Here is a 144,179-nt window from a genome sequence, read left to right as displayed (position 1 = left end):
ATAAGTACCGTTCGCTTCGATGGACAATTACCTCGACCTTTAGCACATCTACACATACCAGGATCGAAAACAAAACTAATTAATTTACACTTTTTCCCTTCGACTTCGACGACCTTAACTATCAACCATTAACCCAAATACCTAAGAACTCTTAGGTCCGCTATGACCATCCTTCGACGTTCCTTCTATCGATTAATTGTCCACTTGTATAGAAATAAAACACGCAAACGTAAAACATCTCTACAAAATTAACTTCTTAAGAAAGATTTTCTTAGATTCACATTTTTTTAATGACAATTATCAAGAAAATATTCTTTTCACAAAAAATAATTCCTGTAGAATATATCTTAATTAGTTTAAGTCAAGTTAGATGAGTTTTGGTTTGGATTAGGATTGGGAATAGGGGGGTTGTGTCCGCTATCTTCGGCCGGAATTCGAAACGGCTTTGGTCGGAGTTACACAAAAAAATGCAAATATCAAAGAACTAAGTAGGAGGAAAAAATATATTAAAATCCCATAAAATCCCCTACTAAAAATTTAAATTTCAAATGCAAAAGTCGCATCTCATATAATAGGGTGAAACTCACAACAGGTTTTTATTTAAGGCACTTTACATCAAAGTCAGTTAGTAGAAACAATCAATTTAGAATGATTGCAATATTTTTTAAGTAATATTCAGTAAATTTAATAGTAATTGAGCACAGATGATATAAGTAGTATTAAAAAGATAAAATATAATAATTATTTTGGATTTTCCCAATACTTGCATAACATAATTATGTAATAACGTTAATAAATTGTAATATTAAAGAAAAATTAAGTTAATATCCTAAAATGCAAATGGTGTAGTTGAATTTAGAATATTATTGTAGTGTTAATGAGAAACTTAAGCAAATGATGCTACTTCTAATGCAGCTACTGGTCTATATAAGATTGTAAAACAAAAATCTCGCGCAGGTCATAAAGAGTAATGTGTGTGCATTTTGTGAACCATAAACACAGTTTGTTGTTTCGAGAAATGCATCCTAATTGTTTTTTGGTTTGGAGCGTATGCAAGGTCGACAGAAGGAAATAAAATTTAAGCACCGCGAAATAAAAAAATGGAATTAGCATTTCCACCTAAGCATTGGAATAACAATAAGAGTACCAGTTAGTAGTGGCTCCTTTTTGCTTTCCCCGCCATCATGAACGTATTACAAATTTTCACGTGAATCAGGTTTACTTCTAATCCGATTACAATCCGCTCTAAAACTAAATATAGAGGTGATCTGTGATCGTCGACGACGACGCCGTCGCCGTGGAATACAAATTGTCGACGAAAGAAGGTCCTTCCATCTCTTTCATTCTCAACACATCTTCCATCTTTGTTTTAGCTCTGACCGCATCTTCTCTCCTGCTCGGCCTTTCCCGTTCGCAATTTTATTTGTATTTATATTTTTCTTTTCTGCCATTCGTTTATTTTTTCCCTTTATTGAATTCGCATGTATGTGAATGTGTCTTCAATTACCGGCCGTAAAGAATGCGATATATTCGAGGCGATAACGCGAAACTCACGCGCAATCCGAATGTGAGTCAGGCTCGTTCGAAGGATAATAGCCCGGCAGGAGAGTGTGCGAAAATGTTTATAAGAAGATAACAGGATCAAACTTGATTTTCTCCACCTCGGACGTACGTTGAGGACTGCACGAAACCGAGAATAAGCGGATAAGTGAAGCCGAAGTAAATTTTGAGTCTCGCGTAATTGTTTTCCATTTACGTGCTTAAATCATTAAAATACAACGTTATCATACTTCGACTCCATTTTACTTCTTTTTTTAACCTCAGCTGAAAGAAACGAATGCAGAAGTAATAATGCGGCAAATTTATAATTCGTGTGCAGTATTTTCCCAATTACTTCCTTGTATCACTTATGGAAACTTCAATGCTCAAACAGACAACGAACCTACAAAATTCAATAAATCAAAATTTCTTGATTTGATATTTTATATTATAATACATAATATTATATCATTTAAATATAGTAATTAACTTAACAATTTATAAATAAATATAAACATGTAATTTTAAAAATTTAGTTAGAATATATACATTTTTTTTATTAATTTACTGAATTTGTTATTTATATTAATTAATAATAATATTATTTTATGTAACAAGTATTTGTTTAAATCAACTGATAATTAAATTAAACCTATAATTGAGGAAGAAATCTTAAGCTGATATCAAATGGTTATTAAAAACATTGCGTTTAATTACGAATACATTTCTTTATTCCAAGATGTTTACTTGGATACAAGTGAGACGTAAATACCTATGATAATAAAGTAAATGTTTATAAGCGTACAGGTAAAAACAGAAATAGATTCCGTTAGTTTATGCAAAAAGCGGAGATAAGAGGATCAAGTTAATTGTCATGTTCTATTAGGAGAACAAGCGAGATTTCTAATGATGTTGGGTAAGAGAATGAGATGGAATGAGAGGAAGAGGAACAAAGATAGGATATATCTGAAACGATGATAGAGAGATGTAATAAATATGGCAATAAATGGAGACATTTCTCGTCAAAATTGCCCAACGGTGTTGAAGGAGGAGGGGAAAGAAAAAAGTCCAAGAAGCGTCGGGTCCCGATAGCTCGACTATCCATAAATTAGTTTAATGAACTTGGGAGAGTATTGATAAAACCTGCTGCGAGTTAAACCACTTTTACTAACTCTCAACTCGGAATAGTCGCATCCACTAAAGACAACGAGACCGAAATGAGGATCAAGTGCATTGTAAAATATGTAGGCACCAGTTTTATTTTAGTCTTAGTTCTTTTATTTCACTCGTATTTGCCTTCGTTTATTTCTTATTGGGAAGATTGCGCAGGTGATTGGATGTGAAAGAAAACAGTTTAAGCAGCGATTGCAATAAAACAGCCATAAAAGCCTCACTCGCTGGAAAACCATTAGAATCCCATATTCAATTTGCAATTTGATAGTGCAATAAAATAACCTCACACACGGCCACATGCACACACCATTGACACTCTTCAACATTAACGGTTACATAAGTACAATAATCGATGGGCAGTAAAGAGTATGCGGATAGAGAGAGAGTTTAAGAAGCGAAGGAGAGGAAGGACTCGGAGGATTTGATTGAAGGCGCCATAAATTTCCCCATTCCGTGCGATCGTGATTTATGGACCCTTAAAAACATCAGTTTTCCCTTATTCCTTGGCATCCACCACATCTTCCCCGTGGAGAGAAAGAGAGAGAGAGGAAAAGAGTACTTCCTCACTTCTTCGATTTTGATCGTTTAGCCGTTCCGAGTGGGTCCAATTAAAAGGCTGGAATGAAATTACTTCATAAAGGCTTCGGGGGACAGCAACGGCAGCGGCTGCGGCTGCGGCCGAGGAAGTTCTCTTGTTATTTCGCAGGAATTTAGACTACATAATTGTTCCCTCGCATCAATAACGGTTTTTCGTCTCACCGCTTAGTACATAATGCGAAAATCTAAATCATAAATTTCGTCTGCTACTCGGGGCTACGAATTATTACATTCCGATTTTATTTTTTTGCCTCCTTCAGAACCAATATCACGTGCACAACCATCAATTCGACATATAATAAGGATTCCGAAAAACGGAACGCTAAATTCTCATGCACCAACCCGAAGACGTATCATCTAATTTATTTTACAAGAATCCCAAAAAAACGTCTCTAAATACCTAAATTGTAAACAGATTTTAATTACTTTTAATCAAGTGGTAATTCATTTTTAGGACCACCTAGAGTCTCCCTAATTAACGGAATTTTATCAGAAACACGAAATCTAAAAATACTTAAATCAATGAAATAAACTACGTTTAATATAATACTCGTATTTGTATAGATACATGAGCACTAATCATAATATTACAGCAGTTTTAATGAATATCGACTGCGTAATTTGTGTTTGATTTGAAAACGTAATTGTTGTCATGGAAAACGGGTATGGATTAGTGCAACAAAGAAGAATCAGGTAGAGGAGGATGAAGAAACGCAGGAGGCATTCCGGTATGAACAAAGTTGTTCGATGTAATTGATAGGTGCTGAGGCTTTAAATTTTATTCTTATTTTTCAACTTAATAATAAATAACTTTAATTGAGTATACGCTGTACGGTGTTGTGTGTGCGTATGTATGTGTTTGTGAGCTGCAGTTAAACCGGGGCCGCGGGGGATAAATTCAGCAATCTCGACCTCAAATTGGACTAAATCGTTTTATTGTTTCATATATACACGGTGTACATAGATGGAGGTGAAAGAGTGAACGAGATGAACTGATGTTGAATGGATGGGTGCGAGGAAGAGAGAGAGAGATGTGAACGTTTGGTGCGCCATCTGCTGCTGCTGTAACCGGGGGGCGAGCGTGACCTGTGATGAAGCCGCCCCCCCGACCAACCCCTCGGGGGTGGCTGATGGAAAACCGCTTGTTTACCGAAACTGGAAGTAAGTATAAACACCACTTACCCGCACCGAAACGTACCCGACAATTGTTCAAACCACCAAAAAATACATCTTAAAATACAAAAATAAAATCGCAACAACAAAGAATTTGCACTAAAGAAAAGATACAGATACTTATCAAATATTTCCATTATTTTATTTAAATAAACCTTACAATTGTAACAATTATTGATTAAAAGATGAATCGTTTTAATTAATTTACGTCAATAACAAAAGGGATTCAAAAACTTCGAATATTTCTATAAATTTCTAAAAATTTAAAATAACTCAAATTTAAAAATCTCATATCTTGATTTGTTCAATTGTACCCAACAATTAATCGTTTTCTTTCATTTTAATTGAAAAACAAAAATTTAACATCAATCATTAAAAGGCGAACACGTGTACTTGTTTAACATTAACTATTTATGTCTGATGGTGAAACAAGAAAGTTCATCAATCAATATATGGAAGGAATGTTAACCTATCACACCTCTAATAGCAAATAAATAAACATTTTTATCTACATCAAACACAAATAAAATTACAGTTAACCAATGCCCCATATCATTTGGTCATATTTCTTCATAACTAAGTAATATTTAAATAAGTTTACATTAATTAATATTTAATTAAAATTAAGTATTACCATCTTGTTTTTCATCTTAATTCAAATGTTGAATCGAATCTAAGGAGTTTAAAGATTTCTGATTGGAAATTCTAGTACGTGGACTGTTTATGATGGTATTACGGACGGTAAATTAAACCGACAGTTGGTTATAGCACATATTGTCAAATATATGTCAAAATTGCGAGGTTAAGTCTGCCATTAATGTAATGAATCCGTGTGAAAGTTGTCTGAAAAGAATTTATGGTCGAAACGGGATATCAAACGCGTTAACTGTACATAATTTGTTTTTAGGTTTCCGGCGGTGGTTGGTAGGCAGCAGGCAGGTTTTGCATCAACATATATACATGGAGTATGTATATATGTATACACATAAGATTGATTCGCTTAAGCTAATCATAATAAAATGAGCGCCACAGATTGTTGCCGCATAGTTTATACAGTTAATAAATCATGTTGGGCGACATTCGCGCGCACAGTCTACTAGCTAGAATCGACCAGAGGCAATTGAAAATCATCTTCAACTTCTTAAACAAATATCATAACACAACAACAGTCAACTTAAGATCCTTAAAGAAATTTCAATTTACACAAGGTACATTTCTAACTAGTATAATATTAAAGTATAAAATTATAAATATAATTTAATTTTTGATTATATCTTGCAACAAAACCAAACTTTTCAAAATATAAATAATATAAAACTATTACATCTGAAACTTATATATTTTTTATTAATTTAGTATTTTTCTCAAAGTAACTTAATGTCTAATTGAGTAAACTTGGTTTTATAATTTTCATTTAATATTAATCTAATACCGGTTTTTTAAGATTACAAAACTGTTTTCGAATTGTACTATAAACCGGTTTTATTTTTAAAACCAGTTATTAAAAATCAACAGACCAGATTAGAATTGGTAAAATAATTTATAACTTAATACACAACTTTCATAAATAATCGAAACTGTGTTTGTGATTTCATGCTGAATTTAAGAATTCGTTCCCTATCCCAGTGCAAAATCATCGAATAATCATTCATAACTGTATACTGATACAAATGAGATAATTTCGTATGTGCACGATACGTAGTTGAAACCGAAAACGAGACTGCAAACCAGAAACGAAATTAAAACCAGAAACATGCAGAAACGAAATAAAAAAAGAATGAATACACACAGACAGACAAACCAACATCGGTCATTACTTATGGGACGACCTGATAATTCATATACATGCTACAGTATGCGCTCCCGGTTAATTTATTCGGGACGTGTGTCTATATTTGTACACCGATAATTGAGCTATGATTTGTGTACTTTGTTAGCGGCCTGAATTTATTAACCCGACCATCCGAAACTGAACGACAAAACAAAACGAAAACGAAACAGACCAAAATGAACGAAAAAAAAAATAAAAATAAATAACAAACGAGGAGAGTTACAAACGCCACCAATCGAAACCCACACTCGCACATACACATATATGTATATACAGAGAACCCAAAATGAAACATTTCACGGCACAAACACAGGCAAATCGATAACGAACACCCCCGACAAACCAAACAGAAAATTTATTAGCGGTTTACAATTGCCACACACCACGAGATAACCAATAGAAAGTCCAATTTCCAATCCCAAGTTCTCTCATCTCGTACCACACACTCTCCCATCGAGAGTATACCCAAATCTCCGATACAATCCTTAATGAAAACCGATTCGGAACAGAAACAATGTGAATAAAAGAAGTACATGGATTTCCTGTACCTGGTTTTCCAAGTTGTTAGATTATGCAACGAGTTAACTACGTTGTCACTTAAAGACAAATCTGGTACTGAAATCGTACATCTTTAACTTTGGGTGGTTCACTACACAAATTGTAATGTAACTAATATATTCCACTTAATGTTTGACAGCTTACTAACATTCAAATTAAATTTATACTTACAAATAAATTTACATTAAACTATTAATTTCTTAGTAATTATAGTAAAGAAGATTTTTCTTAATTGATTAAAGTTGCAAATCGTTCAATTTAATTTCAGCATTAATGAAATAATTCAAAATATAAACATATATTCCTCAGGTTACAATTTTTAGTCTATATTCCAAAACCAAATTGTTCGAAACTATATTTTCTATAAGAATTAATGTAAAAAAATATAACAGTAATTCTTGCAAAAAATTGTATATACAAATAGTAAAAATACAATAATGACAATATTAGTTATAATATCCATAAAACTATACAACATTTAACTTCACTTTATGATGTACTTAATTAAGAATAATAGTTATATTACACCGATAATATCAACCGAAATACAGCGGTTTTGTACGCAAACTGAAATTCGTTGTTTCAATTTTTGTTCGTAAAACAAATTTCCAGAGAATGAATATTACACTGTATTTCACACTTACAATTTGACAATACTTTTTATAATACTTACATAATATTCTATAAATGTAATATTGAAAACTTTTATTTCAGGAAATACCTAGTTATTACATCAATATTTTAAACTTTAAAGGTAACATATAAACAATGTTAATTTGACACAAATTTGACACCTGCATTTAGTTTAGTGTGAAAGATTTGACGGAGGCGGAAGAAGAACAGCAAAAACAACACCAAAAAAAGCAATGTTTTTACCGGAGGCAAATACGCTTATAATTGGAATGTTACAACTATGAATATCTGAATATTTTATAACAAAATTAATGCGCTTTAAATGTAAATTTAATTTACTTTAATCGATCGCAGCACACACTAAACAGTTGTTAAAACTGAGTTACTTTGACATTTAACAAAATCTTAGCGAGAGCAATACAAGAGCGAAAAGATAACACCATGAGAAAAAAAAATCGCACCAACAAATTGACTTATAAATTACCTCGCATTGAATTACAACTAGTATTAATAACACACTCAGCCTTAACTTAATGTCCTCTAACTAGCACAATTATGTTTTCCATTATATATTAAAAAAATATATATTAATACAGCTGGAAAATATGTGCATTAAGAAAACCTATACATTTTTTACATTATTATAGTATGGAGTTTGTATTAAGCAATCAAACTTATTTAATTTATGTAAGAAACAACTATTTTTTTTGCATCTGCAGAAACAAATTAGAAAGAGTGCTAGAAAACAACTAATTAATTTTTATTGCTTTATTTTGAATGGGTATTATTGTTGCACCGAATGAAACTATCTGCAATTTTTTTTTGTTTTCCTCTTGTTACTTTTATAAATGTCATCGAAATGTCAGTGCAAGATAAGTATATTTTTAATTGCTAAATTAGAATTCATGGATCAACGAAATCGTTAATGATACCGTATTGAGGTATGTTTTTTTTGTGGTAATTCCTTGGAATGAAATTAATGATTTACGTTGGCGTTTTATTGCGGTCAATTCGGTGCATTCGAATATTTCCAATTTACACAGTATCATTTCATAATGATTCGTGACATTACGAAGGCTATTCAAAAAAAAATTGAAAATAAATTTAAAAAAACATGACAATTTTATTAAAAAAAATAGTTAATAATATTTTTTCAAATGAGATAGTGGTAAAGGGCCCAACAGTATAGGTGGCTTGTAAACAGAAACAAGTTGTTTTTAATTATAGAAATTCAAAAAAAAAAATGCTTTTATTGTGGGACCCCTTTCGAGTTTGATGGGGCCCACAAATTCCAAATTACCTGGGTTCTCAAATAAAAAAATGCAATCAGAGGGCCCAATAATGTTGGTCGCTTTCCACATATTGTTACGTCATTGAATATAACCTGGTTTAAGAGAAAAAATTAGAATATTATAATAATTAATTCAATATTTTTGTAAAAACTACTTTGTTTACAAGATAGAAACACCTAAAACTGTCATATATACAATTAGTAAACATAAATGCAATGCATTTATCAACAAAGTGGGTGTCTGATAATAATAAAAAATGAAGAATGTCATAAACAAAATAGCGGTAAGCAAAGGAAATGCCATTAAGTGTAATTAAAAAGAAATCCCTTTGACATTTCAACCCGACGCAAAAATTCTGACCGCGAGTAGCAATTTGCATGAATTAATGGCAAATAAAACAAAAATAATTAACTGTGCGGCATTAATTCAAGCCGCGGTAATAACATTCCTCAATATTTCTTAAACAATTAGCGTATCTAAACTTAGAACGGGAGCTTTATTAACACTTCATCGTCGTCGTCGGTGTTCTCGTAAATTGGGATGGCACCTTTTCGACATTGAATTCTCAATCACCGTTGCCTGTTTGATAGTAAATGTCACGCGATACTAATTTAAACGTTTAAAATTTCGGAATTAAGCTATTTTTCGCATCAAATTGCACATAATTAAGTCGAATTCTTAGCATTCCTGATTCGCTCTTACTGACCGCTCGTATTTTATGATAGTCACATTTATAATTAAATTCATTAACTCCGATAATATATTAATTAAATTCAATAAAGAAATTCATACAATACTAAAAAAATGCTTAAGACTAGTTCTGAAAATTTTATTTTTATTTTTTCGTTAATTATTACTAACAATCTAACTTAACCTAACTTTATGTTTTCACACGCGCAGTTTTATTAATACTTCAAAATACAGTGGAACCTCGCATAACGAGCATTTCGCTTAACGAGCAAAATGAATTGTAAGAAAAATAACTCACTAACGAGCGACGTTTCGCATAACGAGTGACGATGAGAAGAGAAGTCCCGGATTGCGCGCCTGTTACATCATTTTTGAAACTTGTGTACACATATTACGTATATTTTCGAATATGTTTCACTATACATGTAAAAATCTGGAATTTTGGAACGGATTAAATTCGTTAAGCAAGGTTCAACAGTACTCTAAATCAGTGTTACTCAATATTTTTTTTATTGTAGTTATACTTGATCCCAATAGTTTATAAAAAAAATGCAGTTTGACACAATGTTACAGCTGTCATTTCCAGATCCATATAACGTGACCCTTAGGTTGAGGAACGCTGTAATACACCAATATATAATTTAAATAAAGCTATTAATCTAAGATTTAGCTTAAGACAAGAAGAAATGTTTTTCTAGTGGGGCCTCATTTAGATTTTATGGGGCCCTCAAATTCAAAGTTGTCAAAGTTCTTCAATTATAAAAATGAATGGAGACCATATATTCAATAAGTCATGTTTCGTCACTAAATTTTACCAAAAATGCAATTATGCAAAAATTAATTTAAGTTTTTTTTTTGTCCAACTAAATTTATCGATTTTCATCGATTCTTTGAAACTATTTACACTTATGATGTATGTATTAATATATTAAAGAAACAAATGAAAATATTTATTTTTTAGTTGATGAATCATTCGACTCACATTCATAGCGGCTTCATTTTTCAAAATGTTTTGTACTATGCGTGCTACAGGGGAGTTTTTGATTTGTTACTTTTTTTTTGGGTTCTGCAATTTTGCAGCAAAAAAATGGCATCGTGAAAAATTATATATTTAAGGTGAAGCGACACGAATGAAATAAAGAAGAATAAAAAAAATAAAATAAAAGTGTAATTATTTGGAGGCACGTTATGAGAACGGGCCCCGAAGGATGCGGCTGGAACCACGGTCAGGATCGTCCTCGTGACTGGGCGAGAGAAGGATGGAAATATTCAAGCTAAAGAGAATTCAATGCGAGAGAAAGAGAGAATATATATATATATGGAGAGACGGGGCAATCCTGTTAACGATTTCCCTACGAGCGGCTAAACTCAGATTATCATCCGATACGTATACGGGACCCTTTTCGGAAAATATTAAATTGGATTATCTCGGGGCGGTTTCGGGGCGAAAGTTTTCGCGTTTTATATGCAAATTAAATATACACGCGCGCGCGCGACTTTTGCTTTATTGAATTAAAAGGCAAACGAAGAAACTGCTGGAGAAAGAGTGAGAGGTAGAGTCTTTGGTTTGGTATTATTTCTAGGAGAAGAATTGAATGGTTATGGCTGTTCTTTTTTCGGTTATTATTTTCATTAAATGTTATTGGCTTTTGTCACAGGTGCGAATGCGGGACATTCTTGGTGAATACCGGAAGTGGCCCCAGCACAATGGCGGCTACGTGCACTTGCATTATAGCCACCCCCTCTGGAAAAAAACCGTCGCCGTGCGGACGTGCCGTTGCATATCTTACGCCCAATTATCCGCAATTCTTCTTTTACAGCATTACGGAGAATAAATCAATAAAATGTAATGTGATAATAATCACACATAACCCCACGATGAATTAGTAACCGCAATCAATTTCCTATTGCCAACACGACAAACTACAAATTTCATTTAAGCTGCGTGAACTGTTCGTGATCAAATAGCTCTTTCGAAATCTTCATAGTCCATTGTCACAGTATTGTAAGAAAACCTCCCAACAGTTAAATAACAGTATAATAGTTGAATTTTTATAAAAACAATATGGAAAGTATTTTCTCTTTATAACATTTTTGGACCAAAGAATTATAAACTAAAGTATTTCTGCTCAAGGAGTACAATATTAATTCACAATATTACGAGTACATTACAAATACAGTAAAATTGAAAGTACAGCCGATGCCGATTCACTAGAGTACTAAATTTCAAAACAAACTAAATTTTAATGAAGCTAAATTAAAATAAATTCTAAATAAGTAGTACACAATTATATTGTATACAAAAATGATTGTGAAAACCCTTTGTTTATTATAAAGGAAAAATATAATACGAGAAGTATGTAATCTAAAAAATAGTTAGAATTACCAATATTTATAAATTGTTATTTTTTCAAGAGAAAACAAAACTATAGTAGTAATAATTAGGAATATACTCAACTTATTACTTTTTATTCAAGTCAATTTAATTAATAGTTAAAATTTAAGCTCTCAAATTTTATTTTATTGTTTTTTACAAAATATCGACAATCAGAAATATTAGTTCATAATAAAAACCTTTGATTATGCACAATATATAATTAATATTGTTGTAGTGATTTAATAGAAAAATATATTTTTTTGTAAATAATTAAATATAGATGTGACGTTCAATATAACAAAACACTTAACGATCAATTATCCATTAAACATGTCCATGCAATTATATTATTTTCAAATACATTGTCAATTCAAGGTACACTTGACAATGTAATTAGAAATATAATCAGTAAAAAAAAATAAATTGACGTTTCGTTCATATAATAGCATCTATTAAATAGTATGTAGATAGTTGAAAAACATAATTAATTAAATGCAATAGCAAAAAGAAAGAATCGATTTTGTGTTTACGAATGCAATTATAACTGTATAGACGTTATAAAATGTGTAACTTACAGATTATGAAAATGAAAATGAAAAGCGCGTGGAGACAAAACCGATTAAAAATAATGTACCGTTCCGGGAATGGAATAACGACTATATTAAACGGCAATTAAAATACTTAAATATTAATATTAAACAGTAGCTCGAGCGCGTTTTCCATTTCAATGCATTATAATTTAAATGCGTTGATTATGTGTAATTTCAATTTCACGTTGCCGTAGATCAGTGATTACCTTTACGAATTCCCATTCAGTTTTTCACTCCCCTCAATCAACGTTCAACGTCATCAACGCATGTTTTTCCGACGCTTTCTTTTCTTTTTCTTTTCTTTTTCCACATTCAATGGATTTTCTTTGTTTGCGTTGGAGCGAATTAATTTATTGCATTCGGTTGTGAATTTAAATTCACTTTTCAGCTTCTGTCCGTCGTGTACATTGATAAATTGCTCGATAAGTGAACACTGTTTGCGCATCGCTTGTTTACAATTAAAGTTGATAATTTGTTATAACTTGAAATGCAAACCCGTGCCTCTTTTACTGGTGCTAAAAAAATATAAACAGACAAACAAACGAACGAACGGATGGAACCGAACGGACACGCACCATCAAACGCGTCCTTTTCCTCTGTTAATTGCTTTCATTTTCGCCGACACACGGCTTCGGCTACATTCAGTAATGCCTGTTCGGTTACCGAATTCCCTGATGAGCAAACAAATACCTACTACCTCCGCTCACGTTTCGATGGACGAACGCGTTCTGTTATTTTCAATTTGTATCCAGGATTCGACCATTCAATTTTACACACTGATTTTTCATTACAATCAAAATTTCTAATTACCTAAATAAACATAAATATGATAAAAACATAATTGCCCAAATTTCAACACTATATACATTTCCTTTATAGATTTGTATGATGTATTAAATGCAATTAAATCGATATTTTAACTAAATTGTTTAGTTTACCTCAGGTATCAATCATTTCTTATTCAATATCTAATATTATTTTTTAAAAAGCTGTATAAGTGTCTTTTATTGAGGACAACCTGCAGTTTCCAATTATAACATTTGCAATTAAATCTCATTTTCATTACGGTTAATCTATGCAAATAGTTTTTAGTAGATATAAACAACGCATTCTTATTGATTTAATTTAATTGCCTTAAATATATATAAATGCTTGTATGTTTACATTCACATAAGCAGCGTTCTTTAGTTTTTATTTCTTAAACGATTATAAATGCTTTTTTTTATTGGAAATGCTTGAAAAACCGCAAAACGCTGTTTGGATCCTGTGAGTCAGTAGTAGTGGTTTCGCTAAGTGTTTATATCGTTTCCAATACAGTGTCCAATTTGAATTGGCCATAAAAATAAAACGTTTACGCATAAGTTAGGGTCCATTAAGATGTCAGAAGTCAATGCTTTATGCCGCGAAGTAAGGACGAATCACAGCGTCTCGAAGATTGATGAAACGTTAAAATTGTTAGTACTTCTTCATTCAGAACTTTTTGTATTTATAAAATAAACTATTCTCTACTACAATTGCTTTTACTATTTTTGTTACTTTCTACTATTTCTACAACTTTCAATTATGCTTTTCCTATTTCTATTTTTTTACCTTTACAACTATAGTGGAACCTCCCCTAACGAGCTCCTAACATTACGAGCATTTCGCTTACCGAATTAATTGTAAGAAAAATGACTCGCTTAATGAGCGACGTTTCGCATAACGAGTGACGATGAGAAGAGAAGTCTCGGATTGCGTGCTTACTACATCATTCAATCCGGTAATTCTATATTATCAACTAATTCTCTTAATTTAGCTACTAATTTACTATAATATCTCATATAACATTTTTAGTACGTTTACTATTTCCAGGTTTTGTTTTTTTTGTTAATTTATACATCATTAAATTTTCGATTTTTATTGTCCATTAAATCAACACAGAAATTATACATATTTTTTTTTATTAGAAAATGTTGGATGTTCTGTGGATTTACTAGATTTTCGAATTTAATCGTGCATAAATTATATTTAAAATAAAAAACAATTTATTAAATGCGTTTATTAATATTCCGTAAACGTTTCTGCGGAGAATCGAATAAATTATCGCGTGTCGCGAGTTCTATTTTTATTGCACTGCCAAAGTCTGCCACGTCGTGGAAAGTTTCTTACACTCGTGGTAATACTTAATGGTAATCATAAATCCGAACCCAAAAATTAATCAAAAAAAAAACAAACAATTAAAATTATCAAATGTAATAATATAATAATAAGTATACATAAAAATAAGATTTATAATAATATAAAATATAATATCTAAAAGTATAAATATCTAACCTAAATCAGATTTAAGGTAATTGAACCTAACTTGACTACATATATATATACATTTGTGTAATAATCGGTTGCGATGGACACGGGCCCACTGGTCATGTGGGATATAGGATTCATAGTAGAAGTTGAAAACCAAAAGAATCAATTGTTCGATTGCCTGAGTATCTGAGTTTCATAAATTAAAAAAAGAATCTGGGGCCCGCAAATAAAATCAAATAATAGGCCATTTGATTTGTGGGTCCCAGGAAACTTTACTCGCTCCACTTCTTGTTATGCCACTGTTATGTTTGTCAATTCCCATATTTTAGCTAACTTAAATATTTTTATAATTAACTACACCAGGGGTTCCCAAACTTTTTCGGTTTTCGGCGACTTTTATATTTTCTCGGCGCCTCAAGTCAAAACTTTTTTTCAATTTTCGCGGCACAGTTTGTAAACCCCTGATCTATACAATATAAAAATAAAATATTAAGATTGTGGTATATGTACTTTGTTATGCAATTTATTTTATTTATTTGTCACAATGATGATCCTTTGTAAAGAAATATAATTGCATTCATTTTGGCGAAATAAATATAGGATAATTTTTATATGTATCAAAACTGTGATCGTTTACGCATTACATAATTTTATTTTATTTAGTATTTGCGATGGGACAACTGAATGGCTTCTCGCCGGTCCGGTGTGATTTTTCGGAGTTTCGGGGTTCTTTGTGTGCCGAAGCCAGATTACATACAATGCGTTCGGGCATACAAGCAACAAACAGAAGATGAAGAAGAAGAGGAGTGAAGAAAAAAAGAGGACGGAGAGGCATTGTGTTGGACTGCGACCCCCGTCCGAACGAAGGAGAAACACGTTTCGGTTCCATCTCTCGCACTCTGGTGTAGATTTCAATGAAACAGAACTGACACATTTCCAGCGCCGCAGAGAGTAGATAAATATAATACAGAAAGAAGAGGAAAATGTGAGAGAGATCAAGCCGCACGTGAAAGAAACGCGAGGATAAAGCATAGGTAATCGTAAAAACCAAAAGTGGAAATTAAAAATTGAACGGAACAGAGAGGACCGAAGTCCTTTAAGGAATCCGCGGGGAATTTTACCTGAGCACTCGGTTATTATTCAATTGAGTTAAATTATGCAGGCGCAGTGCAATAGCCCCCCGAAAAGGACCCAAAAAAAATACACAGGAGGAGGAAGAAAAGGACGAGCGGAAGGCACGTGCTATATAACCGCACACACATACGCTTCTCGACAGGAAGAAAGAAAAAACATAAAGAGCCGAGTAAATAAAAATACGGTGGCATAAAATTTAAATTTCAATGGGTTGGGGGCGCTCTTTACGCAACTTTAAACGCAGAAATTTGTTATTGACTGGGCCGATGAAAATGCGTAGGGGAATCCCCGAAACGACCGAATGCTGTAGAGGAGGTGAAAGAGAGAAAAAAAAAATGCGGAACGAATATAATACAACATGCATACACCAGCATTTACATATCAATTAGGCAACTTGTGTATGTGTTTTCGTATTGGAATATATTAAAATTCAATCAATCGGAACATTGGTCATAAGTCCGGGGGGGCTGCGTCCCACGACCCCCTCCGGGCCACCTGATTCATATTCAGAGAGCCGCACATAAAAATGATCTCAAATATTGGTATTTGATTTTTGCGCCCTAAACTCGATCAAATCCCATCGAAACATCCCTGTATGTGTGTGTCCTCTCCTCCAGCAATTTTATGTCCTCCAATAAAACACCAAAATAAAAACATCGTAACCTTTCCCCACTCGCAGTTCAGAAACAAATAAAATTTTAAAAATAACTATTTACAATTCAAATATAAATCCACAAAACAAACATAGTTCCCAATCAAACGTTTAACTTCAAATCAGCAAATTTTCATCATATATTACTCATAGATTCAATAATTAATTACAATTAGATAAGATCTGCGAATAAAGTTTTTATATATTTCGAAATAAATGTTGATTAATGTATCGAGTTTTTTTTCTCGCATTTTGTTTTTCTAGCTAATGCGAATCCGATTATCGCTGTTACGTAAAACATAAATAAACTCGTACAGCAATTTCTATGCCGGTGATTCATGCTGCATTTTCTTTATCCTTGATTTTTTATAAATAAATAGAATGATTCACGAAATTTCCACCTTCGATTTTCCATAAGGTCATACAGGAAAACCATTAAATTGAATTCTTATTTATCAAAAATATTTTCGTTCAAATTTAATACAAAAATTACATTCGGTTATTATTTGACAATATTTCAATTATTATATTTTCCAAAATTTTCAACAGAGGTCGCCATGCTATATTTACATCAACTATAATGTCTTATAACCTTAAGGTTTTTCGTCTACCTATACTTGATGGAAAGACCTAAGGTTAATAGTCCTTTGCGATGGTTTTATTCTTAGATGTAATTCTATGTTATTTACTATGTTCAAACAAAACATTATAAAATAATGATTAAAATTGTATTGAAATCAAGTAAAAACTGTACATTATTAGAATGTCGTAACTTATCTAACGAATGCTTTTGGACAAAATGCATTTTAAAAGATTGTCATCGTAAGAGGATTAAAAAAAACATACTGCCTTTCATTCTTCTATCTTTGCAAAATCATGAAGGTCGCACCGATTTTCCTCATGGTCGAGTCACGAAGGAAAGAACAAAAATCGATTTATCTTTCTTTAAGAAAATAAAGTTAAAACTCTAGAATCATCGTTTTTAATAATTTCATCTCGCACGGATACTTTATTTTTCAGAAAGAAATACGATTTGTCAAGTGATTGTCAGAATCTTAATTAAAAAGTAAAAGAATCCTACGAAACAAGACTATCAATAATAAATGTTGATTTTATAATTGCATTTGCATTTATTTTGTGTGTAAATCTAAAACTTGTTTAATACTACGTAACAACACTATTTGTGGTAGTTTTTTAAATGAACTAACTTGTCAATTTTATTGTATAGTAAACTCTGCAATATGACTTAAATTTATTTATTTTATCTTATAAAAAGTTTAGATTTATTAATACGATTTATATTATTTGTCTGTTAATATATTATTATGTGTGTATGTTTTGTATGTAAAGAATGAATTTTGAAGTATCCAATTTTTCAAAAATCATCTTCTGTATTTCAGGTTTCAAATTGCATCCATCAATGCTCGAAAACCAATTTTTCATCCAATATATAATATCCTATTTTTTCTGTTCACGTAATTTTTTTTTCAAAGTGTTGGTAACAGTAGAAGAGTGTTTAGTGAAGAGAGCGTGCTGTGTGTGAGCGAAGCATCTTCGCCCCGGGGGGTTTCGTCCTCTTCTTCTCTCCCCCAAATGCATTTCGCTTTTCGGTCGTTACGCAATGTACAGAACCCGAACGTATTTTTTGACCCAATAACCCATAAAAAGGATTTCAGGTATCTATCTCTCACGATATTGATGTACGTACGTACATCAGGTAAGTAAGTCACAGAGGACGAGACGATACACCAATTTCCACTTTCGTCTGTCCCATCCTTTGCTCTCCGATTTTCTTTTATAGAGTAGAGCACTCGAAAAAAGGGTTCAAATAATGGGGGATTCCAATTATCATCCATACACTTACTAAATGGAGTTTTTACAATCCTACTGATTTATTGATTCATAAAATTCATTTCAAATTATAAAAAATGAATTATTATACTTCTTTTAAAATAATCATAGTTGCTTTAAATATTATTTCCAGTCACATTTTTCTGAGATCGTTTAGTTTTGTATTAATATACAATAATGCAATCTTATTATATTCATATATAAATAGAATTCTATTTTTATTGGTTGATTAAGATATATTGATTTAGTATTTTAAAAAGTTAATTAATTTTATATAACAATTCCAGTTTATAAATCAATTTGCAGTCTTATTAGATTCATTGGATATGATGTTAAATTATATTGTAGTTATAAAATAGTCTAAAGATTTGATAAAATAAGTGTAATTTTTATATGAAATATTTGTTTCCATCTATAACTTATAAAATTAATTTATTGTGACTGATTTTTCAAATCTTAAATTGATAAGTATCTTTTTACAAATTGGAAGATTATTGTGGAATATAATTTTAAATTTCAGAAGGAATTATCGTTTGTTTGTGTTGAATGTTATTAGATCTGTAAATTCGATACGTGTAAGAGGAAATTGGTAGAACTTAGAGCGGATCGAAACGGAGAGGAAATGGATAAGAGATTTAAAACGGCAACACCTACACCTACACACAAACAGAAGAGAAAGACCGTGCAGGAAGAATAAGGTCGAGGGGGATTGATTCCTTCTCTCCTCTCGCCTCTCCGCCTTTATTCCGCATCCTCGTATCGTTCCGATCATTTAAGCTTATTACTGTCTCTCGGTTTCCCATCCACATATATCCTTTTTTTAGTGTTATTATCATTGTTGGAGACCCGAAATGAAAAGCTGTCGCATCCGTAGATTTTTATCCGCTTTTCTGTCGCGTCCTTTCTTCCTCCAACCCATATATGTTTCGAGTGTGGTGTATGAATGAACTACTTCCTGGGTGGGTTTCGTATACACAGCGATGTATATAAAAAGTAACAAAGCGGAGTACGTGCATTCCGACACAGGCTGGAGATTCAGTTTTTAAGAGATGGTGTCGTCTGATACAGAACGAGAGAAAGAGAGAACCATCCCCGACCGACCGATGGATGGATGGATGGGATGGTGGTTCTTTCGGGCCTTCTTCACATGTGTGCGTTTCCAGTCATCTCTTCTTACCTGTGCCGTGGATGTGTATTAGATGCGAGAGCCATAAGTGAGTTGCGAGGGGCCCTATATGTGTCTTTCATACGTCTGAACCCGCATTATCTGACACAATGGCTTTAACACATTTCCTTGCGTTACACTCTTAGAAAAACACATCAGACCTCTATCATCCCAAATACATATACGAACAAAACAAAAGATCGCAAAGAGGAGGAACGAAGGAAAAAAAATAACGATGAAGATAGAATAGCTAACATAACAAGCAACAGTTTTCACTTTCATAAATTCCTTCTAGAAATCTTCACAAAATAAAAATATTTTAATTATTATTATTTAGTTTTACTCAATTATTATAATTTTAAAATCTGGATTAATGTAATACTTTCTATAGTAAACTTAAAGCATAATAGGTAATAACGATGTCTTATGGACTAAGTTTGTCTGTGTTATTAAGGTTCAATCTCCAATAAAACTGTTGTTTAATTGGAGGTTTTGTGGAGAGCTTATACTTCCCAAACTAGTAGTATTAAGTAAAAGTAAATAAATTGCATTAAGCTAATAAAGAGGGAGAAGGCTAAGTTTCGGGAATTGATTAGATTATTTCGTCCGGTCAGCGAAATCAAGCAGAAGCAGGATTTACACTGAGTCAATATTGGCCACCCCCAGAACCGTCCAATAATTAGTAATGTTTGTTGTTGTATTGACATGTGCCCGTTTCCCGAAAAGAGCACAGTTGGTCTTCAATTTCGCTACCGGAAAACCCACATAATCCCGAAATCCTCATCGGTCCAGGATAATCTCGCGCCTCGCATCCACCCATATTTATTTTTTGTTGGTTCCCTCCTTTTATACCGTTCAACCATATGCCAACGAATCCCGCATTACTCATTCGATACAAATCAAGTATCAGGATAACGTCGCATTCAATTGGAAGAAACTTAACGATCTCACCGCATGAAGAGATGATGCTGCTCCTTGTATACACACAGTTTGGTCTTCAAATTACAGCTTTTTCTTTTCCCGAAGTCCATTTCGAAATTAATTTCTCTTGAAATTAGACACCGAACATACCGGATTATACGTCAATAATAATTAATCGAAACGACTCGCACGTTTATTTATATTTTTTTAATTGAAAGAATCTTTGTATATCGCATAATGGAAATAATAAAATACCACTAATTTGTACGAAATGTATTTACGTAATTGATCGCCTGTCACGTGTGAATATATAGAATTTATTAATTTGTTCCTGTACACTTTTTATTATATCGAATTTCCGTATTGGCCAATCGTTTAGCATTTAAATCGAATTTAAAGACGTATTTTCTTACTACGAAATCCCTGATTGATTTCTAGTCAATAGTAGTAATAATATTTACGCTATTCTTTCTATCAATGAAACCCATCGGCATTAACACGAGCCGGAAGCACTTTGACTGGATTCTTCGATAATTATCGCCCCAAACCAAAAAAACCCTTTAAAAACTCATTCATAAATTAGCTTAGAAAAGAAATTATACTCTTGACTTTTTTCTTCTTCTAATCTCTCTCGTCCACCACCAATTACTACCTATTCATTCATTCTACACCTCTCTCCTCCAAGAGCTACGCATAAATTTTTCGAACCCTATTTTTTTTCAGTGAACAATTTTGTGAAGCTGGTTGATAAAATCATGAATTTCAATGAAGATGAACACTGTCTGAATACATCATTGGCCACTTTTTTTCTATATATATAAAGCGTACAGTTTTACAGGTGTAGACACAAAATTAATTCGGCGAAACCGCTTTTGATGAATTTTCAATTGCAGCCGCACAATCTGGGTTAGATTTTAGTAAAACAAGAAAGTTTCAGCTATAAAGTTTCAGCTAAATAAAAACTTGTTGTAAAATCCAAATGTTTATCTGCACTAACTACGTGTTATTTGCTATGTAATTTGTCAAATTGTTGTAAAATTATTTAACAGTTTATTTTGTTATAATGTAGTTAAATGTTAAGGGAATCAGGTTGTTGCGTGTAGGGTGGGAAAATGGAATAGAAATGTAAATAAAAGGTGATAAATTTAATTTGAAAAGAAGCCATCCGTTCACGTCTGAGATTTCCTTACGTTGTTCTACGTCCGTTGCATAGCTCAGGATCCGGCGGATTTCAATTCTGTATAGTTTTATAAGTGAGATCAAGTTTTTCTTGAATAAATTGCACCCCTTTCGGCCGTTTGAATGCGGAGCCGAGGAGATGAGAACGCATCTATCTTCGATCTTGTGTTTGTGTAGTGGACCACACGGCTATTGTGCCCCTTCGACCCCGCCGTATACCCCCTTCATACAAGCAGCATCTCTTTACTGGTGGAAACTCGTAATACGAGAAAGTCATGAGAATTACTCCCCGTGCGATCGAGAAACCGAAAAAATGTTTTTCATCATTGCACCTCGGATCCCAAATAATCCAAGAAGACGAATCTCTGAGATTTGTTTGCGTTTGGGTCGACGACCCGATGACCCAAATTGAAGACCCTTCGCCGGTCCGAGAATGCTGTAATATGCGTATACGAAAAAAAAATTATATAAATAAGCAAGGAGCGAAATGTAATACCTTCAACGAATTTCGATACCGGTAGATTGTGTTTACTTACAACTTTGGTAATATCGAATACCAAATTTGATTCGTTCTTAGGTAATAGGGTTTATACAGAAACCGACTTTTACAAAACATGTTTTCGAATTCAAATATTTAAAAAAAACGATTTTCGAATTAAAACAATAATAATAAAAAAAATATAACATTGATACTTCTTTTTTTGTTCATAATTTGGAAGTGAAAATTTAAGTAAATATATTCCGTACAAATCTAATTAAAACAAAAATACAATTTACATATTTTTAATTAATTTATTATTTTTCTTTTGATAATATGATATCAAAACAACAGAAAATCCATAGTAACCATTTTTTTTTATTTCTTAATCTTGGAATTGATATTATTTCAAGTTAAAATGATTTTGACTTGATTATAAAAAGTTTTTTTAAAATTTGAAAACCGATTATTTTACAAAAAGTGGTTTATATAAAGAGATTTTTGTTTTCTTTTTGTTGTCAAATTATGATTCGTAGCATCTGATGTTTACTGAGATTTGATCAATGGTCATTAAATTAGATTTATGCTGGTGTTACTATTGTGCGGTTTTTCCTTGCATTGTGTGCATGGAAACCTGCATTGATCACTACATTTGTCAAGGATCAGAGGAGGCTGCTGCTCATTCAGTTGCAAATCGCTGAAAGGAAACCAGACGGTGGACATTTTTTTTTAAGAACACGCGTTTAATTGAAACCCGCGCGAGAGCAATGAGCGCCCCGGGTGAAAGGAGATAATCTATTGGCAGATAAATAAATAAAAGGAGAAGAGGAGACGAAGAAATAAAACGAAAATCCCTTTTGTGAAGAGGACAAATAATGTACAGAGCCGAGGACAGTCACATGCACACATACAGAGACAGACACATACACACATCCATACACACCTGCCGCTGTATCAAACGAGATCTTCTCCGACGTCGTTCATATTGTGTATATATATATATATACATACGCTTCTTCGGTGCCTTTTTTTTGTTTTCGTTGTTCTTATTCTCGTTCTTCTCCTCTTTTCTTACTTCCAACTTTTAAAACCACAAAAATATCGTACGGAGTGAAGAAACCTCAAGGCCGGGAACCGGGAACGAATCCGAAATGTCACTCACGGCGTTCGGATTAAATGCTTCCAACTCCTCTCTTCTTTGACCGCCAGCCTCTCTGCTCCTTTTCATTCCTCGATTTCAGAAAAAAAAGGAAAAAAAATCCATTTCATATGTCACCCGCCAGGAAATTTCGTAAAATTCCAAGGGAAACTTCAAACCCTTTTCATCCAAAATCAACTTGATTTCTGGTGGCAGCTCCTCCAACTCCTCCAACTTGATTACTTTCTTCTAAGATTTATAAAATGTATTATTATAACTACAAATGATTTGTAACAAAATAACTTGATTTAAAATTGAAACATAAATCTTAAAACAAATTTATTATCTTTTATAGCAACAAAAATATATAAAAACTCGCAAATTTGAAGTTTATTTTTAAAGTACTATATAATCCAATATGATCTAATAGATATTTAAAGAAGAAGTTTTGTAATATAAAGAAATGCTTCAAATGAATATGCAATTACCACTACTTTCATCCTTATGTACCTGACAAAATGTTATGCATGCAAATAAATACCTGTCGAGGACCACAATGGACCCCAACGTTTTAAATACATATAATTATCTAGAAAAAAAAACTGCATACATTTACATATCCATTAAGTGGATATTAATTTAATTTCACGTAATTAATATTGCATAATTAATTGAATGAAAAAAAGTAGTTTAAAAAAATGAAGATGTATTATGTTATAATACTTTACAATTATTCATATTTTATTTATTTCTACTTGTTTTATATTTTAATTATTTCTACTTTGTTTATATTTTAATTATAAGATTAACTGAAAAATCCGTTACTTATGTTAGAATATTGTGGGACCATTGGCTAACAGTTTCTAGAAATTGTGTCTTTAATGAGTTTGGATTGTTGAATCGGGTAAAATTGAACATTGTACTTGAAATGGTTAGATTTCGTTTTGCGGGGTTACAATTGCTGGGGTGATTGTTTGATGGATTCCGAGCGGCGTGGGAAGTGAAACTTAAAGAGCGTTTAGTTTCACGTGGGTCATGGAGTGGAATCAGGTAAGTGTATCAAAAGCGCAATAGAGAGATGATGTGTGTGTGTGCAGAAGAAAAGGGAATGCTGGATGGATGAACGAGTGGAAGGAAGGAAGGAAAACCCGTGGGGCCGGCGGCCGGTTTTGGATGTGGATGGGATGCAACGGTCGTGATATGTATGTAACAAATCGGCCCGGAGTTTTATCCTCCTCTGCTAGCGTGGACCAACGGTCATCCCGTCATTGTCCGGCGTCCCCCATTTTATTAGGCCAAGATCTAGGTGGGATTCCCGGCCGTAGGGTCAAACTAACCGATTCTCTCCAACCTCCGGACCGGAACATCTCATTCACTTAGCGTTTTTCTCTTCTCTTCTCACCGAAACTGGAAACTGTCAAAAGCGGAGGAAAACAAAAAAAACTAATATTGTACAACCGAAAGGGAAAACCCCTGATTCTCAGCTCACGGCCAGTACGAGTACAAACAATGAAGAAACTGCTTTCAAAGAGTAACAACGAGATGCTAGATCTCACCGTAGGAAGGCGGAATAACTCTAATGACTTTCATCGAATTAACACGTTAACTGTCGCACGGATGGATGATTGAGCATCTTTCGCTTCTTTTTTTTGTGTGAGGCCGCTCAATTTGTCAGGGCGGCAGTACATTTCTTTTTTGTACGGAATCTGGCTAATAGCAGGACTGCTTCATGCTTGTCAATCAAAAATTAAATGCGTTACGTTACGTGAACGAGAAGGCCCAGCTGTGGCCCGTGCCTTAATGATGCCATTTTCTCCCGAATTCTGACAGCCGATACACAACGAAAACGACCGCACCAAATCCGCTCTCTTTATTAATCCATCAATTAACATCTCACCCCGAAAATCCCACTCCTAATCACATTCGATACACATACAGAAATCAAACGCGGAAAAGAAGAAAAAACTTCCATTATACCATCAACAATACAAAATGAAATACATTGATCACATCAAATTTTCCACTAAAAACTCAAAATTGACAGCATTAATTATCTAAAGCTGTCAAATGCCTACGTTATTATTTCACAACAATATGTATGGACCTTCTCCATACAAATTATTCCATTTATTATAATTTAAATGTTTTATTCGTGCCTATAAATGTAATTGAGATTATATAATAGAAAATATAATGTAATATACTTATGTATAGTTTAATTAAATTGGTCTCAAACGTGTTAATATGAGGTAAGTACTGTAAGTGGTCAACTTAATATTAGGAATTATTCATTACATTATTCATTATATTCAACCTGAGTTGAAAGTGGCATGCGAATATATTAAATGCCTTTGAAAGTGGATTGACTTGTTATTAAGGAACCAAAATTTTCAGGTAAGTAATGCGGAGTGAGCCGTATGTAAAATACTAATAGACCTGACAAAATATTGTTGCACGCAAATTGGATACCTGCTAGGTTCACAATGGACCCTACTCTTCAATACGTATAATTATCTAGGAGAAAAATGCAAATATTTACATACAAAATAAACCACAAAAAAAACGATGCATATAATTTATATTTAATGGAAAAACGGAAGCCGAAAATAAACGACAAGAAAAATAACTATCATTTATTACATTCTTCGTATAATAATACATTTTTCACACAAGACTCATTTTTATAACAATTCAAACATTATGACTAAAGGACTATCGTCCGAGTTCTTTTTTTATAATATTTACCATCATTATAGATTAGTAGTTAGTTAATATCTGATAATTGATACACAATGTAAGAGTGATGCAATGTACTGACCACATCTGAAACCGTAGATGTAAATGTTTTTATCAAACGAAAATAAGTGAGTATTATTAATTATTTTTTTCATTTGTTTGCATATTTAATGCAGAAGATAAAATAAGTTTTTGCATCGAAAGATATATCTGTAGGCATCTTCGGTAAAGTTATGTGTATGAAATTTTGCGATGTTCGCTGCGTTCCGCGCCTCCTCGGCGTTTGTTCTTCTTGATCTGCTCGCAGCTTTTGTTTTACTTTGGGTGGTTTTGATGTTTGTAATTACGCTCGCATCTCGTGGCCGAGGCAGGAGAGAAGTAATAAGTAAAATTTGATTGGATCGCTCCGAGTAAAATTTATTTGTTTTGCGGCGAGGCATGCTGCGATCAAAATGCACGTTTCCTTGTTAGCAAATTAAGTGTAATTCATCTTTCCGAGGTGTAATCAATGAAAATTGTCGGCTATAAAATTGCGTTGCACGTATTATATACACTCTCTCTCGGTCTCCTCTTTCTCTCCTGCAGATCTCGTCTCGTGCATAGCATGAGCATGTATGTGAATATGTGCATGTGTGTTAGTGTGAGTGTGTATGCCAGAGCAGAAAATAAAGGAAAAAGAGTAAGAAAGCAGTTTTGGTTTTAAAGGCCAGAAGCTTTTCCGAAGAATATCAGCGCATTAAGGTTATTACATGGGGGATAATTATTCGAAGTAAATTATAGCCATCGATCGGCGCTCGATTCTCTCCTCTTCTCTGCTCCTTCTTCACCGGTATCTTGTCGTGTTCGTTTTACGTTTTCAAAATTTATCTCCCGATTTTTGTTGCGTTCTCTTGTGCTTTTTTTTTTCTTCCTCCGTCTTCCCCTTGGTTGCTTCGCATATGGCGGTGACCAAAAAAGGTAAACCCGATGAGCCACGGAGCAATTAGAATCTCATGTGTTGTTGCTTCTTTTTTGCCATCCTCGCCTTTATTTCGCTCTCGTCCCTCGAGGCACCAGAATTTTTCCCGTAATGTATTCCGGCACACGTCCCGATCTTTCATCGATCCCGTATTGACTGCTGCTGTTGCTGCAGCATCCAAACTCTTCGCTCCTCTCCGACAATCCAACCGAGTCCCAGCTTATAAATATCAATGGTCCGTTTTGGAGTACGGCTCTTTGTCGTGCGGTTGGTTACCTGTTTATGTAGATGTGTCCACAATGAAGAAAGAGCCAAAAATGCCTCCGAGTTGTAAAACATTTTAATATCATTAAACGCCACTTTCACTTCAAATCTGTCACTTAGCAAGGCGACGCCTGTAAATCAACCGACAAACCGTAAAATTCAAATCACTCGGCACACTCTCGGCATAATTGTCCCATTTATTTTCTTCCGTAATTATTGTCATCGGTACACATAAATCAAATTTGATCATGCCGCACGGTATAATATTACCTTTCATTTGTTCATTACGTATCAACTTCAGAAATATTCATAATTCTAACTTCAACATTAAATTTACTTCAACTAATTAAAACGCATTCAATTCTATTATATAATCGAAATATAAAATGATATGATACAACAAGTTTTATTTTTTTTTTCAAATTTGTTCATATTAATTTTTTTTTTTCAATATTCGTAAACAAAAATATTATTTTAAAAATTTTTATAGCCATAAATCTTGGATATATAAAATTAATTGGTATTAAATAATGGATACAAAAGTAATGATCGAAAAATTAGTATTATTATAATAATTAATTTGTTGTTGATGTGTAGGTACGTATGTGTTTAAGTTTCCTGGAGAGAAAAAAAGAGAATATTGATAAAAATAGCTTCGCAATTAACCAGTTAATAATAGGTTTTTTTATTCTTCAGAATAGAACTCTTATAATTACTTTAATTGCATATTGTTCTTACTTCGCCGGTTGGTTTTTGTTGTTTCTATTAACACGTTCTTTTTTTCCACCTATTCATTTCGTTTTAGGAAAACCGTTTAAACCGCAGAATTACGGGGAATCCATGGCAATTGTTGCAAATAGACGAAAATCGTTTATACATACGTATTCAAGTATAAACACGATCCGTTGCATAACAATCGATCGATCATCTTTTCCATTTTCCTTTGTTTGTTTATTTATCGGTTTGCTTGCGGTTGCGTTATTGGAAAACGAAGAAAACAGGCTTAAGTTATGTTATATGCAGGAGCAGCAGCGGGTCGGTATTTGGTGCAGACCTGAAGGAAGAAGCCCCGAACGGGACGGCGGTTCCAATAAATAACGTAATTAAGAGAGCGGCACAAAAGTGAAATTTGATTTGTCGTCCTGGGATTTAGTGGACGCCGGGTGGACACTCTATTATAATATATTTAAAAAAGGGGAATTTTAATAATTCCTCAGGTGGATGGTACCCCGCGGGGAAACGAATCGTAAGAACTTCATTTTTACTGCTGTTACAACTATAAACCGATCGAGTGTGGATATAATAACATTTCTGAAAATCCTATAAATTGTTGTTAACGCCACGAACGAGCGGACGAGAGGCACCACGAAAACAACGAAATAAATAAAGAAAAGGAGAGAGAGAGAGAAAAAAATAATGTAGCAGTAGTTATAATAATAACGATGATAATGTGGAAGGAACGAGATGTTTATGCATGTTTGTAATGTGAACGAGATGGAGCCCGAAAGTGGATTTTGAGCGTTTTTAAACATGATATTGGACTGTTTTATGGACGCAATAATAATAATGAACTTACATTTTCCGTTAATAATAAACTATACGGATTAAACGGATATATTTCAATTCTTCTTTTAGCATACAAAAAAATAAGGAAACATAATTTTACATCAACTTAATTCAATTAATTATTATTTATACATTTTGTAACACATTTCAGATTTTGTGCGTTTTAAATGTAATATTACACTTTTATGAGCGTAATAATAATAAAAAAACAATGTTTGCTTTATGAAGTGTTCTTTTTTTTATTCCATATAAATAGATAAAATAAATAGTAGATAAGTAGTAGATAGTAGTAATAGTAGAAAATTACAAATATTTCATTGGAAATATTACTTTTTTTGTTCCAAAAGAAATACCTAATGTTTACTTAACACACTTAAAATAACGATCTAAACTATTTTATAGCATTAAAAAAATAGGAATACTGAATAAAAGCTCCAATTATTGTTCTCGTTTTTTTTTTTATATATGTATGGTCCGTGAAGCGAAAGGTTTCAGGCCATAAAATTTAATTAAGAAATCCGTTTAGGTGCCCATTGTAACTGTACCCTGGCATACTATGATTCAATTAGGTGCATTGTAATGAGAGTCCAGGCGTTGGGGTACTAAATTTTAAAGAGTCCCTTCGGGCCATAAATTCATTCTGGTCTACGAACCTATGCAAGACTTAATATGATCTTCACTAACATTTTTTTTTAATTTATTGCCGTTAATTATAAATCTTAAGATTTTCGTACTTCTATGATATTTCTAATAATTTTGAAAATTCAATTACTTTATTTTTCAGACTGAATTATATTTTAATGAATGAATAAGATTTTATGAAATATTTTGTACATTAATTTTAAATACTCAAGAAATATTGATTAAAGTAAAGAATTTTTTTGTCGAAAATGCTATACAAATGAATTACAGCCTTAAAACTTTTAACACATGTCTGATACAAAAATTTACTTCGTTAAAACTAAAAAAAAAAAATGAATAACGGATGTTTTTGAAGATCGAATTGAAACTTAGAAACAAAGACAAACATAAATTATGTGTACAAAAATTAATAAACAAATTGATTGGAAACGTATGATTCATTTAAAACTGTGCACAAATACAAAAAAAACATCTTTAACCTAGATTTCTCAGCAATAAAAATGAAGCAGAAAACAAATAAACATAAACAAACGACCAAACCCGAGATGGAATGTTACGTTTAGTTTTTCTTATTTTTCGTTATGTCTTGTCGGGAGGCTTTCGAGTTCCATGTGTGATTTGGAAATGCGAAACGTTGCGACAGACTTTATAGTATTCCTCGTTTCGGGAGATCTGAGAGGGCCGACAACAAATGGCCGTTTGTCCGCGATGAAAGTTTGCCGGAATTTCTAGATATTTCTAAACAGGTACAGTTACACTGCGGCCAAGATTAAGGAGAGAAGATGAGGATACGAAAACAAAAAATATAAATAAAGCAGAAGGAAAAAAATAAACGAAATAAAGAAGACGGAGCCAAATGGCTGAAGGTGGAAGAAGAGCCGGGGTCATCGGGTGGGTCAAGATGTCGCGTTTCTTCTTTCCGACCAGTCGTTCCTAGATTGTCTGTTTCTTGCTTTTTCTTCTTCTTGTCTCATCTTAATGTCAGTTTGTGTGTTATTTTTTTTATATTATTATTTATATTTATTGCAGCGGTCGAGTGGGAATAGGAGATTGAAGAGCGAGAGAAGAAATCTAAAATCCTTCCTCCTGCATCGATTCTTGCTAACGGTCGTCCCGTCGCCTTATTGCTAATAATACATTTTATTGCCACGATTAAATCCAATCGACTAACTGCTACTATTAATTGCAAACATTGCCAGAGATGCAGCATAGAGATATAACCTCAAATTAATTGCATCCACATTAAGAAATCAACCGCGAACAATGCATGGCCTCGGTGATTTACAATGGATTTCGACTAAATATAACTCTTCAAAGCTCGGGGTTTCAGCCAAGGAAGGAAAAGCTGTGTGTGTGCGCGGCGGCGTCGTGTTTTTCCGCTCTCTGGGAACGTCGTCGAAATCAAACTCGTTCTATTAAGGACGGGCCCCGCTCGTTTAATGCTCGACAGATTAAACGATTTTAATCAGAAAATTCTCTCTCCTTCATTCCCGTTCGCTTCTCTGAATTAAATTATTTTGAAGAATTTCGATGTGCGATCGACTGAAAAAAAATAATATATATAGTGAAACCAAGATGATTTAAGCGCCACGTGTCGTAAATACTCGACTCAACTTATGTCGTTATAATTCTTGCTCCGGTTATTGGAACTCATCTCTCGAATGCTTCGCGAAAAAACTTAGTTCCTGAAAGCAAGATACTTTTCCTTTTATTTTTACAATAATCTCGGAAAATATGTCGCTATTATCCTTGTAGAATTCCAGAAAATATGTTTCATGATTCTCTTCAAAATATTTAATATATAATAAAACACATTTATTATCTTTGCGACTACTACATAATAAACAAATGATTCATAAATATCAACTGACATCTTCATATAATACTATTATTTAAAAAAAATGTAAATAATTATTGTACATAACTCCTGCATCAATTTTGTATAAAAAATATTACATTTTTATTAATAAATTCAATATCGTTTACATAAATAAACCTTCACTAACCTATTAATAAACTTATAACAAATTATTGTGAAATTCATGGAAAGTTTTTTTTTTTCATTATTTACACATGTTATTTAAAAAAACGGTTGATGTTTATTTAATTATTTTTGTACATAAAATTCCATGATGTTCGACAGTTATTTAAATGTATACTATTGGAACTCTCCGGTTAGCAGTTGTTTTTCTCAATTAATCCGAAATATGTGCTGATTGACATAAGGACCGATTTCAATATTCTGGAAATAAACTGGATCCATTAAGAGAGTTTTGTAATCAACGTGTAATTTAAGAAATAATAGTCGTCTAGGATTTTTATGGAAACGCCAAAACCAATCAATTCCGCTGATTAATCTTGGGTTATTTTTTCGTAATAGAAATTCGATACGAAATTGTATAAATTACGCATTTTTCGTTTCTAATTAAAACCGCATCGTGTATTAGCCGCTTAATTAAAGTAAGAGTCCAATATAAAACAGGCTTTTGGAGACGCGCAGCCGAGATGAAGACAGTAACTATTAATATGGCGAATCGAACATGCAGTTTTACTTTTATCAATCTTTTCATGCGTTTTACAGTTTTCATTTCTCTATTTGCGTGTGATTTCCTTTTGAACGTTCTTTTTTTGTTGCTGTTGTCCTTCTCCTCGTGTTAAGGCGTTTGTCGTCGTTTTGGTATTGGAAACGAGAGATGTGTAGATAAATGCCAAGCTATCCCCGATGACGCAACTCTTAATTTAATTGGAATCCAATTAAGTCGACGGTGGAAATTATTACGGACAGAAATGTGTCTAATGTATCAGCGTTTTATGGACCAGGCGACAAATATTTTACGTTTATATGTGGAATCTAATAAAAACGCGACTCGTTTTAATGGACTTTACGAGGCTCTTTATTTACTCTTTTTTTTCCTCTTCTTTCTTAACTTCTTCGTCTTTTCCTGCCGGTATTCCTTTCTTTCGTCGTTTCGGTGTACCTTTTCTTCTAGTTTGAATAAATTTTCGGAGCGAGACGAATGTTTGGCCCCGGTCGCACGTGCGGCGGTGCAGAATCGTTTTTGGGGTAAACGTCTTAAGACGTTCCTTCGTTCATTCCATAGGGAACAAAGATCAAGGAGCAGATGATACGTCTCGTTACTGGCCGCAAGGTCTTTGTGTCCTTCTGGAAGTTATTGCGGCTGTCGAACAAGGATCGGAGGACGCAGGATCTGCTCTAACTGGAGCAGATGCTTTCTGTGTATGCTCTAGTTTGTCACCCCATCTGGTCGCAGCGCTAAATGGGCTGATGGATGGACACTGGTCAGAGTCACCCTTCGGAATGATTTGATGTGTGTTAAGCCCGCCACGGGGGGTGACCTCAAGTGTCCAAACATTAACAACACCCACGCCGCCTTTGATAACCGCCCAATAAATGCATCTGTTGCACATGCTGTGTTCCCCATTACGCTTCGATTATTACCAACTTATATCCCTATTATCGAACGTTTAACTCCAAAGAACATCTTGAGAAACCCAAACTTCAGACTAACATCTAACATCAATCAAAACAATATAAAAACAGTTACAATTGTGACATTTTTCGTGGTTGTATAAAACGCACCCTTTATACATCTTGATTTGAGAGACATAACCAACTTTTTTAGTTTGATTTAAATAAAACTAACTTAAATAAATTAAAAAAGATATTCCTATAATTATTTATAGCATAAAAAAACACATTAATCTAAACAATATAACCTGTTAACTACCTTTTTTTCATGTATAAGATGCATTATTTTTAGATTTTTTTTTTAATTTATTTATATTTTCTTATAAATACAAAATAACTATCTCCTTGCTGATGCTTCTCTTCTACAATCCTTTTAGGCAATCCTAATGCGTAGATGGAAATTGTTACCAGAGTTTGTTCTATCACAAAACACCAAAAAAATAATTTCATGAAAACCAAACCAAAATACATTTATAATTAATTATTATAAAACAAACAATATATCTTTTATATAAATAAATACTAAATTGGACAAACAATAAATTTTCGTGGGGAATGCCGCATATATATATTTATTAAAAAATAAACTACACACTTTTCCATTCGTTTCCAAGAAACGCCAACAACAACAATTTCGATTGGCGCAGAAAAAATTTCCTTAATTACATCAATTTATTGCTTTCCGCACAGACACATACAATGTCGACTTTTCGTTTTACATTTTATTACCGATATAAATTATTCTTAATAATCACTTCTCTTTTTTTTCGTCGTTTATATAAATTACCAGAGGTTGTTTTTTTTGTACCTTTTTCATTTGTTTCACACCTTTAATTATGTATTTAGTTATTTGCAGCAATAGTAAATAACAAGTATAATTAAACAACGTCATTTACAAGTTAATGATGGTAATATTCATCACAAAACTCTAGATTTTATTTCATGCAATTATTGTATTCCAATTAAAATGTATATTTGTTTTGTAATATTTTCCTAAATCGGTTGGTTATCAAAATGTACTAAAAATATTGTTAAGTTGAATATGTATGAATTGATGCAAGTGCAATTATAATAATGCAATTATTCTGTGAAAAATATTTAGTTTTTAGCTGTCATTACTAGGCTTCATTAGATTCGAATAATTGGCAATCCGAATAGAAATATTGTAAATAGGTCGTTTGGATTCTTGTGAGCGATTCGAGCGCGCGCTCCGCCCGTTTATTATCTAACCGCTATCTCATAGATAAATCAGCCTAGGCCGCTATCACGGTTAAATCTAATTAGCGATCAATCTGGAACTACCGAGATGGCTAATTGCACGGGACGCGGACGGACTTGAGGCTGTTCTACCAATAAACTTGCATGTAGTGGACAGGATCAGGACACGGAGACTAGGACGAACGTAGTTCGCTTTTGGTCCTTGGTTAATAGTCGCTATACATGAATCCGTGCCAAGGAATCTTCTCCCGCCCGACCGACGCAGATCTCAATCGACTTCCTTGTTTATTATAAATTATGCTAATTCAGAATCAAGTCTCAATCAAGATCTAATTATGAAGAATGAACAAATTATTCAAAAGGAAAAATAAATACTACTAGAGCCTACTAATTAAATTAATTAATACATCAGCGTTTCTCAAGCAGCATGAGTATACAAAATGAGAGTAAAACAGTACAGTCAATATCACTTTTCTGTAGTTCAAAATCTTGATTTTTAATATGATTATTAATTTGTAATTGTTGTAATAAATTGTATATTATTATTATGAAATCATTCAAAATTAACGGTATTTCATGAACCCAAATACAACAAATGGATTTCAAAGAAAAAAAATAAACAAATCTTGTTTCTTGAATATAAATATAATGCACAACTTATGTAAAATATAATTAATTGTGCATATTTCCATAACATATTTTTTTCAATACCAGCAATAAATAACAAAAAAAAAACTCTAACGGTTTTAAGTGTAATGCATATAAAATCTATAATGCAATTAACATATTTTTTTAATTCAAATAAATTTAAAAAAATAAATATAATTCTTAACGGTTTCAAGGGAATTGAAATAAAATACAAAACTCTTGTATCATCAATTATAAAATTGATTTCGTTGTTTGCTAAAATCAATAATATTTAAATAATTTGCATATTCGAAAGATACTGAAATAAATCACGCTGATTTTGTTTGTTCGTTCGTTTCGTGTAAATCGAATAACATAAGTTAATTATCAATTAATCAAAGACTGTTGTAAGGAAAGATGACACGTTTAATGACGAAAATTAAGTAAATCCGAACGCGACAAAAGTCTGATGACGAAATTTCATATATTTTAATGGATTACATAAATTACGAGAAGCCAGTAAAATGTGTTTATGTGTACAAAAAAAATAAAAGATTGTAAATTAGCTTATTATGTTAAGCAGATACGTCAAACAGGAAATATATTTTTATACAATTAGTTGAATAAAAAAATAATAAGAAATTATATCCGCAAAGATGCGAACAATCGTTTAAAAAAAAATATACATACTTCGTCATCAGATTTATTACTTGTTTTTTCTCCAATTTCGTTATTTATTTCATTATTAACCTTAATTCGCATCTCCAATACTATAGATTTTTTCCAAATATGTGAGCATTAATGATATTATTATATAAAAAAATGTAATATTGAGTTTGGAACTTTCGTCATTAATCTTCTAAAACTACTTGTAGATTTTTTTTGTATCTCGTAACAGTTGAAACTAAATAATAATGTACGTTTTATTAGTAACAGCTTTTACAGCGTAGATATTTATTACTTAAGTTTAAGAAAAAAAAATCGTTAATTAATAAAATTGATTTTTTTTTGTACATACATTAGTTTCCCAATACCAGTTCTTACAAACCCAACGGGACTGATGACGGAAGCGATTAATCGCAAGTTATCTATAACGTGTAGATTATTTTAAATAATTAGCAAACATAAATAAAGTGGGACAGTAATAATGAACTATTTTGAATACCACAGAAAAAAAACTAATGAGTAATTCATATTAATATAAGTTTCGAGTATATCATTAAATTTCTTGTATTCTTATCAACTGTATTAATATGTAACGTTCACAAGGATTAAGAATTTAATTGGCTTAAAATTTGAACTTTGTAATACAGTAGAACCTCGCTTAACGAGCATAATTCGTTGCAAAATTTCCGGATTTTTACTCGTATAGTGAAATACTCCTATAGTGAAACAATTTTCCCCATTAAAACTAATGTAAATAATGCGTTCCTTGACGGAAAAAAAGTATAACTTGGACTCGCTTTTTAATGATTTTGCTTTTCAAATGTATAAAAAAAATATTGTAAAAATTGTATATAAATAAAAAAAAAATCTATGGTCATTTTTATACTATGGCTTTTTATTCGGAGACATACAAGTGTTACTAAATTTTGCACATAAAATCACAAATAACATGACCAAACACAGTTTGGAAATATGTATGATCACAAACAACACTAAGATGCAACTAAAATTACTATTAACACCAGGAACTGTTTTCCCATTCACACTCAAGAAGTGAGCTTAACTCTGATTCCATTTGTTTATATTACTTGTATTGGTGGAGATATTGATGATGTAGCAGGCGCACAATCTGGGACTTCCCTTCTCCTCGTCACTCGTTATGCAAAACATCGCTCGTTAATCGAGTCACTTTTCTTCCAATTTAGTTTGCTCGTTAAACGAAATGCTCCTTATGCTTTTATTTTGTTCTTTAGTTTTATGATTTTAAAGTAATGCTAATTTTTGTCGTATTTTCGATTATATCTTTTTGATAAATTAGAATTTCAATGATTTTTTTTTATTAAATTAAAATATTTATTACATAGTGACAAATATTTAAATTTACTTGCAATTAATTAGTCTTCATAATAAATAAGTTGAAAAAATATTATTGACAAGTTATTTTGAAATATTTACTTAATAATAGTTGTATTAAACTGCTTTACGGAAGCTAAACTAAAAAAAATCGGTAAATCAGTATCAGTATTTTTTATTCTCCGCACCTGGCGGAATTCATTCCGCATTTAATCCCCATTAAGGGTTTCTCTTATGTATTCTACTTCCATATATTTACTACCATTATTTCTCTCCTCGATATATATATACATTTTTTTTTGTTGAAAAAGAAGGAAAAAAGGAAAGATGTATCAGATTGCATGCACGCGACTGCCGACTGTTTGCGTTCACGAATTTGGACAGCCTCGTGCCTTCGACCCCCCTTATTTTTATTTCACTTCCCTCCGTTTTATTTGTCAAATAATGTACTGTATTTTACGGTTTTTCTGGAAACGACGAACAATGGCGAACAACGACGCTTCCTCCCCGCACCCGGCACCAGATTTCTAGTCGCCCTTTTTTTTTGCGCCCTCCGAAACTGTTTAAAGTTACATTTCTTTCAGCAATAATAGATAAATAAAGGAATTAGGATAATCGCAATTTGATTCTATGACGTCGCCGCCTTTTGTCCGGGAATTTTATCAAAATTACTCGAAACACCCCATTTTTTTTTGATGTTGTGCAAGGGATGATGGCTTTAAATTAAATCCGATACATCTTTATGTCTATTCACAGAGTAACTGTAATAGATAACCTACCCTAAAAGTATCAAATATTTCATGTTTTGTCTGATATTCCTATTTTTTTCTATTAAAACATAATAAATCTTATGTTGATTAATTACTTAATTGTAAAATAGACAAACTTAATATTTAATCAATAAAAATATTGGTAAATCAATTGCCAGTAAATATGTTAATGCATGAAACATATTCACAAATATTTGATATTTTCAAGGAATGTATCTAAACGTGTTTAAAATTTTTAGATAACATCTTCTTACTTTAACTTTGTATCTTCATAGATACTAAATGGGAACCAAAGTATTTCAATTCAAATTAGTATGAATAATAACTATACTCATCATATTATATTTGCGCAACCCTACACTTTTCAATTTTGGATGCTTAAAAGTAAACTTCAGAATATATTTCTGGACATTGAAGTCCTTATAAAGTTAGAATATATAACATATATGAAGCTATTGGTGTATAGTGTCAGGTAACCGGTTAATCACATAATATTTTTGCGTTCCCAACAACGTTTTGATTTCTAATTAATTCTAATATTTGACCAATATATCTGAAATTTGGATTGTGAAATAAAAAGTTTTGGAAGCGTAAAATTGAAATGAGAGGGAATCATGCGTGTAGCAAATAAAAAAAGGTACAATCATTTTTGTTCGTTGCGAATGGTTGTCAGTACTGGGGGGAGGGATGGATCAGAATTTGCAAAACATCGATTCCGTTTTCGAAACGAGCAATAAAATCGGGGAAAGCGGAAAAAGTTTTCCGTGTCGGCTTTTAAACCATCATATCACAGCTGTCACCAGGCACGAATTAACCGGAAGTGCAAATGTTCTACATTAGATTAATGAAAATTTTAATGCTTTTAAACTAACAATCGGCGGCGGCGTTTTGCAGAGCGGAAAGGGCGCAGACTGCATATTCATTTCGCGTAAAACCGCCCCCACCCATCCAGCTCTCACATTTCGGACACATTTTCACAGTTGATAACTTTATTCAAATCGCACGTCGGCCAAATAAATATTTACCATATCATTTTCGGCGTAAACACATCGTGTATAGATTTTGTATCGGTAATAAATGCATCTGCGAAGAGAGTGGGGCCGCAGCAATTCCACCAATTATAGCCTAATTCAATTTTATCATAAATTGATTAACAATCGCCCAATTCCGATGCACAAGCATCCCTAATCAATGCCAACCGATAGTCGCCATCAACGTTTACAACAATACCCATTTCCGTTCACAAGCATTCCAAAACAAGATCACGTAAGTGGTTGTTACATCAAACGACACAAAACTTAATTTATTCTTCTCACCTCACCGATACTGAAAACCAACCAAAAAATTTTCTATTACTTTACGACCATTTAATTTACGCTTTTCCTACCCATCTTCTGTTTCCTCAGGAGGGAACCTAAATGGTATTAAAGGCGATCCGATGTTTATCTTTACTACGTTGACGATATAATTTAAATCCACGAAGATTTAAGTGCCAGTGATGGGGTAATTAAATTGAAATTAAACCCGAGGAAAAGATGGAGATAAATGCGGTAATGTGATATTCCACGTTTCGAAATGAAAATTGTAACTCTAATCCCATCCCCCTTCACTTACAACACTCGCTGTTCGTATGATTTTTTTTTCTCCTCCTCTTTTATTATTCATCCTCCGCAGCAATTGTAACTCCATCTGCCCATAAATTTATAACAATGTCGTCAAATATTTAATTATTCAGTTAATCCGATCTAAGCTAAAATAAAATAAAAATGATTCCATTTGCATAATCTTAAGATCTCAACTCAACAAATTCGCATTTTATTACTTATTTCATTATCAAACACATATTTATTGCACGTTATACGAGAGACCAGTAACCCAAGTGCTTTTTTATTGTTCAATTACGCGTGTATCAATCATGTGCAACAAAAGGATAATAAAATCGACGCATAAACTTGATTATATTTAGTAGCTAAGTAAACACGATGCAACTATACGTAAAGAAGCGTGTCTTCTATATTTATAGTTTCCTAAAAACTTATTTGTTAGTTAAATTGCGTAAACCAAAAAATAAAACTAGACGGTTCCGATTTCGTGATTAGAACTCTAGTTTTTTTTTATGTCATTGTCATCTATTATGCACGAAATAGTATAAGCGACACAATAGGTTTACCTTCTTCGTCTGTATATTTCTCTCTTTCTCTCGCCTTTGTTGCTTGTAGTGTGGAAAGGAAACTGCTTTGATTCCGATCTGGCCACCGAAAATGAACAAGCACATTTTTTCCCTGTCATTTAAAGGTTATCGAGTAATCCAATCTGCCGTTTGAACTTGCATGGAGGAACTTAACAATGCACCAAACACACTCGCATGGACGGTATTTTTGCTGCTACCGTATCTCTCGTTTTCCATTGTTGCGTTCTAATTGGATTTTCAGAGATAACTAACTGTTCGGATACATATACATTTAATAGCTGTCTGGAAAAGAAAAGAAAACACACAAATGATTACCAGTTTAAGAAGTAAATATGAATTTTCAGTGGACAAAACAATTTAAGTTACTTTTGTTTTGTCTTAGCACTAGCCGGCATGAAAATAATACGAAATCATGTAGTTTTTGTATTTGTTCTTGTTCAAAATTTGGATAATGTTATTTTCTTTCCTTTTCTTTAATATATAAAAGTTAGTATAGATATAGCAATTGATTTGTTTCAAGTATTTTTAAATTTTATAGTCTGGTAAATTGTAGCTTAATTGTTGTGTTTTTTTTTGTAAAGTGTATAATAAAATATTTTGAAATATTAATATTCTATGGATGAAACTGAATTATTATTATACATTAATGTTGGGAATTTATCATTTTATTATCACACGCAATTCAGTGATTTTAAATGAAATGCAGTGGTCGGGTTTCTCCATTATAAATAATAAATTAATTGGAAAAGGTCGCTAAGGAGGTGTTCCCGCTGTTACGCATCCTCCGTATTTTCAACCGCATATCTCATCCGTTCTGATGAAGTAATTTGCAATTATTTGAACGTTCCCTGATTTGCGGCGCGAATAAATATTTGGTCCTGGTAGTCCGCAAACCCGGACTGCGCACATGGTACTTTTTTATGGGTATGTAAATTGAAACGTGCACGCTGAGAGCTTAATGAAAGAATGTTGCAACTGGTAGCGGTCATCCTCTGCCGTTCCTTTTTTATCCGACTAGTAAAGGCTGCAGCAGCAGCAGAAACTGAAGCATCCTCCGCATCCACATTTCTCCCCGTAATTTACTCATTCGCACTGGTGAAGTAATGTCTTACTCGAATTGCTCTTAAATATGTGTAATAATTTGTGTACGTAAGTGGTGGGATATCGAGATCACCGAATGGAGATAAGGTGAAGAGGAGGTCAATAAAGTCGAGGTGGAATGCAAGGCGATTAGACTCCGGGTCGTTATTGTATTTCACGCGTAAGGATCGCTCTCTGCTACTTGGTTACACGTGTGAAGAGGTGGAGGATGTAGAGGATCGAAGGGACCCCCGCAAGATAATTAGCATACGCAGACCGGAGGATAATCTAGTCGCATCAATTATCCGTCCCCGCGAACTGCGGAGGGTGTCGAGGGGAATAGGAGAGGATAGGTTAGGTTAGGTATCCTCGCGTCGAGAGTAGTCCTCTCGCTTCAGCACTCGGCACGTCTCACTTTCGCGCAATATTTCATGGTTCAGATGATCCCCGATGCTTGTAGAGAGGATTTGCACTTCATGTTCGCGAGAAATAAAATAGATTTGTCGCCACAATGAAACGAATCCTCTCCAGTTTGTAGCTCGTAAATTACGGCCACTCGCGCACCGCGCCGAACCGGCCACCATCAAATTATGATAATCGCCTATTTATTATTTTCATACACGGAACAAACCCAAAACAAACCTTGTATTATGCCAGCCAGTGCATTCTCTAATTTATGGATTGGATTAGGTTCGGATCTGATTAACTCTCACGTGGTACAAACATTGAACTTGCATGCGCCATAAACCAAAGGACACCTCGCCGTGCCTCAGAGGTAAACGAGATTTAGGCGAGAAGATACCTACAACTCTTCTTGCTCACATTTCTATTGAAAGCAATCTTAGATTTAATTTGATGTTCACTTTCGAACTTGAATCTTCAATTACCATACATACTCTAAAACAATAATTTATCCTTCTTTATTACAATTACCATAATCTCATTTCAACAAAATATGAACATTTAATTTATGTCTTAAACTATAATGATATCCATGTTAAGAATTATTTCAAATTACCGATTTCCTCAAAATATTATCAAATTTGATATTAACAGAAAATTCCTAAAATTAAATATCAATACATAAGAAGAAAAAATTCTATAAATAAATTCTAACGTAAAATAAAAAAAATATATTAATAGGCTGGCCAAAGGGCTAACGACCAAGGTCTTTCCGCCCTAAATATATAAATTTTCGAAAATCTCACGTATTCAATGTAACTACCTAATTCATGAATTCAATGAGCCGTGTATCTGATTAACTTTATTGGAGCAAATGCTGTGCACTTCGTTCGACATAAACTAAGGTGTCCCAGTGGTAAAAGTAAACGAGGTTAAGGCGAGAAGATTTTTCACTCAGATTATTACATGTAACTCATTTGTTTCTTACACTACTAACTACTATGAACTTCTTTCTATCTCTGTTGGCCTTGTATGTTCAAAGCTGGTTCATGTTTACGATCCAATTTAAGATTTAATTTATTTTTTATACGTTAACAATGACAACTATCAAATAATTCATTCAATTAGTACATTGGATCTAAGTCCATATAAATATTACTTAGGTTAGATAATTATAGTTTAAACATTTGTTTTGTAAATACTGTATAGATTAGGTAAGAATAAAAATATAAATGTATATATTGTTTGGATGTTAATCCATGCAATGAACTTGTAAGAAGTAAATATATTTTTGACAAGTGTTTTAACTGTATTGTGTAGTTGTGGAAGAACATGTCTTGAGATGTGTGTATTTTGCACCATCCTTTTGGGCGCTAAGTATTATTTATACATTGGAGATTTATTTTGTTTATAAATTATGGAACGGTGGGGCCCTCGAGTGGAGGTTACAAGTTTATTAAGGAGTAATAAATATAAGCAATAAATAAAATGTATCCCAATTCTGTTGTTGATTTACACCGTCGAGTAGGTGGGCATGCGGGTGTAAACCACGGCGTGGGCCCCGGTCCACAATTACTCACAACATTATTATTATTTTTTCATTCTTCCATTCCTCTCCGTCCTCTTCCTCGTCATTCTTTCGCGCCGGTCCTGTCCTCCTTCATTTTCAACACTTCAATATTTCAGGGTGTGACCGCTCCGGGAAGGAAGAACCAAAGAACCACAAGACGCACAATGCGCTTTTGTCAATGGGACCACAATCGTAAACCAAAAATATAATAACCACGAGGACCGAAAGAAAAAGAAAGCAACAAAAACAAACAGAAAAAAAAAATGCGAAGAGAAGAACAAACATAAAGAGCAACAGAGACGGACGGTAAACAAATGGAATACAGATTACGATCGGGCTAAGGTTATAATTATTTTATTTTCAGTATTTCTTTTCTCTCGGCCGCTTTCAATAAACAAACAATGGATCGCATTGAGCGGGGGTAGGAGGACCATTATTACCAGATCCGCCGCGACAAGGAAACGAATTCATCGTGAAAAGCCGCCAATCGCCAGACTAAACATTAACAATTGTTGTGACAATGGGACCGTTGATGGTTAATTTGTATTGTTGACGAGGTGCTGGAAGGCAAAAAGGGGTTGCGCCCCGTGTTTACAACCGAATTACGCAACCCCACGCCTGTCCGTGTTCACTGGCTATCCACCAACCCTCTATCGCTCTCACTCGCTCTCTTTCACCCTCTATCCATGTCCATCTCTCTCGCACCCGTCAACTTCAAACTGGGATTAGAAAGGGACGCCTACGTCCCCGGGACATGCATGCCTCATTACACCCACAGTTCCGTACGCAAAAAAAGCGAATCCTAAATAAAACCAACCCCTTTTCATACAACGACACCATTTTTTCGAATTGATCATTCCAACCTACCCACAAAGGCGCACAGCTGTACACGCAACGCTGTATTCAAACACTAATTATTTACAATCAAATTAAAATGACATTTCTATATGGGATTTTTTTCCAATTCGCATTTCAGCACACAATCAGTCACGCCCTGATCATATCTACCATTCAAAGAATAACAGCGAAACAAAAATATTCTACAGGCAAGTAATTTATTGTAACATTTTCAAACCTCCTATCATCCATCATAACGTAAATAATTCATTGCATTTTTTTGTAATTTGAAAATATTATTGAGAATATTACTATTGCGATACTTTCTATACAAAACGCCCGAGCTTTAAAATGATAGTTCTTTTTTATTAGAAATTTAATGATAGTAATCGGAATGCAGTTGGGTAGAACTAAGTATGATGGTATATTGTTAAATCAATAGGAAACAATGAACCAAAGTAAAGTTTCAATTAAGAAACATGCACACAGACACGCCATATGTTCCAAAAAGCAAATTATATACCTGTATAATCTCAAATAATAACACTTGAAGCTAAATATTACAGCACTTTTTGTCTTATACTTTTTTAACTGTTAAATTTTTTATCTACATTATTAGTTTATAATTTTATAATAGGTTTAAACAACAAACTTGACAAATTTCGTTTCGAAGCGACCAAAACTAGTATTAACCCCTTTTAAAAACAGGTTTTTATTTAAACCCCGAAACAAAATCTCAAATATTTTTCTGTTACATCTGCTAAAGTCAAAAATAATTATGTGTAAAATAAATTTTAAAATCTAATACAAACAAATTTTGAAACATAATATTCAAATAGATAGAGATATTAATATTGTAAATTATTTTCCTGAATTTTTCTTAGATTTAATTTAAATTCATAATGTTATTTTTGTAATGTTTGTGTGCAAAAATAATGCAATAAATTGTGTAATTTCCTTTAGAAATGAGTATGTTAGTTTGATTATTATTTCGAAGAAATATTAAGTCATAAATTTTAAGTAGATGAAATTTATACGAAACGGGTTATAATAATAATGCAATTAAGAGCAATTAATTTTTATTAATACGTCGAGTCCCAGTGTTTCCCAGCAGTAATTGCTTGTTCCGATTTGTAAATGATTTATTTAACGACACATGAATTTCACATCTCGACAGGATCTTTACGAAGACGTCAGCAGTGAAGAAGAGGACGGTTGAAAGGAACGTAAATAAATAAATAAATAAAGAGTGTTTTATTGCCGGATTTAATATTTAATGCGGCATATAAAAGCATTTAAACTTACAAAAATGTGATATTAACTGAAAAAGCGTGTATTTTTTAGGAATTTATTCGTGAAATAATAAATGGCATTTTCTGATGATTCAGGAAGTTGTAGGTTTGGGTAATTAAGAAGAATCTATAGTACGATGTTCTGATGAGATTCTCGTTTTGGAGGATGTCTCTCAGACGATGCTGATAGTGAAGAAACATCGGAGGACGAGGAAAAAGGTCAATGTGTTTCTATGAGAGAGGTGAGAAGGAGGGGATGATGAGAGAAGATGAGAGGAGGAAAAAAAAAGATTTATTGATTCTTTAAAAAGGCCATCGGAGAGGATCGCACGACACCTGCTTTGAATAAAAGTTTTTCGTGTCGCAGCGCCAATAAACTAATCCGAGCGTTTAGTAAAAGATAATTATCATATATCATGCGGAGATGTTGCGTTATCTACCGGTCTAAATGTAATAAAACAGTCGGAGGAGTCGGAATCCTTACGGACGAGACTCGAGGAGTCCGCGCCGTGGCTTTTTTGACCCGCCGTTTGACCATAAGTTCAGTGGGTCAAAGAGGCGCAGAGAGTAAATGAGGAAAGGTCAAGGCTGTTCGAACACAGCACACAGCATAAGTACACACATACATAAATACCTATGACGATGAGGGAACGCGCGTGTGTATGCGTTTCTGCCCATCAAGGTCATGGGTTTCGCGCCGCGACTCTGATTAGGAGGAGGATAATAGTACCATTTTTTTTTATATATATATATGGTCAAATTGCCGCCCATTAAGCGGTGGACAAATTGAGAATATGGGAACTCGATACCCAAGTCACGGGTGAGAGTGTTCGTAATGGAGGTGTTGGTAATTTCATTTATATAAATATGGACACCGGCCGCTAAAATTGGACTCCTTTTATCGTCTGCGAACTCCGATAAGGAATATCGAGGGTCTCCACTACCTTAATCATACTTCCATCATATTTCGCAATCACACCGCCCGAATTCTTCAACCTTCTAATAATTTTATCATTAAGCAATTATGCTTATAACCCACATCCATCTGAAACATACCTTACTATTCACAACTTGATACAATCATCATCCTATAGAAGCGAAAGAATACACAATTGTGAACATTTTTTTATACACATATAACAGCGTAAGGTAAATCAATGAACTGTTTCATAACAAATAATTTAAATAAATTATACGCTTGTTTGGAGTTACGGTACAACTCCATTAGCTTTCAAACAGCAATAATTAAAAGTCACATTTAGAATTGTATAATATAAAGAATACTTTATTTGTATATAATATATTAAACAATTTCTAATAATAACAACATTTAGCGCAAATTGCATTTTTTTTTGTATTTATTTATTTTTCAAATAAAATAGACATGAAATTTAAATAATAATTATTTGATTTTACTATGTGCGAATCTTCGAAGATTTGAATGTAACTGAGGGTATTCGTTTGAATAAAGTTGAGAAAGTGAGGTAAAATACCCTCGACTAATGTGTATTTAAAGTTAAGTTTTGCGAGATGAGTATGAAGATTGGAGAGATGTCTAGGTTTGTATAGGAGAGAGAGAGAAGAAGAGAGAAGGCGCGCGTGAAGTTTGCCCCCGGAAAGTTGGCTTGATAAATAGATGTGAAAACAAGAGCTTTCACTGTTTGTTCATCAGTGTATTCATCCCACATAGCTTTAAAGAAGATGTACCAGGGGCTCCACTCTCGGTTCATTCATGCCTGGGCCGCTCATGCATATGTATGAAATACACCGGAGCATCAGCATCAGATCAGCCGATGGAGGCAGCAGAAGCAGCAACGGCATCATGGGTCTCCTCTCCTCTGCCTTCTGCTCTGACCAGGCCGACTCTGCCTGTCTGCCAGTAGTAGTACGTGAAGATTGTAATATATTCATATATTCACTAATATGCGATATTGATTTCATTATGGTAATCTCCGATCATTATCTTGACACACACACACAACACTCGAGTCGAATCTCGATCCACTCTTCTGCTCATCATTGGCACCCAATCGCCAATACCAATCACATTTTATCACCTTTATCACGAGAGGCCAATTCCACAACAAATTTTATAGAGTCCAATAAATCGGCGAAATCGTATTGTGAAATCATCGAACAGACACACACGACTCCCAGATGCACTACAATTGATAATTAGCATTCACTTAGTTCGAAGACTAAATACTGCGATAAGTCCGCAATTTAATAAACAAGAATGTTAACAGAAATTCGATAAAATCACATTTGCTCTCAATTCAAAATCGAATCAATATAAAATTTAAGAGAAAATGATCATAATAATAAGTTAATAATATTATAATTTATGTACGAGTTTCGTTCATGTTAACATTATGTACACCCAACTACACTTGATATTTTATTCATAGCGTTGAAGAAGAAGAAAAGAATCCAACGAGTAATAATACATGCTCTTTCCAATCATTCAATGCAAATACTCTCCCATTTGTTCTCCTCCTTTGCGACTCTACGCTTTAAATTTCATTCGGCCCCAAAATTTGAAAACAATGTAACGAATAAATAAAACAAAAAGAAAAACTGAAGTGGAATAACGCACATTATAAACGTTGCTCATCTTTTCAATTGGTCATAGCTAAATAAATATAATTAATAAAACTTTCATCAGAAATATATAGTTAAAATTTGTTAATATTTAAAAATATTACAATCTGACGATAAAATAATTTAAATTACCTTTAAAAATAAATAAATATGATTGTAGAGTATCTTTTCCATAGTATATACAGAATATTCAAATAAGAACTATTTTTTTTCTTTCTACAATATTAGAATTTTTGGAATTGCAAACTTTCAAATCTTCTATTTCTACATTTTTATACGCATTTTTTTTATATTCTCGACATAGATATTTTTATCTTCTAAATTGTGTTATTAGTTTTCGGTGCTCGAAGAGTGGTTTAAAGTATTTCAAAATAATTCTGCTACCAAAGGAAACGACGTGATTCAACAGTTATATTCCGACGAGGTAAGATTTACACCATTATTTTTTATTACAACGTTCGGCGGATAAAACACGCAAAGATCTAAAGTGGAGAAGCTATAATAGAACATGTTAAATTCCGAGAAAAATATTAAGATACATCTCGATTTGAAGATGAATCCTTATGATAGATGGATATTGGTTTTCTAGCTCGTTTTCTTACTATACCGGTATAATAATCTCATACATTATTTAAATTAATTACGTTTTTTATGTTATAGTCAACCTTCTTTGAGATGGATAAATAAGCGAGTGTTGCAAAATAATTATTATTAATTTAGAGTTAATGATGTAGAAAAATGATTGGAAAAAATAATTATTTTACTTAAATAAAAAACATAAATTTTACATGACACATTGAAAACACACCAGAAATAAATATGCTTAAACAATAATTATGAAATTAATAATTTGAAAGAAATTATTAAAAATATAACAATTTTAGTATTATTTTAATTTAAACTCAGGAAATGTAATCTTAATAAACAATATATTGATAAAATCACCTCGAAACTCATGTTTGCTTTGATCCTAGAGTCATTTTCAGAAGTAATACTTTGTTGCATGCAATTGTTGTTTGAGTAATTTTGGAGATAATTGTTTAAATAAACTGAGGATTTCCGAAAACCGGGAAAAGATGGAAAAAAGTATAAAACAATTTGAATAATGCGGAGTTCGATGAAGAGATGGAGCGCAAATGTATTAAATAAAGAACATAAAACGTGGGTTTATAGATGTGACAGTCGCTGGTGTTTGCCGTTGGATGTGTACATTGGCAAACAATGCTAAGTGTGAAAATTAACACGGGCTTCAATTCTATGGAATTCTATTTGAGCAAATATACAGTGGCTTCGTGCACGCACCTGTCTCTTCACGGCGAGGAAAAACGGTGGAGGAAAAGGAAACAAAAGAAGAAGGAAAAAATAAATAAATAAATATCACTACCACATTCTTCCACCGCGGCAAATTACCCGAACGGGGAAGCAAAGAACGCAGGGCAGAGAGATCGATGAGCGAAGGAGAAGAGGCTGAGGAACAAATTACGTTTTAAAAAAGCCCCGGTATTTGTTAAAAGTTTTCGATGCGCGCTTTACGACCTAGTAAGACCACCTGTCTTTGAAGTTCCAGGACACACACTCTCTCGCGCTGCTCACAGTTCCGAATGGATTCCCTCCCCGTTGGTATCCTTGAACACCTCTCTCTTTGTTTGTGTTTGCTTTATTTGCTCGTCCCTTCTTTGTCGCTCTCTTGGGCCTCGATCCAAGAAGTGAGCAGCATCCGAGGAGATCTAGAGGAGCGAAGTAAAAAGCTATATGGAGACACTTGCAAAATCGTAAGTAACTGCTGGCGGTGCAGAAAGAGAGGCTAATTAAATTCCTATTCGCTGGCACAGCCCGTAGAGAGTTAGTAAGTAGTCCTCGAGAGATAATAACTAAGTCGCCTTTAATATTTATCTGCACCGCCTCCTTCGCGTCCCGCGAACCTCAATCAATCAAGTGTCCAATTATTATATAACCGGGGCTCCGGAGCCTTAAGTGCCCATTCACGATTCACGGCTACCGGAATGAATCTATACGTCTGTTCAATGTGCTATGTACAACAAACTCCATTCGCTCTCCTTCAACCGCATCCATCATCCTTCCATCCATCCATAGAGAACATCCTCACCTGAATTAGGCTATGAACAATCCGTGAGAGCCGTAACCTATGCACGGGATGCACATAGAAACAGATGGATACGACGCACGTAACATATTTACGTTTCGACGGCGATAAAAGTCCCACTAAAAACGATAAAGCATTCCACAAATTGCATCGTAAATTTACAATTGATGCACTTAAATTCAATGCATTTTAAAATCATCTCTGCCGCCGCCTCCGGACACAACAGCAGAAATAAAAAGTGTACGCGATCTCTGCCCATTTGCCAAATTGCGCAATAAATATTTTAACGTCAATTGTCAAATTAGAGCGCAATTAGTCGAGAACGCAATTGCCTCCCCGCGTACAAACAACCTCTTGGATGCACACATCGTGTATGTGTTTCCTTCTCTCCGTAAGCCTTCATTCTCTATGCATGGTCCTCAATTTGGAACGATAAATAGACAAAAATCCTGGTTAAGTGAAGTTAATGAACATTTGACGCTTTTTAATTAATCATTTGTGTTGGCGCCTCCCAGGATCATCTGCAGCTGTTCACCATTTTAAACTTATTTAGGCTCATTCCGTTGTTACTGTTAACTAAAAAAATGTACAATTAGCTATCCTAAAACATGTACATCTCTTAATTATTGTAAAGTTAAGCATGAATAGTTGATTGGTACTATAATTTACTATAAATAAATAAATTAATATCAAATATACACTAAATCCTATAAACTTCTTTAAAACACCTAATTCACAATTACCATATAAATACTATTATAGACTTACCTATCTTAAATATTTACTGGTAACAACTTCATCATCCTTTTTAATGTAATTTACCTTTATAAACACGATGCCCTACAATTTTCTTTCAAGTCTATCTTATACACTATGTAGGTACCTTTTTTATACATCTTCACCTGTCCATATTATATTTCCTTTATCATGTCCAGTACATTTTTTTCTGTATTGCATCTGCCCTAGTTTGATAATTAAAATACTCAAAACTCAATTATTTATTAATTTTATTGTTTTCACATTGACATCCAATTAATACAAATATCCATTTATTTACTCTGAACTTACAATTATACTAATTAATAAAAACTTTTACTATACCTGCTTTTATACTAAAATTGTTATGATGAAAACTATTGAAAAACATTTGTTTTAATGAGTTAAAATCATGAATATGATGTGTATCAAAAACTTGTTTCATTTAGCAAGAGATGAAATTTGCATATAATTCTCTTCCATGACATTTCAAAAGTATATTTTAAATTGTTTAAAACATTTGTTATCAAAAGTTCAACAATGAATACTATACAAAAAAGGAAATGCAAAACAATTAGGTTGGTCAACATTTTTGGAGTATGCACTTTCGCGGATCACACAAGGCTTCTCCACACAATTTCGACACGTCACATATGTCTATATAAGTAAAAACCATTAATAAAAAATAAATATTACGCTACCGTGCGGAGTGAGTCTCTTTGCGCTCCACGCAAAAACTTCTACCTCCGAATGGTTTTATAACTTTGCAATGTAGAAATGTACACAATGATTCTGCACAAGAAGCCGAAGACTGAAAAATAAAATAAGTAGAAAAAAAGAGAAGAACGCGTTTAAATATTTGCATAACAAAAAAAATTAATCAATTAAACAAACAATGAGAAGTGCTTTTCTTGTTTATTTTTCTCTCTTCCACGTTTTGTCTCTCCTTTATTCTTTCCATCTGTAATGCTCATTCGAGTCGGTGTGCAAAGGAACGAAATAATAATTCGCCTACTGTGTTTTTGTTGTTCCATTCTTTATAATATCAAGAGTAGGAAGCGTCGCGTCTATGTCATGAGTCAGACTATTATTCTATAAATCCCGACGATTATCATTAGCGAGACGACGTCGACAAGAACACACTGCGACTGGCCTTTATGGACTGCTCAACTATTATTATGCACGAGGAGATTATAAACATTCAGAACACAAATTTTTCGAACCGCAAAAATACCGGGATTCCCGAAGCTATGCACTTCTGATGGCGTTATGCAACTTACGAGAATCGTGCAAAATATCTATTTTTGATATGATTGCATATTCAGATCACACGCTTCTGTAGTACAAGAATTTCATACTTTACATGCACACCAATTACTATTCAAGCAGTAAGCAATTTATTTTAGGGGAATGCATAAATGATTTGTTTATTCCGACACAAATTTAACAAAAAAAGAACATCCCGAACTTCAAGATAAAATCACATATTATTACTATTAGTAATAACATATTATGTATACTCGAAGGAAAGAAATCGAACAGTAATTAAATCGAATCGCAGGGAACTGGTTACGTAACTGTACTTCGTAACTTAATGAAGAGAGATTAATCTAATCCGAATTTATCTTTTTAGATTTACATCATCTACATGTCAAGTAGTTGCTATCGCAATTAGGAGTATTATGGTGTAGGAAAAATGAAAATAAAAAAGAAATATCAAGGACATTTCATTGCATTTACCTATACGAAAGCCACCTTGCAGAATCTATTTACGACGATGATAAATCTAAGATTTTTCCATCGAAAAAAAATAAATAAGATCACTTTAATGAAAAAAAAATATAGACTTGCATCTAATACTTCATTTTTAACAATTTTGTTTTATTTCATATATAAATCATAATGTAAACGTATTAAATCGAAATAGTCATATTTTGTTGAGGAAAATTACGGAGATGATTTATATACTCTATCTAAGTACACTAAATGATCTTGCAAATAACTAGAGATCATTAAAAACAGCAATTATAAATCAAGTAATCTTTATTGAAAATCTGTGAAATGTATTTATTTGATATAGACTTGAAGAATAGACAAAAAATATATAAGATTTCAGTGTTTGCGGTGTCTTCCGAGATTAGTAATAATTGATTCATGGTTAATATAAACTGAACGTGGGTATATCGCGAAGGTTTTAGGTACATATAAGGTCTTGCCTTTAAACAGGTATCTGCTAAAACAATCTTCCGGTTAACGTATAGTTAAAACTTATGAATGAATGATTCATTGCATTTAGGCACCAAAAACTAAGGCAACAATCACAAGATTATTTGCAAAGAATGAGAATTTTCGAATGTTTTTTAATAAACTATTTTTGAAGTAATTTCAACAATTGCGTAAAATCATGTTTTAGTGTATGTTTAAAGTGGAGGGAAGTAAAAAAAAAAAAGGAAACTCTTGTAATCCAATTATATTTTATATGTTGAGGAAATTGCGGGCTTCGGTGATTATTAGCATGTTTTTGACCGTTTCTAATTAGCGTTGCGAAATGCAATTAAACTTATTGTTGTTTTCTTTCCCATTTGATGCGAGTGCGCATTTCAATCGTTATTATGAGTAACGGTCGGTTGCATTAGCGGGAGGACTTTTTTAGAGACTTTATCCTTCAACAGCTACACGAATTTTTTGTTATTTTTCTTTTTTCATTTGTTGAACAACCTTTTTGTGGCCTCCTATGATCTCAGAAGTATATGTGTGTGCAACATACACAGACTAATAAATCACTGGATTTTCTTGACTCCAATAAATCATGGCTCTTTTATTAAGAGCAAAGAGCAAAATGAGCCAGAGGAGAAGGATCTTTAATTAACTGTTATTCCCGTGGTTACCTAACGTCGACGGAGACGACGATGATGATAGTAATAATAATGAGCATCGCGATGCTGGTGATAGTAAGAGGAAGGCTTCTTGTAACAATTAATTTTAAGATTTCGGAGTTGAAAGCGAGCCGTGGAGAAAAGGAGGAGGCCAGGACCAGATCTAGATCACGAGGGAGTCCCACGCACATACTGTCAACGTTAATCTCATTAAAATAATTTCGTAATTTCAAAACCGTTAACGAAAAAGAATGAACGAAATCTCGCGGTTCGCGCGGGGAGGACGAAGCACAAGAAGAAGACGCCGACGACGATGACGAGGAGGAGGAGGAAAAAAAAAGCGCGCGCGGTGAAGAAGGAAAGAAGAAAAAATGTGTATAAACGTTTAATACATTTCTATATAAAAAAAATGTTGCCTGCCTTGATCAGACCTTGGCACTCCCATCGCCAGGCTTCAAACATGTTGGCGTTTGTTTACTTCTCTATTGAAAAGTTATTGAGATAAAACTCCAAACTGACGTTTATGAATAGCCTCTTGCCTCACCAACACACACATAGCAACCGTCCGGCCAAACGGTCACCACGGAAAAATCCTTACAGAATTATCTCTCATCGATTGCAGTTACCACCGATCGTTTCCAGCAGATTCTGGCTCCGGGAAAACTGGCCACGTGCTGGAAAAATTATATATATATATAAGTTATATAATCTTGGACGTACACATGCACCGTCAGTATGCAACAGGCTATAATAAAAAAAAGTAATAACAAACTTGTTTTCTTTTTGTATCAATTAAGAACAGAAAAGAAGAATAACAGAAAACTTGTTGTTTAACTCGACGAGATTTAATCGGCTGCGCAAAATGAAAAACGGATTTTTTTTACTAATACCTTATTGCGATTGCAATTTTTTTGCAGCATCATATTTTAGAAAAATTGAATTAGTAGTTGACTTAAGTTTTATGATTTTACTTTTGCAACTAGTATATTTATTCCATATATGTATTATTTGATATGTTGATTTTAATAAAGTCAACAATACTTTCAAGTAAATTGCATATTGCATGAAATTGGTATGTAATGTTATTAATTACTTTTTGACACTTTAAAAAGTTCATACAATTAATTTTCTTAATTCTTCATTTCATATTTCCATCTCGATTACATTAGTATATGACTGAACGTAGGTTGGATTAGTTTTTAGAATATGCAATAAAGACATATGTGGTTTTTAATAATACTAAAAATATATTATTATGACATTTCGTAATTAAACGAAAGGTAAATTCGATATTAACAAGACGTAAGAAAAAAAAACTTGTCTACATTCATTCATTTATCAAAAACTAATAGTTTCTTATGTAACAGCAACATCCTGAATTCGTGGAAACGTTCATTGGCAGCCGTAACAGAAAAAAAAAACGTAGAGTGAAAGAAGGATATACACACATACACTCCTCAGCAGGATCCTTTTTGAATAAACGTCTGTGGCACGATAATGTTTTAAGTGTCGAGTGGTAAGAACGGAAGTTGTGTTTTGGCCGCGGCGGTGTCCAAGTGACATGCATATATCCATCAACTTCCGCTAGAAAACCTTGGCTGAATACTAATTGATTATCTACACCGTGGTTAAGGTCTTATCTGGAAGCCTTTTTTCTACCATTTTCTGGAGCCCCGAAGCGCATACAAATTATCTTCCGCGTATTACAAACCGACAAGAGGAGACAAAAAAAAATGTACATTACATTCAAAGGCACAACTTCCAACCCTTCGCTTTCTTCCCCCGTTGATAATTAATCAAGGGACATCACGGGAATACATATATTTTCTTCAGATAATTTTACAAACAAAACAAGGAAGAGAAACAATATTTGTCCAGTTGAATATAAATAGTAAAGCTCGCTGTAAAAACTGTGATAAGGTTTTTGGGGGACGGGTTGTATCCTCCTTTCTATTCTGTTTGAATTGAATATTATATGTTTGTCTTCTTCAGAGGTTTCAGCGATGGCTTTTGAAATCTCTATCCGGTCTTTGTTCGACATTATTTTTCTTGCGTCGCGTTATCTGTCGTGTGAGGCCGGACCATTTGTATCTTTCCTATGCACAAACGCTTCCTATCGCTACCATCTCATCCACGCAGCCCATCTGTCCTCCTCCTCCTTCGCGTCTTCCACATCCTCAGACGATCACGAAAATTACTATTTCACACGACCATAAATGCTCATTTATCTTTAAACAAGACCATAAAAACCATCCATTTCACCGTCACAACCACAATAAAACCCTCAACCTATAAGTTAAGTGGATGAAGTAGTTCACCAATTAATTATTTTGAGAAGAAAATCCAAACATCAAACATCACTAAATATATGTTACCAATGTTATGACAACCTACGAATCCGAACATCACAAACAATTCAGACATCAATCATCGAAAGCAAAAGCACATGTTCGCTTCGGAAAGCGGAGAGTTGTAAAAGGAACTTACGTTGTTCATTTACAAAACAACAACAAGCAACAATGTTGTCGTAACTCTTCTATTTCACTTTTTTTCCATTGCACGTTCGGTTTTTTCTATCGTATCATGTTTGCACCCAGTTGAAGAGTTTATTTAAATGAATCGCACTCGGAATTTATGCAAATTTGGCGAATTAATCAAAGCGAAACGCTCGGTCGACGTCAATCAAATCGGACATAATTGTTCTTGGCGTAAAAAGAGAGCGCAATGCTCACATTCCCAATTTATTATTGTTCTCGACGTGCACTTTTTTTTACTTCAAAATAAATTTCGGTAATACTCTAACTCAATTACTACAAAATATAATAAAAAATATCCTAATAGAATCTCTAATAATCAACAAATAATTATATTTGGATAAAATACACTGAAATTTGCCATCTAATTATTTTCATTTGTTACGCAATTCGAAGCATATTGGGAATGCTGCCTGCCTTCTCGATTCCGCATCAATTAGGCTCAGAGAAACGGCAATGGGACAACTTCAATTAGAGAGATAAATTTCTAGCGAGTTATTCAAATTGCACTGTTGGAAATTTATTTGATTGCACTTTAATGCAATTATTCCTAATCGAATCTTTAATTTCGCACAAATCTATTGTGCAAAAATAAATACATTCAAACGTTATAAATTAGTTTAAATGTTCCTATTTAATTAGACTGTTAATTGTGGACACAAAATACAAACTTATTTTATTAAATCCTTGTTTTGTAAACTATTAATTGGATAAATCCTACTGGAATATATTTAATTCTATAAATATGGTAATTTATAATTAACTACATTGATTGATTATTAAAAAAAACAAACATGTTACGTAGCAAAAATTTTGAAGAAAGAAATAATAAGAATTGGAATGAAATTTTTTTAAAGTAAACAAAAACTTTAGTAAAATTTTGCAAATCCATGGGTGCTCTAGATTTAATTAAGCTTAAGGTTAATTATGCCATAAGACTGGGGGACACGTCGGTGACCTTAACTTTAAGATTCCAAATCAAATTGATATCTTCATATAATCCTTATTCGGATTATTGGATAACTCTCGCTGCGACGTTTGTTTATTGTTATAAAGATATTTTGTCTAATGAGCAATGATTCGTAATATCGGAACGAACTGAGTAGAAATTAAGACGGATATCATTTGAAATCTTGAAATTATAGATCTTGACAGCTGCCAATCAGCCAGGTGGGTCGGTGGTTATTATATCGTTACATTTTTTTTTGTCGGAAGAACCGTGACATTCCATGCAGTACTAACTTTTCAAGAACGCAGACCGTGCATGAGTATATTTATTTAATAGTTGCTAAATACAGTACTTAACCTTTTAAATCATACTCAAATCATTTCTCTTTCCATCTCGATAATTTTTCATTACGATAGAAACTTATATCCTACTTCTCATTAAATACAGTTTTTTAAATTATATTCAAGGAAATTTAAGAAAACTTAAGTAAAAACTAGTAACAATCTTCTAAGAAAGTAAGAATTAATATAAGTTTAAATACTTTGTATTTTTATTTGATAAATTTCTATTTTTCTAATAAATAAATTAGGATGATTTAGGATTTAATGAAAATATTTACTTAGTAAATCAAAGCCGAAGGTCTTATTCATGGTCAATTGGTATTTAATAGAAGAACTACTGTAAAAGTTATAAATTTGTTTTCTTTTTCCAAACTGAAGGTGTTTCAAAGCTACTTTCATAAATTAAACGAAAAATAAAATAAAGAATATCCTTTTTTGTGTCCTTGGTAAAGTCAAAATTAAGGAATTTTTAGTTTCTCGTCTATAACGATCTTCGGCATTATCATCATCATCTTTACGATGGAAGCAAAAGGTTACACGAAATAAATTGTCTGCGTTCGTAAAAATTTCATAATTTTCAAAAATCGCGTTAAATCATTCGAATGCTTCTTTATTCTGCCGCGTCGCAATAAAAGTTTGTTTCGAAATCCGCAGCAAAGCGAGATTTAACATATAAAAAAAAAACAAGATTAATGCGAATGCAACGCCGTTTCCATGTTGTTCTCAGATAAATTTGCAAAAATTTCGACTATGTTCGATCGAATAATAAATACGTTGTACACGATGTTTTTGCTAGTATTTAGGATCGATTTGGAAATAGTTTCGATTAATCAAATCGTTCGGATAAAAACTTCTGTCCTTATATCGAATTACAACTTATAGATGTACGTTTTAAGCATATTAAATTATGCAATTGGAATGAAACTTTTTATAAAATTTTAATTAGCAGATCGTTAAATGAATGGAAAAGCTGATCGGAATATGTTTAGAAAATAAAAATAAATAATCCTAATGTTGTTGTTATTATTACACGCCGCATTCATATTAAACCCGAGCGTTAGAAAATGACTATGCAAATTATTATAATTACATTTATTACACCTGCAATTAGTGAATTGATTTATGACGGAATTATATAAAACGCTGACACCGTAGGTAACAGATACGAAAACAAAATTACTGGATGCATGAAAGGAACAAGCAAATCTGAAGCATATTCATTCTTCTCGTTCTTTTTATTCTTATATTTTTTTTATCGTCTTCGTCGATAAGTTTTTAATTGAAAAAGAGAGTAGAATCGGATCCGATCTCGCCTCGCCGTGTACTTGATCAAGGTCTAGGTGGCATTGAGACCACGTGGTCTCGACACCCGCTAGATGGTGACATTTGCAAGAAACGCGCGGACATGTTTTTCGTTTCCTCCGTTCGAAGAAGAAGAAGGAAAAATCGCTGTTAATTAATTTAATCGCATTCGAAATAGCAATTGAAATACGCGCACGTATTTAAATCAGATATTTTACTGCCCACGCCAAATTACGTTCACAATATCCCTTCATATTATCCTTCAGGACTCAATAATTACATTTTTTTTTGTTAATTAAAAATTGAAGAAAAAAATATGTAAGAGAGACGACCGCAGCGAGGATGAAACAAAGAACTGAAATTTGCATTTCAATCTGGGGGAATTATTCTCTTACGTCTTTTTTTTTTACTTCTTATTTTGCATTTTTTTTTTTCATTTTACCCAGGAAGGAGAGAAGATGAAGGAAATTGAAGTTGTAAGGGGGAAAGAAAGACGGAATGTTAGTCGAAGAACACAATTGAATTGTTACACATTTTATCAATTGCTGCACGCAACTTGTGGGAGTGTCTGAAATACACTTGAATGAATAATATATATACATACATACACAAATACAATTAAATGAAGACGGTGATGGTGTTTCCCACTAAGATTCTTTTCACTAATGAAAATAAAATGCGTCACGCACTTTTCTTCTCCGCTTGATTTATTCGCTTCAAGTCAATCGCTATTTTACTCTTTCTCTCTCAATGACATCATTCGAAACCGCATTCTTATAATTATTTGTAACTGTTTTCGACTATACCTTATGCGCGTTTCCACTTGTACTTCATTTATGATATATTTGTTATGACTAATTTTTATTATGGCTTCATTAATCCTCGTCAGAATCTCGTTTGTAAAAATATCTTTGATTCACGCTTTATGCGGAAAATGTCTTTATGACGAGAATACGTTTACCAGGAAATTTAGTCCATCGATTAATCAAGATACAATAATTATTGCAATCGCATAAATAATATATCTTTTCATTAATTTTTCTTTTTCTTTATAGATTTATTACCTATCAACACGTGTTTACTTTTACATTAAGTATAGAAATCACTGATTATTAAAAGTTTGTTTCATATTGCGGGTAAAAAAATACAAAATAATTAGTAAAAAATATCGTTATCTCTCGCGAAAAGTCTAATAACCATATGCAAATTCTATACAAATAATGAATATTTATTAATTGATTAATTTAATGAATGCACAAACGTCCTTATTATGAATATTCCTATTTTTCAGAATTAAGTATAAAAATAACAAAAATTAATGATGGTCTTAATAAGCATTTATTTTTTGGAAAAAAGTTCTGAATTTATTTGTAAACTATAGTTAACCCTCGTTTTACGCTGGGTCAATTTAAGCCGATCATATTTCGTAATTACTTTTCATTCAATTTTATATACAACAATACCTCTCATAGTGCAGCTTCGATCAGTCCGGATTCACTCTGGTGTTACATTCTAAATAAACTATTACTATTTTTATACATAAACTATCGTTTATTTTATTTAATTTAAACAGAATAAAAATAGTCTGACTATATTTAGATCCTCGATTAGTTCGGTTTCAAACAATTGAAAACAAATTCATATAAAGTTTTCTTTTTTTTTGTTTGAAAAATTGTGTGAAAATGAAACAATCACAAAACTGTAAAAACAAAATGTATACATATTTTCCTTTATTTATTCATAATAATAAAAAAAAAAACGAAAATTTCACCAAATATTTATTTTCATTTCATATATATTTTATTTTTTCTGTTCAATTCTTCTGCCACCGTGCTTTTAATCAATTTAATTTTGTTTGGAAAATGCAATGAAAATAATAAAAACCGGGCGGACACATTTTTCCATTCAATTTCCTCCAACAAAAGGATCAATCAATCGGAATTAAATTAATGTTTGTTGTTGTTTCCACCCACGGTTTTTGTGTATTTTTGCTACAATTTTTTTTATTTGCTCGTTTCGAAATTTTTGCGGCCGCCGCTCCGACGAACACATTTTTGCTTTTTATTTTATAATTTAATAAACAAAAGCAGCACACATACACCAAAAAAAAAGGACACGCACACGCGAATACCGGGGTCACCGTCGACATGTCGATAGTGTCCAGGGGGATGCAGAGGTCGACTGACAAAAAAATGAAACACAATCAGCGATACATTTAAATGTAGATTTAAACAAAAAAAAATAGGAAATTCGCGAAAAATATATAATAAATTAAATAAATGTATAATTAATATATTTTCAAATAAATTTATGATAATTATTGTATTAAAATATATATTAATTTTATTTAAAATTTTATAAAAAATAATTATTAACTGTCTTAGCTGAAAGATTTCAAATACAACAATACCTCGTATAGTACGGATAATCGATTAAGCTAATATCCCGGTTTATAAATCGGACTAATTGAGGATGCAAATATAAAGGAAAAAAAGACAATCATTTAATTATAAAAAAATATTTTTCTTTTGCTCAAATGACATTTTGATATTTATAAATTTGCTAACCGGACTATAGTGATTCCGAAGCCGCACTATGCGAGATTATGCTATATAAGTGAAGATTATTTGAATTGATGTTTCTAAAATATTAATTCACTTATATATTTATTCATTTTTATTGACCCTAATTCGCTAAAATTTGATATATTTATTTAAAAGTTAGTATGTACTAACATTCATATCTTTACTTATATATAATTAATACATTTGAATAAATTACAGAACAAAAAATAACGAATTGTTGATATTTTTTTCTGCTTGAAAAGATTGCTGATCCACTACGAAACGAATACAGGTATCCCCCGTCTTACAAACTCCCGGACTTACGAACAAAATTCTAAAAGCTCTAACTTATTACAAAAATCGATAATTTCTTTAATAATATATACTATTTGTTACTTTTGTCGTTTTTTATTAAATAATTGCGATGTCTACATTGAAAAGTTTTTTGTAAGTAAATATTTTGTTTATTTTAATCTATTTGTTCAAATGTATGCATTCAGTAATACGGAATTTAACATATATAAAAGTAAAAATCATGATAAAGTGAGATAAGTATATTTTCAAATTTTTAAAATTCCCCGACTTACGAACAACCCTTTGGAACGGAACTAGTTCGTATGTCGGGGGATACGTGTACTGGGATTAAATAATAACATTGTGTTAAGCTTGAAAACACGAAATGCTTTAACTAAGGATATGCGTTTTAATTATGCTTGTTTTTTTATTATTATTATTAAAAGATATAGTAATTAGTAGGTCATACATACTAAGATTTGAACCGAAACGGATAAATCTTCGGTTCTAGTCTGCCGCAGTTCTAAACCGCTTGTGATCATTAACACAGTATAATTTCTGAATTATTAAACGTGCAACAAAAGCATTATTTTATTACGCAATAATAAACAGTAGTTATTATATTACCCAACTATATTAAAATTGTAATGTTTAGTGCTTAAATAAACAATTTAAATGATTTATCAATAACACTGTAATATTATTAGCTTTATAGTGAATTGATTACAGAAGGTATGTAAAGAGAGAGAAAAAAAAATTGTTTAACGTCTTAATTTAATTAAAAAGATTTATTTTCGAATTGTCAGATACAAATGAACTTATCTGCGAGCGATTCGCCGATTAATACATGAAACCCAGAATTTAGATGATAAAATCGCGAATATATTTACATACGTTTCCATTGCCAATTAAACAGCAACAACAACTGAAATAAAAGAAATTTAAAAAAAGAGAGTCAAGGCAAGGGAACTGAAACAAATGCCACAAAGCGAAGAAGTCATTGCGGTTTTGCAGAAGCCTACGATGCCAATGAACCTGAACGAATGACAGAATATATAAATACGCGTTGTTTCCTTCGAGTCGTATTGTTTGCGTACTTTTTGATAATCAGGAATTGTCATATTTCGAAGGCGAATCGCGTTATCTGAAATTTATTCTTAATTAAGTTCAAAAGAATTGCGTTAATGAAAAGATATTGCTTTATTTTTGGTTTTGTTGAGGTTGCTCATTTATACCTTTGTAGAGGTGCGTGCCTTTGATTGCGGAATGAATAAACTCCGCGTTTTAATAGAAAGTATATAGAAGGAAATAATTATCGTAAATTGTGGATGTTTATTGGGATTGGGTTGTACAACTACGGCACCTGTTCGCCCACAAATAACTATAACGTGGAACTGCTCGGAATCTTCGAAAATCCCTAATGAGATCTCGTTCCCGTTTCTTATTTACCAATCTGGAATTCAGCTTTAACGGCAAGCGCCTCCTCCACTTTCACCGCGTTTTTAATTCCCTGGTTGGTTTTCGAGGTGGGCATTCGCGTGTCAACCGTTACGGTTCTTAAGATGATGAGTTTGTTGTACTATCGGAATGGGGAGGGAAAAGCGTATGTGTAGTTATTATCGGGCGATCGGTCATCGCATGGTCGTCACGCGGCATTAAAACAGACCGAGGAGAATAAGGAGAAGAGTGGAAGGAAAAGGCAAGGTGCATCGGGGCACCTGTCCACCCCGTGACGGGGGGCGTCCGTTATTAACATCCGTACGGCTCATTAATTAACCTATATCTTAAGGGAATCTAAAAGCTCTCCGTCGAGGCTCTCCTCCCGCCACGGTGCTTCTTCTTATTCTTTTTCACGGTGTGTCATTAGCCTCCCCAAATAACAGACTTTCAATTGCCCATCTAAGCCAATTTCGGAACCCCACCACCTCTTGGCCAGTCGTTGCTTCATACATATTCATATCATTTTTCACGCGTAGAGAGAAAAGACGATACGAACCGCATTATCTGTAATCCGTTAATTTTAATGATTCGTTATAATTTTCGTACAGCAGACCTCTCTGTTTACCTATGCGGAACTTCAGAAATGAGACCGGAATAACTTAAGCCTTGCACAACGTTTTTCCCATCATGGGAATCCTTTCCTATGCTATCTCAACTCTCTGATAAAATACAAGACCTTCAAAAGAATTAATTAATACAACATGAATGATGATTCAATAAAAATATTAAACTTATAATACAAACTATATTTTAAACAATATTATGCAAAAGCCTAATACACATAAAAATGATATACCAGTCATTCTCAAACTTTAATGGGTATGTGGAGAAAAACAACCATATTTTTTTAATCTATCATAAATGTTTTGCGACCCACACATTGAGAATCACTTCTTTACACTAACAAAAAAAAATCAGTATGTTGATCAATTTTATAATACATATTTATATCAAAATATTAATAAATTATCTACATTTTCATTTTTTTTCAATTATTAAGAAAAATAAATATAATAAATGGTAATCTTTATATAAATAATTATTATTAATAATTATTACAAAGAATATTGATGTTATTACAATAATTTTCTAATAAAATAAATTTCTACCTTAAATTATTAGAGTTGCATACAAATGTAATTTATTGACATAAAATTAACATTTAAAAGGATATTTTATTGTTTACATAAATATATTGTGATATCGCTTTCTATAAAAGTGTAAGTATATAATTGAAAATGATATAACAAGGAGGATGTACAAGTCTAATGTTTAAGCTTTTAAGGAACATGTTTCCAATCAACTATATGCAATTGAAAATAATTTACAATAAGTGTAAATCACTCGTCAGCAGTTGATGTCTTCATTTTCCAATCGCTTTTTCCTTTTCGGCATTCCCATGACTTTCTCCCATTATTTTTATTAAATATATTGCATTTTCTAACCATAAATAATATTAAACATTTTACAATTATATCAAATCAATTAAACGTTCATTTATTTTTTACTGGATAAATATTAAAAAAAAAAATATTTATTAGAAATTTTAGTTATTTTTAATTAAATTTTTTAGTTAATATAAATTATATAAAAGTTGTTATATCAAAATCCTTTTAATTGAATTATCATAAGTTTAATGAATAATTTATTTGCCAAATTGATGATCTAGTAATGAATTTCCTAAAAAAGAAAATATTATGAATATGAAATATTATATAATTAAAATAAATATATGAAGAACAATAATGCGTAATTAGAAAATTGAGAATCTTTACTATATGTAATTTAATCTTTTTGTTTTACTTCGTTGTGTATAGATTTGAGAGTGCATACAGACAGCAATGATAATTACTATTTTTTCTCCAATATAATTACACAAATTGATTGATTGAAATGAGGTAGAAAGTGTTTGAATATACCAGACTAATTGCACGGTGGAAATGCAGAAGTGTGGAGAAAAAAAACAAGGTAAAGAACACGGCGGTGTCGTTTCTGGTTGGCGTTGCTACAAAACGTATCCTTGCGTAAATTTTTATTTTTTTCTCCTCCATCATCGCTTCTCTCTTCCTTTTCTAGTGCAAAATTCTTGGCTCTCGGTTCTTTTTACTTTTTAATTGGCCGAGGAGAGCGATCGAAAAGTGTGAAAGTCAATAACCGTTTTCTCCCGGTCGTGTTTCGCCTCATGATTGTGATTAGTTGTAATTGTTGTGCGCACCGGTGAAATGCAAATTGGAAATCAATTGGGCCTTTTCCACGTGGCCTTTTCGCTCGAAGGGCTCAGCAGCAGCAACAACAGCCGCCGCCGCAGACGTCGCCGCCCCAGACGGCCTTAAGTCCTTCCCGACCGGCCGCTCGCGGCCACCATTACACGGCATTAGCATATTAGAATGGATAATATAAATATTTAGCTGCATGGCCACACAACTTGGTCATGGAAGCCAGAATTTATGGAGACAAACGTCTCAATAATTGCACGGTAATAATACGACGGGTCTCGGTCCTTCTTTTTTATTTTCTTCTCTTTATTATTTCGTTCTTCCTTTTTGGTCAGTTCCTGTATAATTATCATTATTATTTCGTTCACCCTTTCATTATTATCATCGTGATCATATTTTTTTTTTTCGAATCTTAATTGCACTAGTTTATTCAACTATCCGCTCCCATTCTCATGCATTAGAATTACTTTTAATAGACATTTATCTACACTATACTACAAATTATTGCATAACATACCACCACTTCTGATAACACAGTAGTGGTAGTAATTGATATAAATCTAGAATAAACCAATCATATGATTAGATTGATCTGATTAAAACTAATCCATTTTAGATCTAAATATGAATGGACGTCAAATAAAACAATCTAAATTAATTTTATATTAAATATCTAATTAAATCATTTTTTAAATACACAAATATTTAATTAAAATTGTAGAAGTTTGTCTTATAAATAACATTACAAAAATAATAAGTTTATAGCACAAAATATTCTTCTCAAAATATTTACTTACTTGTTTATATAATTATAAAAAAAAAATACATAACTTAGCAAACTAAAACTGAAATTATATAAAAAAATATAGTTTTAATTAATTCATAGTCATTTAAGATACCAAACATATTTAATTTGTATAATACTGTTAAAAAACAAAAAACTTCTTAACATTTACTGTTATCGAATAAAGTATAATTGTAAATTGTACTTGTACTAATGGATCTAAATAGTGAGATTTTCCTATTTTTTTAAGTAAATATATAATTAAACCTGATATTACTTATCTTAGTATTACAAGACTTTCCTCAATTCCAATTTGACTTCTCTTTGTAAAAGAGATGTTTTTATGTCCCAAAAAAAAGTATATGGTAAATGTGAAAAGACACGCATCTTGTACTTGATGTTTCACAACTAGTAAGAGTTAAGCATCTTATATTATAGATTGTAGTTAGGTCGATTTTACCACTGTAGAAGAAAATACCCAATGTGCTAAAGTTACAATACAAAACACCTAACAAATAAGATTAAAAAACTAATTTATAGTGCAAAATAGTAAATAACAATTTACATAAGTTTAATTAACCTACTAGGTGTTCCTTCAAAAACAAAATATTTTTATGACTATTTATAAATGCTTCAAATAACTGGTTTGAAGGACCATAGGTCAACAGTGCATTGTTTTCCATTGCTTATGTAATGATTTATATCTGTTATTGTTTCCTTTCTTCTTGCACTTTACACTAAATTCCATTTTATGTGTTAAATCACGTCGGATGTTTATTAGAATGTATTATCGCTTGAAGCTTGTCAGATTTATAGAGACCAGATTTCCACGCAATTAAATTGCTATTAGTGGTTCATTTTCCTACTGAAATAAACTTTTCTCATTTTCCTATTTTTATATGCAATAGAATTGGCTGACAGCATTATTCCGATCCACGCACTCACAACAATTGTTTTTAATTACATTGCCAGCTGTAGGAAAGGACAGAAATATGTTTGCATATATATGTGTGTGTGTATATATACACAACATCTTATCGCCCACTCGCATCTTGATTGCATACGGTTTTGTGCGTTCCGCCACCAACTTTTCACCGCATCGCGCGGTTCCGTTCCGTTTTTTCTTTTATTTCAACTTTATTTCTTCCACATCTTTCGAAGGTGGTAAATAACTATTAGCCAAGCATATATACACTTCATCAAATTCGATTTCTATTGCCGCCAGTTCCTCGAGGCTCTCAACCGAGACCGATTTGTTTTTGTTATTAAAAAAAAGATCGGTCTGGGGGGGCGGCGCGCCCTAATTGGACGGCGCGAGCGTGTGTTAATCACCTGAGAAATTGTCACCTGCCTGTCGCCGCTACACGGCAATCATTATTAACTCCACACTTGCACACACTTATGTAAAAGCTTGGCGTTTCCAATTTTATATTAATTAAATATTAATTCATTTTATTTAAGAATTTGCATATGCGTGAACGCGAACCCGGCAGCGCCGCTCCGCGGCAAAAATCTTTTCCAGTTTTTGCTTATCACCAAATATGGATTAGCCGGAGACCATTAGTTTCCTTGCAGCGGATTAATCAGGAAATACGGAAAATTATTTGATTCGAATGCACCTAAATCACACGCTCAAAGCGATCTACCATTAATTCTAACACGATTTCCTAAAATAAACAAATATAAAAAAAACTATATTAACTGCATCCAGATTTATTACCAATATTTATCTTAAACGAGTTGAATTATATTGAAAAAAAATATGATATTTTATAACGACCAATTAAGATATTTAAATAAATACAAAAAAGTAATATGTTACATTTCTAGAGCAAAAAGATTATAATATAAAATATTTATTTTCTTATTAAATAAAATATAACAAAATACAAAATTTAAATCTAGATGAAACAAAGTAGTAGAATATAAAAGTACTTGTGCCTATACTTTTTGTCACCTTTATTGTTTCAGTAATAAAGTCATGTAATCAAAATATAATAACAAGATTACAGTGCATTTTTAAAATAAATAAGATTTTGGTTTTAAATATGACAAAATTATATTAATAAGATATATAGGTATTAGTTTATGTAAATACAAACATTTCAATTACAAAATCAAATCCAATCAAACTACTTTATTTAGTTCGAACAGTTTCCTGTTGCAGTTTTCGTTTTTACACCTATTTTTTTTTTGTTTGTTGACATTGACCAACTTAAAGTTTATAAATAATTCATGTTGCCATAACCCAGACTTGATTAATTAAAGAAACTGCTGCTGCTGGTGGAGGATGAAAAAAGTGTAAAAAAAATCACCACACACTTGTTGATTGATCGACGATGAATTATGAGCATTCCAATTTGTTACTCTCTCTATCTCTCTCACACATACACTTTTTCTTCAGGTATCGTTGATTTATTTTTTGCCTTTTGCTGGGTGCGAAATTGCATTGTAATTAATTTGAAATTCTCCTTTATGTACCGAACACTTAGCCGACGCAGTTTAATGGGATTGTTAATTGGTGTATAAACAAATGGCGAATAGGAAGAGACAAAAAAAAACCAAAGACAAAGATGAAACTTACGAACGGACGTTATAAATAAGTGAACTTTGATTGTTTCCACCTGAGGAAAAGGTTTTGTTGTTTTTTCTTTGTTTTTTTTTTGTGAATATGAATAAATGGCACCGATGCCGAGAGGTTTGGGCGCGTGGGTCGAAAAATCTCTCGGCCCACGGGATTTCCCCACCTTGCCCTTGATCCTAAAGCGATGAAGGAAGAAACACGGCATTCCTACAGTTGCGGCGTTTGAGAAAACTCGAGATTTTCCGCGATTTCCAAATGGGAAAGTTCTAGCGAATTTTCCACCGGCGGTCGAGGTGGTCGTGCGCTGTGTGTGTATGTCTCACAGTACGTCGTCGCGGTTGCGTAACGTCCCCTTCAATTGTGGGAATGAAAAATGGTGTGAATTAGAGAGAACGAAGGCGAAGATCTTTATTTGTCTCTTAATTACCACACACGTACTCACACAGACGCAGATCTATACGTGCATGGATACGCACACACGCAGAGACCGGAGGCTCCACCTGTTCGTTCGGAACAAGAGGAGAGGTCCAAACGAATGAAGAGCGTGCGTTGCGCCGTGTTCATCGAGTGCTGTGCTATGCTATGGCTATGTAAAGGACTCCACGATGCGGACACGCAATAAGAGCGCAATTAGTAAAGTGCTGTGTCCTCCACGGTTATTTAGATCCTTGATATAAATGGAAATAATAATAGAGTTATTCTGCCGGAACGCACGATATTTACTCTTCCTCCCGACTAATTAGATTACACCCGACCAAACCAAAATCGCTATTTTCTTTATATAATTAACGCTTCTCGAAACAGATTTATGACGTCCAAGCACGATGCTATTTTTCATCGTAACCGGCACTGCATTTTCTGAGAGAATCAGAAGAATACACCTTGCCTTCACGGTAACAAAACAAATCGCGAAATTATGCACAACGAACTTGTGTTCTATAATTTACAATTCGTATAGTTTCAAGTATAAATTGATATTAATTAAATTATATACATGACTATATATTCAATAGTTCCTAATAAACCAAACCAAAATTATGATTTTTAGAATAAATTAGAGTTCGAATATTCAAATCAATTCTCAAAATCAGCAGAAAGTTGCACAAAATAACTAAAGCAAATTGATATACAATGATCAATAAAGATACATAAAAGTACAAGTTATATTGTAATATGCATGAAAGAAAAACGCAAATACATACTTCTAGAAAAACATGTGGACTGCAACATGTTTACTCAATTTATTATTACATCAGAAGTCATTTAGTAATGAGTTGTCTTGTAAAACATTTAATATTACTAAATAAACAAATTGTAGTCTTAATAAAAGTTTTTATGATTATATATGTTTGTCCAATAATATCTAATAAAGACAATATTAGTTCTTTACTATTTAAACATATTTATCAAGAATGTATTTTTGTGTGATATTTATATGTAAATTAAAACTTATAAATGCAAAATATTTTGAACCCACAAAATTCACAATGTAATAAGGACAAAAAATAATATAACGAGGATTTTAGAAAACGGGAATTCGTACTACCCTTATAGATTTCATACAGTTTTGACTATCCGATCTATTTGCTCATATTGAAAAATAGGATTGACTTCGCTATCAACAAATTATTTTTAACGCTCGGACTACAATGTGATTTATATAATGCAGCAAAATATGAATATATTCGATATTAAAAATGCTGATTGAGTCCGAAACATGAAATCGAAAACGAATGGATCTGTCGAAAATATGTTATTTTTCGAAAATTTATTATTGCCGTTTTTACGGAACACTTTGCATGTGCATTTTTATGAATTCGCATAGACTAAAAGGAAATTGAAAACAATAAATATTTTATAATGGGCCAAAGTCCAAAAAAGGCACTCATTTACGTAGTATACTCATGTGTAATAAATGTATTTTTTTGGAAATTTTATAATTATCATTTTTTTATAATAAATATTGCGAAAAATATAATTGGCTAAACACGAAAAGAATCTCTTTCGCTTATTATAATAATGATGGAGTGAGTGTGTGATATATGTAAATTTTCGTAATTTTATAAATATCGATTTTTCATCAGAAATTTTGCGAATTTCTATTGCCAAAAGGCAAATGGAAAGCGATAAATATTTTGAATGGGCTAAAGACCAAAGGTTTTCATATGCGTGGTATGATGATGATCTGAGTTGGTGGTATGATGGAGTGGTGCGGTGAGTGTGTGTATGTATGGTTGAGACTCTGGAAGTAATGAATTAGTCGCGTTGAGACTGTCGAGTGTTCGCGGGTCGCGAGTGTTAATTCAATTATTCCACAAGTCCGAGACTTTCCTTGGGAATGTACTCGAATTATCATGCCTTTGCAGACGACGACGTCACCGGCGTCTCGTCTCATTACGCATCTTAAGAAAGAGTCATCTTATATCATAAGGGATTCATCCCTTATATTTTTCACTGATTAACTCGATCTAATTAGAGTAATATTATCGAAATACACACACAATTCCCAAGCACACACACGGCTAATTACCATTTCAATTTGTTGAATAAATATTAAGTTGTATGCGGTAGAATCAATCACCGTGATTGATTAACTCGTATTTACATATTATTATCATATTTACGATTACGCGGACAACGCAGGAGTATTTAAAAAATCGTCGCTAATATACAAATAGAAGAGCAACAAAAATACTAATTCATACTTCGAGAGTAATTCATCATCAACTCGATACAAAAGAAAACATAAGTCAAATCTACTTTCACTAATTTATATCTACATAATCCTCAATATCTACAAACCTCTCCATACGATTCGTCTATAAACAGAAACAAGAACAACGCTTTTTTTATATCTTTATTTGTTAGCTTCTATTCTCCAAAGCGAATACGATACGTTTATGATGCCGCATTTCTGACAAAAGCATCCCGTATGTTATTACAGAAGTTAATTTCGGCTCAAATCGATATTAGATTTCAACAAAAAAGGATTATCAGTCGAAGATTTTCAATCAATAGGACCCTTCTACATCATACATTGTTAAAACATTGAATACGTACACCTGGTACAAAATCCTTTTGTTAATAATAATACTAAACAATCTTTAAATATTCAATTATTATAAATATTTTTTTTACACATTAATCCATAATATTTTCAAAATACTATGAATAAAACTATTAATATATATAATAATTTTGTAATCAAATTTAAATTAAATACTTTTGTTGATTAAATACTAACTTCCTATTCAAATTCCAATTGGATTTTATTTTTATACTTAAGGTCTCACGTTCTGTAAAACGGAAATGCCTTTTGATCATGAGTGACCACAGTTTCCTCATTCACTCATTACCCACAGGTAGCTGCAGGAGACTTTGATGCATCACTGTAATTAATAAAACTTATCGTCGCACTAATTAATCAATAAAGACTACACACATTGTGACACTTCCGCGACCTTGAACTTTCCGAGTGCTTTCCCTTCGTCACAAAGAAAAAATAATTGCGATGTAATAATTAGTAACAAATAATACGAGCGTTTCAATGAAATGATGGAAGAAGGAAATCGCTAATAACAAACGCAAACATAAAGTAATAAGTCTTAAAAACCATTATTAAATTAATTAGTTTTATTGATGCTATCAAGCGGAGTTGTTGTACTCTTTCAAGCATAATGTTTGCAATTAAACTTGCATAAGAGAGAACTTCATTTCCCAGCGCCGGACTGCGTTTATAATAAATTTTCCTTTTTTTTTTTCTTTCATTATTTTCACTTTATTTTCACATAAAAAGTGAAATAAAACAAATTGTAGCCTCATTTTCACTTATTTTGGTCGATTCATAATATTATCGACCACTCAATTAGTTTTAATTATAATCTTATTTTCATAATTATTTGATACCTGATAATTGCATTCATTCATATTAAGCTTGTTATGTTAATAATACCTAGAATATATTACATTTATATAATTGTTGTATAAATACCTGTTTGCTACACTCTAGAAATTAGATAATTCAAGTGTTAAATAAACCTATTATATATTAAAATTTACTTTTTATCACAATTATTTATTTAATTACTTCTAAAATCTCATTTCAAATTAATGTAAGTAATATTTCCGACGCTAAAATTATTTTTTCAAGTCTTAAAACATTGATGTCAGTCTTATAGTCCAATAAGACACACTCTAATCAAGCGTTTCCCAAACTATTTTCCGCGGAATACTGGTGTTCTGCGGAAAGTTAATAGAATGAAATAATTACTAAAAAAATAATGAATGTTATCTGTTATGTCTGATTATCTGTTATTACCTACCCTACAAAATAAAAAAGGTATTCTCTAATCGATCAAAAAAAATTTTTTTTGTTATTTATTGGATTGTCTTCTGTAAAGGAGCTAATAAAAATTGTGTATTGAGTTGTTAGTTTACTGAATATGAAATGTAGACAATATAATTGGTTTAACTGGAAGCATATTCCCTTGATCAAGCCTTCATGCATGTCTTATATCAGCAGTATCGGATTGCGCGTAATTTCATAATGGCAAAAGTGAAATTAATCGGGATTCTTTCGTATTAGACGGGTCCGAGGGCCCCGAGGTCGTATTCTCATTATTATTGGTATTATAATGGATCAGGCGAGCAGAAATTCCGAAACAATTGGCGCTTAGTGTTTTCTTCAAGATGCTGCTCGCTCGGTATAAGGATGGAAAAAAATAAATAAACATACTACAAAAGTATCCGCAATACCTTTGATTGACAAGTGACAGGATAATGGAAAAGAATAATCCGAATGGTAAATTTAAATAACGCGAGATGCAAATGTTACACATTTGAAGTCAAAGAGTTAACGCAAAAAACGATCACCATTCCTGAGGTGAAACTGAGTTTTTAAAAAAAGAATCACAATGTTCCATTCCCAGACAATTGGGAGTTTATTTTGTTTTGTTGCAGCAGCAGTTTCGAAAATGATTGGGAATCATCACTATAATAGTATGCAAGAATGCGATGCGGAATCACACAGTCGCGTGTTTTTATCAAACATTGCTATGCTTCATTTTCTTCTTTAGGTGATTAGTTTGGACATGTGAATGCGATGGAAATATGCGAGTATTTGATTAATTAACGGTGTGCAAATGCTTGGTTCGATATGTGCGTCCTTCGTTTGTGTCCAACTACTTTTAGTCTTCTTTTTAATCTTCTTCTTTTGTTTCCATCGAGTTTTCCTTTTGTGCCACCGAGAGCGGATCGCGTGGGCGGGTCCTGCACGACCCGGTGCCGCTCCCGGCGCGTTCTCGAACCGGAGAACCAAGAACTAAGCCAGATCTGGCCGCACGCAACGAGCGGGATTATGTTGTTCAAGTTCTGGAAACCTACGCTCATTAGTTCTGCACTTCTGCACCTATCAACGTGGGCACGAACAGTTTCACTACCAACTTTGATTTCATTTCCAATCTCCACATAAAAACCCCTCATTACTAAGGTTTTTCTTACAAACTACAAATCTACTTAGTTACATATAGTTCAACTATAGTAAAGCACCATAAATATAATATAAAAAAATAAACTTAATCACATTTATAAAACATTTTTTCAACAATATTTGGAAACGAAATTCCAAATTAAATATGTTAAATAAAAAATAACCATTTGTTACAAATCTAAGTATTCTAAACCATTAATTCTATATTAATATACAATTTTGCTAAAATTATTTTGAGTATTTACTAAATAATAGATATTCTTATCAAAAAACTTCAAAATATTTTACACTAGCTTCATTACAAAATAAGCAACTATATCAAGACTACTTTGTTACAAATATTGAATAAATACAGTATTTTCTCTCTATTTTTGCATTATCCACATTTTATTCTTTTACATCCAAGTATATTCTTAAGACATTTGACCTAAACTTTAAAATATTGATTTCATTGATAATTTGCCCTATCTAAGAAAACTTATCAATTGCCATATTCTATGTAACAAAAAAATGAGACGACCTTCTTGCGGACATTTTGTTGCACGCGCTGTACACGGTAATGGAGTTCCATGAATTTATTTACAATTAAATATTTAAATGTGCGGAGAAATTTGCTTTAAATTAAGATACGTTTTATTTTTTTATTCGCGTATAGATTTTAACTCACTTAGCATAAATCGTAATCGAAAGTTATAAACAGAGTCGTAAATTTTGAAGAAAAAGCCATGTTGTTTCCTTAATTCTCAGTTTTCTATTAGAATGATATTTCATTTCAGTAATTTCGTTTCATTTCTGATCGATTTTTCTTGATATTATATTATATATTGGATAATCATAGATTACAACAATCTTAGCTATTTAATTTAATTGATTCAGTAACATGAGTTAAAATTAAATTCTAGAAAAATAGTGTGTGTGTGTGTGTATTATTAAAATTTTACAAAAATTATAAAGAAAGATAATAAGACAAATTTTATAATAACTTAGTTCCTATTACACTTAGTGATAATAGCAGAGAAAAAAAATGAAAAGATATTATCCATTAATTATAGGAAAAAAAGGATAATTAGTACTTAAAAGGTTGAAGACAAAATAAGTGTAACGGATTAAAGAGGTATTAAGTGTTTGTGTCGCATTATAAGGGTGCCGACATTATTTCAAAATTAATTCCAAACGGAACCGAGTTCTAATTTATACGCCAGGTGTTTTTGTTTCTTCTTCGCTTTATATATTTTGTTGCTGGTGTGTCTTGTTTTTTATTTTTTTGTTAAGTTTACTATCGAAACGGAAATGGCCAACCATGACGAGGGTAGCGCCATAAAAGCGATGCGATTTTGGTCTCGTTATTTTTCAATTAAATTGCAGCGCCCTGGCATTTGATTACGTAAAAATGTAGTTGTGTGTACGCGCTTCGAGCGCACAACATATAAAAATGTCACTATAATAGGAAAAACGGCGGCGGATTTGAATATCGTGATTTATTCTCGGATAATTGGCGTTGTGTTGTTATGATTAGTTTCGCAGCAATTAGCTTCAGATATGTGGGCAAACGCGAGTTGGAAATAAAAAAAAAGAAAAGAAGGAGTGCAATGTATGTATGTGTTTGCGCATATCCAGTTACATGCGAGCAGTACAAGCAATTTTACTTACTGCCTAACGATTGGCGAATAAATCAAAAATAGCGATACGTTGCGTTTCAAATTGCTTGTTCATGTACGTTTGTTTTATTTCTTTTTATTATTTCCGTATTTCAACGAGCCACAGCAAACAGCCAGACTAATAGTATTGTTCTCAAGAGTGACAACATTGCATTTAAGTAATCAATGTCAACTACTGCTTCCAAGTTTGTATACAATTGATGCGATGATTGCTTTGAAGCTCAATTATTCTTACATTTTGTGAATTTTATTACATTTTAACTGCATCAAATTATAAATATCTTCACTAAGTAATGCAATAAATGTCAATTAGAAAATATCATAAAAATTGATGATTCATAATATAAGTTGTCATTTTATTTAACTTAAGTTGAATAAAATTATTCTGTAATAAAACGGTGACGATTCACTAAACTTAAATTAGATGCACACAAAATACAACATTATGATTTTAGAGAAATCTTTTGAAATCAAACTACATAACAAATACATTATACTCATAAGCTAATTTGAATTCAAATTTGAAAAAAACAACTAAATACATTTTTTTTTCTTAATTAGGTATAATTAAATTTTCTCTCTTTTCATTCTTAAAAATAAGTTTTCTTTTAGTATTATTGAGCACCTGCTTATTACTACGTACATTAATTAAATAATAACCAGTTTTCTTTATAATAAATAATAACGTACTAGGTTTTTATTAATTAATGATTTTTAATGAATTTATTGTCTATATCATTTGTATTAACAACATAACGACATAAGTTTATAAAAAGACGTTATAATTGGGATTAGGCTTTAATTATTGCTTTCGTTTAGTATTAATTTAGATAATCTTATAATTAACGGAAATTTTACATATATTTTGGGTATGTTTGTATTAGAAATGGCGTAAGGTTATAAAAAGACGTTGGAATTTAAATGGTGTTAGTTTCTGATATTGTTTTAAGTAACACTGTAATTGGCGGAATGGAATTATGATATTCTTATAACAGAAACGACGCAAGTCGTTAACAAGACCTTAGAATTTGAATTAGCTATTAATTATTGATGTTGATTAGTATAGTTTATGTACAATTATAATTTACTGGGTGGAAATAGAAAATTTGAAATCAATTTTGGCTGAAAAATTTGACATTTTGAATAGAAATAACATGTTCTTTGAATTAGATAGTTGTTATTAGTTATTGCTTGGTAGTATAGTAAGTATTGACGTAATAGGAACATAAAATTCAAAGTTTATATTTTTGGGGGACAAAAATATGCTGTATGTTTCTAATAGAAACGGCATGAGTTGATAAAAACAAAAGGGGCCAAAGATAAAACAATGGCAATGGCCAATCGCACGGTGGGCTACCACTAGCATGTGATAAGGTATCGGGCTAGGCGGTGAAAATGGCCGACGGTGTCACAAAGCGTGAAATGTTACGCTCGCTTTTGAATAACAATGGCTGGTCGAATATACTCTCCTCCGTATACACTCAGGCCGAAACGTTCGCATTGTATTCGAGAGCTCAGAGCTCAAGGATACAGGCATTAACGCTTTTGCTCAGTTTCTAATGCCACGCATCATCTCCCATCATCACCCAACCTAACCCTACAAATAAAATAAAACAAAAGCAACAAATCTAAAAACAAAATGAAGAAGTAGAAGAAATTTCCAATCGCATTCTCATTACCCACGCCGCCTACCTAAAACCACATCCGTTCGATGATAGCCCCTATCTCACTCACCTTTCCACATATAAAATATATATATAAACATACACTCCATATAAATTGCATAATAAAGTAAAATGCACGGTTATCTGGCCTTTTAGTGGAGCAGCTGATTAGGAGCGCGTTGCGTAACGTTACGATTGCGACCGAGGGAATCAATAAGGATAATAGACTTGCACTTGTTACCAAAACTTATCGAAATCCAGTTTCGAAACAACTTAGCGGAGCGATTAATTAGCGTAATAGCCTCATAAAAGACAATAACAATTCCCATCCCACTCATCTCCAGTAGAGTTGACTAACTATTAAAAAGAACCCTTACAAATACCATCAACATTTGAGAATCACCATACTTTCTGATATTTTACAACTAAAAGTTTTTAATATTCATATTTAATACTGATACGAATACAACTAGTTGATAATAGGTTAAATATTAAATATAATGCTTATCTCCAACAGAGTTAACTATTAAAACCCTTTCAAAAGCAACGAATATACAAGAACTATTATTTTCTATCCACTTTAATATCTATTTCTATTGCTTTAGTAATGCATAAAATTTTTGGGAAATTTTTAACCTACTATTTACATGAATCCAAAATATTCAGATTTTCATCCGAATACCAAGAAATACAAATAGATTATCCTAAAACCACTTCAAAAAAAACAAGAATTCATATTTTTGCAAAGAGAAATGAACATATCTTATCACGTACTCGATTGACATAGACATTTCTGTAAATATGCGAAAAGCATGCATAAATTTACGCAAAGCGAGAAAAAAAAGAAATTGCGGGAATTGAGCGGAAAATCGGAACTAGTTTACATTTTATGTCCGTGCAATATAAAATGAATCACATAAATTCACCGCTAATAGAAGTAATTACAAGTCGGACTGAAAGAGACGCGCATATGCACACATTAGTAGACAAGTCGAGGAGGAGAAGACAAGAAAAAAATTAGATAAATTATATACAAAACTGTTTACATAACGGACTTATGTAATATATGTATTAAATTAATAAAATATCGACGGCGCTACGTAATTTAATACTTACATCATTTATTAGGCATTCGTCTGATTGAGTTAGGTATATTTAATGTTAATTGTTATTTTATATTAAGTGTTTCTGAAATCGCTAATAAATTTATAGTTATTTGTAAACTAAATTAATTGTAAAGAAATTCTCTTAAAATTAGCTTTCTTGGAACTTTTTGTATCAAGATTTATTTAAACAATCAATAGTATACATACGTTCTCTTAAATTATATATAGAATGGCATGCGCGCACGATCATTTAAACTAGATTTTTTTTATATACGGAGATGCAGAAATGAAAATGGAATTATGCAACTAAAATCCTAGAAAATATGTGTGTAATTGAATGTGCCATAAAGGCCAGGGATGAAAGCCTTCGGCGCGTATGAGTTTATCTACAAAAGATCTATTAATAACTGTCATTAAAGAAAGCACCTGAAGCGCCGAATACTACCAGAGTTTAATTGTACTATATTTTTATTTCCATTTTCTCTAGCCGTGAATTTGAAACAATAAAGGTATTACAATATCTATATATTGTTAAAATATAATAACTAATTAATAGTTAATTAGTATTATTAATAAGTTTCTATATTTTTAATATATATTTTGAAATGTTTCTTGTTCTCAAGGTTAGAGAGTGTTATTAATTACCATATTCAATTTTGGATAGTCGCTAATTGCATAAGTTTTCCTTTGCGATTTTCGAATGCTAAATTATTTTCTTGATAAGATAGAAGCACGAAGTATTTTCATAAATATGGATATACTTACCTAATTTTGAACTTACCTTGAAAGTATTTTGTAGGTATATTTTTACAAAAAAAAATAATTTTAACTATAATTTACTGTAGATTATAAATTCAGTTTTAAAATAATTTTATATCTTATTTTAAAGTTGGAAGAATTACGAATGTTAGACTAAGTATGACTAGACTGATGTTAATTCATTGAACTATTATATCTGATTGGAAGAATTACGTATATTTAGACTAGGTGTGATCTCATGAAGTTGTAAAAGAATGATTCATTAAAGTATAAGAGTTACAAATCACTTGTATTTGAAGTCTTGTATGGAAAAATCGTGAAACAGAATGGTGAAAGACGCAATGATCGAAAGAATCATAACAATACGAAAAAAAAAATGTAATTTTCACTTGGTTTCGCTTTATGTAAAAATGTTGGTCGGATTGAAAAGTTGCTTTGTGAACGTGACAAACGACAAGAAAATAGAAAACGACTGTAGTCACGACGTGTGCGATGGTCGAAAACAAAAAAATAAACCGAAAGTCAGGAAAAGAGGAGAAATACGTACATGAAAGGAAGAATAAAAAAGAATAATCTCTTTCAGCTTGATTAGTGAATCTGTTAGGTGCGGGTCTGATGATGAAGCGTGAACCAGCACGAATTGGTTTCAATCTCTAAGACACACACACACGACTCAACTCGTAAGCAATATAATGTCTTGATGGCCCCGAGGTTGGACACCACAAATAATTGTTTTGTGTTTTAATGCTTTCAATTTTGTTAATCCGAAACATCGGATCGGCGTCTTCTTCCTCCTCCTACCTCTTTGTTTTCTTTTGTGAGAAATCTATTACAGTCGAAAACTATTATTACACGCGCGGTAAATGTTACAAATTAGCAATAAATACCAGAACTAATTCCCTATCAATCGATGATTAATAGCCTTGCTGCTGGATTCTTTTATCTCCATCCGTTGTCTTTGGTATTTCGTTCAATTGTTGATAACATCGAATCAGAGCGAACGCTTATTAAGTATACGTGTGTATTACATGCACCGTTTTTTTTGTTCAAATCCCAATGCCCCATTGATTGATTGATAGAAATTTGTGGGTTGACGTAACGTCAGTCAAATTAATTCACGAGCGATCAACGAAACCGAAACCGTTAAATGGAAACCTCTTTAATGCACTTACATACACACACACACATACACATACCAAGAAAGATACGTATACGGAGATACACGTACACGCACATTCTTTCTTGGCTAAGTGTGTGGTGTCCTTCCGAAGGCATTTAGACTCTCTTACACCTGGGTCATTTAACCAGTGTTTATTCTTTTTTTAAAACACTTTTCCAAATAACAACATCCAACAAAAACAGCTTAAAACCCACTTTGTTTCTTAATAGATAGTAAATAGTGAAACCAAATTGGAAGACCACGGCAAAAGGTGAGAGCGAGATGGACTGTCAAGTTAGAACAAACATTCGAATAGAAATCAATTAGCAAGGATAAATTAATTAGTCAACAGATTAATAAAAACAAAAATATGACATTTTTTTTACAAAAAATATAATTAAAAATAATTAAAATTTCTCAATAATAAACTTTATGAAATTTGGAATTTACTTTAGTGAAATTTTAGATTTTTGAATCTAGTAAAAATAATTTTGCACTTTCTAGTGTAAAAATGTATTTCTTTGATGTATATGTTTTCTTGATCTAATTATCTAAAAGACATTTTAAACTAAAATATTTAAAGCACTCAAGAACTGTAACTTGTTTATGTCCTCACTAAACCTATATATTTAGTCAGCAATAGTTTTGTTTTTAATTTCTTCGCTTAGTTAAGAATTTCAAATAATGGAATTCATTAACTTTATGGTTTTTCTATATGTAACAAAATGTAAATATAGATCAACTATTGGGCGAAATTAAAAAATTAGCATAAGCGATGCATTCCGAAATCGAGCCTTATTTAGAAAAAAGGCCTTTTTTTATCGCACATTATATCACCGATAAATTTACATGAAATTTGAAACAAATTCTAATAAAAATTCTTGTCTTAATTGCTTGATTCCGTTTAAGAAAAAAAAAGACATCTTTTTATACGTCTACTATATTTTATCGATTGAATAATAATTAAACGAATTGTAAGTATGTTAATATTTTCTAATAAAGTTCTCTTAAGTTCTCTTACCAAAAGCACTAAATATGACTTTTTCTTTAATTAATAGCTTTATCTTAAAAATTATTTTAATTATATAATTAGTGTCTATTCAATTGCTCTTCAGATATTATTTATTTGAATAATTGAATCAATATTCAATTTAAAAGATAAAAAATAATATATATGAAAATTTTCGTTTTCTAATAAATCATACATTCAACTTATAGCCAGAGATGTTAGCAGGTTGTGAATGAATAATAAAAGTTTCAAAATATTTACAAAAAAAAATCATGTACTTAATTTCAAAATTATTTAATAAAAATAAAAATGTTTAATAAATCCAATCGCTTTATTATGTTTTACACTTATTAATTTCAATTATTTATCTATATTTAAAGTCGCAATTAAAAATGATCAATATATATATTTAAAATCCAATTGATTTCTTTTTGACGCTCCTTTTTTTAAATTTCTTTTAGCACAATTTTTTGTTAATCTTAAACACCTTGTGTAAGAGTGTTATGTAAACAAATGCTGAACGTAATTAATTGACGCGAAATATTCAAATGAGTGCGGCCCCAAATGATATCCTTTTTGTGTATGTGAAATGGTTTCAAATCAAATGGAAGTGCGGTAGAGTGTTTTTATTTATCATCGGTTCTGCCAGATTAACCACATCAATTAATTTCCACTATCCACCTTAATCCACGTTGCAATTTACAATATTGATAACGTTTACGACTTATTGAGTTTCCTTACTTACCACGATCTAAAACAAAAACTTATTACTTCTATAACACGATTAATTGATATTGCAGTATAAGGAAACCGCGTTTTAAGAAATTTGGAATTAATTCAGACAATTCTGCTTTAACGCGTTATAAGAATTAGTATAGTAAACCCTCTTATAATGCAATTCATTGATAGCACATTATATTGATACCGCGTTATTAGAAACTTATATAATTGTAATTAGTTCATTTAACCCTCTTAAAACGCGATAAATCGGTACCGCGTTATATACTAACTTCATTATTATAAACTTAAAAATTTAGAATTAGTACAGTCTAACCTCTTATAACGCGATTAACTGTTAACGCGTATATGGAAACCGTGTTATTAAAAACTTAAAAAAATAGGATTAGTACCTTCAATCCTTTTATAACACGATTATTTGATACCGCGTTATAATAAACTTATAATTAGTATAGTATGGTTTACTATATGATATCCAACTAGTTTTTAGTTGAAAAAAAAATAGCTGTGATAACTAAAATGAAATCATATTAATCTGCAGCGAATCTCTTTATTAACCAATTAGGTCAGAGTGCATGGTTACTTACTCATTCCTCATTATTGTCTTATAGACAATGGAGATGCGAGCAATTAATTTTAATCATCGCTAAGAAACTTCACGGTTACATAAAATAATTGTAAAAAGAAACCGACGAATGCGGTGCGCATATTTCCCTCTCTTGTTACTATTTTTTTTATTTCATTTCATATTGAATAACAAACGGAGAAGGAGAAAATAATCAAGACTGTGTATGTCATTAGTGTACCCTTATATAGAGTGTCGTAATAAAAATGATTCGATTGGAAAGGAAATCAGTGGATGCCCTTATATTAAAACCCACATGACACATGGAACCGTAACACTTAATTATAACAAACACAATCCGAAATAAATAATAAAAAAAAAAGAAGCAACGATGCGAATGAAAAAAAAAGTATAGTTAATAGAGATGGAAATTTCTATTTTTTTTTCCTTGCGCCGAGGAAATGGGAAATGTATATATTTTTTTTCATTTGTTTGTTTATTGTTAGGCGGAAAAACAACAAGCATAATTTTATTTTTGCCCTCGTCGCACCGGATTTCAATGGACTGCATTGTTCATTATTTTTAAATTTTGATATTTACATATGCAAACGTCAAAGTGAATTTTAATCATGCACCAAAATCAATATTGACACACAACCAGAGAGAGGTGGTTCTCTCTGTGTGTGTGTGCATCAAAGTTTTTTTTTTGTAGTCGTTGTTGATATGCGGTTGTTCTTTTTTTATATATATATATTATTTGTTGTGGGGTTTGGCGCATTTTTGTGTTTGCGTTTATAACAACAATAGGACAACAGATATAAATAAATATGGGGTGGAAATGAAACAATTAATCGCAACACGAAAAAAAACGCACAGTAACAACAACGCAAACAAACTTGTAACCCATTTTATTCCATTCCGGCCATTGCGTGCGGTTCCGTGGGGGCGGCTGCAGTTGTTTTGTACTTTTCCTAACCCTCGCCAAACGAATGCCGCCCCTCGCGCGACGCACTCTCTTCGCGTTCTTCTATATTTTTTTTTTTCGCTTTCAGTCGCGCATTTATTTTTGTGCTTTCCCGTCGTTAATTAACAGTTGCATGTATCGCTTCCATTATTGCTCTAATTAATTATTACATTTCCAGCCTTGGTTAAGTGTCAACGTTTGATATATTAGCATACTTGAAAAGTAGGAAAAAAATAAGCACGTACAAGGCACGCATACGCGAGAGATAAATCAATTGGGACAAACAAAAATCGATTCTTAATTAATAGAATGCATGCATAATATAATCCGTTGATGAAAAAAAAATCAGTTACGAAACGTCTGTATCGAATTTGGGCTATTCAATGGGACACATCTCGTATTACCGGCAACTTGTGCACCTATAGTAAATATGCATGAAACGTTGATTTGAATACTCGGTCCTCCTCCTTCTTCCTATTCAACAAAACATTTCCGTGGAGGAAATCGTTTTTTCACTTCACCTTTTTTTTTGTCACTCCCTTTGCATTTTTGGCAATTGCGGAAACGGCCGTCGCCCCTATGTAAAATCATATTTCACTCTTACTTCTGCAACACTATTCCCCATCCACCAAAAAATAGTAATTTGTCAACTTCAATTTTATTTATTTTATATTTATGCAATAATTTGACAAACCTAATTCTTCATCACAATTGAAATACTTCGCATAGTCTGGGTAATTCAATATACAGTGGAAACTCACTTAATTTTACTCAATAATTTTATAATTTGCTCAATTCAAATTTTGTTCGTTTTCAATCCGGAATAATCGAAGCTGCATTATGCTTCTACTAGATACATTCCATACATTCTAGATACATCAGACTGTGAATTTAATAAAAATTTATTATTTTTAAGCAAAATTACTTCAATAGAATTTAGTATTAATAAAATAATTAAATAAACCGATCATTTTAACTTCAATCAATAATTGTAATTGTTGTTGCACTTTTTATATGTGATCATTTATGTAATTGTATAATTGTTTCAATAAATATTGTTATTGTTACATTCTTCGATAGACTTGGAAAATTATTGAAAAAAAAAACTATATATTTTTTATTATTAAGTACGTTTTTTTCTTTCTTATCTTATGTCTTTATAATGATTATGTAATTATTTGAATAATAACAAGCTTTCATTCTTATGCGAAGTAACGGTCGACTTGCATGTATCGGCTCTATCGTTCGAATCTGCATGTTTGGTGGATACACGTATATTATTTTTTTTTATATATTTTCTTTTTCATTCAAAGACATTTCAAACATTTTAATACGAAACAATGTAGCTAAACGTCAAAGCAATGCGAAATACCTTTGATTGAAAAAACACAAGCACTCAAAGTATTCCAGATAAAAGGCAGAAACACGCGTCGGAAAATATCTGATAAAATCACCTTGCAAATATTTATTTATAGTTTAATAATTATATAAAATATTGAAATTGCAATTCATTTTGCTCGTTAAGCGAGGTTCCACTGTATTTGAGTCCTAGTTCAGATGAAAAGTATAGTGCGCTTCCAGCACTCTTTGAAATCGGATAAATTGAGGACATTAAAGCTTAACAATACAAGTTTTTTTCAAATTTATTTTGTTTTGAAATTTCGGATTATTGTAAATCCGGACTGATCGAAGCTGTACTATTCGAGGTAATTATTATGTAGATAATTTACTTATTGTGTAATATTCTACAAAAGAACAATTATAAATAAATATATTTGTACCATAAAATCTATTATATCCGTCACTCAATTTGTATAAGATTAAGACCAATTAAATTTAAAAATACGTTTATATTTTTACGTTATTTCTATATATGTTAAAGATTGTTGTATGTGCGAAAGAAAGAGATAAATATAAAGTGTAGCAGAAAAGTTGGGTAATTTTGTTCAAGGTGGATAGCAATAATAATAATAACAATATGCAAATACGCTTGAATGGAGATAAAAGGAATAATAAAAAAAAGGTCATCGTCGAAAAGAAAATGGTGGAATCGAGTAAAACGACAAGAAGAAGGAAATAAAAATAAATAAGAAACTACAGAAAAAAAGGCGCGCTGAATTATATAAAATACTTAGAAATTCTAAATTTATAATCAAATTTAAATAAACAAACATAGTTCAATTTAATTTAACAAAATATTTATTTTTGTTTATGTCATCATTGTATCCATATAAATTTTGAGAAAACACTTCATGAATATTAATGCCACTTTCATGTTGCAAACTTAGTACCAAAATTTATTATAACCATTTATTTATTTCACCATTAATCTCTTATTTTTTTTGTTATTAACAGTTTTCAGATATCAAATTTCAATTTTTTACCTACCCGGTACAATCATTATCATAAATTTAACGGAAGCATCTTGTTTTTTTTTTTAAACAAAAAACAACGAGAGGAAGATTCTGGTTTTTCTTTTCGTAACATTTAATCAACCTTAACATTTTAGAAAATAACACTGTCTTTTTTTATTCTCTTGTTTAGTAATAAACATATCAGTTTTTACTATATTTTGTTACTTATAATTAATTATGTACAAAAGAGTTTACGTGTTCTCAATTTATAATTGTTTTATCAGGAAATAATACCGGTTTTCTTGTAAGGATTTCTGTTTTGTTTAGTTATTTGTATAATAGTAATGATTTTTTTTTTAAATTTACTTATATTTTTTTTACTTGTGATACATATAACATGTAAGTGTTTGTAAAAGTGTTTTTATTCTTAATATACAAAAATTTTATCGCAACAAAATTACTTTGGTTAATATGTATATTAGCAACAAAGTTTGACATGTTTACATATCAAATTATTGATAACATTTTTGGGTCAGACTAATCATGCAAGTAACGTAATTAAGAATGCTGTAATCTTTGTAATGAAACATATGGTGAACGACGATGCATCTTCGTCATAACGGACTCGTTATACGTCGATGATAAATTAAATTGAATGTCGAATGTCGTCGGTAACGATTCGTTATCGGTTTATGACTAATTAAAATCCCGAAAGCGCGTTATCATCGCTTCCTCTCTTTCGCACCGTATTACCTCCTCTCTCTCTCCTCTCGGTTAGGTAACGCCTTCCGGGCCAATTAAGAAAGAGATCCACCCACGGCCCTTATCTACCCGAGGCGTTTGTTATCACCTCAGCTTTCAGGGACGTTCCGAAAATTACTTACAAAATTTTAACGACTCCCATATCTTATCACCTCCCGCGAGACCTTAAACATAAAATAATCGTTAACACCAATGTACATGAAACGAAAATTTTGAGTACGGTCAATTCGGCTATCGATTGAAATACAAGATTCCAACAGTTCTACCGTTTCAAAATATAGTACAACTTGTATATTAAATGGATTGGTTAATATTAAGTAAGTTTTTATGAGGCTGTAATGTATAAGTAATGGGGCAATTTGAGTTGAACGGTCGGTAGGTTTTTCGGGTGGGTGAGAGCTCGCACCCCATGGTAATACCACGAAATGAATGCAGGGTGCAAGTGCGTTTCGCTCCGCAGAAGCAAACCCAAAAGCCGGCTGCATTCTAAATGTGGTACGAGCGTTGCCTATTATGTAACGAAAGTTAAGGGGTTGCTGGTGCGCCATTGATACACACAGTATGTGTATTTATTCCAGTATCGTAAACCACCCTTTCACCTCCTCCCTCCACCCTCTCACCCGCCGAATGCGGCCTGTAATTCAATTAAGCGAAAAAATGGGGGAGAGAACCAGAGAGTGGCTTATTAATTAGCGCGCGCCGTCAATCACTGAGCGCTAATTAGATGCAAATAGACTAAATAGTTGCATAATAAATGTTGATTCGTTTCGTATTTTTCGCGTGTATCATTTATTCGGTAGTTTTACTACGTGCAACGCGCGTATATCCAATGAATGAAAATTTAATATTAAAATATTTAAATTTAATAAATTGCTCCGCTCAGAATAATACATTTATAATTTAATTGATTTAAAACAAATACGGCTGCTTTAATGGCTGTAAAATCCACAGCACCGCGCGCGCTCACTAAATTGCAGCAAGTGTAAATGTGTGTTACTTTAATACATTTTATAAATAAATTTCATTTCGATCATAAAACCTTTACCATTTACTAAATTTCAAATTATTATTCATTTACTTTACAAATTTGTTTATCAACCAACAATTAACATTAACTGGTCATAGAAATTTTAAGATACATTAGGTTTAATTAAATGATTTGCAAATTTTCGATTTGGTATCAATTTATAAAACTTTAAAAGCTTTACAAAATAATTATTTATTGTACAGGACTGGAAAATATGGCAAAAATTGTAAAGAAAATCAATAATCCGCTTAGTAAAGCAAGTAAATATTGAGTCGTTAAACTATTCGTTTTAGTTTAGATAATTTTATATTGCACAGTTATAAAATAAGACAACACAGTAAAATATGAAAGCTATTCCATGAACAATGCGAACTATTTATGTGTCGGTCGGTTTTCGTTCTTCTCTATTTATATAAATATATATATACATTTTTCTTTCTGTTTCTCCGTCCATTATTATTATTTCTTTTTTTTTCTAATTTGTCTGAATGGATTTGAATAGGCACTTTTTGTGTGTGTGCGTTTGTTGGCCGAGAGAGAATGGAAGTCCATTTTCCGTTGCGACAATGGTTTTAGATGTGAGATCTCTGTTAGTGGAAGGAACGATCTGTGGGAGCTCATAAGTCATCATAATGCTATTACATTGTATTGAATAAGGAGGCTTAAGAGATGGGATCGGCAGTAGCCTCTGATCCTGAGTCGCGATACTCTCGACCAGCGGCTACTGCATTGTTGTTCAACATCTTCACGACCCGCTACCGCTTTTAAAACAAAGTACGAAGAGCACTCCTATTTTTTTTATAATAATTACAAATATATATATAGAGGAAGAGATTTAAACAGAGAGAGAGAGTGGATGAACAAAACCGAAACGAAAAGATTGCATTTAATTACGTTGGCGCGTTTTACTCTCTTTTCGAAACTCACGAGAGGCATTTTCATTATGTAAATCCGCTATGTAAATATATTCGAAATAATGTTGTCACAAGCAGAGGCGAAACAATTTAGTATTAAGCGATTGTGATCTGATTCCTCCAGTGTATTTATTTCATTTCGTCTGGTCTTCTCTTCCTTCTGCTGCTGCTGCTCTTGCCGATGGTAGTAGCAGCAGCAGCACTGGTGCACATCTCTTCCTCTTCTTGTGTTTCTTCTTCTTCATCTTCTTCGTGTTGTTGTTGATTTCTTTTCTTCTTCTTTTTTCTGTACTTCTCTTCTTCTGCCTCCCGTGCGTTCGGTGGTTGAGCATCTATCGATAAGTCGAAATGGACGACTCGATTAAGAGACTTGGACGGTTTGGTTTAAAACGTTTAAAGGCCTGTCAGTTTATCAATGGAAGGCATCAAAACTCGCTAAGTAGCTTCCATTTGTCCATCACCGGAGACTCCGGTTCCCGATGGACGGTTTCGGGGAGGGCGCAATCAATAACTGTAACGAAGGACCACCGCTTTAATTACCATTCGGCCCTCCGAAAAACCAAAACTAATTTCTCATCTAAACTAGATTTATTGTTATTCAAATTTTTATCACTGTCGAACGATCATACGGCGCACGATCGTAAATTATATTCGTGATCCTCGTTGTATGTGAGCGCGTTCAAGAAGAGCGAAAGAGAGAGAGATGGATTGAGTGCTCGTACTTCGTGGCATTCATTAAGAATATAACTAATTATTAACTGATTTATCTTCTGCTGCTCTTGCTACCATCCATTTGCTTACTTATTCAGCTACCGAACTCCTCTTTATTATATATTAATCAACTTACTAAATAATTAATTCACATCACTCCACCAGAAGTAGATGCTAGAGACGCGCTCACACAACAATAATCATAAGTCTGGCATCAAAACTACACTTTTCATCATAACTCAAACATTACTCTATGATACATCCCTATCAACAAAACCCACAGTTTACATTTACATCAATATATTCTACACGTTATTCCATCACTAAATTTCCATATTTTAATAATTATATAATAAAAAAATAATTAAAATTAGATATATCAAAATCATGTTCATATTGTATTAAATTTTGTTTTAATTAATGAATATCACTATCATTTCTTATATATTTAATAAAATATCAAAATAAAAACACGAGTCTAATTAGATATATAAAATTTAAAACAACAGATTTCTGAAAACGAAATAGCATAAATAAAAAAAATGAAGCAAGAATTTGTCATTATTGTTATAAAAAGTACACGGACAGTTGTATATGTAAATAGCAGCTGCTTGCTAAAACACCACATTTTCCTAACATCTGTATCGCCTAAAAAAAAAGTTTCGACAACGAGACGCAATTCCGAACACGAAAAACAAAAATACGATTTCCTTATGAATAGTCATCCAAAAATCATGCAAATTGAATTGCCCAACACCTTTCCGGTCAAGAATTTATTGCCAAGTACAAATGTTCCACTTGCGCACATATATCTAATTAATATGATAAATGTTAACAAGCGTAAACATATACGCACATACAGAAAAACGGAATCCAAATTAATCGGAAATATATTCAAAAATTTAAGAGAAAAAGAATAACGTGAATTTGGCCTATGAAATAATTAGAAAGAAAAAAAAAATTAGTAAAAAGATGTAATCTCGCGTTTCTCACTGGTTCCTAAAATTTATTCAAATTCATTCTAACGGCAGCGATGCATTTACTTATTTAATTTCTAGTTTGAATTAATTACAGACTCTCTTCTGGTAACACACACTTCCTCTTTCACCTGATACACAAAATACCATTAAAAACGTATTACGGTTAATAAACGCTAGTTTACAAGCAAAACTTATAAATCAATTTGGTATCTTAAATCTTACTGGTTTACTTGTGATTTCGAAAATTGTGTTTGCAAATAATATTTGTGAAGAAAAGTTTACAGTTATTACAGGTACTTGACAGCTTGTAAAGGTGCAGTAATCTCTGTAAAAGATACTAACTGGAACCTTTTGTTAACTTGGGACAAATAGAATGTTTCCAAGAGATGGTCATTAAAATGGTCGAAGAACCTCATAATCTATGATAAAACTCTTATATCAATTGTAAAAGTTCTATGAATGTGAAATAATAGTTCAATAATAAATTCAGTTAACATTGCGAAATTGTCTTAATAACGGTGCGAGGTGATACATTATTATAATTTAATTAATTACGACGATGTGTGTATACTTTTTCTCTGCGTTTTCATAATAATTTACATAAACGTTATTTTATTTCAACACATATAGAAATAAATACAGTGCATAGTTTAATTACTAAATTGACGCTTCACTCCAAAAAATACGCTCTATTTATTTATTTTTTTAATTTAATTGTAACTAAGCATTTGTTTGATATTATGAAAATAAAATTTGTATGCCTGGCAGAAAGACCTATAATTATATATATATTTATTTTGTTCTTTTCAATTCTGTATATGTTTCTTTTTGTACGACTAATGCATTAAACATTCTTATTATTTGTATTGAGTCAAAGAAAACGAAACAAAATGGTCGATGCGCAAAAATGATGATTCTGCAATTGCTGATAGTTACGTCGTTACATATGAAATTATTGTTATTATGTGTAATGATAATTAAACATCGGCGATAGAAAATTGTCCCAATGCATACGCATATAGTGAGTGAATCGAACCGATCGTTCCGATACACACACATAATGAAATATTCATGGCGCCATTCGTTAAACAAAACCATTATATTTTCCACTACTTTACGGACCATTAAAATAATTGCGCCATAAATCATCAAGTGAAAAGAAAAACTATAACCGATACAAATAACACCCAAATAGATGAACAAAACATTAACAATTATTTGTTACATTTTTATATTAATTTTCCTATCCTAATTTAATTAATATTATGTAATTTCAAATATTTTGTAGTTAACTTTTCTAATACTAATTGTTTAATTATATTGCTTATAAAATCATGTTATATTTTTATGTTTGTAATTTTTATAAATAAATATAATTAGAAAGTATTAATGTTTTGGAGATAATCATTTTTCTAAAATAAAAATAATCTTCAAAAATATCTTTATTGAAAACTTTGATTTACTATTGTAAAATTCTATTCATAAATCTTTTTATAGCTATCTAAGTTTTGGATTCAATATAATTTATTGCAACAAACATTTTTTTTGCATATCTGAATCATATAACTAATTTAAATCGCCAACGCAAAACATAATTCAAATGATATACAACAGATTGAAATATATATAATAAAAAAAATCATTTGTACATTTGAATGTGTTTCTAAAACGATAACGACTCGCTACGAAAGTTCCGTGCATAAAGTCCAATCGAACCGATGTAAATTGTTATTCAACATTCATGTTACTGAAAATGCAGACACAAATTCGTAAGTTCGTGATTACGCCGATGAGTTTAACATACAAAATCCATTTCGTTTTTTATTTATTTCTTTCTTTCTGCGATCCCTAAAAGCTATTATGCAATAATTACATTGATTACTTAGTCATTTTCGAATCAATCGCAAAATTATAAGTGTGTCACTTTTAAGTACTTTATTACTTAAAAATAAAGTTTAAAAATCTGTTTGTTACGTGTTTATAAGCATTACTAATATTAAAATCTTTTAATTAAATTAAGGGTAAATTAAGTTTTAAGAAAAAATATATTGTTGAATATTGAATATTTGTATGAAGTAGTAGTTTATAAAATGATTTACATAACACGGAGATCAGCAAAATTATCAGCAAGGACTTATTCGAACGAGCCGGCCGGCGCAGGTGACGCGTGCCGCCATCTAACGGCCGGCTGGAAAGTAACCCCGCTCAATTTTCCGACGCAGGGAAATCTCTGAACTCTTCGTAGAAAATGGAAGCACAAAGAGCTAAGCGCAAAAAATAACAACTGTAGCTCTTACAAATTAAATTCCATTAATAAATAACGAATTACTTAACATCTTTAACTTTCTTCTTAATCTTAAAGTTACTAATCGATAATTGGAAGATGAGGAGGTTGCTGCGATTTTTGTAATAAAACGGACTTCGGGATGATTTTTATAATAAAATATTTATTTGTCCAACAAAAAAAAATAATAGAGAAAAATAATAGTGAGAAAAAGAAAAGTTTCATAACAATATTATTATTTTTTACGTGTTTTTTTTTTAAATATAAATATGTACAATTAAATTAAGCTAGTCTTCTCTATAATATATACAACAAAAGTAAAAATTGTAACAAACAATATGCAAAAGAAATCATATAAATATAGTTATTCAGTTTTACAGTAAAACATAATCGTCATTATCGGATGTTCGCACATACACACACACACTGACACAGATTTTACACCTCTACATGTACAGAAAAGAGACGAAAATATGTATGTATATATCATATATATATATATTGTTGTCGAGGGGATCACAAAAAAAACATACTTATATTTTTTTATTCTAAGGGTCAGTCGTATAGGATTCTTTCTACAAATCTACCACCACACAAGATCGAAACCAAAACAACTGACTGTATATATAGAAAAGAAACGAAGGTGCATACGTATACATAAAATGAACAACGAAAAGAACCTTTCCTAGAAGGCCGAAACGTGTGTGGATCTTCGCTCCAACCCAAGACAAGTTATATAAAAGTATAAATCACGTCATTTATTTGAATGCGGAATAAATATATATATATATATTAAAGATGAAAGAAAGAAAAAACACGAGTTATAATCAATTTTTCAAATTATATTTTTTTTAAACAACAAAACATGCTTTACAAAATTGTACACTTAAATCAACAGGATTGCACAAAACACAAACTTAAATAAGATTCAGAACATAAATATTACGTATTCTTTGCGTTAACTTAAAACAAATAAATACACTTATAAAATAATATTAAACTGAGATTATTTTCGCATCCAGGAAACGGACGTTAGTACATAAATGATTTTTTTAAAATTTCAACACTGTTTTGGGGTGGTGTCCATCAGATATACTTTCGGGAATTACACGGTTGAAGCGCACGAAAAATTATATATTAAAAAGGATAAGAAAGCGAAACAGGTGCAACGTTTTTCCCCTCGTTTAAGCAATCTCCGAAATTGAGCAGTAGTTAAAAGCAAACAAATTTCTTTGAGGAAAAAAAAGGTTTAAAAACTCACCCGGCTATATTTCCAATTGGATTTTGAACGTTTGCACTGGTTTATCACAAATTTTCTTTTTTTTTTTCGTCATTGCCTAATATATAATTTCTCGTGTGCTGATCGTGAATGTGTTTTTTTTTTCTCTATTGTTATTGTTGTAGAAGGGTCAGTGTATGAAATAAAAAGGTGGTTTAATTTTTAAAAACATTTTCGATTTAATTCTTTCTTGTTTTTTTTTTTGTCACACCGTACAACGTTATATAATATTAATATAATAATAAATATATACACATATTTCTATTATGACCAAAGAACGTGGAAACAGTACGGTATTTTCATATCTTCCTTCCTTATTTGAAACAAAAGCAAAATAAAATAATCTTTTTGAATTCGAATTCTCGTGGACATAGAATTAATTAACAAAATAATAATAATAGGAAAAATATTGTCTTATGAAAAAAAATAATAGAAAATATAATAAACAGCTCCATTTCAATTTAAACTGACTTTTGTTGATTCACAAATGCAAATTATAACCGAAATTAAAAATGAGAGTTAAATCTTGTATTTTAATTTTCTTTATTTTTTTTAAAACAACGCAAAGAACAGTATATTCTTCCTTTCCAAATAGTGAGTTGACATCAACCTCGTTTTATTTTTCTTCATATAGTTTTATTTTGTTTTAAATATATATATATATAATATATACGACATTCTATACATTATAAACTTACTTTGTAATTGTATTTTTTCTGGTTACCGTCCCGGTGTATATTTTTTTTTATTTATTTATTTTTTATTTAATTAATTTAACTTAGATGTTCTTATTATTCTCATAATCTTTTGTTTTTATTTATTTATGTTTTTAGTAGAAATCACGAAATTGCTACCGCAATGTTTTTTCTCTTCTCTGCGTCTTCGGTTTGTAAGTCCTTCAAAAGTCCCTTGGCTCGTCTTCTCGACTCCTTCTCACGTCTATGTACAATGCTTCTAAAATCTTCGATTAATTCTTCTCGTCCTCATATATTACACGTCCGCTGCAGTTAGCGTCTCAATATCACTCTCTTCTTATATACATTAATTTACAGTTCGTGTTTTAGGTTTATTCTTTTTGTTAAGTTAAGGTACACTCGCGCACTGAGGCGCTATATATTTTTATATATATATTATTTATATATTCTTGTGTTAAGTTTCACTGGTGCCCACTGACTCCCCCAAGATGCGAATTTCTATCGGGGTGGTTGTTGCTGAGGTAGCAATATAAGATAGTTAAAAGTGTCTATGCGCCGTTATTTGGACGGGCCGTCGCTTCCTATTCAAGTTTCGAGAGTAAATCTTGGGGATTTTGAAATCGCTGCTAGCCATTATCGCTGTGGTGGAGTAGTGAGGCCCAGTGGGCTGGATGCTAGTGGGCCGTCAACTGGTGACCCATGCCTTGGGGGGATAACATTGGCGGACTGTGGGAGTGCGAATGCTGACCCATGGGGGAGCCGTGCATGTCGGGGTGGTGGCCGTAGCCGGGGTGCATGTGTCCACCTGGTGGCATGCCGTCCATCATGTCACCGCCAAGAGTGTTGGGCGGCGTCATCCTCTTCTCTTTCTGCCTCCTGTTGCAAAACCACACTCGCACAACTTCCTTCTCTAATTGCAAACTATCTGCTAGCGACGTGATCTCCTGTGCCGACGGCTTCGGCTGCTTGTGGAAGTGCTGCTCGAGTGCGCCCTTCACCGACACTTCTATGCTGGTGCGCTTTTTCCTCTTCCTGCCCTGTGCTGCGATCTTATCGATCGAGGTCGGAGATCCCGTCGTCGAGTCAGCCTCCTCCAGCCACTTCTGCAGCAAAGGCTTCAGCTTGCACATATTCTTGAAACTAAGTTGCAGCGCTTCAAACCTGCAGATCGTCGTCTGCGAAAATACGTTGCCGTACAGGGTGCCAAGTGCCAAACCAACGTCCGCTTGAGTGAAACCCAACTTGATACGCCTCTGCTTGAATTGCTTTGCGAATGCTTCGAGGTCGTCGCTGGTGGGAGTCTCGTCTTCACCGCCGCTCACCACGTCCCTATCGCCGGGATGTTGTACGTGATGCGGACTTTGCATGTCTCTGTGCAGGGGATGGTGGAGTTGAGGCGCGGCTTGGTGATGGGCGATCATACCGTTCATGGCTGCATGGTACTGCTGAAGAGGAGATCCGGCACCGCCGGGGTTGTAATGTGCCGAGGAGACGGGCGCGTGCCACGCGTGAGGGGATCCCATACTCTGTTGCTGTTGTTGCCTGTGGTGCAGCATATCAGCCTGCTGACTCAGTGGTTTCACATCTTGGTGTGGATGATGATGGTGTGCGTGGTGCATCCCCGCCATGGAAGCGGTCCATGGATCAGCTCCAGGTTGAAGGCTGACCCAGGGGTTGGCGGTGGATAGGGAGACGGCCGCGTGGCCGCTGGGCGACGGCGAACTGGCCATTTGATGGTGATGATGGTGGTGATGTTGTGGCAGGTATTTCATTTCGCTAGCGTCTGCAGCAGACCTCGGGGAGGCGCTGGTGTGATAACCTCCGACAATATTCATTACTCCGACGCCACCGTCCAAATCTGATGCCGTAACCGCACTGCTTGCTGGAAGGTACGTGGTGGCCGCCATATGCCCTTTGGAGGGCAGTAATAATAAGTCCTTCTCCAAACGCACTGAGATCACTTTTTGTTCCACTCCTCCAAATCAAGGAACAACTTATTCAACAGTTCAAAAGCTGCAATCGCTTGCGATTGCGAACGGAATTATTCAACAACAACAAACAAAAAAACAAAATCGTATAACAGGTAGAACTGATCAGCACACTGTTGCGAATATACGCTCTCGTCGTCAACGGACCGCTCTCGGAGGAGAGATCGAGAGATACATGTAGTGCAGAGAGTGTGGTGTAGTTGTATCGTATCTAACTATCTATGTGTGCATAGTATAGTAGTATATATCTGTTTGTATGTCTGTCTTTCTATCTGTCAGCACGCTCTCATGTGTTATGCATATCACTGGCACGCACGACGACTCTGAATGTACTACTAACACGATGCGGCTGCTCACCGGAGCTGCCAACTCTGGCCACCTTTTTACCCCCACTGCAGAACGCCCCCACCAAAGGGTGCGCGCGCCATTGGCCGTGCATCACTCGCCGACCTGGGGGTCACGTGGTCTGACGTCACTCGAGAAGGCTTGCGACTGGTTCGATACCGGGCGCAGACCGCCTGGAATCCTCGGCCCCACCACCCGGAGGGGAAGTGTTTACACTCTGTAGCGCACGGTAGCTAAGCAACAGAGCGTGCCGAACTCACATACTAACCGACGGCAGCCCCGGACCAGCAACCCCAAACCCTCAAAAAACTGCACAACAACTAAATATCTATAGATATAGATATATGTACAATAGTTACAAACAACTTTGCAATGCTTACATTTCAACCACTAACAAAAAAATTGTTAATAAAACATCTTTTATATACAGAAAAACAATAACAATTTCTTAACTTTTTAAAAAATAATTTATTAAACAATCGCAGACATTAATTATCCAATATGTAAATATAAGTACTAACAAATATGATTTATTTACTTAAATAAACTTTATAAGTATAATTTGCTTATTTCATTTAAACATTGATTCTTTATAAAAGATACATAATATTTTTATGTTATCTTTTGTCATTTTAATAGTAGACATTAGTATAAATTATTAACATTTAAAGTAATAATATCTATTATAATGATTTAGTACTCTTAATAATTTAAATTTTGTAATAATTCATTATAAATCAAATTAAGTATAATTGAACAAAAATATGTTAAATCTATTTAGGAAACAAATTACTTTAACAACTTTTTTAGTTCGTAATACAAAGTTATTCTTTACAATCTGACAACGCAAATGTAATATTAGAATTGAATTAATGTAATATATATTATTTAAAGTTTACAATTAATTAAATTTTTATCTATTACTAAAAATAATTATTGAATTGATTTTGAATCAAATTAATCACAAATATAAATGTATTTATTAATTTATGAATTAAAATAGTTCACATATTTTTCAATTACGTGATACTTTTGATATTTAGAATTCACTATTAAAATGTATGCTAAAAATGACATATTGTGATAGTAAAATTCACAGTCGATTAAAATTTCATCTATTCTTAAAAAATATTTATTAATTGTTATAATATTCAAGTAAATCAATTAAAATGATTTATTACTATTTTATAATATTATTACAAACATATCAATAAACACATGTATATTTTATGTATATAATTAATTTACTGCGTTTTTTTTTTATTAAGAACATAAAATATTTAAAAATTGAATATTAATAAACACATTGATTTCATAAAATTGGCTATTAAAATTAACATATTTATATGAAAATCATTGATTTTTTTCGGACAGGTTTAATTCACTTTATTTTAAAGTAAATCGCGCAAACATTTTTAATGCAGAAATTTTTAAAAGAAAGTGCACATTTTTAATTTATTATATTTTTTTTAAGAGCAAATTCTACAATTATATTAAAGCAAAAATAATAATATTATTTTGAAAAATATTATAATTGAATAACATTTATCAATTATAATTAAAATTTTATTATTTTAATAATCATTTATTTTACGTTTTCGAATAATTGATAATAAATATTTATAAAACAAGAAAATAATTCTATTTTTCCAGAAACTGCTGCCTCATATTGAATACGTGAAGTTTATAGGAAAATAGCAATTTAATAGTTTACACCTGTTTAATTATTTTATTAGTAATATTTGCTGAAAATAAGCGGTATTCTCATATAACAATTACATAATAATAAATTTATTTGATTAATTTTTATTTTATATAAATAACGTAAAAAAATGTATTGGAAATAAAATCTTTATTTTGTATTGTATTTAAATATTATTATTAGAATCAAATAGGTATAAAATAAAATAGATTATATATTTTTTTTCTTGCGTTTAGAAAATGATTCAACGAGAACGACCCTAGCTAGTAATGTTAGAATATGTGCTCGAGCCAGAGCCGGTATATCCATCTTGCGGATAAAGTCGGAACTTAACGCAATGCTATTTGGATGCAAGATTTTGGAGGCTTGCATGTCTTAAATCATTTACATTTTCCAATTAACGTGTTTAATTAGCAGATGGAAACAATTAATTGGTATCACAGAGTAATTTACCTGTTTACCTGTAATATTAAAATACGTGATAACGAGAATTATATCGCATTTATCTCGATGATATTAATTAAGATGAATTATATATTATTAATAAAATGAATATTTCCGTGGTTTTTCGTAATACGCTTCAAACTTTTCACTGTGTTTTTTTGTTTCACCTGCCGCACTAACCGAACACTAATTTGAATACCACCGCCGTGTGATACGTTTCTGCTACCTACGTTTTCTTGTAAATTGCGTATAATGCATACATTCCTTTACCTCGTAAATAATAAATTATAAAATAGTATTTGTAGTTAGCAACTTTTAATTTCATTTCAACATATTTAATATTTATTATATTTTATAACGTTCATTCATAATTTTAGAATATTCTGCGTTCGCTTTAAATAATTTAATAATTAAACCGTAGTAATTTACTGTATATTTTAATTGATCAATTTATTCAATTAAGCAATTAAATGTAAACGAAAGATTACATTTAAAAAAGTTTGGATGTAAGTGGATTATCGATATTTTTGCTTCAATTTCTAATATAGAAATGTTTTCTATATAAATGGTTTTTGACGATTACGGTTAGGTTATGCAGTTCCTCAAGCGCCCAATAAATCTCCTTTCGGTTTTACGAATGACTTTTCCCATAGACCTACGTAGTAAAACTAATCCTTTTTTTCATTCCTCTGGTCTACCATTTATTGCACCCATTTTACTATCTCAACAATATTCTTTATAAACTAACCAATTTTATAGATCTGTTGATATTTTAACAACCAAACATTTACAAAAATGTTTTTTTAAGAATGTCGGTTTTGAGTTTTAAATTTACTGAATGGACAATATTATGTATGCAAATTGTAAAATGCGTCTATTTTTGTTTAATATAAATGACTTAATGATATGTGAATATTTACGACTTATACGAAAATATTTATAGTAAAATTCATAGATTAATTAAAGCGCACAAAAAAATAATAAATTAATAAGCTAAAATTCGTAAATTAAAGTAAGATTTGAGAAAATAGTGCATTGTATTAAATTCCAAATTAATTTATATATAAAAATAAGCTAAATGAAAAAAAAAACAAAGTTCATCCAAATATCAATCACCATCATTATGAACAGAATAATTATAAAATATATGGTTTTTTAACAATTAATTGAATGAAAAAGTCAAAATTCTATGAGATAGAAATGTTGTGTATTAAAGTAGATAATGTTAAGAAATTGTAAATGTTTAGTTGTTTTGTTAAGGGAGTCCCAGGAGTGTCGGGGATGAGGAAAATCAGAGGAAGTCGTGGTAAGGTCGTCTGGGGCTCCAGTACTGTTATATAAGCTCAAACATGTGTTTTAAATTGTACGCTCCGATGATAATAATAATACATAAAGTCGTTTTCGTGACCGGACAATGGAGGAAATCCCGAGGGCCGTTCTGGTCTCAATGGGCCACCATCGAAAAGTGTACCTGTGAGCAAGAGCACCATGTGGCAACGAACCTCCTAGTTCCTTCCAGTTCCACCGACGAGTTGGAGACAAAGAACTAGTGAGAAAACGAAGAAGTGCCAGAATTCACGGGAATAAGATCACAACAACAAAATGGACACGTCCCTGTGCGATGCGAAAGTTTCCAAATCAATATATTCGCCTGGAGCGATGCGACTAAAGCAAAGTGCGAAGAAACTCTAATTCAGAGCATTTCGATGATTCCGTTAATGAATTTTGATTAATTGGATGGGGCTTTACACGGTCCGACGGTGCTCATTGTTTAATTGCCATTAAAATATTCCGCGCCGCGTATCTTATTAGTTCATTTCTATTTCGGTAGTTGCGGCAATTAAGTCCTAATTAAGTGGGCAATAAATTGTGTTAATTAAAATGAAGATGAAAATAAAATAAAAAATAATGCACCTTTCTTTTGGTTGTTATTGTTTGTATTTTTTTTGGAGGGTAATGATGTTGATGATGGTGAGAGTGACCTGCGTTCGTATTATGTGTGTGTGTATATATATATAAATCTACCCCCGATGGAATGTTTAGGACTGCATACATATGTATTAGTCTGCAAGTGCTAATGCCCCATTGTATTGCAAATTCCATGTTAATTTTGTGGCACTAGCCGTATGATTTGTTCATAGCAGCAACAGGTGACTCCCCGGATTTAAATTAGTTCCTTTTTTATATATATTTTCAGCGCGCATATATAAACTGTTCTCTCTCTCTCTTCCTTCTGCTCCCCCTTTTTTTTTTATCTGGAAGAGAAACTTTTTCCGCGGCGCGAAATGCAAATGCTCTTCCTCTTCCCCGGATTATGTAAACTCAATTTCCTACCTGAGACGACGACGGGGCGTAGCGTCTCCGAAGAGGTGGCGACGTCACAGGACACCTCGCGTCCTCCTCTTGCGACACCTGAAAACCTATCATCAGGAATCGGGAGAGTCGTTCGGATTCTCATCCTCTCCATCCGTCGGATACCAGTTAACAATGTGCTTCGCGACACCCCTACGGTGTCTGCTGTCTTGTTGCTTTGGACCCCTTCTATTTTTTTTTATTTCTCTCTCGTCGAGCCTCTCTTCACAACGATTCTGAATAGGCAGATATAACCTTTCTCTCCCGAAACTGATTTGTCTCCTTTCAATGGACCCCATCGCACACAACCATTGTTCGCAGCCTCTTCTTCTTCTACTCTACTCTTTACCATCGTCATTACTATTATTTTCCATCGCTCCAGATCTTGTTCGCATTTAACGAACTCGATGTTGCTCGATCCACAACTTTACGTCTTTTTCTTCTATATACATTCAGCATCCCCCGTAGATCTCAATCGAAACCAAATTTAATTCACTTCTCGTCCACAATGAGAATTAGGTCAATGGAATTTGACGTAAAACTTTTTTTTAATATGACATAAATTAACGTTAACAAACTTGATTTTTTTTAACTTGAGAATTTATAAAATAGAAGAAAAACACGAAATAATTGTTTTTCCAATTTTTTTTTATTTATACAAAATTATTTACATTTTCTTATATACAAAATATATTTCTTCTAGTTGATGCTGATTTTTAATATAAATAATCAATAACTAAAACTAAACTAATATTTCTACAATTTCTATTCACAATTATACAAACAATATTTATAATAAAATTCGGATAATAAAAATTAGAAATTATTGCAGGTATTGTTAGACTAAAAGCAAATATTAGTTTTTGTTTAACTATGTATAATTTCTTAAATATTTAATAAAGATAAGGTATCTGTCATGTTTGCGGTTACTCTCTTCCAGGCATTGCTTATTTACATTTACAGCATCCGTGTTATCGGATTTTAGGCTGTTTGAGGGTAATAATTCTTAAGGCGCAAAGAAAACTTCAAATGAAAGAATTATTTCTTTTCACATCATTATTATGTTTGTATTTTCTAGATAACAATACAGAATTGTGTCGTATTGATTCGTTACGATTTCGCACATTGGGACAAATTTTGTTTAATAATATAAAACGATGATTTTAAGAAAATAACGACTTAAAAGTTTTAAAAATAAACGGAAATTCAAATTGTATTTCAAAGATTCAAATATATTAAAGAAATAATAAACATTGATAAGTTATATCAAGAAAATATTTAGTAACTTATTGATAATCATAAAAAAAATACAGAAAATTACAAAACACTTAAATATTTACTATTATAATTTATTGAATAATAATAGATTAAGTTATATAAAATTTCAGAAATTTAATTTATTTATTTAATTCTGAAGAAAATGTAAAGGTTATATTAATTTTTATTGACTAAATTTGTTAGAATATTAATTAAAACTGAATGTAAAAATTCGAAATATTTTTTACATCAATTCATGAGTTGGTAAAAATCTGTGCTCTTCACCTGTCCAATGTATGCAGAGCAAATGTAACTGAATTTTCAATTAGGTTTTTTGTCGAGCACCAGTTGTGCTATGAGGCGCCATCTCTGCGCCGGAAGCCGAATCGTCCCGGGCGGCGCCACGGATTCCGAACGTTGCGTAACCAAAGTGCTTCCGGCGATCCGGACCTCTCGTTTTTGCTCGTTTTTGTGCTACAGATTTCGTCGCATACCGAGCGCAAACGGTGGCAAATTCAAAATGCACAAAAAAAAGCGCATCGTTCGTAATTGCGATTGATGGTAACACGCTCCGATTATGTAAGGAACTGAAAGCACTGGAAAATGGAAACAAGAGAAGATATACATAATGAAGTGGGGCTTTTGAATTAATTTGAATATTAAAGTGTTGAGCCCCACGAGGTTCGCTTATGGTAATGCGCGTAGGGCCCAGACACAATGGGACACCACAATGGTAATTGTTTGGTCGACACTTCGAGTGCCGTTTTCGAAGAATATTTTCTACTGATAACCTTCGACCGATAACAGTGGACCTTCTTCCTGTCTTCTTCATCTTTGAAATGCTTCTTTCAGTTCATGGGCTTAGCTTATGTACACATACGTAGTTTACCTTAATCGAACATTGACCTTTTTTTGACGTAATCAATATTCATTTTATAAGTTGCTTTCACTTATTGGATTAATCAAGCAGAAATAATTAGGCTATTAGAGGAAACTCACACTAGAAATATTATATATGTATATTTATAATTGTTTTTATTGATGAGTATTGAAATAATGTTTTTAATAAATAATAATAACACAATTAATTAATTATGAAACTAAATACGCTTATATAACACGAGGGTCAAATTTACCAATATATAAGACAGGAAATATCAAAATAACACTCGGAAAAGAAAACATGTTACTCTTGAATAGACGTTTAAGCAATAAATACATTTGCGTGATGATGCTTTCATAAATAATATAAGAGACTTATCCTTGGCTTATTTTTTTTATTAGTGTTACCATTGCGTGTTACCTGTTCTTGGCTCTATATAAAGTTCGTGCACCATTGAAACGCAACATTTGGAAACTTGGTTTAATCGAAGATGGTAAGTCGTTAAGTCAGCTCATACTTATTTTGTTAACAAATCTTTATCTTGCAGATCATCGTACCGGTAGCCTTGATATTAATCATAGCATTTTTGATATGGTATAATTTAATATCGAAGAAGTACAACTATTGGAAGGAACGCAACATCCCGTATCTGCAACCAAAGTTTCCTTTTGGAAATTTCAAAAGTGTATTGTTCTTCCGTGATTCCTTGGGAGAATTCTTCCAGAACATTTACAATGCTTCAAAGGAGTGCGTTGTTGGTATCTGGATTTTCGGACAACCTCTTATAGTAATCAGATCTCCTGATATCATAAAAGAAATGTTGATTAAAGATTTCGGGACGTTCAAAGATCGCACGGTTTTTAGTAATAAGGATGCGGATCCCGTCTGTGCCCACATGATGTTTCTCACAAAAAATCCGCAATGGAAGATCATTCGTCAGAAAATGTCTCCATTATTTACCACCACTAAACTGAAGGACATGATTAAGCTGATGAACAAGTCAGGAGATGATATGAACGAGTATTTGGATAAGCACAATGGTGGAATATTTGACGCCAAAGAGTTGTGCATGAAGTACACCGTCGATGTAATTACCTCAATTGGCTTCGGACTTGATGCGATGTGCTTCAAGAAGGAATCAGCAGAATTCAGAACAGTAGCTGGAGGTTTGTTCGAAGCAAGTGCTGAAAACTATATTCGTTTCGTCAGTTATTTCCTTGTTCCTGGAATTGCCAAGTTCTTCGGAATAGCCTTCTTCAATCCTACGCGCATTGACTTCTTGAGGAAAGCTGTCTGGGATGTCATAGATCACAGGACACGTACGCAAACGAAACGCAATGATTTAATTGACGCGTACATAACATTAATGGGAACTAACTTCTCGGATGGTTTTAAATTTGGTAATATAATTAGTAAATTCATCCAATTTATTGTATTAATTGATAATGTTCGTAGAGGGCGACAAACTTGTAAGTCAAGCTGTACAATTCTTTGCGGCTGGATTTGAGACAACAAGCTCGACGATTGCATTCACACTATACGAGCTTAGCTTCCACCAAACGATTCAAGATAAACTACGCAAAGAAATACAGCAAATCGACGAAACCGAAGTGACTTATGAAAGCATCCAAAATATGCATTATTTGGACCAAGTAGTTTCAGGTATATTAATATTATTTTTTATGAACCTGCTTATAATAATTTGCTTTTACAGAGACTTTAAGAAAATATCCGGCTTTACCGTTTTTGGATCGGCGGTGCGAAATGGATTACAAGATACCTAACACCGAGATGGTTATCGAAAAAGGGACACCGGTCTACTTCTCTATTTTGGGTTTGCACTATGATCCTTTATATTTCCCCAATCCGCAAGCGTTTGACCCTGAACGATTCACACCCGAAAATCTTCAGTTCATTCAACCTAATACTTACATACCATTCGGACTTGGACCGAGAAATTGCATAGGTATTTTTTTTTTTAATTTTGAAAAAAATTGTTAATTGAAATTACGTTTTAGGAAAACGACTGGGAGTGATCGGAACGAAGCTAAGTTTGATCAAAATACTAAGTAAATACAGGGTGGAGACATGTCCAGAAACGGTGAAGACAATTAAATTTGACCCGCTTGCTTTCACCATCGCTCTGAAACACGGATTGAAAGTGAAATTTACGAAATTATAATTTTATTTAATTCATTTACTTTTATTGTTTGTGATTGTTTTGTTTTTTAAATTCGAAAATGATAAACTGGCTTTTATTATTGTTATTTTGTTTCTAATTCATACTATTGTTAATACTATTTTATCCATATGAAGAATTTGTGAATTCAAACTCTAATAAAATTAGATCATATTTGTGTGACTTTATAATTCATAATATGTTATTTTCTTTTTTATATTCATTTTTTATTAAATTTAGTTCGAGATATTTGCTGATCGATTCGAAAGCTTTATAAGCAATGTGCAAAATAAAGTACAAACTCATTAATATTTAAGCTTAATAAGATTGACTTATCTGATAAAATATAAAGTGTATAATTATTGATTAATTGAGATATTTTAAGCTTTTATTTAATCAAGAAAATATAAGATTACTTCGTGCGCATTCTCTATGCACAAAGTCTAATTGAAGGTCAACAATATCCAAAATCAGAATGTATGAAAAAAAAACAAACAGTTAGGTCAAGAAGGCATCATAAAGTTACTACTCAAAGTATGAGATTGACTTTCGTGAAATTATTTTATGCATTTTTTAATTGGTTTACAAAAACAAATAAATAATAAGCATATGAACGTTACTATATAAGAAAATTATTGCTGTTTAATATCAGTATGTAAATTGTTGAGTTTGTGTGAACTTATGCAAAATGGTAAGATAATTTTAAATTCAAATTTAAATTATAATAAATTATATTATTTAGATTGTGATTTTAATTGCCTTGGTGCTAATAGTAGCAATTATGATATGCTACATATGGATAACAAAGAACTACAATTATTGGAAGGACCGAAATATACCATACATTAAACCAACGTTTCCATTTGGAAATTTCAAAGATATGGTGTTCTTCCGCTTTTCAATTGGAGAATACTTTCAAAGTATATACAATGCTTCGAAAGAAAGCATAGTTGGAATCTGGGTCTTTGGTGAACCAATGCTAATAATACGTTCACCTGCAATAATCAAGCAAATTTTAATTAAGGATTTTATAAATTTCCGTGATCGCACTGTTCTCGCTAACGAAGAAGCGGATCCAATTTGTGCGAATATGTTGTTCTTTAGTAAAAATCCCCAGTGGAGAACTATGCGTCAAAAAATGTCACCATTGTTAACAATATTGAAGCTGAAGGATATGATTTTTTTGATGAACAAGTCTGGAGACGATATGTTACATTACATGAGCAAAAATGCCTGTAAAGTATACGATCTCAAAGAAATATGCATGGATTATACTGTGGATTTCATGGCTTCTATAAGTTTCGGAATCTCTGCTTCGTGTTTCGAGAAGAAAGAATCCGAATTCAAAGACGCTGCAAATTCTATATTTTTACCAAGTATTGGGAATTATCTGCGATTCGGATTTAATTTTATGATACCAACAATTGCCAAGTGGTTTAAATTACCTTTCTTTGATCTGAAAAGTATGGATTTCTTTAGGAAAACCTTTTGGAATGTGATAAATCAACGAAACAAAGATTGCATTAATCGAAGGGATTTGATAAACTCGTACATAAAATTGATGAAATCTGATAGTTTCAATGGATACAAGTTTGGTGGGATTGATTTTATACTTATTTTAATTTAACTATTATTATATTTTTATATTTTATTATATTTTACGTAGAAGGAGATAAGGTTGTTGGTCAAGCTGTACAATTTTTTGCTGCGGGTTTTGAAACAACAAGTATAACAATTGCGTACACTCTGTACGAGCTCAGTTTGCATCAAACGATTCAAGATAAATTACGTGAAGAAATCTGTTTGAAGTATGTACCTGGATCTGATGTAACATATGAATTGTTAAAGGATCTAACTTATTTAGGACAAGTCGTCTCAGGTAACATCTTATATACAAAAACAATTTGAATATTAAGATTCTCTTTAATTTCAGAGTCTTTACGAAAATACCCGGCTTTAGCATTCTTGGATAGAAGATGTTGTATGAATTATAAAATACCAAATACTGATTTTATATTAGAAAAAGGTACAGCAGTATACATTTCTGTTTTCGGATTGCATTACGATCCGGAATTTTTTCCAAATCCGTACAAATTTGACCCAGATCGATTCTCACCGGAAAACATCAAATCCATTAATCTTGATGCCTACATTCCATTTGGTAATGGGCCTAGAGGTTGTCTTGGTAAGTACAATATAAGAAGTAGTTTGAGAAATGTATAAAATTAAATAAATTTGTAGGTAAACGATTGGGACTAATAGGAAGTAAATTATGTTTGATTAAATTGTTGAGTGAATACAAGGTGGAACCATGTTTGGAGACAACGAAAAATCTCAAATTTGATATCATGTCTTTTACAACTTCTTCATCGGATGGATTCAAATTGAAGTTCACTAAGTTATAAAATAAAGGAATTCTTTAGAATTTAATTTATGAAATTGTATTAATTTAGTAATATTTAATTTATAATTACAACTAAGTAACTTTAATGTAATAAAAGAATAAACTTAATTGACAAGCAATTCCTTGTATTACCGTACCATTTAAATCGAGGACTAATCGAGGATTTTAAAACTGCATAAAAAGGAACTTGATTATATAGAGGAAGAAAAAGATAATTTTGTGTACTGATTTTTTAGAATTAATTTGAACTTTCTTCAATTATTAATTATTTTTCACAGTTTTAATACTACTATAGTGAATCCGCCTAATCAAAATCGCACTATTCGAGGTATTGCTAAACATCAAAATTTAAAGTATTTTATTTCAATAAAAAATAATAAAAGACTAAATAAAATAGTAATGAAGAAATTAATATAATTAAAATAAAAGGCAGGAAGATCTATGGTCAATAGCCCTTTGAAGCAGGTGACTTTTTTGATTTATGATATTTATATTATTGTATTGAGATTTTTTTATTTTGTAATTTTGCTGTTTCAATAAATATTATTATTATTAAAACAAAATATTTTTGTAACAAAAACGAGTTTAAACCGTTCCAAAATTTCTGGATTTTTACTCGTATAGTAAAACAGATTCAAAAATACACATAATATGTCTACACAAGTTTTAAAAATGATGTAGCAGGCGCGCAATCCGAAACTTCTCTTCTCATCTTCACTCGTTATGCGAAACGTCGCTCGTTAAGCGAATAATTTTTCTTACAATTCATTTTGCTCGTTATGCGAGGTGCTCGTTAAGCGAGGTTCCACTGTAATTAATAATGTGACAAAAAGCATACGACCTAGAACTGCACCAATAATTGAGTGAGTAAATAATATATAAATAAATTTGCTTAGTTTGTGAACGCAAATTTAGTATCACGATGATTATTACTTTTCATAGTTAATAAACAATTTCTGATAATTATTATTTATTAATCAAAGATTGTTTACTACTGATAAATCAGTGAAAATGCTTCTCTAATTAAGAATAATCTTAATAATATTCCACAGAATTATAGAAAAGTGAGTGAGGTCAAAAAGGCATCAATTAAATTGAAAAAATATATTTATTTTGGTCTCTATAAAAGCACATTTGATAAACTAAATAAAAGTATTTGAATAGTTGATTTCGTGCCAGTAAAATGGTAATAGATGATAAGTAATACGAAATATTATAATCAAATATAATTTTCAGATCGTATTTACAATTGCCATAATCCTAATAGGAGGTGTTCTCATATTCTACCTAATAATCACAAAGAACTACAGCTATTGGAGTGATCGCAATACACCATTCATCAAACCAAAATTTCCATTCGGAAACATTAAAGATGTTGTATTTCGACGTGCTTCAATTCGACAATTCTTCCAGAATATCTACAATTCTTCAAAGGAAAGCATCGTTGGAACGTGGGTGATCGATAGACCAGTTGTAGTGATACGATCATTGGATATCATTAAACAGATTTTAATAAAGGATTTTACAACTTTTAACGATCGCAACACTATTTTCAAAGAGGAAAGAGATCCTATACTTGCTAATATGTTGTTCTTCTGTAGTAATCCCCTCTGGAGATATATACGACAGAATATGTCACCCATGTTTACAACATTAAAACTGAAAGAGATGATTTTCTTAATGAACAAGAACGGAGACGACATGTTACAATATATGCAGGAAACTAATTGCGATGTCTATGATCTCAAGGCAATATTCATGAAGTATACGGTGGATGCTATAACCTCTCTCGGTTTCGGTATTAATGCTATGTGCTTTGAAAAAAATGACTCTAAATTTATGACAGTTGCCAAAGATTTATTTTCACCGACTACAGGAAATTATACACGAATTCTTAGTCTCTTCATGATGCCAAAAATTTCCAAATGGTTAAAAATACATTTCTTCAATATAAAACAACTCGAGTTCCTAAACAAAGCAGTTTGGGATATTATAAATGTGAGACATAAATTTTCTTCTAAGGGAAAGGATTTAATTAGCACGTATATAGATTTGATGAAACTTGAATCTTCAAATGGATATAAATTTGGTATTAATTTTTAATTTATTTGTTTATAAAGTTTAACATTTTTATTTTAATAGAAGGAGATAGGGTTTCATCCCAAGCCATGCAATTCTTTGTCGCAGGATTTGAAACGATAAGTTCAACTATTGCTTTCACTTTATACGAGATCAGTTTTAACCAAAAGATACAAGACAAATTGCGTGAAGAGATCAGTTCAAAATATTCGCTTGGAACTGAAGTAACGTATCAATTAATGAAGGATTTTACTTATTTAGATCAAGTTATTTCAGGTAATCATCAATAGCATAAATAAACCATTGCTGTATTTTTATTAATATTTTCAGAAACTCTGCGAAAATACCCGATTTTACCATTTTTGGACAGATGTTGCAATTCCGATTTATATACCAAATAGCAATTACGTAATTGAAAAGGGGATTTCCGTTTATATTTCTATTTTGGGTTTGCACTACGATCCGGAATATTTTCCCGATCCCCACGTATATGATCCAGAACGATTCTCACCGGAAAACATCGAATCCAGCAATTTTGATGCGTATATTCCCTTTGGAATTGGGCCTAGGAATTGCGTCGGTAAGTGCAATATAAATATTTAATATTAGAAAATGATGACATTCAATAAATTTAGGTAAAAGACTTGGACTGAATGGAACTAAATTGTGCTTAATAATTGAGTGAATACAAGGTGGAAACGTGTCCGGAGACAACGAAAAATATCAAGTTTGATCCCATGAGTTTCACAATTGCATCAAAAAATAATTTAAAAGTAAAGTTTACAAAATTGTAAAAACATTGTTAAAAACGATCAATTTGTATTAATTATATTTGAAGAACACATCTATTTTGGTTATGTTTATTTTAAGTAGAAATAAGAAAGCCTTCGAATAAACGTTGCATAGTATTTATTTTATAATGTATTTCTGTGAACATTAAGTATATCTTATGGCGGTTTAAATTTATTTTTTGGTAAACTTTTCCAATGGAAGTTTGACATTCTTTTCTTCTCTATTCTTTACAAATTTGTTGGTTGATTTTATCGTGTAGGTAAACTCAATAGTATATTGATACGCTGCGATTCCATCATTCCATCCATGTATCTGAAGCTTTCCTTAATACTATCAGTGTCCATCGACTTGGATGGAGATCTATATGGTAAACTTCATGTGATTTCCATTCATGATGAACGATGGTTCTAATACAAGCTTATGAGAAAGGTAACTTAACCATTCGACTATTCGTCGCTTTTATAGAAATAAAAATATTAATTATTTCTAATATAATCTTTCATATTCCAAGTTGTTGCATCAATACAATGTGTGACGTGAAACTGTATGTCAAAATGAAAATGTATGTCAAATGTATCACCCTATAAAATCGCCCTATGAAATAATAAAAGCTGAAAACGCGATTTAAATATTTGCATCCGTAAACAGAATGAGTATGCAATATTTTAAGTTGTAAACAACGTTGTTATCTTTGAATGAGAAGTAAATACATATTATTTATTTGTCATTCATAGATAATATTAATTTACTATAAACAATTTAACTCTTTGAAAGTGATTATTTTAGTAATATTAATTATTGGATTAGATCCACTGTTATAGGTGGTGATAGTGGAATTTAGGTGATGTAATTCGAGATCTAGCGGTTGATTGTGAATGGTTAGAGCTGCAAGATGATGGTAATGTTAAGATGGTCCACATCTTCGTAGCTTGTGGTTGATGGTCTTAGGAAGAAGGATCTCAGATCTGGATACAGTGGAATATTGTCTGGTGTTGTCGTTGTGGAGTCTCAATAGTTAGGAATTTAATGAAATTCCTTTGGTTTTACATAACTTTATTCGTTACTTGGTCGATTTAAGATTTATCTGAGACTATATTAGACTTTAAATGTTTTACTGAGACTATGCTCATGATATTGGGACTAATTCTAAATATTATTCTACTTACAAAGTTAATTCTTATTAATAAGGAGTGGGAGTTGTGATCGGGACTAGGGTTTGTATATATTGATGATTAAGCGTTCCCACTGGAATCGGCCTTGGCGGTTTTGTTTATTATAAGACTGGGACAAAGTCCTATGCATTTGTTTATATGAAAAAGATGATTGATTACGATTGTACGTGTAATGATCATGTATAATAGGGACTTGAATTCGGAGTAAAGGTATAGAAATATCGATGGGAATGTTTACGTTTGGTCCCATTTGTTTATATTAAAGTGTACCAAACTGGGATCACGGTAGAGATGTCTTTATGCTGATATATATGTTTGTATAATAATGCGACTAAGAGACGTGGATATCTCTAGTTCGTTAATACACTATATTAATAATAACAATTATAATAATAATGGTTGGACAGAACAACCCGGTATTACCATTTTTTGATATAAGATGTTATGCAAATTATGAAATACCAAACACTGACTATATATTAGAGAGAGGTTTACATTTGTATTTTCAGACTGCAAATTTTCCCTCATCTGCACGACGATTTTCCAGATCGTTTATCACCGGAAAATATTATATCCATCAATGTTAATACATGCATTCCTTTTTGGTAGTGGGCCTAGAGATTGACTTGTCTTGGTAAGTTAGAAATAGTTTGAGAAATTAATTTATAAAATTCTATTAATTTAGTTTAATTTATAAATAAGCAACTTTATTGTAATAAAATAATCGATTCCTGTTTCAAACCGCACAAATGACAAAAAAAAGAGGATTTTTTTTATATAGAAAAAAACGATACTTTATGAATAAAACATTATTGTGTCTACTAATTTTTTCGCATATATTTTTATTCTGTTATATTCTCTATAGTGAATCCGCACTGATTGAAGCCCTAATATGCAAAATTTCCGGATTTTTACTCGTATAGTGAAACAATTTTCTCCATATACACTAATGTAATCTACGATAATGCGTTCCATTTTGCGAGTTATTTTCTCACAACTTATTTTGTCGTTAAGCGAGGTTCCACTGTACATCAAAACTTTAAATGTTTAGTTTCAATATTAAAAAAATGTTTATTTTTATTTAATTGATACAATTAAATAAAAAAATATACCAATTATAAACGAGAGCCGGAATGGACGCATAATTTATATATAAATAATACAAATAACAAAATTGCTGAGTTTACAAACGCAAATCTTAATGATGTTGTTTATTATTTTTAAATATTAACACAGAATTTGAATATATCGTAAGTGAGTCAGGTCAAAAAGGTATCAATCCAATTGCAAATGTAATTTCATATCAGTTTATATATAAGTATATTTTATATGAATAATAAAAGTATTTCAACAGTTGATTTCGTACCAGTAAAATGGTAAGAGATGGTTTATTAAATGAAAAATTATAATCAAGTAAATATTTTTCAGATCGTGTTTCCAATTGCCATAATCCTAATTGGAATAATTCTAATAATCTATCTAATAATCACAAAGAACTACAACTATTGGAGTGATCGCAATACACCATTCATCAAACCAAAATTTCCATTTGGGAACGTTAAAGATATTGTATTTCGACGCATTTCAATGGGAAAATTATTCCAGAATGTTTATAACTCTTCAAATGTAAGCATCGTTGGAATGTGGGTGATCGATAAACCAGTTGTAGTGATACGGTCATTGGATATCATCAAGCAGATTTTAATAAAGGATATTACAACTTTTCCCGATCGAAACATTACTTATGAAGAGGAAAACAATCCTATAATGGCTAACATGTTGTTCTTTTCCAAAAATCCACAGTGGAGATATTTACGACAGAAAATGTCACGCATGTTTACGACGTTAAAACTGAAAGACATGATTTTCTTAATGAACAAGAATGGAGATGACATGTTACACCATATGCAGGAAGCTACTTGTGAAGTCTACGATCTCAAAGACGTATCGATGAAGTATACGGTAGATGCTATAACCTCTATAGGTTTTAGTATTAATGCTATGTGTTTTGAAAAAGATGACTCCAAATTTAATTCCGTCGCTGGAGATTTATTTTCACCAACTCAAGAAAATTATGCACGATTTATTAGTCACTTCCTTATGCCAAGAATTTCCAACTGGTTACAAGTAACTTTCTTCAATCTAAAACATCTAGAGTTCCTAAAAACAGCAGCTTGGGATATTATAAATAAAAGAATTAAATATTCTGCTAAGGGAAATGATTTGATTAGCATGTATATAGATTGGATGAAACTTGAATCTTCGAATGGATATAAATTTGGTGAATATTAAAATTTTAATTTGTGATTATTTTTAACATTTTTTTTCTAATAGAGGGAGATAGAGTTTCAAGTCAAGCCGTGCAATTATTTGTGGCTGGATTTGAAACAATAAGTTCAACTATTGCTTTCACTTTGTACGAGATAAGTTTCAACCAAACAATACAAGACAAATTGCGTGAAGAAATCCAATCAAAATATTTATTTGGGACTGAAGTTACATACGAATTAATAAAGGATTTAACTTATTTAGATCAAGTTATTTCAGGTAATTGTCAATAACATATATAAACTATGCATAAGTATTTATTTTTTGTTTCAGAAACTCTGAGAAAATATCCGGTTTTACCATTTTTGGACAGGCGATGTAATTCCGATTTCAAAATACCAAACAGCGATTATGTAATTGAAAATGGGATTTCTGTTTATATTTCTATTTTTGGTTTGCACTACGATCCGGAATATTTTCCGAATCCTCATGTATACGATCCAGAGCGATTCTCACCGGAAAACATCAAATCCATCAATCTTGATGCCTACATTCCGTTTGGAATTGGGCCCAGAAATTGTGTCGGTAAGTGCAATATAATGATTCAACATTAGAAAATGATGTTATTCAATACATTTAGGTAAAAGACTTGGACTGAATGGGACTAAAATTTGCTTAATAAAATTATTAAGTGAGTACAAGGTGGAAACGTGTCCGGAGACAGCGAAGAATATTGATTTTCATCCCATGAGTTTCACAATTGCACCAAAAATTGGATTAAAATTGAAATTTACAAAATTGTAGACACATTGTTATAATTATTTTATTTATATTTATGTATAATTAAATATAATGGTAATTTATATGAATGGTCAAATTAAAAAATAGTAAATATATCAATATAATATAAATTAAACTAATTTTTAAATTAAAAGTGTGATATTTTTGACTAAAAATTTGTTTTCTGAAAAAAGAAATGACTTTGCGTGACGTAACGTAAAACAAAAAGCTGTACTATGATTGATTTAATTATTTGCATACGTAAACAGAATGAGAATGAAATCATTTTAGTTGTAAATAACGTTGTTATCTCTGAATGACAAATACAATATTTTGTTTATTTTCTATAAATTGTTATATTGTTTCTAATTGAGTATTTTTAGATAGTTGTTTAATAGGTCTTGGTTTTGTTCCAGTGTAATAGGTGTTAGTAGAGTTAGAGTTAAGATGATGTAATTGGAGATCCGGCGGTTGGTTGTGAAGGGTTGTGGCTACAAGGGGATGATAATGTAAAGTTGGACCGCATCTTCGGAGTTTGCGGTTGTAGGCAGAAGGTGCTGGAAGAAGGAGCGAAAGAGATGGAGATGCGGAGGACGACATACCACTAACACTACCACCACAACCGATCCGGATCTCGGATCTGGGATCTGCATCGCAAATCAAGCAGCTTCTACATTAAACATCAGTTCACGCCGCCGTGTTACGCGCGCACGGGTATATTTATATTTACATATCCCGATATCATTAGTCCTTGTCGGAATTACCATCCGGCACTGTCAGGACTGCCAACAGTCTGAGACGGACCGATTTTTCCCCCATTACATGAACCACCGCGCAAACTTTCCCAAAATGCATTTAGCGCCAACGGATTTGAATAAATATGCCTTCATGAATATCAAATAAAATCTAAAATTAATTATTTCGACCGGTCGGCGTCGCGCGCGCTTCGTTCCCAAACTTATGCTATTATTATTTATGTATCATATGCACATAATAAGCAATGCGATGGATTGCATTTTCGGGTTACCGAATTGGAATAATAATGGTACGTGCATTCATCCGTGTGCACGTCCATAGCCAGATAGAGACACCAGACCCTCATCCTCCTCTCATCCACTGCCCATCACAAAACTGCACTTACCGAACGTCCATCCAACCGGTCTAGATGTCATTCCTCCTCTTTTTGTTCTTCCTTCCTCTACTGCTACTCTTCAAGCTTCTTCTCTGCCATCTCATCTCCGAGATCATACTTTTTTTCTTTTACTATTCCCCGTTTTCATTTTACAAGTAACTAGCTGTCATGTCACCGAACGACAAACGTGAATGGCAATTTAAAAATCACCTAACAGGATTCTTACTTATTGCGTATTGATTTAATAAATGTCTGCAAAAAAAGGAAGGAAAAACAGAAAACGAAAAACACAAATGAAGCCAGCAAAAACCATTTCCATCAATCACTTGACAACGTTTCTGAAATTATTATACTAGCAAAAATTTTAGATTGAATACATCTATAAACGTCATTGACCTACAACACATTCTACTTACCGTAATTATCAACAACTATTTTAATCTCTGAATTTGCACTTACTTCTTTATAATTATTGTACTTATCTTTAAACATCGAAATCTCACCTAACATCGAAACATAAAAAGCACACAATTTTATTAATACAATCTAATGTATTATTTTCTATATTTGTAGACGTAAAAGTTAGTAGATGCAAGTTTTGATATATAAAGTGAGTTGGAAGATTGCAAAATGGATCTGCTAAATTAATATATAAAAAAAAAAATTGTCCATAAAAGAGATTCGCTTACATTAGTTTTAATAAGGATAATTGTATAATGGCGCTAACAGATGCAGATCACAATCATCTGTGGGAATGTGTGTCATTAAATAACAGGAATGGTGATTTTGGAATCAATTTCAGCAAATATTCCTGTTCATATTTTTACGTTTCGATGGTGGTATAGATTTAATAAATGAATAAAAAGCAAGAGAGTAGAGAAGCTCCTTTGTTTTTGTTCCACGAAACGAAGAGATAATTTCGGGATGTCTTTGATGTTAATAACAGACGTCGCGGCCGGCGCGTATATGTGTAGATGAAATCTATATAATTGGGTTAGTGTATGCATGTATATTATATATATATGAATATATCTATATATATAGGAAAACAGGTAGCTTTGAAGACGTGCATCGGGGAATATAATATTTTATAAGTGCGGAGGAAGCGATGATGATGATGGTATAAAGCATACGCTGGTGGAGATATGGAGATAGCAGGAGATAACGGTGAGATAGTGCGCGGAATCTGGCGGCCCTATCGGTCCAGAAGAAAGAAGAACCAAGCCCCGAGGTCTTGGGGTGGAGTGCGAGGAGGCCCAGACGGCTGGAACGGAGACGGAGATGAGGCCAGATCAGGCCAGATGAGGATGGGGCAGAGGCGCACATGCTTATTACCAGGCAGACGAACTTCGCCGCAGGACACGATCCGACGACTCTCTTGCACACAGGATGAAGTAATATCTATCTATTGATTGATTCCCACTTCACCGTACCCCTTTTTTACATATTACCCTTACAACCAACAGCACCATCATTACCACTCTACCTTTTTCCATTTACATTACTTTTATTCTTCCACTCAAAAAAAAAATCATTTTCTAAATATATATATCATTGCAAAGATATCATCATAATATACAATAATTGAAATTTACAAGTTTCATTCTTATAAACCGACATTTAACTTAAATATCAACTGAATATGCTTCACTATAGTTGAAGTAAGTGCAAACATATCCAATCCTCAAGTAATTTTATTTATATTTGGAAAAGAGAAATAATTACAATTAAAATTATATAATTAACAAATACACATTTAAACTTCGTGTCTTTTTTTATTTGATTTGAATTTGTATTCATAACTGAGGCTTCGGTTCAAAGTATAAATATGCAAAAAACACTAAGATAATTAAATATCAGGTTATCATTTTCTTTAAATAGTCCTATCGTATATTTGGAAATGTTTGTCCCAGCTTATAATATAATTGTGTATTAATCAATGCAATTATTTGTAATCTATAGTCATGTTTTTTTTTTTTATATAAGACGATAACTAATTCAAATATAAATTCAATTCTTTTCATACCATCCGTTGTATTTGTATTTAACACTTGTGTAGTATATTTTCGTATAATTTAAGTGTTGGGTAAAATTAGAAGTGCATCAATTAGAATCTACAAGATGTTCCCAATTATTTTCTTTGCATTTGTGTGTCTGCTGATATATAAGTACATCACTCAAAGTTATGATCATTGGCGAAAAAGAGGTATACCCTACGTCCGACCAAGTTTTCCATTCGGAAACATTTATCCGTTGGTTTCCTTAAAGAAATGTTATGGAGACATATTAGCGCAGTTACATAATTCGTCGAAAGGTCCAGTAGTTGGCTACTGGGCAATTAACAATCCTTTTTTGTTGATTCGAAGCCCTGAACTAATTAAAAATATACTGGTGAAGGACTTCAATCACTTCAGCGAACGTGCTGTTTCTTCAAACAACCACGACCGTATTTTCAATGACATGTTATTTTCTATGCATTTCCACGACTGGAAAATACTGAGGACCAAACTGACACCACTATTTACAACTACAAAGTTGAAATATGTTATGCATATCTTCAGAGAATCGGCGCAAGAAATGATTGATTATCTGGAAGAAGTTTCTGGAGATGCAGTGGATTGCAAGCAAATTTCCAGTCAACTGACTACGAATATTTTTGTTGGTACCGGTTTCGGTTACAAAATAAATTGCTTCAAAGAAGTTGACAATCTGTTTTTTGTGAATTCGAAAAAAATTTTCGAACCGACGATAAAATCTGTTACTCAATTTATTTCCATGTTTATTTTACCGCAGATTTCAAGTATTGTAAAGTTTAATGTATTTACGGAGGATTTTCTGGACTTCTATAGATTTCACTTTTGGAAGGTTATAAAAGATCGAGAGGAATCGGGTGTGAAATATAATGATTTTATTGATTGTTATATCCAATTGAAGAATGAAGGAGATTTAGGCGATGGCATTACACTAGGTATGTACTAATTTATGAATTTTTTTTTATATATATATATTACATTTATAGATGGAGATAAGCTTATGGCGCAGGCTATTCAATTTTTCATGGCCGGTTTTGAAACTACAAGTTCTTTAATAGCATTTACTCTCTACGAACTAGCGATGAATGAAGAAATCCAAGATAAATTGAGGTTTGAAGTCGTCGATGCACTAAAAAAGGAAGCCGATGGCAACTTTGGTTATGAAAATATAGCAAATCTAAGTTATCTTTCCAAAGTTATGTCAGGTAACCAAAAATAAAATTATTAACTTTTAATTCTTAATGACATTATTCTTGTATGTTTTTTTTAGAAGCGGCGAGGAAATATCCAACACTTCCCTTCTTAGAGAGAATATGTGTTAAGGATTACCAAATTCCTGAAACTGATATTGTCTTAGACAAAGGAACTAAATGCCAATTTTCCACTTTAGGAATACACTATGATCCGGAATATTTCCCAAATCCAGATATATTTGACCCAGAGAGATTTTCACCAGAAGGAATTCAATCTCGTCCGGCTTATGTTTATATGCCTTTTGGACATGGCCCACATAATTGCATAGGTAAGAGAAATTTAAAAATATCTAATATTAACTAGAATATTTCAAAAATAATTAATATTTTTTATTTTATTTTTATAGGAAAAAGATTTGGATTATTGACTGCAAAAATGTGCATCGCACAAATTCTAATCAAATTCCAAATAAAACCTACTGAAAGCACACCAACAAAGATTAAATTACACAGCAAATCATTTATAATCAAACCTCAAGATGTTTTCTTAAAATTTGTAAAATTCTAATTTCTGCATTTCTATCTTCAATGTAATTAATGGTTATTATTATTAAGATTGCTCAGTAATATATTATATGTATATATATTATAATTTTTATTTAAAAAATATGGTTGTAAATGCGACTAGTCTGAAAGTCCTCGTCTTGTCTTAATTTTGTAGAAAAAAATTCTTCCAAGGTAATTGCCGTCTCACAAGAAGATTTAATTCTCGGGTATCGATAAAATATAATTTTTCAAAATTCTCGGGAAATTTGTTGTATCTGTTACAAGTTTATTACTTTAGCAAATCGTTTTATTCTAATAAACAATTATTTTCTACATATTATTATCATATTGTACTTATATTACGACGTAAATAAATATTTAATAATTATGAAAGTAATTGCAGAAAAATGACTTAACAATTTCTTAATTAATCTTGTTTATATTTTATAATTGAACGATTGTGTTCAAAATATATTTACATTAAAAAATATTGCATAATATAAATACTGCGTCATTTTTTTGATTAAATTGTAATTGGAAGTATTATTAAGCAAGATTTATATTTAATTTCTACACATCTGCACCTAATCCTCGATTTACACGGTACTTTATCAACATGATATCGCTCTTACAAAAGTCGATTTACACATTTTTCTCAAGATTCTATCTGTCGTGTAAATAGAAGGATGAATCTTATTTCGATGTTGTTTGTTGTAGTGAAAATGAAATGAGAATGAATAAGAAATTGGGTCGGTCTGTCCATTGAGGTTCGTAATCTCGGTGTTGGTAGTGAAAAAGAAGGGCCCCCAATAAAAATTGATGTCTGGCCCATGCATACCATTAAGGCCGACGGGTCAAAGAAACCGCCGCGTATCGCGTGCTCGAAATCGCGGCTACCAAGAGATGGGCCCCTGGATGGACGACCACGAAGAGGCGCATTTGAGACAAAAGAGTTATAAAGTTTATTATTATTATTATTGTTGCAGACGCTACTATAACCATAGTAGTCGTTGTAACCATATCCACGGTTGTGCTAAACCGTATAGGACCATACCAACTCGGAGTAATCTAATCCAGGTATCAAAAGGCAATTAGATAGAGGCGGTGGTAACGAAGAGAACGCGAATTGTTGACCTGCATTTAAATATTTGAATATTAATGGGGGGCCTCAAGTTGACGAAGTCCGAAAGCACCACACACCACACGTATGGAAGATACACACATTGTCCATCAGAGTCCGCATGAATTGCTAATACCTGCATTAAATCTGTTTCACATCCACTTAATAATAATCAGCCTCTGTCTCTTTGATAACTGACTAAATATCAAGCAAAAAAAAATGAATGCAGCGCACAAAAAGACACACAAATAAAGAGCAAAAACTGAGGTGGAAAACCAAAAAAGGACGGACAAGAAGATATTTAATGGTCGCCGCATCCGTCAGGTGGGCTGAGACGCCGGTGTGTTCGGCTAGCCTCCAGCAAACAATTCATAATTTCTTCTTCGTCCTTTTTCTCTCTCCTTGCTGCTCCTCTTTTATTTCTGTTTTCTTTTTTCTTTCGTATCATTCCCTCTTCCTTCTCCTCCACCAAACTCATTCTTCCTTCGTCTTTGCCATTGCACGAGAGAGGAGACCAACTTTGCCTAAAATTAAAAACCAGAACCCAACCCTTATCGCACATCAACATCTACACATCTTCGCCACATCTATGCTTCAGCATCTATACCCATCCCTGTGTTTTCATGCACATACACACAACACATACAAAAACTAAAGCTAAAAAACACGTGGAGTGGAAGAAAAAAGGAATAAGGTTGTAATTTTAATATTTGGTTGACCGTTGCTGACCGAAGAGAGGTGGTGGCCGCACGATCCCAAGGAATTCAGGCAATTACCGCCGGGCACGTGTAATCCCATCCAACCCCAAACACTTCACTGGAAAACAAGACGACACGGAATTCCACCAACCGTTAACAATCGCCTAACAAACCTTAAAATTAATTAAGTCACCAGTGTTTTCTTCTTTGTTTACACCACTTTGCTCACGCAAACCACTTAACTTTATCATGTAAATGTGATCAATTATTGTAATATTTAAAAAAAATTATTACATTTAAAAAATATTGATTATTTTATATACATTTACTAACAAAAGTACAATTTGTCAATATTCAAAAATATTTTAATACTAATAATATGTTGTTAAAATTATGTATACTATAAATTATTTTTTCTCCAACAAATGTTTAATTATTAAGAAATGTAGTTTTCAATGAAATACTTTTAATTTCTTTATAAATTTTTACAAACTTTAAGCTTTTATTGAAATTTATATACATTTCGAACAAATATATATTGAATTATTGAATAACAACATTAAAATGTGTTTATTTATATATTTTTTACAATAAATATTATGTTAGTTAGATATGGACTTCATTTAAAATTAATGATGCTAATTAAAGTATTTATTGTTATAAACTTTTGAACAAATAACTCGAACGATGCAGTTGAATTATGCCTTAAGGCGATTATGAAGATGAGCTTATGACGATAATACATTTCGCATGTCAAATTATATCACGCCGTTTCATCTTGTGCCACTGTTTTCATGAATTTCAAAAACGCCGCGCTTTGCATATCGCCACGAATCAACACACGTGCGAAATAAGCATAATATTTCATAAACGCGTATTTGTAAAACACTCAGTATTAAAATTCCCAAACTAACTACATTATTAAAATAATTGTATTCTTTTATGAAACTTTACTTTCTAGTAAAACATACATTTAAATAACACAATGTTATTATATTGTATTTCGCAAATATTTCGATTTTTGTGAATTTAACAAAAAAATGCTTATAGATTTATGATCATGTACCGTGAAGGAAACCACTTGAAAGATCCTCCAGGTTTTAGGTTAATACTGCTTGATTCATGAGGAAGAAGTCTGTTATTTTATTAACGCATAAATCACATACATACTTGGTGAGCAGATAAAGACCTGCTGTCCGTACAATGCTGATAAAGATTATTAATAATTATTTATGGTTCGTGTCTGTGATCTGACCTTTCGCCTCCAAACGTTCTACACGTTCGGCACAAAATATCTATGTCATTGATTCTCAATAATTTCCTGTTTCCAGAAAACGTACAGCTTTGAAAATAAGCTCTGATTCCTAACAGGAATCCTAAAGAAAAACGTATGCATTTTTAAACAACTCACTTCCTTGAGTTTTAGTCTTAATTTTAATGGCCTATACTCTATCATTATTTACTTGCTTCTTTTAAGAATACGGTAAATAGTTGTAAATAATGAATCTTGTTGTAAAATTAATTATGGTTATATCGGTAAAGTCAATTTCGTTAAAGATTAAAAAGTTGAACATTCCGATTAAATACTAGCGGTTTTTAATGCGTTTAGAGTATGCGACGTAATGCGGTGCTATTAAAATATTTATAAATGAATGTTTTCTAATAATTCATATCGGACTTGTAATGAATGAGAAACATTTTAATATCCGCCAAAGATAAATGAAATCTGAACGTACACGAATTGGATGAAAACAAAAAATGGTATTAAAAAGAATATTGGATATAAAAGTAAGGAGAGAGATAAGGTGGTAATGATGGAAATGGATGAGACGTGAAATCGGAATGAATTGCGAAATAAAATGAAGCCATTTAAATCATAAGCTGAATAATTGCATTCATAAATTGCGGTCGCAATTTATCGGCGCTATCTTGCTGTAATTATTTTTACGATTGGAATTCCGTTAGTTCGAGAGTAACATGTGTACTACATTTTATTATGATTCTGGCGCGCTTTTCTCTTTCTGATTCGATATATAAATATATTTAGTATTTCCTTTTTGATGAATGAGATAAAGCGGAATGACTTAAAACGGCGCGAGTAAATATTTTCCATCGGGGACATAAACATCGGAGCCGGCGACGTTTTTAATTTGTTGGAACTGCCGATGATAAATCATTCGGTTTCTGCTGCTACCACTACTGCTGCTGCTGATCTACCAGATCTACTCGAAGATCTACGGCCACGATCTTTTCAATATTCAATTCAATTGCGATAGTCACATACATCAATTAGCGCAATCTAATTCTCGCACATGCGGACACATCACCGCCGTTCCATAAATTTACAATATTTATGTATTTACATTCTAAATCGCTCCATTATAGATTTATTAGTGTTTATTACGCATCTATAAATTTATTTATTCATTGCTAATGTGTTCATTATCGCATACAAAGCAGGTGGGACGATTACTTTTGAAAGCTTTACTATGTATAATTTCATTTAATCTCTTTATTAATACAATAATAAAATATACAGAAATATATTCATTACAACTATTTACATTTATTAGGTTACATCATTGTCATTCCAGTGAAGATATATTAAGAAACTATAATATCACATTATGTAATTTAGGTTCATTTATTTAAAAACAACAACATAATTTACAAGATTAAATTATTAATTTTTATATTTGGTCAGAAAGACCTAGTTGTAATACTTTTTTTGTTATCTGATATAATGAAATCTATCGAACATAATTCACTTTGAATTGTTCAAAAACCAAACCTTTTTTCCAACATTATGTTGAATTTATATTTATATAAATTCAACATAAATTCAAATATAAAGACTACTCTTAATATATATTTGCATAGTAAAAAGTTGGAATCAATTATTTTACTTAAATATTAATTTTTAATCATTTTATGAAAACATTATTTTTTTAACTAATTTATCAAAAGTTTTTAATTACATAAGCTTGTTTACTGAATGTTATTAAATAATAGGTTTAATTATGAGAATACTCTTAATACTTTTACAGGATTATGTGCGAAATGGAAAATATGAATAAAGTAAATTTGATTAATTATAATATTAAGTAGTTGAGTTTATAATTTGTCATGAGTCATACTAATTGAATTAATTTTTTTATAATATTTTTATTTTACAAACAAACATTTATTCTTATACACAATGCTAACAGTTATTAATCAGTTTAAATTTTGTACCAAGTTTATTGGCCATAATATTACAAAGAAATAAATTGCATAATGAACTTTTTAATATTTGTTAATTAATAACACCTTATTTAGTTTAAATAATATTTACAGTAAGAAATTTGTTGATTTTTTTTTAATTGTATTATAACAGTTGTTTCTTCAACTTATTGTAGATATGTAAAATTTTGAAAGGGTAATAGAGAAAAATATGAAAATCGTATATTAATGCAGATTTTCTTTTAGATTATGTAAAAGTGAATTGGTTGGCGTGACGAATTGAAAACGAAAGAGGCGTGCGTGCGCGAGGGAAAGGAAAATGCAGAGAAAATGTGTACACGTTTGTGTGTGTGTGTATGTTTGTTTAGTGAAAATTTGCAAAGGCCGTAAAGCTTGCGCGCAATACACAATACATGGCAACAGTAGCTATTGGCCATCAATAAATAAGGCGAGAATGCCAAGTGGCCGTGGTTTTGCCCATAGATCCTTGGGTCCCCCGGAGGCCCAGCGCAGAGCAGACCATCCAGACCATCGAAGAGAAGAAGGGCCGCACCACCACTTGGCGAAACAATCGCGGCGCGACGCGTTCATATGCAAGACGCATCAGACCAAATGGACGGACCCAATGGTCTACCATAAATCGTGCCCAGAACAGTAGCATCTCGAGAACAATTGTTCTTGCTTACTGTCGGTTTAGTATAAATGTTTCGGGCTTCCTTTTTGCTCTCCTTGTAAACGATGTTGGTGGTGCTTGAAATCTACACAATAGGGAACTTTCTCAAAGTTCAAACACATAAAATAAATAAAATAACACAATACATCAATATGTAACAACATTTATCATAAACAACGGCACATCGAAAAAGCAACAACAATAACAACAACAACAAAAAAGCATAGAACTTCCTCCGTGCAGATAACCAATAAGAGAAAACCACCATTCGATTGCGTAACAATAAAATAATATCAATATGAATATTACAACGTGCGCGATGATTTATTCATGGCGCATGATGAGCTCGGCATATTTTAGCTGGAAAAAAGAAGTAAAGTTCGTATGCTTCTTCCTTGCAGACATCCTTATTTGTGCAAGACGGTATTCGAAACAAAAAGAAAACGCAGCGAGCTCTCGGCTTAAGGATCGCACGTACGTGTCAATATTTCCGTCTAATTAAAATTATATGTCATTTAATAATTATTCGCAATTAAAAAAGTGAAAATAAGTAAAACGCATTTAATTACAATCGTTAAAGGTAATTCCATTTATTACTATTATTAGCGACATTCCTTCACAGACGAAAAAAATGTTTACATATCACTGGAACTTTTTAAACATTTCATTAGTTTTCGTTTCTTACTATTCTCGTTTTGTTTTCTTAAAGTAAACAAATTATCTGTATATGTAAACAAGTCAATCACAGTTCTAAGAGTATTTCAATACTTAAGTTTCTCCTGTCGCATTAAATTTATTTCTTTCCTATATTTCAGTTTATATTTGGAATTACATATAAAATTTTTATTACTTATTATAGAACATTTTTATTTATTGAATTAATATATAATTATTTCATTTCTGGGCAAAACCCAAGTGTTTCAATAAAAATTAGCTTGTTTTTAACTTATTTCCACTTCTGAAATTTATGTTTCATTATATATAAGTGCTCAGGCCAATGAATAATATGAATTTTCAATTTATATATATTTTCATTGATATTTGTTAAAGTTGTTAAAATTGTATCATAATCCAATACAATATAATAAATTTATGTTAAAAATGATATCGGAAAATTAAAAAAAAAATGGGAATTTTTGATTAATTTAATTATGAAATGCGTTAATGTTGGGACGAGTTGCACGGCGGTCTGCGACGTGTAACAATTTAGCAGATATCCCGTAACGATATGGTCGGGCCGCACGTCGATTCTGATCTTTTGCAGTGGTGGGCAGAGAGTAAGTAATTAAAGCAGTAAGGAATCAACGCACGGGTCGACCCTGCCAATAAATAAATGAAGAAGTTGGACCACAGCAGCATGAATATGCAGCACCCATCCGATGGTACTGTTATTTATATAAGATAGACTGGGTCCTTTCTTCTTCTTATTGATCATCATCTGCTTCTTCTTATTCTTCTGCGGTTCTGCCCTTCCTTCACCTCTCCACCACCTTCTGCATCCTTTCTTCTTCTTCTTCTTCTTCCTCGGGTTGTCGTAGATCCTCAAGAACCAGCGCAGTGGTTGTCGACGTCCTCCTTTTTCTTTTTTCGTATTCCCTTCTGCAGGTTCTTCTGCCGAAGAGAGCCACTGTCATACGCGACCGTCGAACATAATTTATCTGTCTGTACTGCCACAATGGGCAGTCCGGCCTTTGAATTCTTAACCCGAAATTCCGATTCAAACATATGTTTAAAAAATATTTTATCCGAATACCGGCTACTTTTTATAGCCATCGCCGCAGCTGTCTTTCTACTCTGATTTCTCGTCGTCGTCGCACACACACACATACAAATGTACGCATACATACATATACAAACCATGCATGCACACGCTCGCCATCAGATCTGAGACCAATTGCAAAAGACCGAGCAAAACAAATATGGGAGTAATTGCTGACGTTCATAAATTAACAATCTTTAATAATTTATTGTCCCCACCACCGCGATTTTCTCCACTTACAAATTACTGTTAGCCGAGACACGGATATACATAAATAATGCGAGAAATCCCCATTTGACAGATGGACGAAACGTCTCGACAAAAATGCGGCACTTCTTCTGCCGCATTATTGTATATTAATATAATAATGGAACGCCAGGTAGCATCCATCGCCTAGTTGACATTTCACACCTTTAAGATAGTTAAACAACATATGTCACAGTATAGTATTTGGATAGAAAAACAATCAACTCGAAAAACCGAAAATTATGAACTTAAAATGTATCATATTGATTTTGCATTTTAAATGATAATTGAACTTTGGAAAAACAACTTGATCGATAGTTTAGAGTCTACAAAAAAACTTCTAATATATATAAATGTTATAAATATAATTGTCGTGTATAAAAAATAACTTTGATTAAAAATATATTAGAAAATTATAGTCATTCTTCATTATTAAGTACTATGTAATATAGTTAATAAAAGCGAAATGCGTTGTACTGAGAAATGCAAAAAGAAATAACAAATTTACTTCAATTATTACTAATTATGTAATAACAAACCACAATTAACTGATCTATGAGACGTAATGACCCAAGTATTTCTGTATAAAAAATAATAACTTTATTTATTTACGATTATATTTTGAAAGCAATTATTGCTATTAAGGTAGCATATAAACTTTATTACCTACTTTATTATCAAATTAATGCAAATTATCTATATTTACAAAAAATAATAAAAATCATATTAAATTATTAATGTTATAGCATTAATTTTAAAGCAGAAACATATTACGATTATTTCTAATTTTAGAAGATTTTTTTTAGAAATTCGTAAATTTTATTCACATTGAAGTAACAGAAATTTTATTGAAGAAAAAATGAGTTCTCACTTTATGAAATAATGATCTAAAAGAATTTGTTTGTAAAGGTAAAATCTACCTGCATATTTACGTTATGACAGTTCAAGTCCTTGAAATGAAGAACGATCATGGACTGTAGAAAACTGCTACAAAGATGAGCGAATTTTTAATGAATACTTTAGATTTAATGGCATCATCAACTAATGTTTAGAAGATGATGCCATCATGTATTTAATGATCAGAATACCAATTATAGTAACCTTACTATAAAATGTATATAGTGTAAATAAATTTAGTTATTTACATGTTAAAATAAAACATGATTAATAATATAACAATTACTTGATGATTAATTTACAAATTATTTTATACTATATAATAATAATCAATTTTTTGTTTTAGTTAATTACTTTTCTAAAAAGTTCTTCATTCATAAATTCGATAACATTAATTTATAAGTTTTCCATAAATTGTAAACAAACATTTTCAAATAACATAGTATTTCTACTCACTTAAAGGCAAAAATATAATTAAAAATAATGAAATAAAAAACGCAACATTTTGTATTTTTTACATAGAAAATGTAATTGTAAATAATACTTTGATATGTAAAGACGGATGGAAACTAAGGCGATATTTCTACGAAATAATTTACTTAGTAGCAATACATTAATTAAAGTACAAATAATGACTACATAAATTGTTTGTAGTATTACAAGAAGTTGTTGATTAAAATAATTAAATCTGTTTTTGTTGATTATAGAGCAGAATATCAATTGGCTTCTACTAGTTTTCATGTCATGGTGCATAAATGAATTGAGGAAATGCATGCGTCGGTAATTGAATAGATTTTCATGTGAAATGCGTATCCGCTGCGAGTTCTGCTCGGAATTAATTGAAACATTTAAACGAAGTTCTTTCTGGTGTTTGCAGGTAGTCAGCAAGCAGCAAACGATGTGCAAGAAATTAATTGCGTTTCGCCGTCGAGTCAATTCCGGAGATTTTGATTGCTGCGAAGGGAGGAAGACAATTAACGAGTTCTGGCTTCTCGGAGGCGACAGTTCCAAAGAAGGAACATTTCCGGCCGTTTTCAGCAAGGATCGACGGATCGAGGACGATGTTGAGGCTACCGCTGCAGGGAGAATAACTGCCAAGAGTCGAGCGAAGTACGGACGAAGAGTACGGTTTTTCGATATGTAATAAATCATGTGGCGAACAATAATAATTGGATTTATTCATGGTGTATAAAATGGCAGTTTAAATTTTATTGCGGCATTTAAGTCGGATTACTCACTCGGTTTTTGTATGGGAATGAGAGAGGCCGCGCGCCGCATGCAAATGCCTCGTGTAAATAATTGATTATAGTAAAACAGGTAGCGAAATAAAATAACGCGCGTATCGTCGACAAGGATGAGGATGAAGAGGATGAGAGGAGTCCGGGATAGTGTCCAAGATCAGGACGAAGTCCAAGACCAAGTGGACGAGGAGGAGTGGCGCGACGGAAGAGGACGGAGAGAGTACGAGAAGAAGAGCTTTAGAAAGAAATTTATTGAGTGGCCGATATAAAACGCAATTTGCCGCCGCCTCGCGTTGCTCCGACCAATTTACGATGCCTTCGACCAAAAGAGTAAACGCACTCGAATTATTGCCCTTTTCATATTACACATAAAATATAATCGTTTCGTTCTCGGTTAGTTTTCTTTTATTTCTCTCCTCTTCTTTTCATCCTCATTCTTCCACTCGCCACGAGCTGTATTTTACTTCAGTTTATGTTAATTCGAGTGTCGAGGGGGGTAGGACGTTTCTTAGCGCTATTTAAATGTTAGAAGAGAGAGCATATAAAAATATCAAATGTGTATAATTTTTTTGGGCCGATGTAAACGCTTTTTAATTCTCCCATGGGAAAGGAGACCTTAAATTGGAGGGTGCCTCGCGACCCGCCGTCGCCGTCCCAAAACACTGATACCAGATGAAGATCCAACCCATCAGAAGAAAGAAAGAAAAAAACGGCAATTTGTCGCACATTTATTACTTCAACTGCAACCAATAATTATTATTTATGAAGTACCCATTACCAACGTTTTATTTCTATTTTTTTCCTTTTTCAAAGAATTATACTTTAATGTGAGTCATTCAGCTCCAATGATTAAATGCACACCATTGACTTTCGTATAATTTCATTTAACGCCATCATAATAACTACAATAAGGATTTTAGCTTAACCTTAAATTTTCGTTCATATTTTTGTATACAATCAAATTTTGTAATAATATAATAACACTATTTATAGAAACTTTTATAATATAACTTATAAAAAAACATTTAAAATAAGATTTGTTACCAATGTTAAAAAAATAGGTACACATTTCCTTTCTACTATTAAAATGATTTGATATTAAATACTTATGAAATAATTTTTACTTTGAAATAAGATTTTTATTTACAAATTATAAACTTTTATATAATTAGTATTCAATACAAAAAGCGTTATAAATTTATAAACAAGTATATTATTAAACAATATTTCTTATTGATACTTGAATTTCTTAGATATTTTGTTTAAAAACTTATTCTCTCAATTATTTAATAAGATTTAACGATTATTTTTACGCTTTGAGATTTTGATTTATTTAATAATTTGGTAACCATTTACTACACTTAAACTAGTAATTATTATTGACCATTTCATGAATTTTGTTGGTTACAGTAGCTATAATAATTCATAAATTGGTCAAGAATAATTAATTGTTTGACACTGCGAGGAAAAACAGCGACAATTTATTAAAATTATGTATTTATGCAAATCTCGTAGAAAAACACCGTGATAAAAACAATTAATCGAAATTGAATTAAGTCTCGTGACCCGGGCGTTAATTGCGCAATTAAGAAGACCCGTTGCATAATATCTTAATATATCATTAATTTTCCGGTCGATGGCGACGTTCCGTTCATCATATGATTTGCTTTATTTTTCTTTACCATTTTTTGTTTTATTTGCAACTCGCTATAATAAAGGCGCTTCTTTTTTCTCTGCTTTTCCCCGTGTCGTAAGATACAAGGTGGTTCGTAATTATCAACGAAAATTGTTGCTTCTGTTCGAGGCCTGACGAGGATCAAAATCCGAGTCCTGCGTGGGCCCGTAATATAATTTACAATCCATCTCGGATAATAGGCAGATAATTACTGGGGCGCAGTGGCCACGGTAGCTGCAATACCTTGTAATTCTCCCTGTTTGAGTGTGCGTACCGCGCGTTCTTTTGCTCCTTTTCCTTGTCCTTTCCTGCCTTCTCCACGTTGATACAACTCAGTTATTTATTACTCTGGCATTTTAATTAATAAATGAAGAAGACGAAAGAGGAAAAAGGAAGGACGAAACGCGACACCCAGGAGAAAAAATATATATGTAAGATGATGACGAGGAGAGCAATCGCCGCGCGTTTTGCCTTTCCAGGCACCGTCAAATTCCATTTTTCTCTTCGTCCTCTCCTTTTCGGTGGAGGCATTCGAAATTAAAAGCGTTTAAATAAATTAAAACTGATTGCGTTTAATTCGTCAAACGAGACAAAAAATAAATATCTTATTATGTATTATTAAATAAAATGCTGGATCTAATTTCGAATTTACAGTATTTTCAATACTATAATATAAAGTTAAATATCAATCAGTACTTTTTTGAATAATTATATTTAAATATTGTTTTGCAACAGTTAATCTTTTTTGTTTTATTATTTATGTTTATTTTTTCGCTGTTCCTATAAATATTATTCTTATTGAAGTAAATTTAAGTAATATTTCACAATATCTTTCTTCTAAGTTTCATAAAGTTAAATATTTATATCCTACAATTAAGTTACTAAATCTTTCATGTAGCAAATAAAATATTATTATCTAATAATAGCAAATAAGAAAAGTAATGCCAAATATTTTCTTTATGTAACAAATAAAATAAATAAATCAATAATGCAACTGAATGCGAAATGTTACAAATAGCAACAAATTGCCTCTCAACAGCAAGATTGAATTGAATGTGACTTTTTCGCTTCGGACGTATACAATTATATCTTTTTTCCTTGCAAAAACACTTATCTCCATCAAAAGAAATAGAGGAAAAAAGCGTACCTGCAATCCTTCGGAAACTTGTATGTGTGTGCGCGTAGTGTTGAGGCGATTTGAGCCTGAGTAATTGCAGAGCTGTTTAGCTTTCCTAAAACCATTAAAGCTTAACACGTCAAATTAACGTCTTTTAACGTCAATGTCTGTCTAGACTGCGTAAATATAGACCCTTGATTTTCGGTTGTCTTACACCGCGTGTCCTCCGCCTCCTATCATTTTCGCTCATAACGCAAAGACTTAGACCAAAACTCCGAATGCGGTGGTCCTTGTTTCCTCTAGTCTCACTTACGGGAATTATGCAATTAAAAGTGCATTTCACAAGGGGCCTGAGAACATGTGATTTTCCTACATCCTTTTTTTTCTCCACATCTTGGCCTTTTAATAAAGCGCATACGATCTTTTTTAAAGGCCATGATTAGCGCGTGGAGGGGTCGCTGACAAAGTGGAAAATGATGGCTCACGCACATGCCATGGTACAACGGGGTGTACCTCTTCATCGTTTTTCCGTTTTGTCTGGACACACTCCACGTATGTCGGGTAATTTTCTGAACGCGTGGCAAATCGATACACGAGAAACAGAAAAATAAATTGGTACGGAAGAATGGAAGAAATACGCACGTAAACGAGCCTTTAATTACGGAACGCCGTGGTAATTACTCTGTAATTTTCTGATTGAAATATCTGTTATTAATTTTTATTTCGCTGTTAACGACTACAGTTTAAATTTAAATCTCACTTATGTTTTTTTTTTTCTTCAAATACAAACAAATTAAATTTTTATTCTTTATATTACATAAATTATAAAACAAATCTTTATTTTCTTTATTGATATTATTCTCATAGAATAAATCTAAAATTTGTCCAAATTTAAAATTCAAAGTTTATATCATTTAATTCAAATCACACAATACAGAAATTTTATCAAAATTAGAAAATGACAGATTTAAGTTCATTTAGATAATTTTCTTAAAATTTCTTCAAATGATGTTAAAAAATATTGATTTTCTATAGAAATAAATATAAGTGGACGACTAATAGCCGGCAACAATCGGCGCCGGTTCGAATCCTGGACAAGCTAGGCCCGTATGACAGTCAAATGAATGAGGTTTAGAATATGGACCTTTAGCCAAGTCGATGGACAATCACAGTTTTAAGGTTAGCAGCAGATTCAGAGTCACAGGAAATAGTGGAATCGCAGAGCAACAATATACTACTGAAGTTAACCTATAAGATAACAGCCAATCTACAAATTAAATTTAAAAAAAAATCATTATAATGGTAACTATCCACCGGGAAAGATTATCCATTTATTATCAACAGCAATCTTAAATTTACTCAATTTTCATATTGATGAACAGATTTTGAATAAAACTATACAACATAAAAATAAAATAAGTACATGTTTTCAATTAAACAGTAATAATTATTAGTAATTTTAAATTAAACTAAATCTTAACGTTTAACCCTTTGAAGATAGAATTTTTTTTTACTTTACACATTTTTATTTCTACAAATTATTAACAAATAAATGTTTAAATAAAATTATGGTAAGAAAATGTGAATAGGATGTCCTGATTATCTTCGCATATACATCGTCATGTTTTCTAATTCTTTAATAGTCCACTTTTCATTTATGGTTAAAAACAAAATTTGTACTGTATTTTATTGAAAATTATGCACACAGAATGTTAAAATGTTTGTCACTCCGACAAATTAAAAAAAAAACGTATGTGCTTGGTGGTGACATGTTTTATAAAATGTAATTAAAAGTATTTATTCTTGAAAATATGAGAGAATATATAATGCTACTTATCAGTAGATACATAGGCAACATATATTCCACAATGGTATTTACTAGAAACCGGAAGGAATTTTGAAAATGAATTATAAATTTGTGGTTAGCATGAGTAACCAGTTGTCCTGAAAGGGTTAAATTATGTCATATTTGAAGTCAATCTAGATGTCACAGTAATAAGTTTATCAAAATATATTTACTTCAAAATATATTATTTATATATATCCAGGATATGTCAAACGTATCTAACAAAAGATAAAAATTTATCCGGTTAGAATAAATTTACTAATTAAAGTAATCCTTGGTTTAATCAAGATAATGCTTGCATATTAAGAAAATATAGCGAGGTTATACCATATGAACAACATCCTTGTAATTAAAATTACTAATGTTTATACATTAGCTTGCTTTGTACAAAAACTTATATGTTTGTACTAAGTAATTATATATACTGTTCATATTATATTATATATCATTTAGGTTTATTTAAATAATTAATAAACAATTTTGGAAAATATTTGATTAATAGTAGTATATTAATTTGTTGGGATATTGTCGAATTATTTAGCTGAGTAAGATAAAAAAAAAGTTAAGTTAATAATAAGTATGCAAAATTAGAAGTGTAGAATTAATGTCTCATTATTAATAATATTTATTGCAACAATAAGATACCAAAATATAAACTTATAATGTTTTGTTTTATTAATATACAATTATTTTTTATATTTTATTAAAATATCGAAAAAAATCGGGTGACAAATTTATGGGTTCGTGTCGTGCGCTGGCATTGATAGTTAAACAATCCCTAAATGTATAGATACTGTTGAAATCAAATGATTGTGGAGGAATTGATGTACTTTTCGTGATGTTCCATCCGCCCCGCCGTTGGACAGGAAGAAGTGGGTCCGAAGAATAGTAATTTGGATCAAATGAATATTGTGTGAGCCGTGGGTGGATTCGGTAACGGTACCGATGGTGTCTGTTGTTGTTGGATATTGAAAACGTGTGTGTGTGTGTGCGTTTAAAGAAAAGATGTTGAATGAAAGTGAACAATAGCGTTTTGTGAATTAAACAAACATTTATATGGGACTCTAAGGTGTCGCGTGGGCCGCTCGTCCCATCCCCATAATGACACGGTGTAGTAAATGCATGGGTGTCATCGGGCGAGGCTTATTGTAGTCTGGATCTGGATCTCGCTGCCATTTCGCAGACTCATGCCCATCCATTGTGGGGGCAGCAGACGTGGGTTGAGCTCCTCTAGCCGCCGCCGCCTCATCCACCGCCAACCGAAGTCTTCTGCCGCCGCCAGCCTCCTTCATTCACTAATCGATGATCGCTCGGTGATTAATGGAATCACTGCTTTGTATACCGTCACGTACGATAAATGATCGCTTGTAAATCTGGGGATATACTCTTCTCGTATAGAGATCAAAGCTCTTTACCCAAAGTCACTTTAAAGAAACCACCTAGTCATTCTCTACCATTTCGGATATTATTCTCTCTCTCTCTCTCCATACATATCTCTTTCTGACGTTATTGATTTGCCACGCGTACTAATCCATCCGACATTTCACAACAAAAATAAAATAATACCACTCTACAGAACCGAACAATTCTTCCAAATCAATCATTCATTTTAAACTTATGATTAATGAGATATTTTCAATGACAATATTTTGGAAACAATTTTATAAAATAATATTAAAAAATGTGCAGTTAAAACAATTCACATATTAACATAAAGTTGATCATTAACATTTTAAAAATTAAAAATAATTAATTATTACCATAAGTCTTTCTGTACTTAATAAATAAATTAAATATAATACTATATTAGAATATACTAGAATATTAACAGAATTCATTCAATTTTTGAAACTACAAATTGTTGAATCTCCAATTATGTTCAATAAAAAAAATTGCATTAGTGAAATGTCCTTAATTAATTGGTATAACAGTTGAATTATTTAATTTTATTTTGCAATGTATATGTAATATCTAAAAGGTGGGAAAGGAACATAATATTTTGAAGAGTGGAGATTCATTTTTATAAAATCATGGAAAATAAAAGGAGCTCAGGAGATTTTCGTTCGTGCATTCGATTTAACACACACACACACATCCACACATGCATACATATATAAGGGATTGTTGGTTGGTATACATTCGCTTCCATATCATCATCGGTCACGGGATGCTATGCCCTCGGCTAAACTATGAAACCGCTCTCGAGTCTTGCCGACGAGATCGCCACTTAATTATGTATCTGTAGGGTTAATATATGCCCCATTCCTAGCAGCTATTATTATTATTACGAGGGAGGCAGGTGACTTTTTACCCGACGGCCATAAATGCACTCGAAACAACATCAACAACAACAACCACCACTACCACCGCCAACAAACAAGAACAAGAACAACTTCGACTCCACTACTCGCCTCCATCTCTACCTTCATCCAAGCGATTAATAATTATCGATCGCAACCCCAAATCAAGGTACCAATAGCTGAACGGTTATTAAAACCGTTGGGGGTGGAAAACGCACCGCTTTACACCCCCTCTAATGTGTATTATTAGCCGTAGTGCCACATTCGCCAGCTGAGGAGGAAGATGCATTTCAGATTATTACATTTTATTCCTCTACAATATCTTTTTTTTCACCGATTCTTTGTCTGTGCGTCTGTGTGTAATAATTTATTTTTTTGAGCCGTTCGAGAGGCCGAGGTGCGCCTTCGGATAGGTGAGGAAGATGAAGAGGAGAGAGAGGAGAAAGGCGAAGTTTCGCGTGGGCGCTTTCAATTACAACAGGCCGATCTGTACACAATGTGATGGGGCGGGTCAACAGGTGAAATGCTCCGAGAATTCCCTATAATTACTTACGTGTGTGTTCGCCTCGTCTGTCCCTTTATATTTATTACATATCAATTTAACACAATAAGAAACACAACAAAAACTGCGAAAAGGATATTTACAACAACAACATTTACAAAAAATCTCTTTATATCAAAGATTGAAGTTTAAGATCTTAATAAATATTAGATTTAGATCTATACAAGAAATTATACATTAGTTTATAATCACAAGATTTACTGTTAGAAATTTTCAATGAATGCTTATTAATGAATTGTATAATTAACAAATTACTATAACATTGATTGTATATTACTAATTTTCAATCTTTAAATTTCAATTTTGGTATTAACACATATATTCAATAATGAAGATGTAAATAAGTGTATTTTTTTAAAATAGTAGTTACGTTTGTTTTTTTTTGTCATGAATGAAGTTTTGTGCATGTGAAAAAAAAACAAGGTATATTCTCATAATTGTCGGATGAAGAAACTCGATATGCGACCGTTTTGAAAACGTGACTTGTGGACGTGGGACATGTGCGGAGACGGAGAGGAAGAGGAGATCTTTCCAAGCAGGAGGACGTGCTTTTGTGCTCGAAGACATGGCTTTTGTGATATTTACCGCCCGCACTTCGACCATCTTATCGATCATTTATACTTTAAATTACATGGGAAAAAGCCAGCAGCCGCTACCAAATACGTCGATAATGCAGCGGCACTTCAACAGCTAATAGAATTATATAAGAATCGGCCTTTTATTTCACATGATGATCAATCTTTATCGGAGATTTACACTTTCTTTCGCGTACGGCAAACAAACGGCTCTGACCAACGAGAAGAAATAAAAGAGAGTCTCGGACGTAAAGTGGAAGAAACCGACTGGGAAAAGAGTTAGAGAGAATCTGGGGAGACGGAGAAGTGAAAAAAAAGGGCAAATGGTATAGAACGAGTGCAGACTGGATGGAATGCTAAATAAAAACGGCCGTGCGCTATTATGGCGTTGGAGAGTTATCATTAAATCACGATTTTCGTATGATGATTATAGTAACAGTCTTCTTCTTCTTGTGTTTCTCCTCCACCTCCTTCATCCCGCTTTTATTTTGGGTTGGCGTTACGTGTCCAAAGACATTATGCAAATGCATCAGATGCGTCCGAAAATATGCTTCCCCTCAAACACCGGAGATTATCTGAACGAAAATATAGGTCACGATCCAGCCAATATCTCCTATACACAAGGTGACTATTATATGCAAATTTCTTATCCTTCTGTTCGCCCTTCGGTTTTTCTTTTTCTTTTCGGGACTAAATCAAGAAAAAGCAACAATGCTGAAGCAATCTTCTTCACAGTCACGAATCCCTCATTTTACAATAAATGTGAACGTTTTCAGGAAGCTTTCGTGTTTTAACCTATTAGACCCACGCTCTTCTTTTTTTATTTCACATTTCTTCGACTCTTCTAGTTATTCGACCTATCCTTTTAATTAAGGATCATCCATTTTTAGGAATGTTCTAGGAGCCACTCGCATCCAAAACGTATGCAAAACGCCATGGGAATTTGGTTTCTGACATGTTCTAATCGCCTGTGTGTTGAATTATCTTATTACAAGCCAATTACACCAAATTGCCATGTAATTAATGGCAAAACAGAAGTAAATAATTTAATCATTTTCGGAATTCAATTATATCCATTTTTAAATACATACTTAGCAACCTTTCAAATTCCCAACATTCAAAACCACTTTTTACTACATTTTATAATTTATTGTTACTTTCTACAATTTTCTATTTGCTCCCAAAATGGTTATATTATATAATTATTTATGAATACTATTCGCTAATCTAAGAACACAATATTATAGTTATTCTATAACACAATTTATTTGTTTCTAATAAATGTAATTATGTAGCATTATTATATATTAACTTTTCAAATAATAATATTCAAATAGAATTGGATTCATAATAATTTAGTAATATATATTTTTTATTGTGCTTGAAAAATCAACAACAAAGGAAACATATTACAGTCATTTATAAAACCTTATTAAAAACGTTATATATTTTATACACAGCAAGAAATAAAATACTACATTTTTTTTGTAACAAGCAACGCCTCATGACAATTTAAAAGAGCTTTCCATGTAGATTTTCAAAGTGAACCTTTTTTTCCGCTTTTGGATAGCGCCATGGGGCAACATCCATAAGCTATAAATTTGTTAATGTTGCCTTTGACTTACCTACATCTTTATACGCTCCAGAACCCATTCACTTCAATAATAAATTGAACGAATAGAATGGAAATAAATATACTACATAGAGCGCATAACGATAATCAACTTATATTCATAAACTATTTTTTAATGTATCTAAATATATTTATCTCATTCTTATATTTGAAACATATATGATAATCTTTTGTTGTTTAATAAATTAATAATGTACATTATTTCAAGTAGAGAAAATAAAATGAATGAAGAAAGGAATAAAACTAGCAAGAATAGTAAAATTTTAGATCGTCCAAGTTTATAGTCAGGAGTTATTTTATGGCGAAGGTTTCAGTTTTTACTATTATTTTTAGAGTAATAGAGCAAAGTTCATTTTTAGCGATCAAGTTTTAGAATAAGAAATAAGCAAATCAATAAATATTATGAAGAGTACATTTGTGACAAAGCTAAATTCAGTGATAAAAATTGAAAATGTTATGCTAAAAATTATTCTTCAATAATGTATAAAATATACAAACATTTACAACAGGTCTTTTATGATAAATCTTTAAATTTTATTAGGAAATTGCGTTTCAAAGAAAATGTTTATATAAAATATATTGAATGTAAAGAGAAAACAAATTTGTACATATTTTGAAGTTTTGGTTATTGTTGATGTATTGTTCATTGGTAATGAATGAAGTTTTGAATAATTAGATGATAGTTACAAATCGTGTTTTTTCCGTATGTTATGTTATTAATTCTGGAATCTATAAATTTAATTAAGAGAGTGCATGCATTAAGAAGAAAATGTGATATTAAATACAAAGTAAAGGGAAAAAACGTAAAGGTATTTCTGCAGTTATTTATTTTGCTTTCTTTTTTGATTCACGGGATCGTGGGATACGATTCTTTATTTATTTTATTTTTTTTGTAAACGGGCTCTTTTTGTTCGTTCGCATTGATACGAAAATAAAAACAATGGGGGTATGTTCTTTATATGGAATGAAATGTGCCGTTATGAATTAATTTCCTATGCGCGTTTTCGGTTTTCGTTTTGCGTTGGTGAGGTAGAAGGAAAAAGGGCATAAACGAGAGACAGAGGTTGAGATAGAGGTAGATGTTGTGGTTAAGGTAGAGGCAGAAGGAATAGCACGGGCAGAGATCGCCGCGTCGGCTGCGGTTCACATATTGGACGTTGTCGTGGTCCAGCCCAGCCTCCGGTCCGCGGCCATTAAGCATTATCAGAGTGCCATCATCCAATCGTAGGCAATACGTGTATCGTGCTTCAGGTGGGTGTCTCGCGACACCGCCGATTGGTGCAGATCCCAGGTGTCGCACCCAACTATTGTGTGTCGTTCCACGGAATGCCTTTAGACACCTAACGATACCTGCTGTCGCAACATCTCCGACCGAATGTCACCACGTCCATGCACTCTACACTCCACGTATTCGCATTTCATCATCGTCTCATGTCACAGTCTCAACCGTCACTCGGCCGCTCCCCAATTCCTAAGCTATCCATCAGAAGATAATTTAAAAAAAAATTACTCCTCTCCGAACATTCACGCAAATTCCGAAACAACAATTATAAATACAAATTGATACAAAATTCTTGTTTCTTTAATCAACAGTTTCTTGCATTCTTTTACAAATCTACCAATAAAATTTCCAAAACATTTTTCACTTATAATTAATATTTCAGTATTAAAATGTATAATAAATATAATCAATTTGTAACGTTTTCCTTGTACATATTTTCTAAATATTTCATGAAACTTTGTGTTGATACGTGTTTCTGAATATTCCTGAATATTTTAATTTATAATAAAATGATAGTATTATTATGAGTACATACAAGTTTTTTTTATGCAGTTTATTTTTGTATGTATTTAGTTCCAGTGCAAAATATTGACTGATAATTCGCACTATGAAAGATATTTCTGTATTAATTAATACCGTCCACCAGAAATATTTAATTTTCATAAAGAATTGTAATAAGGTTTAATTTTATTATATATTCATAAATATAACCACGTAAGTATAAATATTAATATTTCAATTAAATTTGAACCGACAGTTCATAATTTTTAGAAATATAAATGTTATTTTGAAGAAATAATAAAAAATATAGAAAAACTACTATTTCATGAGATTCAATTATTCCTTAGAAGTCTTGTACGGATGACGATTTCATAATTTATTAGCAAATAAAATAAATAATCAAGTTACTTTACAAATAATAAATCAATCTCGAGTTAAAAAAAATGCATAGACGATAATCACAATTACGTCATAAATCAAAAGCGTTTGCAAAATCGATTCTCGTTTCCTCAATTCTTTGCAATGTTTCTGCAATCAACGTATTTGGTAACTTAACTAATTAAGTTATACCACAAAGCACAAGTGTATAAACTTTCTTTTTCGAATTAACTCTCCGCACGGAAAGCGCGCACCGATTCCAGGATGCACCGAGATCGGTGCGAAATCGCCGTTTGAAATATCCACTGAGCCTTAATTGCATAATGTATTTTAATCGAATGCATTCCGCGCGATTTAACTGCGACCAATTAAATCCGAATTCGCTTCTGAAATGGCTCGTGATTCGATTAGTAATCGTCGCTGTGCAGATGAAGTTATCGAATTTCCAAGTAATTTGTAACAATTACGAACGCCGTCCCGCATGCAATACGATATTTATTTTATTTTCACTTAATCGTTGACGTCGATTCGTGTGGGAAATATGGACCGACGTTATGGATTTTAATATGCACGGCGTCCGGTACTAAAAATTTGGGGGCTCTCTCGGACCGGACGATACTATGATACTGTTTCGTGCATAAATAAATGAGCCGTTTATTTCCGATGAGGGGTGGTTCGAGCAGTCCACCCTTCGATGCGTGCTTTTTTTTTCTTCTTCAGCTTTGTTTTGTTTTGTTTGCCAAATGGTGGATGCGCGTGGCTCATTTGTTAACGCTTCCTACCATCGCATCCCTTTGATTTCTCGACGCGCTCTCTATTCAATTTAACTTGGCTATAAAAGTAACAATGAATAAGGGGGAGAACTTAAAGGGAATATAAAAAAAATTTATATAAAGAGAGAGAGGAAAAGTTAGTGAGATACTTAGCTTTGTATGCATGGATTAATAATACTATAATTATTTCATTGAGTCCATTTATTATGCAAATTATTGTCTTTACCTTATATATTTAAAATATAGATAGAAAACCATCCACTAAAATAGTTTTGATATTTAATATTTATTTTTTATAATTATTACAATAAACATTGACATAAATACTAATATATACATTTTTAGGGCAGAAAACCTTTGCAACAGTTACATTTTATTTATCAATTATAGTATTGTTATTTACTTTTAAAGTAAAAATCATTAATTACTACATATTCTTATTAATGATTTTTGTACATTTTGATAATAATAACAATTCTAAAAACAAAAAAAATAAATTCTATTTATGTTAGAATTTATTTTTTTTGTAAAAAAATAAAAAATATATATTAATAGGCTGGCCAGAGGGCTATCAACCAAAGGTCTTTCTGTCCAGGAAATAGTAATATTATTATCTAAATAATTTATTGATTACTAAACGATTTCTAAAGATATTTAGATATTATTGTAACAATTATAAAAATTCTTAAAAGTTTACTTTTTGAGTAATAAATTGGTTGAAACAACATTAAGAAGTACAAGTTAAAACCATAAAATAAACATTATTAAGACTATTTAAGAAATAGCAAAATGTACATTCAATTTATTACGTTACTTTTTATAACATTAGAATATTTTTTGTTTAATTTATTTATGTTCTTAAATTATGTAATGAAAAAGACAAATCGGGAGGGTAAATAATCAGTAAAATAATCACAAATTTGGAATAATATTTAATTTTTAAGTATTGATATTATTTGTTTTTGGAAAACTCGGCTATTTCCGTGATAATACTTATTTAATTCTGTATAATTTATATAAATTAGTGCCTATTAATATATATATATATATATTTTTATATATTAGAATTTATTTATTTATATGTATAAAATGTACTTTTTTTTTCTTATGTATTGATGTTTGGCCAATAAATTATTATTATTATTTATTATATAAATTATAAAAAAAATAGTACATCAAATTATTTTTTAAGTAATTGTCTTTTTCGTTTTATATAATTAAGCCTTTTTTTGGAAAATTTTATCTCTTTGGTACAAGCATTGTACAACCATTTTAATTGTATCTTAATTTTTTAGAAAATGTTCAAGAAAGAGGAATTAAGGTGGTAATTCCTCAAATTTAGGAATATCTGGCCCTTCAAAGAGTTCAAGTTTTGGATTAGTCCGGTTTCAAATAGACCGGGAACTACCATAGTACTATGCGTGTTATAGCTATAGATCTTAATATCGACAAAATTAGTCGAGATTTTCTTATACAAATTTATTTTGTATTTAATGCAGAAACCAGTAAGTAGAAATGTTAGTGAAGACGGTAGTAGAATGTTTTCATCGTAAAATTCCGCATTTGCATTGTTCTAAGAACGCAAAGTGGGGTCTGGGTAAACTATTTATAAATTCCACAAAAGGTATCATAATTATAGATGTTCTCAAAGATTTAATTTGCGAGTATGAAAAGTGTTTTGTATACACA

The 144,179-nt window shown here is 32.1% G+C and overlaps 5 protein-coding genes across 5 annotated transcripts; 4 read left to right on the top strand and 1 right to left on the bottom strand.

Moving 5' to 3' along the window:
* The first annotated feature begins 47,850 nt into the window (after nucleotides 1-47,850).
* LOC108568561 (cytochrome P450 6g1-like) lies at nucleotides 47,851-107,999 on the top strand. The gene is made up of 11 exons (XM_017929732.1): nucleotides 47,851-47,947; nucleotides 103,816-103,907; nucleotides 103,962-104,814; nucleotides 104,870-105,076; nucleotides 105,129-105,380; nucleotides 105,433-105,585; nucleotides 106,262-106,284; nucleotides 106,336-107,188; nucleotides 107,260-107,472; nucleotides 107,527-107,778; nucleotides 107,835-107,999. The coding sequence occupies exons 2-11, from the start codon at nucleotides 103,905-103,907 to the stop codon at nucleotides 107,996-107,998; spliced, it is 2,973 nt and encodes a 990-aa protein (XP_017785221.1). The 5' UTR covers nucleotides 47,851-47,947; nucleotides 103,816-103,904; the 3' UTR covers nucleotide 107,999.
* Nucleotides 94,473-96,782, bottom strand: LOC108568619 (POU domain protein CF1A). Its single transcript, XM_017929817.1, has one exon. The coding sequence runs from the start codon at nucleotides 96,348-96,350 to the stop codon at nucleotides 95,118-95,120; it is 1,233 nt and encodes a 410-aa protein (XP_017785306.1). The 5' UTR covers nucleotides 96,351-96,782; the 3' UTR covers nucleotides 94,473-95,117.
* Nucleotides 108,000-109,166: 1,167 nt separating the features above from the next.
* Nucleotides 109,167-110,883, top strand: LOC108568585 (cytochrome P450 6k1-like). Its single transcript, XM_017929765.1, is given in 7 exon segments — nucleotides 109,167-109,183; nucleotides 109,234-110,086; nucleotides 110,140-110,352; nucleotides 110,407-110,464; nucleotides 110,466-110,656; nucleotides 110,712-110,751; nucleotides 110,753-110,883. Coding segments are annotated over 7 exon segments (1,476 nt in total). The 5' UTR covers nucleotides 109,167-109,180; the 3' UTR covers nucleotides 110,871-110,883.
* Nucleotides 110,884-113,674: 2,791 nt separating this feature from the next.
* On the top strand, nucleotides 113,675-115,767 carry LOC108568560 (probable cytochrome P450 6w1). Its single transcript, XM_017929731.1, has 5 exons — nucleotides 113,675-114,321; nucleotides 114,375-114,587; nucleotides 114,642-114,893; nucleotides 114,949-115,106; nucleotides 115,636-115,767. Exons 1-5 carry the CDS (start codon nucleotides 113,682-113,684, stop codon nucleotides 115,765-115,767), a joined length of 1,395 nt encoding a protein of 464 aa, XP_017785220.1. The 5' UTR covers nucleotides 113,675-113,681.
* A 1,598-nt stretch (nucleotides 115,768-117,365) lies between these two features.
* Nucleotides 117,366-120,014, top strand: LOC108568559 (cytochrome P450 6k1-like). The gene is made up of 6 exons (XM_017929730.1): nucleotides 117,366-117,614; nucleotides 118,390-118,938; nucleotides 119,014-119,188; nucleotides 119,240-119,458; nucleotides 119,524-119,775; nucleotides 119,854-120,014. Exons 1-6 carry the CDS (start codon nucleotides 117,366-117,368, stop codon nucleotides 120,012-120,014), a joined length of 1,605 nt encoding a protein of 534 aa, XP_017785219.1.
* Nucleotides 120,015-144,179: the final 24,165 nt, after the last annotated feature.

The sequence above is a fragment of the Nicrophorus vespilloides genome, unplaced genomic scaffold (genome assembly GCF_001412225.1).
Source record: "Nicrophorus vespilloides isolate i.1.1-1 unplaced genomic scaffold, Nicve_v1.0, whole genome shotgun sequence".
In the NCBI taxonomy this organism is placed as follows: Eukaryota; Metazoa; Arthropoda; class Insecta; order Coleoptera; family Silphidae; genus Nicrophorus; species Nicrophorus vespilloides.
The sequence above is the reverse complement of the archived record's forward strand: the minus strand, read 5'-3'. Positions and strand labels throughout refer to the sequence as shown.

Bases quoted from the DNA above. Each gene is read 5' to 3' on its own strand.
- LOC108568619 (XM_017929817.1), bottom strand. From the start codon at position 96,350: ATGGCGGCCACCACGTACCTTCCAGCAAGCAGTGCGGTTACGGCATCA.
- LOC108568559 (XM_017929730.1), top strand. From the start codon at position 117,366: ATGGAGATAGCAGGAGATAACGGTGAGATAGTGCGCGGAATCTGGCGG. The intron at 119,459-119,523 runs GTAACCAAAAAT...TGTTTTTTTTAG, and splicing joins TCTTTCCAAAGTTATGTCAG to AAGCGGCGAGGAAATATCCA. The intron at 119,776-119,853 runs GTAAGAGAAATT...TTATTTTTATAG, and splicing joins TGGCCCACATAATTGCATAG to GAAAAAGATTTGGATTATTG.
- LOC108568560 (XM_017929731.1), top strand. From the start codon at position 113,682: ATGTGGGTGATCGATAAACCAGTTGTAGTGATACGGTCATTGGATATC. The intron at 114,322-114,374 runs GTGAATATTAAA...TTTTTCTAATAG, and splicing joins TTCGAATGGATATAAATTTG to AGGGAGATAGAGTTTCAAGT. The intron at 114,894-114,948 runs GTAAGTGCAATA...CAATACATTTAG, and splicing joins TGGGCCCAGAAATTGTGTCG to GTAAAAGACTTGGACTGAAT.
- LOC108568561 (XM_017929732.1), top strand. The intron at 107,473-107,526 runs GTAACATCTTAT...CTTTAATTTCAG, and splicing joins TTTAGGACAAGTCGTCTCAG to AGTCTTTACGAAAATACCCG. The intron at 107,779-107,834 runs GTAAGTACAATA...ATAAATTTGTAG, and splicing joins TGGGCCTAGAGGTTGTCTTG to GTAAACGATTGGGACTAATA.